We start from the raw sequence: 144179 nt of genomic DNA on the forward strand, positions 1-144179 counted from the left end.
AATGGAGGTGCCTTTACAAGGTAAACAATTGGCTACCATATGATCCAGCGGGCCCACTACTTGGTCTAAAACCGAAGATGACAGAATTGGAAAGACACAGGCAGGCAAATGTGCACTGCAGCAGTATTACAATAGTCAAGACGTGGAAGCAACCAAAAATTCCATCAACAGATGAGTGGACAAAGAAGAACTGGTACATGCACAGACCGAATATTAGCCAAGGAAAAAAATGACACAATGCCATTTGCAGCACCGTAGATGAGTCTAGAAGTAATCACACAACTTGTCGTAAGTCAGAAAGTGAAAGACACATATACTATGATATCACTTATAGGTGTCACCTAAAAATTGACACCAGTGAAGATGTTTCCACAGAGAAAAGCAATCACAGATTTATTAAACAAACTTATGATTCACCAATGGAAAGGTGTGAGGATTGGATACATTAAGATATCGGGGTTAACAGAGATATACAAACACAGGTGAAGTCTATAATCACCAAAGACCTACAGAATACCAAGAGAAGACTACTCAACATTGTGTCGTAACCTACATGGGAAAAGGATCCAAAGAACAATAGATATATGTGTAAAACCACCACAGCTTGCACACCTAGAACAAGCAAAACATTGTAATCACACTTGCTGTGATAAAAAATGAAAATTAAATTTAAAAAACGAAGAAGTAGTGGGATATAAAGTTAAGGGGCTTTTTCCTGGCACATTCCATTCTAATTTACAACCTAGAACACGACTTTCATTAAGGCTCTGTTGCCCTAATAACCAGATTTGTTAAAGGAGAACTGTGCCTCTTTGTGGCCCTTTCACACAGCAGCAGCTCTAAACCCAGCGATAATGGTTACTTGATATTCAAAATAATTCCAGGCTTGTTAATGACACCTGCCCTCTAAACAAATCCGTGGTCTCTAAATTGAGCAAAAATCTCAAAAGACGTGCATGTTTCAAAACGACAATTTAAAGAGGCATATTTTATGCACATTTTGTATTCTTTCCTTTTCTCTCTTTTTTTTGTTAAAAAAAGGGCAAGGAAACATGCTCAACATCAGGAATTAATAAAGCCATGCAAATCCAGTCTACAAAAACGTTCACCTCACAGCCGTCAGAATGATCACCAGCAAAAAAGTCTACAACTTATAAATGGTGAAGGGGCTTTAGAGAACTCTGTACCCCTCTAGCTGCTGGTGGGATGTCACCTGGTAACAGACAGTACTGAAAACAGAATGGAGGTGTGTTTAAAGGTAAAAATTGAGCTACCATGTGATCCGGTAGGATCACTGATGGGCCTATCACCTGAGTAGACCAGAATCAAAGAGACACAGGCTGGCAATCCTGCACTGCAGCAACATGTACCATAGCCAAGACTTGGAAGAAACCAAAATGTCCATCAACAGAAAAATGCACCAAGAAGAAGTGGTCCGTGTACACAATGGAATATTAGCCATGGAAAAGCATGGAACAGTGCCATTGGCACCACCATAGAAGGATCTAGAGATAATCACCCAACTTGAAGTAAGAAAGAAACCAAAACACAGATATCCTATGACATCAATTATAGGTGTTACTTAAAAATTGATACCCATGAAATACTTTCCAAGAGAAGGACACTCATAGATTCAGAAAACCAAATTATGTTTAACCAAATGGAAAGGTGTAAGGAAGGTATGAATTAGGATATGGGGATTAACAGACATGTACTAATACACATGAAATATATAATCACCAAATACCTACGGAATACCAAGAGAGGTCTACTCAACATTCTGTAATAACCTACATGGGAAAGGATCCAAAGATGAATAGATCGATACATACATAAAATGAACCAGATTCTGTACACCTAGAACACACACAACATTTTTATCAAATTTACTCTGATACTAAATAAAAATTAAATTTAAAAAACAAACAAGGAGTAAGGAGATACAAGCTCTTGGGTGTTTGCCCTGGCACATTCCACCCTAATTTGCAGCCTACTAACAGGATTTCCAGGAAGGCTCTGTTGCTCAAAAACCCAGAGTTGGAAATGTAGAAATGCTGCCACCTTGTGGCCGTTTGCGGCAAGAGCGGCTTTAAACCCACTGCTAATGGTCACTTAACATTCACAGACTCAGGGCTGTAAAGGACACCTGCCCTCAAAAAATGTCCTGAGCTAGGGAATGACCAAAAATATTCAAGACATGCAAATGTTTAAAGGAGATAGTATGAAGAGATAAGTTTGCACACTCTTCTTCAAAAGAAAGGAAAATGGATAAAAGCTCAACATCAGGAATTATTAGACTCATGCAAATCTAATCTACAAAAACGTTTCAACTCACACACGTCAACTACCATCAGCAAAACGTCTACAAACAATACATGCTGAAAGGGTTTTAGAGAACTGTGTACTCTCTAGCTGCTGGTGAGATGTAAAGTGGTTACAGCCAATAATGAGAACAGAAAGGACCTCGTTTAAAAGTAAAAACTGGGGCTTCCCTGGTGGTGCAGTGGTTGAGAGTCCACCTTCCGATGCAGGGGACACGGGTTCGTGCCCCAGTCCGGGAAGATCCCACATGCCGCAGAGTGGCTAGGCCCGTGAGGCATAGCGGCTGAGCATGCACGTCCGGAGCCTGTGCTCCACAACGGGAAAGGCCGCAACAGTGAGAGGCCATCGTACCACACACACCAAAAAAAGAAATGTAAAACCGAGCCACCATTCCATCCAGCAGGCCCAATGTTGGGCCTCTCACCTGAGAAGACCAGAATCGAGAAGACAGAGGCTGCAACAGCTGCACTGCAGCCACTTCCACAATAGCCAAGATACGGAAGCAACCAAAATGTCCATCAACAGATGAATTGATAAAGAAGAAGTGGTCCATGTACACAATGGAATATTAACCTTGGAAAACCATGAAACACTGCTCTTTGAGACACCATAGATGAGCCTAGAGATCATCACAGAACGTGAGGTAAGTCGGAAAGCAAAATACATATCCTATGATATCACTTATAGGCGTTATCTGACAACTGACCCAAATGAACATATTTCCACAGAGAAAGACACTCACAGACTTAGAAAACAAATTATGCTTATCTAAAAGGAAAAGTGGAGGGAATGGATAAATTAAGACCAGGTTTACCATACGTGTACAAATGCGTATTAAATACATATGTCAAAAAGACCGGCCATATAGAAACGGAGGTCTACGGGACACTCTTCAACAATTTACATGGGAGGAGGATCTGCACATCTATATCTATATATCTATATCTATACACATATACATATATATAAATATAATGTACAAATGAACCAGATTGTGTCACCTAGGACAAACAATATTCTAATCATTACCCTGATTTAAATAATTCAAACAACGAACAAGAAGTAATGTGACATAAACTTATGGGGTTTTTTCCTGGCACATTGCATTCTAATTTACAACCTGGTAACATGACTTCCAGAAAGGATCTGCTGCCCTAGTAACCGGATTTGGGGATGGAGAAATGCTGCAGACTTGTGGCCGTTTCCCACAACAACAGCTTTAAAACCAGTGCTAAGGGTCACTAAATATTCACACTCATTGCAGCCCTGTAAATGACACCTACCCTCAAAAAACATCCTGGTATCGAAAATCGACCGAAAAAATCAAGAGGGCAACCTTCCAAGAAGACAATTTCAAGAGGTTTATTGTACTCACAGTTTTTTCCTGTTTTTGTTTAACAGAATAAAAAAAGGTGTGGAAAAAAGCTGAACATTAGGAATTATTAAAGACATGCAAATCCAAATTACAAAAACCTATCAGCTCACACCAGTCAAAATAGTCATCAGCAAAAGTTCTGCAAACAATAAATGCTGAAGGGGTTGTGGAGAAATGCATACCCTCGGTTCTAAGTGGGATGTGGTGAAATGAAAACACTAATGAAAACACAATGTAGCTGCCTAATGAAATGAAATGAAAACACAATGTAGCTGCCTCGAAAGGTAAACATTGAGCTACCATTCAATCAAGCATACCCGTGCTGGGCCTATCGCCTGAGAGGATGAGAATCAAAAAGACACAGGCTGGCAATCATGCACTCCAGCCATATTTAACACTGCCAACACTTTGAAGCAATGAAAATGTCCATCAACAGAGGAATGCACAAAGAAGAAGTGGTCCATGTACAGAATGGAATATTACACCAATACAAAATGTAAATTCAATTTAAAAAACAAACATAAGTAAGGAGACATCAGCTTTTGTGGGTTTATGCGGGGACACTCCACTTTAATTTATAACCAAGGAACACCACTGGCAGGAAGGTCTGTTTCCCTAGTTACCAGAGTGGGGAAAGCAGAAATGCTGCTGCCCTCTGGCCGTTACCTGCAACAGCAGCTTTAAAACCTGTACTAATAGTCACTTCATATGCACAAGTACTGGAGGGCTGTAAATGAAACCTGCCCTCAAAATGTCTTCAGGGAGGTAATGGCCAAAATATTTCAAAATGTGGCACATATTTCAAGAAAACCATTTGAGGAGGTAAGCTGTACTCACAGTTTGAAGAAAAAAAGGACATGCCTGAATGCTAAATTTCAAGGCATTATGAGACACATGCAAATCCAACCACAAAGAGGTATCAGCTCACAGCAGTCAGAATGAAAATTAGTAGAAAAACTACAAACAATAAATGCTGAAGGGGTTATGGAGAAGTGCATACCCTCAACTTTAAATGGGACGTAACCTGGTAAGAGCCATTAATGGAACAGAATGGAGGTGCCTTTACAAGGTAAACAATTGGCTACCATATGATCCAGCGGGCCCACTACTTGGTCTAAAACCGAAGATGACAGAATTGGAAAGACACAGGCAGGCAAATGTGCACTGCAGCAGTATTACAATAGTCAAGACGTGGAAGCAACCAAAAATTCCATCAACAGATGAGTGGACAAAGAAGAACTGGTACATGCACAGACCGAATATTAGCCAAGGAAAAAAATGACACAATGCCATTTGCAGCACCGTAGATGAGTCTAGAAGTAATCACACAACTTGTCGTAAGTCAGAAAGTGAAAGACACATATACTATGATATCACTTATAGGTGTCACCTAAAAATTGACACCAGTGAAGATGTTTCCACAGAGAAAGGCAATCACAGATTTATTAAACAAACTTATGATTCACCAATGGAAAGGTGTGAGGATTGGATACATTAAGATATCGGGGTTAACAGAGATATACAAACACAGGTGAAGTCTATAATCACCAAAGACCTACAGAATACCAAGAGAAGACTACTCAACATTGTGTCGTAACCTACATGGGAAAAGGATCCAAAGAACAATAGATATATGTGTAAAACCACCACAGCTTGCACACCTAGAACAAGCAAAACATTGTAATCACACTTGCTGTGATAAAAAATGAAAATTAAATTTAAAAAACGAAGAAGTAGTGGGATATAAAGTTAAGGGGCTTTTTCCTGGCACATTCCATTCTAATTTACAACCTAGAACACGACTTTCATTAAGGCTCTGTTGCCCTAATAACCAGATTTGTTAAAGGAGAACTGTGCCTCTTTGTGGCCCTTTCACACAGCAGCAGCTCTAAACCCAGCGATAATGGTTACTTGATATTCAAAATAATTCCAGGCTTGTTAATGACACCTGCCCTCTAAACAAATCCGTGGTCTCTAAATTGAGCAAAAATCTCAAAAGACGTGCATGTTTCAAAACGACAATTTAAAGAGGCATATTTTACGCACATTTTGTATTCTTTCCTTTTCTCTCTTTTTTTTGTTAAAAAAAGGGCAAGGAAACATGCTCAACATCAGGAATTAATAAAGCCATGCAAATCCAGTCTACAAAAACGTTCACCTCACAGCCGTCAGAATGATCACCAGCAAAAAAGTCTACAACTTATAAATGGTGAAGGGGCTTTAGAGAACTCTGTACCCCTCTAGCTGCTGGTGGGATGTCACCTGGTAACAGACAGTACTGAAAACAGAATGGAGGTGTGTTTAAAGGTAAAAATTGAGCTACCATGTGATCCGGTAGGATCACTGATGGGCCTATCACCTGAGTAGACCAGAATCAAAGAGACACAGGCTGGCAATCCTGCACTGCAGCAACATGTACCATAGCCAAGACTTGGAAGAAACCAAAATGTCCATCAACAGAAAAATGCACCAAGAAGAAGTGGTCCGTGTACACAATGGAATATTAGCCATGGAAAAGCATGGAACAGTGCCATTGGCACCACCATAGAAGGATCTAGAGATAATCACCCAACTTGAAGTAAGAAAGAAACCAAAACACAGATATCCTATGACATCAATTATAGGTGTTACCTAAAAATTGATACCCATGAAATACTTTCCAAGAGAAGGACACTCATAGATTCAGAAAACCAAATTATGTTTAACCAAATGGAAAGGTGTAAGGAAGGTATGAATTAGGATATGGGGATTAACAGACATGTACTAATACACATGAAATATATAATCACCAAATACCTATGGAATACCAAGAGAGGTCTACTCAACATTCTGTAATAACCTACATGGGAAAGGATCCAAAGATGAATAGATCGATACATACATAAAATGAACCAGATTCTGTACACCTAGAACACACACAACATTTTTATCAAATTTACTCTGATACTAAATAAAAATTAAATTTAAAAAACAAACAAGGAGTAAGGAGATACAAGCTCTTGGGTGTTTGCCCTGGCACATTCCACCCTAATTTGCAGCCTACTAACAGGATTTCCAGGAAGGCTCTGTTGCTCAAAAACCCAGAGTTGGAAATGTAGAAATGCTGCCACCTTGTGGCCGTTTGCGGCAAGAGCGGCTTTAAACCCACTGCTAATGGTCACTTAACATTCACAGACTCAGGGCTGTAAAGGACACCTGCCCTCAAAAAATGTCCTGAGCTAGGGAATGACCAAAAATATTCAAGACATGCAAATGTTTAAAGGAGATAGTATGAAGAGATAAGTTTGCACACTCTTCTTCAAAAGAAAGGAAAATGGATAAAAGCTCAACATCAGGAATTATTAGACTCATGCAAATCTAATCTACAAAAACGTTTCAACTCACACACGTCAACTACCATCAGCAAAACGTCTACAAACAATACATGCTGAAAGGGTTTTAGAGAACTGTGTACTCTCTAGCTGCTGGTGAGATGTAAAGTGGTTACAGCCAATAATGAGAACAGAAAGGACCTCGTTTAAAAGTAAAAACTGGGGCTTCCCTGGTGGTGCAGTGGTTGAGAGTCCACCTTCCGATGCAGGGGACACGGGTTCGTGCCCCAGTCCGGGAAGATCCCACATGCCGCAGAGTGGCTAGGCCCGTGAGGCATAGCCGCTGAGCATGCACGTCCGGAGCCTGTGCTCCACAACGGGAAAGGCCGCAACAGTGAGAGGCCATCGTACCACACACACCAAAAAAAGAAATGTAAAACCGAGCCACCATTCCATCCAGCAGGCCCAATGTTGGGCCTCTCACCTGAGAAGACCAGAATCGAGAAGACAGAGGCTGCAACAGCTGCACTGCAGCCACTTCCACAATAGCCAAGATACGGAAGCAACCAAAATGTCCATCAACAGATGAATTGATAAAGAAGAAGTGGTCCATGTACACAATGGAATATTAACCTTGGAAAACCATGAAACACTGCTCTTTGAGACACCATAGATGAGCCTAGAGATCATCACAGAACGTGAGGTAAGTCGGAAAGCAAAATACATATCCTATGATATCACTTATAGGCGTTATCTGACAACTGACCCAAATGAACATATTTCCACAGAGAAAGACACTCACAGACTTAGAAAACAAATTATGCTTATCTAAAAGGAAAGGTGGAGGGAATGGATAAATTAAGACCAGGTTTACCATACGTGTAGAAATGCGTATTAAATACATATGTCAAAAAGACCGGCCATATAGAAACGGAGGTCTACGGGACACTCTTCAACAATTTACATGGGAGGAGGATCTGCACATCTATATCTATATATCTATATCTATATCTATATATCTATATCTATACACATATACATATATATAAATATAATGTACAAATGAACCAGATTGTGTCACCTAGGACAAACAATATTCTAATCATTACCCTGATTTAAATAATTCAAACAACGAACAAGAAGTAATGTGACATAAACTTATGGGGTTTTTTCCTGGCACATTGCATTCTAATTTACAACCTGGTAACATGACTTCCAGAAAGGATCTGCTGCCCTAGTAACCAGATTTGGGGATGGAGAAATGCTGCAGACTTGTGGCCGTTTCCCACAACAGCAGCTTTAAAACCAGTGCTAAGGGTCACTAAATATTCACACTCATTGCAGCCCTGTAAATGACACCTACCCTCAAAAAACATCCTGGTATCGAAAATCGACTGAAAAAATCAAGAGGGCAACCTTCCAAGAAGACAATTTCAAGAGGTTTATTGTACTCACAGTTTTTTCCTGTTTTTGTTTAACAGAATAAAAAAAAGGTGTGGAAAAAAGCTGAACATTAGGAATTATTAAAGACATGCAAATCCAAATTACAAAAACCTATCAGCTCACACCAGTCAAAATAGTCATCAGCAAAAGTTCTGCAAACAATAAATGCTGAAGGGGTTGTGGAGAAATGCGTACCCTCGGTTCTAAGTGGGATGTGGTGAGAGCCACTAATGAAAACACAATGTAGCTGCCTCGAAAGGTAAACATTGAGCTACCATTCAATCAAGCATACCCGTGCTGGGCCTATCGCCTGAGAGGATGAGAATCAAAAAGACACAGGCTGGCAATCATGCACTCCAGCCATATTTAACACTGCCAACACTTTGAAGCAATGAAAATGTCCATCAACAGAGGAATGCACAAAGAAGAAGTGGTCCATGTACAGAATGGAATATTACACCAATACAAAATGTAAATTCAATTTAAAAAACAAACATAAGTAAGGAGACATCAGCTTTTGTGGGTTTATGCGGGGACACTCCACTTTAATTTATAACCAAGGAACACCACTGGCAGGAAGGTCTGTTTCCCTAGTTACCAGAGTGGGGAAAGCAGAAATGCTGCTGCCCTCTGGCCGTTACCTGCAACAGCAGCTTTAAAACCTGTACTAATAGTCACTTCATATGCACAAGTACTGGAGGGCTGTAAATGAAACCTGCCCTCAAAATGTCTTCAGGGAGGTAATGGCCAAAATATTTCAAAATGTGGCACATATTTCAAGAAAACCATTTGAGGAGGTAAGCTGTACTCACAGTTTGAAGAAAAAAAGGACATGCCTGAATGCTAAATTTCAAGGCATTATGAGACACATGCAAATCCAACCACAAAGAGGTATCAGCTCACAGCAGTCAGAATGAAAATTAGTAGAAAAACTACAAACAATAAATGCTGAAGGGGTTATGGAGAAGTGCATACCCTCAACTTTAAATGGGACGTAACCTGGTAAGAGCCATTAATGGAACAGAATGGAGGTGCCTTTACAAGGTAAACAATTGGCTACCATATGATCCAGCGGGCCCACTACTTGGTCTAAAACCGAAGATGACAGAATTGGAAAGACACAGGCAGGCAAATGTGCACTGCAGCAGTATTACAATAGTCAAGACGTGGAAGCAACCAAAAATTCCATCAACAGATGAGTGGACAAAGAAGAACTGGTACATGCACAGACCGAATATTAGCCAAGGAAAAAAATGACACAATGCCATTTGCAGCACCGTAGATGAGTCTAGAAGTAATCACACAACTTGTCGTAAGTCAGAAAGTGAAAGACACATATACTATGATATCACTTATAGGTGTCACCTAAAAATTGACACCAGTGAAGATGTTTCCACAGAGAAAGGCAATCACAGATTTATTAAACAAACTTATGATTCACCAATGGAAAGGTGTGAGGATTGGATACATTAAGATATCGGGGTTAACAGAGATATACAAACACAGGTGAAGTCTATAATCACCAAAGACCTACAGAATACCAAGAGAAGACTACTCAACATTGTGTCGTAACCTACATGGGAAAAGGATCCAAAGAACAATAGATATATGTGTAAAACCACCACAGCTTGCACACCTAGAACAAGCAAAACATTGTAATCACACTTGCTGTGATAAAAAATGAAAATTAAATTTAAAAAACGAAGAAGTAGTGGGATATAAAGTTAAGGGGCTTTTTCCTGGCACATTCCATTCTAATTTACAACCTAGAACACGACTTTCATTAAGGCTCTGTTGCCCTAATAACCAGATTTGTTAAAGGAGAACTGTGCCTCTTTGTGGCCCTTTCACACAGCAGCAGCTCTAAACCCAGCGATAATGGTTACTTGATATTCAAAATAATTCCAGGCTTGTTAATGACACCTGCCCTCTAAACAAATCCGTGGTCTCTAAATTGAGCAAAAATCTCAAAAGACGTGCATGTTTCAAAACGACAATTTAAAGAGGCATATTTTACGCACATTTTGTATTCTTTCCTTTTCTCTCTTTTTTTTGTTAAAAAAAGGGCAAGGAAACATGCTCAACATCAGGAATTAATAAAGCCATGCAAATCCAGTCTACAAAAACGTTCACCTCACAGCCGTCAGAATGATCACCAGCAAAAAAGTCTACAACTTATAAATGGTGAAGGGGCTTTAGAGAACTCTGTACCCCTCTAGCTGCTGGTGGGATGTCACCTGGTAACAGACAGTACTGAAAACAGAATGGAGGTGTGTTTAAAGGTAAAAATTGAGCTACCATGTGATCCGGTAGGATCACTGATGGGCCTATCACCTGAGTAGACCAGAATCAAAGAGACACAGGCTGGCAATCCTGCACTGCAGCAACATGTACCATAGCCAAGACTTGGAAGAAACCAAAATGTCCATCAACAGAAAAATGCACCAAGAAGAAGTGGTCCGTGTACACAATGGAATATTAGCCATGGAAAAGCATGGAACAGTGCCATTGGCACCACCATAGAAGGATCTAGAGATAATCACCCAACTTGAAGTAAGAAAGAAACCAAAACACAGATATCCTATGACATCAATTATAGGTGTTACCTAAAAATTGATACCCATGAAATACTTTCCAAGAGAAGGACACTCATAGATTCAGAAAACCAAATTATGTTTAACCAAATGGAAAGGTGTAAGGAAGGTATGAATTAGGATATGGGGATTAACAGACATGTACTAATACACATGAAATATATAATCACCAAATACCTATGGAATACCAAGAGAGGTCTACTCAACATTCTGTAATAACCTACATGGGAAAGGATCCAAAGATGAATAGATCGATACATACATAAAATGAACCAGATTCTGTACACCTAGAACACACACAACATTTTTATCAAATTTACTCTGATACTAAATAAAAATTAAATTTAAAAAACAAACAAGGAGTAAGGAGATACAAGCTCTTGGGTGTTTGCCCTGGCACATTCCACCCTAATTTGCAGCCTACTAACAGGATTTCCAGGAAGGCTCTGTTGCTCAAAAACCCAGAGTTGGAAATGTAGAAATGCTGCCACCTTGTGGCCGTTTGCGGCAAGAGCGGCTTTAAACCCACTGCTAATGGTCACTTAACATTCACAGACTCAGGGCTGTAAAGGACACCTGCCCTCAAAAAATGTCCTGAGCTAGGGAATGCCCAAAAATATTCAAGACATGCAAATGTTTAAAGGAGATAGTATGAAGAGATAAGTTTGCACACTCTTCTTCAAAAGAAAGGAAAATGGATAAAAGCTCAACATCAGGAATTATTAGACTCATGCAAATCTAATCTACAAAAACGTTTCAACTCACACACGTCAACTACCATCAGCAAAACGTCTACAAACAATACATGCTGAAAGGGTTTTAGAGAACTGTGTACTCTCTAGCTGCTGGTGAGATGTAAAGTGGTTACAGCCAATAATGAGAACAGAAAGGACCTCGTTTAAAAGTAAAAACTGGGGCTTCCCTGGTGGTGCAGTGGTTGAGAGTCCACCTTCCGATGCAGGGGACACGGGTTCGTGCCCCAGTCCGGGAAGATCCCACATGCCGCAGAGTGGCTAGGCCCGTGAGGCATAGCCGCTGAGCATGCACGTCCGGAGCCTGTGCTCCACAACGGGAAAGGCCGCAACAGTGAGAGGCCATCGTACCACACACACCAAAAAAAGAAATGTAAAACCGAGCCACCATTCCATCCAGCAGGCCCAATGTTGGGCCTCTCACCTGAGAAGACCAGAATCGAGAAGACAGAGGCTGCAACAGCTGCACTGCAGCCACTTCCACAATAGCCAAGATACGGAAGCAACCAAAATGTCCATCAACAGATGAATTGATAAAGAAGAAGTGGTCCATGTACACAATGGAATATTAACCTTGGAAAACCATGAAACACTGCTCTTTGAGACACCATAGATGAGCCTAGAGATCATCACAGAACGTGAGGTAAGTCGGAAAGCAAAATACATATCCTATGATATCACTTATAGGCGTTATCTGACAACTGACCCAAATGAACATATTTCCACAGAGAAAGACACTCACAGACTTAGAAAACAAATTATGCTTATCTAAAAGGAAAGGTGGAGGGAATGGATAAATTAAGACCAGGTTTACCATACGTGTAGAAATGCGTATTAAATACATATGTCAAAAAGACCGGCCATATAGAAACGGAGGTCTACGGGACACTCTTCAACAATTTACATGGGAGGAGGATCTGCACATCTATATCTATATATCTATATCTATATCTATATATCTATATCTATACACATATACATATATATAAATATAATGTACAAATGAACCAGATTGTGTCACCTAGGACAAACAATATTCTAATCATTACCCTGATTTAAATAATTCAAACAACGAACAAGAAGTAATGTGACATAAACTTATGGGGTTTTTTCCTGGCACATTGCATTCTAATTTACAACCTGGTAACATGACTTCCAGAAAGGATCTGCTGCCCTAGTAACCAGATTTGGGGATGGAGAAATGCTGCAGACTTGTGGCCGTTTCCCACAACAGCAGCTTTAAAACCAGTGCTAAGGGTCACTAAATATTCACACTCATTGCAGCCCTGTAAATGACACCTACCCTCAAAAAACATCCTGGTATCGAAAATCGACTGAAAAAATCAAGAGGGCAACCTTCCAAGAAGACAATTTCAAGAGGTTTATTGTACTCACAGTTTTTTCCTGTTTTTGTTTAACAGAATAAAAAAAAGGTGTGGAAAAAAGCTGAACATTAGGAATTATTAAAGACATGCAAATCCAAATTACAAAAACCTATCAGCTCACACCAGTCAAAATAGTCATCAGCAAAAGTTCTGCAAACAATAAATGCTGAAGGGGTTGTGGAGAAATGCGTACCCTCGGTTCTAAGTGGGATGTGGTGAGAGCCACTAATGAAAACACAATGTAGCTGCCTCGAAAGGTAAACATTGAGCTACCATTCAATCAAGCATACCCGTGCTGGGCCTATCGCCTGAGAGGATGAGAATCAAAAAGACACAGGCTGGCAATCATGCACTCCAGCCATATTTAACACTGCCAACACTTTGAAGCAATGAAAATGTCCATCAACAGAGGAATGCACAAAGAAGAAGTGGTCCATGTACAGAATGGAATATTACACCAATACAAAATGTAAATTCAATTTAAAAAACAAACATAAGTAAGGAGACATCAGCTTTTGTGGGTTTATGCGGGGACACTCCACTTTAATTTATAACCAAGGAACACCACTGGCAGGAAGGTCTGTTTCCCTAGTTACCAGAGTGGGGAAAGCAGAAATGCTGCTGCCCTCTGGCCGTTACCTGCAACAGCAGCTTTAAAACCTGTACTAATAGTCACTTCATATGCACAAGTACTGGAGGGCTGTAAATGAAACCTGCCCTCAAAATGTCTTCAGGGAGGTAATGGCCAAAATATTTCAAAATGTGGCACATATTTCAAGAAAACCATTTGAGGAGGTAAGCTGTACTCACAGTTTGAAGAAAAAAAGGACATGCCTGAATGCTAAATTTCAAGGCATTATGAGACACATGCAAATCCAACCACAAAGAGGTATCAGCTCACAGCAGTCAGAATGAAAATTAGTAGAAAAACTACAAACAATAAATGCTGAAGGGGTTATGGAGAAGTGCATACCCTCAACTTTAAATGGGACGTAACCTGGTAAGAGCCATTAATGGAACAGAATGGAGGTGCCTTTACAAGGTAAACAATTGGCTACCATATGATCCAGCGGGCCCACTACTTGGTCTAAAACCGAAGATGACAGAATTGGAAAGACACAGGCAGGCAAATGTGCACTGCAGCAGTATTACAATAGTCAAGACGTGGAAGCAACCAAAAATTCCATCAACAGATGAGTGGACAAAGAAGAACTGGTACATGCACAGACCGAATATTAGCCAAGGAAAAAAATGACACAATGCCATTTGCAGCACCGTAGATGAGTCTAGAAGTAATCACACAACTTGTCGTAAGTCAGAAAGTGAAAGACACATATACTATGATATCACTTATAGGTGTCACCTAAAAATTGACACCAGTGAAGATGTTTCCACAGAGAAAAGCAATCACAGATTTATTAAACAAACTTATGATTCACCAATGGAAAGGTGTGAGGATTGGATACATTAAGATATCGGGGTTAACAGAGATATACAAACACAGGTGAAGTCTATAATCACCAAAGACCTACAGAATACCAAGAGAAGACTACTCAACATTGTGTCGTAACCTACATGGGAAAAGGATCCAAAGAACAATAGATATATGTGTAAAACCACCACATCTTGCACACCTAGAACAAGCAAAACATTGTAATCACACTTGCTGTGATAAAAAATGAAAATTAAATTTAAAAAACGAAGAAGTAGTGGGATATAAAGTTAAGGGGCTTTTTCCTGGCACATTCCATTCTAATTTACAACCTAGAACACGACTTTCATTAAGGCTCTGTTGCCCTAATAACCAGATTTGTTAAAGGAGAACTGTGCCTCTTTGTGGCCCTTTCACACAGCAGCAGCTCTAAACCCAGCGATAATGATTACTTGATATTCAAAATAATTCCAGGCTTGTTAATGACACCTGCCCTCTAAACAAATCCGTGGTCACTAAATCGAGCAAAAATCTCAAAAGACGTGCATGTTTCAAAACGACAATTTAAAGAGGCATATTTTACGCACATTTTGTATTCTTTCCTTTTCTCTCTTTTTTTGGTAAAAAAAGGGCAAGGAAACATGCTCAACATCAGGAATTAATAAAGCCATGCAAATCCAGTCTACAAAAACGTTCACCTCACAGCCGTCAGAATGATCACCAGCAAAAAAGTCTACAACTTATAAATGGTGAAGGGGCTTTAGAGAACTCTGTACCCCTCTAGCTGCTGGTGGGATGTCACCTGGTAACAGACAGTACTGAAAACAGAATGGAGGTGTGTTTAAAGGTAAAAATTGAGCTACCATGTGATCCGGTAGGATCACTGATGGGCCTATCACCTGAGTAGACCAGAATCAAAGAGACACAGGCTGGCAATCCTGCACTGCAGCAACATGTACCATAGCCAAGACTTGGAAGAAACCAAAATGTCCATCAACAGAAAAATGCACCAAGAAGAAGTGGTCCGTGTACACAATGGAATATTAGCCATGGAAAAACATGGAACAGTGCCATTGGCACCACCATAGAAGGATCTAGAGATAATCACCCAACTTGAAGTAAGAAAGAAACCAAAACACAGATATCCTATGACATCAATTATAGGTGTTACCTAAAAATTGATACCCATGAAATACTTTCCAAGAGAAGGACACTCATAGATTCAGAAAACCAAATTATGTTTAACCAAATGGAAAGGTGTAAGGAAGGTATGAATTAGGATATGGGGATTAACAGACATGTACTAATACACATGAAATATATAATCACCAAATACCTATGGAATACCAAGAGAGGTCTACTCAACATTCTGTAATAACCTACATGGGAAAGGATCCAAAGATGAATAGATCGATACATACATAAAATGAACCAGATTCTGTACACCTAGAACACACACAACATTTTTATCAAATTTACTCTGATACTAAATAAAAATTAAATTTAAAAAACAAACAAGGAGTAAGGAGATACAAGCTCTTGGGGGGTTGCCCTGGCACATTCCACCCTAATTTGCAGCCTACTAACAGGATTTCCAGGAAGGCTCTGTTGCTCAAAAACCCAGAGTTGGAAATGTAGAAATGCTGCCACCTTGTGGCCGTTTGCGGCAAGAGCGGCTTTAAACCCACTGCTAATGGTCACTTAACATTCACAGACTCAGGGCTGTAAAGGACACCTGCCCTCAAAAAATGTCCTGAGCTAGGGAATGACCAAAAATATTCAAGACATGCAAATGTTTAAAGGAGATAGTATGAAGAGATAAGTTTGCACACTCTTCTTCAAAAGAAAGGAAAATGGATAAAAGCTCAACATCAGGAATTATTAGACTCATGCAAATCTAATCTACAAAAACGTTTCAACTCACACACGTCAACTACCATCAGCAAAACGTCTACAAACAATACATGCTGAAAGGGTTTTAGAGAACTGTGTACTCTCTAGCTGCTGGTGAGATGTAAAGTGGTTACAGCCAATAATGAGAACAGAAAGGACCTCGTTTAAAAGTAAAAACTGGGGCTTCCCTGGTGGTGCAATGGTTGAGAGTCCACCTGCCGATGCAGGGGACATGGGTTCATGCCCTTGTCTCGTAAGATCCCACATGCAAGGAGCTGCTGGGCCCATGAGCCATGGCCACTGAGCCTGCACATCCAGAGCCTGTGCTCCACAATGGGAGAGGCCACAAAAGTGAGAGGGCCGCGTACTGCAAAAAAAAAAAATACACTAGAAGGAATCAATAGTAGAATAACTGAGGCAGAAGAACGGATAACTGGCCTGGAGACAGAAAGGTGGAATTCACTGCTGCAGAAAAGAATAAAGAAAAAAGAATGCAAAGAAATGAAAACAGCTTAAGAGACCTCTGGGATAACATTAAACGCAACAAAATTTGCATTATAGGGATCCCAGAAGGTGAAGAGAGAGAGAAAGGACGCGAGAAAATATTTGAAGAGATTATAGTCGAAAACTTCCCTAGCACGGGAAAGGAAATAGTAGCCACCCAAGTCCAGAAAACACAGAGAGTCCCAGGCAGGATAAACCCAAGGAGAATAATGCCGAGACACATAATAATCAAACTGACAAAAATTAAAGACAAAGAAAAATTATTGAAAGCACAAGGGAAAAATGACAACATACAAGGGAACTCCCATAAGTTTAACAGCTGATTTCTCAGCAGAAACTCTACAAACCAGAAGGGAGTGGGCTGATATATTTAAAGTGATGAAAGGGAAGAACCTACAACCAAAAGAACTCTACCCAGCAAGATCTCATTCAGATTCAATGGAGAAATCAAAAGCTTTACAGACAAGCAAAAGCTAAGAGAACTCAGCACCACCAAACCAGCTCTACAACAAATGCTAAAGGAACCTATCTAAGTGGGAAACACAACAGAAGAAAAGAATCTACAAAAACAAACACATAACAATTAAGAAAATAGTAATAGGAATATACATATCAATATTTACCTTAAATGTGAATGGATTAAATGCTCCAAACAAAAGACACCGTCTTGCTGAATGGATACAAAAACAAGATCCATGTATATGCAGTCTATAAGAGACCCATTTCACACCTAGGGAAACATACAGACTGAAAGTGAGGGGATGGAAAAGGATATTCCATGCAAATGAAAATCAAAAGAAAGCTGGAGTAGCAATACTCATATCAGATACAATAGACTTTAAAATAAAGAGTGTTACAAGAGACAAGGAAGGACACTACATAATGATCAAGGGATCAATCCAAGAAGAAGACATAACAATTATAAATATATATGTACCCAACATAGGAGCACCTCAATACATAAGGCAACTGCTAACAGCTATAAAAGAGAAAATCGACAGTAACACAATAATAGCAGGGGACTTTAACACTTTACTTACACCAATGGAGATCATCCGGACAGAAAATTAATAAGGAAACACAAACTTTAAATGACACAATAGACCAAATAGATTTAATTGATATTTATAAGACATTCCATCCAAAAACAGCAGATTACATGTTTTTCTCAACTTCGCGCAGAACATTCTCCAGGATAGATCACATCTTGGGTCACAAATAAAGCCTCAGGAAATTTAATAAAACTGAAATCATATCAAGCATCTGTTCTGACCACAAGGTTATGAGATTAGAAATCAATTACAGGGAAAGAATATGTAAAAAACAGAAACACATGGAGGCTCAACAATACGTCACTAAATAACCAAGACATCACTGAAGAAAGAAAAGAGGAAATCAAAAACAACCTAGAGACAAATGACAACAAAAACATGATGATCCAAAACCTATGGGATGCAGCAAAAGCAGTCCTAAGAGGGAAGTTTATAGCAATACAAGCCTACCTCAAGAAACCAGAAAACTCTCAAATAAACAATCTAACCTTACACCTAAAGGAATTAGAGAAAGAAGAAAGAAACCCAAAGTTAGTAGAAGGAAAGAAATCATAAAGATCAGAGCAGAAATAAATGAAATAGAAACAAAGAAAACAATAGCAAAGATCAATAAAACTAAAAGCTGGTTCTTTGAGAAGATAAACAAAAATGGTAAATCGTTAGCCAGACTCAAGGAAAAGAGGGAGAGGACTCAAATCAATAAAATTAGAAGTGAAAAAGGAGAAGTTGCAACAGACACCACAGAAATACAAAGCATCCTAAGAGACTTCTACAAGCAACTCTATGCCAATCAAATGGACAACCTGGAAGAAATGGACAAATTCTTAGAAAGGTATAACCTTCCAAGACTGAAAGAGGAATAAATAGAAAATATGAATAGACCAATCACAAGTAATGAAATTGAAACGGTGATTACAAATCTTCCAACAAACAAAAGTCCAGAACCAGATGGCATCAGAAGAGAATTCTATCAAATATTTCGACAAGAGCTAACACCCAACCTTCTCAAACTCTTCAGAAATTTGCAGGGAAAGGAACACTCCCAAACTCATTCTATGATACCACCATCACACTGATACCAAAACCAGACAATGATACTACAGAAAAAGAAAATTAGAGGCCAATATCACTGATGAATATAGATGTAAAAATCCTCAACAAAATACTAGCAAACAGAATTGAACAACACATTAAAAGGATCACACACCATGATCAGGTGGGGTCTATCCCAGGAACGCAAGGGTTCTTCAATATACACAAATCAATCAATGTGATACACCATATTAACAAATTGTAGAATAAAAATATCATCTCAATAGAAGCAGGAAAAAATTTTGACAAAATTCAACACCCATTTATGATTAAAAATTCTCCAGAAAGTGAACATAGAGGGAATCTACCTCAACATAATAAAGGCCATATATGACAAACCCACAACAAACATCATTCTCAATGGTGAAAAACTACAAGAATTTCCTCTAAGATCAGGAACAAAACAAGGATGTCCACTCTCACCAGTATTATTCAACATAGTTTTGGAAGGCCTAGACACAGCAATCAGAGAAAAAAAGAAATAAAAGGAATACAAATCAGAAAAGAAGTAAAATTTTCACTGTTTGCAAATGACACGATACTACACATAGTGAATCTTAAAGATGATGCTAGAAAATTACTAGAGCTAATCAATGAATTTGGTAAAGTTGCAGGGTACAAAATTAATGCACAGAAATCTCTTGCATTCCTCTACACTAACAATGAAAGATGAGAAAGAGAAATTAAGGAAACAATCCCATACACCATTGCAACAAAAGGAATAAAATATGTAGGAATGAACCTACCTAAGGAGGTCAAAGTCCTATACTCAGAAAACTATAAGACACTGCTGAAAGAAATCAAAGATTATATAAACAGACGGGAGTATTAACCATATGCTTGGATTAGAAGCATCAATATTGTGAAAATGACTATACTACCCAAAGCAATCTACAGATTCAATGCAATCCCTATCAAATTATCAGTGGCATTTTCTACAGAACTAGAACAAAAAAACCTTAAAATGTGTATGGAGACACAAAACACCCCGAATAGCCAAATCAGTCTTGAGGGAAATTAAAAGAGCTGGAGGAATCAGACTTCCTGACTTCAGACTATACTACAAAGCTACAGTAATCAAGACTATATGGTACTGGCACCAAAACAGAAATATAGATCAATGGAACAGGATAGAAAGCCCAGAGATAAACCTACATACCTATGGCTAACTCATCTATGACAAAGGAGGCAAGGATAAACAATGGAGAAAAGACAGTCTCTTCAGTAAGTGGTGCTGGAAAAACTGAACAGTTACACATAGAAGAATGATATTAGAACATCCATAACACCATACACAAAAATAAACTCCAAATAGATTAAAGATCTAAATGTTAAGACCAGACGCTATTAAACTCTTAGAAGAAAACATAGGCAGAACACTCTATGACATAAATCACAGCAAGATCCTATTTGACCCACCTCCTAGAGAAATGGAAATAAAAACAAAAATAAACAAATGGGACTTAATGAAACTTAAAAGCTTTTGCACAGCAAAGAAACACATAAAGAAGACGAAAAGACAACCCTCAGAATGGGAGAAAATATTTTCAAATGAAGCAAATGACAAAGGATTAATCTCCAAAATTTACAAGCAGCTCATGTAGCTCAATATCACAAAAACAAACAACCCAATCCAGGAATGGGAAGAAGACCTAAATAGACATTTCTCCAAAGACGATATACAGGTTGCCAACAAACACATGAAAGGATGCTGAACATCACTAATCATTGCAGAAATGTAAATCAAAACTACAGTGAGGTATCACTCACAGCAGTCAGAATGGCAATCATCAAAAAATCTACAAAAAATAATTGCAGGAGAGGCATTTATTGGAGAAAAGGGAACACTCTTTCAGTGTTAGTGGGAATGTAAATTGATATAGCCATTAGGGAGAACGGTATGGAAGTTCCTTAAAAAACTAAAAATAAAAGTACCATACGACCCAGCAATCCAACTCCTGGGCATTTACCCTGAGAGAACCATAATTCAAAAAGAGTTATGTTCAACAATGTTCATTGCAGCTCTATTTACAATAGCCAGGACATGGAAGCAACCTAAGTGTCCATCGACTGATGAATCGATAAAGAAGATCTGGCACATATATACAATGGACTATTACTCAGCCATAAAAAGAAACAAAACTGAGTTATTTGTAGTGAGATGGATGGACGTAGAGACTGTCCTACACAGTAAAGTAAGTCAGAAAGAGAAAAACCAATAGCGTGTGCTAACACAGTTATATGGAGTCTAAAGAAAAAAAAGTTCATGAAGAACCTAGGGGTGGGACAGGATTAAGGACACAGACGTACAGAAAGGACTTGAGCACACGGGGAGGGGGAAGGGTAAGCTGGGACAAAGTGAGAGAGTGGCATGGACATATATACATTACCAAATGTAACATCGATAGCTACTGGGAAGAAGCCACATAGCACAGGGAGATCAGCTCAGTGCTTTGTGAACACTTAAAGTGGTGGGATAGAGACAGTGAGAGAGAGATGCAAGAGGGAGGGGATATGGTGGTATATGTATAGCTGATTCACTTTGTTATACAGCAGAAACTAACACATCATTGTAAAACAATTATACTCCAATAAAGTGGTAAAATGAAAAAAGAAAGAAAGCCCAGAGATAAGCCTACATACCAATGGTCAATAATCTATGACACAGGAGGCAAGATTATACAATGGAGAAAAGACAGTCTCTTCAATCAGTGGTTCTGGGAAAAATGGGCAGCTACATGTAAAAGAATGAAATTAGAATACTCCCTAACACCATACAGAAAAATAAATTCAAAATGGATTAGAGACCTTAATGTAAGACCGGACAGTATAAAACTCTTAGAGGAAAAAATAGGAAGAATACTCTGACATAAATCACAACAAGATCTTTTTTGATCCACCTCCTAGAGTAATGCAATAAAAAAGAAAAATAAACAAATGGGAACTAATGAAACATAAAACCTTTTGCAAAGCAAAGGAAAGTAAAAACAAGACGAAAAGACAACCCTCAGAATGGGAGAATATATTTGCAAATGAATCAACAAAGGATTAATCTCCAATAATATATAAACAGCACATGCAGCTCAATATTAAAAAAAAAACCCAATACAAAAATGGCAGAAGATCTAAATAGACATTGATTCCAAGAAGAGAGAGAGATGGCCAAGAAGCACATGGAAAGTTTCTCAACATCACTAATTATTAAAGAAATGCAAATCAAAACTACAATGAGGTATCACCTCACACCTGTTAGAATGGACATCATCAGAAAATCTACAAATAACAAATGTTGGGGAGGGTGTGGAGAAGAGGAACCCTCTTCCACTATTGGTGGGAATGTAAATTGATACAGTCACTATGGAGAACAATATGGAGGTTCCTTAAAAAACTAAAAATAGAATTACCATATGATCCAGCAATCCCACTACTGGGCATATACCCAGAGAAAAACATAAATCAAAAAGACACATTCACCACAATGTTCACTGCAGCACTATTTACAATAGCCAGGTAATGGGAGCAACCTAAATGCACACAGACAGACGAATGGATAAAGATGTGGTACATATATAAAATGGAATGTTACTCAGCCATAAAAAGGAATGAAATTGGGTCATTTGTACAGACGTCGATGGACCTAGAGATTGTCATACAGAGTGAAATAAGACGGAAAGAGAAAAAGAAATATTGTATATTAATGCATATATGTGGAACCAAGAAAAATGGAACAGATGAACTGGTTTGCAGGGCAGAAATAGAGACACAGATGTAGAGAACAAACGTATGGACACCAAGGGGGGAAAGCCGTGGGGGGGGTAGTTTTGGGATGAATTGGGAGTTTGGGATTGACTTATATACACCCATATGTATAAAATCGATAACCAGAAAGAACCTGCTGTATAATAATAAAATTAAAAATGAAAAAAATAAATAAACATACAAAAAGTAAAACAAAAAAATAGTTCTTCCATTCCCATACATGTATTTATATGAATGAATTATTTCCATGCTTCTATCTATAAATACGAAAAAGAGGAATAAAACCTACATTCAACCCAAAAAGAAAAAAAAAAAGCAGAAATCACCAGTTATAAAAAGGAAAACCCTATCAGGGCACTTGCTCCAAAGGTAAAGAATCCTGAAGTTGGTCAGAGTTGGGTAATCGTCTCCCATGCAGCCAGCAGCCCCCCCCCCAACAAGGAGCGTCCTCATTGCAAAGCTGGGGGACCGTGCTGAGGCATCTCTGAGTAAACGTGAGCTGAGCTCCAGGCCAGCTGCTGCTGAACTGTTCCCACAGTTCCCAGGTAAAACACCTGAATCTGTGCAAGGACTTGAAAGCCTAGAGGAAGGGCCATGGAGCCACACCAGTGACAGCACCCAGGCTGACTTGGTGCCTACAGGCCAACCAGGATGGTCCTGGCCCCGGGCGCACTTCTGGAAGCTTTCCATTTCCCTGCCTGAGATACCCCTCCTGTCCCGGCCCCCACTGCTTTTTTCCTTACTCACCTCTGCCTGGGGAGAAATTCCAGCAGCAGATATGGGTGACACATCCTCTTCTTTAGCAGTTGGCAGCTTGACAACTCCTGCAGAAAGCCCAGCAGAACCCCACTCACACCGGGCCACCCAAAAAACCGTGGCCCCTCACTCCCTCCCACCAGCCCAGCCCCGACACTGCTGACGGGGCAGAGAATATGGCGTCAGACACAACTGAAGGGGCTCTTGCTGCCTGGAGCGGTGTTTATATTGACCCCAAACCAGGCACACCTGGAGAGGGCTGGCCGGCAGTGTCAGGCTGCCCAGGTCAGCCAATCCTCGCCCCTCCGGGGCTCACAGCAGCAGAAAATGGACCTTGATGAACCGACCAGGTCCAAGGAACAGGTGTGGGCTCCTGAGAGTCAGGATAGACAAGGGGCTGCAGCTCTGGCTTGTTTTCTAATCATTTTATCTGGCCCATGAGTGGGAGACAACTTCAAGAAGACCCTCTCCTAATGAGAGGAACCCAGTAGTCAGGGAGAGGAGGGGTGGTGGGTGGAGACAGAGGCCTGGTGCCCCGGCTGCAGTGGAAGTCTCTGGAAGACCAGGTGGAGGGAGGCCGCACAGAGTGACGCCCAGTGTCACAGACCTGTTGGAGCTGTTGTCTGTTAGTTCAAGTCGTGCTCTGAGGTGCTCTGTGTCAGCCCTGAGTGACAGGTGAGCTGGGGGTGCTCTGCAATGGGGGCTATGTGCACAGTTCCTGTGTGCCCAGTCTTGCTGGGTACCTGCACAGGTGAGCTCCATATCCTGGGAGGGGCCTGACCACGAGAGCCCCGTGGGCTGCTGGGTATCTGCACAGGTGAGCTCCATATCCTGGGAGGGGCCTGACCATGAGAGGCCCATGGCCTGCTGGGTACCTGCCCAGGTGAGCTCCAAATCCTGGGATGGGCCTGACCACGAGAGCCCCGTGAGCTGCTGGGTACCTGCCCAGGTGAGCTCCATGTACTGGGAGGAGCCTGACCATGAGAGCCCTGTGAGCTACTGGGTACTTGGTAAAGGACCCCAGGTCAGTAAAGCACCTGAAAATATACATCCAGTAGTTCCTAATTCCTACACACTGATGGTCATTCTACCATCCACCAGGACATGGTATTCTGTATTAGACTTAGATGATGTCTTCTTCTGTATTCCATTAGTCCCAGAGTCACAAGAAATTTTGAAGTAGCGAGGAATCCAGCCGGTCTTATTGGCCACCGTCACTGCAGTGTCTGTAGGTTTTTCTATGGTGACAGTGTGATATACGGTTCCCCTGCCAAGGTATGGGTTAGGATCAGGGTACGGTTTAGGGTATGATTTAGGGTTAGGGTTATGGTTAGGATTAGCATTAGGGAATGGATACAGCTTATGGTACCAGTTAGTGTATGACAACGGGTTTGGTTAGAATCCATGTTAGGGTGTGGGTTAGTGTTAGTATACGGGTTAGGCTTAGGTTGTGGGTTAGGGGACGGTTTAGGGTTAGGTTTAGCGTTAGGGAAAGGGTACGGATTAGGTCACTGTCTAGGGTATGACAACGGTTTAGGGTACCTGTTATGGTTAGTGTTACTGTTAGTGTACGTGTTACAATTAGGACTTGGGTAAGTAGAAGGTTTAGGGTTAGGGTTAGGGTACGTGTTAGTGTTAGTCTATGTGTTATTATTATGGCAGAGCTTAGTGTAAGGTTTAGGGTTAGGGAACGGGTACGGATTTGGTTACAGTTTAGTGTATGACAACATCAGCCTTTGGAGGTTTATCCAGGCACATTCACCTCTAGTGTATAAAAGAGGAACACCACTGGCAGGAAGGTCTGTTTCCCTGGTTACCAGAATGGGGAAAGCAGAAATGCTGCTGCCAAATGGCTGTTGCCTGCAACAGCAGCTTTACAACCTGTGCTGAACGGCACTTCATATGCACAAGTACTGGAGGGCTGTAAATGAAACCTGCCCTCAAAATGTCTTCAGGGAGGTAATGGCCAAAATATTTCAAAATGTGGCACATATTTCAAGAAAACCATTTGAGGAGGTAAGCTGTACTCACAGTTTGAAGAAAAAAAGGACATGCCTGAATGCTAAATTTCAAGGCATTATGAGACACATGCAAATCCAACCACAAAGAGGTATCAGCTCACAGCAGTCAGAATGAAAATTAGTAGAAAAACTACAAACAATAAATGCTGAAGGGGTTATGGAGAAGTGCATACCCTCAACTTTAAATGGGACGTAACCTGGTAAGAGCCATTAATGGAACAGAATGGAGGTGCCTTTACAAGGTAAACAATTGGCTACCATATGATCCAGCGGGCCCACTACTTGGTCTAAAACCGAAGATGACAGAATTGGAAAGACACAGGCAGGCAAATGTGCACTGCAGCAGTATTACAATAGTCAAGACGTGGAAGCAACCAAAAATTCCATCAACAGATGAGTGGACAAAGAAGAACTGGTACATGCACAGACCGAATATTAGCCAAGGAAAAAAATGACACAATGCCATTTGCAACACCGTAGATGAGTCTAGAAGTAATCACACAACTTGTCGTAAGTCAGAAAGTGAAAGACACATATACTATGATATCACTTATAGGTGTCACCTAAAAATTGACACCAGTGAAGATGTTTCCACAGAGAAAGGCAATCACAGATTTATTAAACAAACTTATGATTCACCAATGGAAAGGTGTGAGGATTGGATACATTAAGATATCGGGGTTAACAGAGATATACAAACACAGGTGAAGTCTATAATCACCAAAGACCTACAGAATACCAAGAGAAGACTACTCAACATTGTGTCATATCCTACATGGGAAAAGGATCCAAAGAACAATAGATATATGTGTAAAACCACCACATCTTGCACACCTAGAACAAGCAAAACATTGTAATCACACTTGCTGTGATAAAAAATGAAAATTAAATTTAAAAAACGAAGAAGTAGTGGGATATAAAGTTAAGGGGCTTTTTCCTGGCACATTCCATTCTAATTTACAACCTAGAACACGACTTTCATTAAGGCTCTGTTGCCCTAATAACCAGATTTGTTAAAGGAGAACTGTGCCTCTTTGTGGCCCTTTCACACAGCAGCAGCTCTAAACCCAGCGATAATGGTTACTTGATATTCAAAATAATTCCAGGCTTGTTAATGACACCTGCCCTCTAAACAAATCCGTGGTCACTAAATCGAGCAAAAATCTCAAAAGACGTGCATGTTTCAAAATGACAATTTAAAGAGGCATATTTTACGCACATTTTGTATTCTTTCCTTTTCTCTCTTTTTTTGGTAAAAAAAGGGCAAGGAAACATGCTCAACATCAGGAATTAATAAAGCCATGCAAATCCAGTCTACAAAAACGTTCACCTCACAGCCGTCAGAATGATCACCAGCAAAAAAGTCTACAACTTATAAATGGTGAAGGGGCTTTAGAGAACTCTGTACCCTCTAGCTGCTGGTGGGATGTCACCTGGTAACAGACAGTACTGAAAACAGAATGGAGGTGTGTTTAAAGGTAAAAATTGAGCTACCATGTGATCCGGTAGGATCACTGATGGGCCTATCACCTGAGTAGACCAGAATCAAAGAGACACAGGCTGGCAATCCTGCACTGCAGCAACATGTACCATAGCCAAGACTTGGAAGAAACCAAAATGTCCATCAACAGAAAAATGCACCAGGAAGAAGTGGTCCATGTACACAATGGAATATTAGCCATGGAAAAGCATGGAACAGTGCCATTGGCACCACCATAGAAGGATCTAGAGATAATCACCCAACTTGAAGTAAGAAAGAAACCAAAACACAGATATCCTATGACATCAATTATAGGTGTTACCTAAAAATTGATACCCATGAAATACTTTCCAAGAGAAGGACACTCATAGATTCAGAAAACCAAATTATGTTTAACCAAATGGAAAGGTGTAAGGAAGGTATGAATTAGGATATGGGGATTAACAGACATGTACTAATACACATGAAATATATAATCACCAAATACCTATGGAATACCAAGAGAGGTCTACTCAACATTCTGTAATAACCTACATGGGAAAGGATCCAAAGATGAATAGATCGATACATACATAAAATGAACCAGATTCTGTACACCTAGAACACACACAACATTTTTATCAAATTTACTCTGATACTAAATAAAAATTAAATTTAAAAAACAAACAAGGAGTAAGGAGATACAAGCTCTTGGGGGTTTGCCCTGGCACATTCCACCCTAATTTGCAGCCTACTAACAGGATTTCCAGGAAGGCTCTGTTGCTCAAAAACCCAGAGTTGGAAATGTAGAAATGCTGCCACCTTGTGGCCGTTTGCGGCAAGAGCGGCTTTAAACCCACTGCTAATGGTCACTTAACATTCACAGACTCAGGGCTGTAAAGGACACCTGCCCTCAAAAAATGTCCTGAGCTAGGGAACGACCAAAAATATTCAAGACATGCAAATGTTTAAAGGAGATAGTATGAAGAGATAAGTTTGCACACTCTTCTTCAAAAGAAAGGAAAATGGATAAAAGCTCAACATCAGGAATTATTAGACTCATGCAAATCTAATCTACAAAAAGGTTTCAACTCACACACGTCAACTACCATCAGCAAAACGTCTACAAACAATACATGCTGAAAGGGTTTTAGAGAACTGTGTACTCTCTAGCTGCTGGTGAGATGTAAAGTGGTTACAGCCAATAATGAGAACAGAAAGGACCTCGTTTAAAAGTAAAAACTGGGGCTTCCCTGGTGCTGCAGTGGTTGAGAGTCCACCTGCCGATGCAGGGGACATGGGTTCATGCCCTTGTCTCGTAAGATCCCACATGCAAGGAGCTGCTGGGCCCATGAGCCATGGCCACTGAGCCTGCACATCCAGAGCCTGTGCTCCACAATGGGAGAGGCCACAAAAGTGAGAGGGCTGCGTACTGCAAAAAAAAAATTACACTAGAAGGAATCAATAGTAGAATAACTGAGGCAGAAGAACGGATAACTGGCCTGGAGACAGAAAGGTGGAATTCACTGCTGCAGAAAAGAATAAAGAAAAAAGAATGCAAAGAAATGAAAACAGCTTAAGAGACCTCTGGGATAACATTAAATGCAACAAAATTTGCATTATAGGGATCCCAGAAGGTGAAGAGAGAGAGAAAGGACGCGAGAAAATATTTGAAGAGATTATAGTCGAAAACTTCCCTAGCACGGGAAAGGAAATAGTAGCCACCCAAGTCCAGAAAACACAGAGAGTCCCAGGCAGGATAAACCCAAGGAGAATAATGCCGAGACACATAATAATCAAACTGACAAAAATTAAAGACAAAGAAAAATTATTGAAAGCACAAGGGAAAAATGACAACATACAAGGGAACTCCCATAAGTTTAACAGCTGATTTCTCAGCAGAAACTCTACAAACCAGAAGGGAGTGGGCTGATATATTTAAAGTGATGAAAGGGAAGAACCTACAACCAAAAGAACTCTACCCAGCAAGATCTCATTCAGATTCAATGGAGAAATCAAAAGCTTTACAGACAAGCAAAAGCTAAGAGAACTCAGCACCACCAAACCAGCTCTACAACAAATGCTAAAGGAACCTATCTAAGTGGGAAACACAACAGAAGAAAAGAATCTACAAAAACAAACACATAACAATTAAGAAAATAGTAATAGGAATATACATATCAATATTTACCTTAAATGTGAATGGATTAAATGCTCCAAACAAAAGACACCGTCTTGCTGAATGGATACAAAAACAAGATCCATGTATATGCAGTCTATAAGAGACCCATTTCACACCTAGGGAAACATACAGACTGAAAGTGAGGGGATGGAAAAGGATATTCCATGCAAATGAAAATCAAAAGAAAGCTGGAGTAGCAATACTCATATCAGATACAATAGACTTTAAAATAAAGAGTGTTACAAGAGACAAGGAAGGACACTACATAATGATCAAGGGATCAATCCAAGAAGAAGACATAACAATTATAAATATATATGTACCCAACATAGGAGCACCTCAATACATAAGGCAACTGCTAACAGCTATAAAAGAGAAAATCGACAGTAACACAATAATAGCAGGGGACTTTAACACTTTACTTACACCAATGGAGATCATCCGGACAGAAAATTAATAAGGAAACACAAACTTTAAATGACACAATAGACCAAATAGATTTAATTGATATTTATAGGACATTCCATCCAAAAACAGCAGATTACATGTTTTTCTCAACTTCGCGCAGAACATTCTCCAGGATAGATCACATCTTGGGTCACAAATAAAGCCTCAGGAAATTTAATAAAACTGAAATCATATCAAGCATCTGTTCTGACCACAAGGTTATGAGATTAGAAATCAATTACAGGGAAAGAATATGTAAAAAACAGAAACACATGGAGGCTCAACAATACGTCACTAAATAACCAAGACATCACTGAAGAAAGAAAAGAGGAAATCAAAAACAACCTAGAGACAAATGACAACAAAAACATGATGATCCAAAACCTATGGGATGCAGCAAAAGCAGTCCTAAGAGGGAAGTTTATAGCAATACAAGCCTACCCCAAGAAACCAGAAAACTCTCAAATAAACAATCTAACCTTACACCTAAAGGAATTAGAGAAAGAAGAAAGAAACCCAAAGTTAGTAGAAGGAAAGAAATCATAAAGATCAGAGCAGAAATAAATGAAATAGAAACAAAGAAAACAATAGCAAAGATCAATAAAATTAAAAGCTGGTTCTTTGAGAAGATAAACAAAAATGATAAATCGTTAGCCAGACTCAAGGAAAAGAGGGAGAGGACTCAAATCAATAAAATTAGAAGTGAAAAAGGAGAAGTTGCAACAGACACCACAGAAATACAAAGCATCCTAAGAGACTTCTACAAGCAACTCTATGCCAATCAAATGGACAACCTGGAAGAAATGGACAAATTCTTAGAAAGGTATAACCTTCCAAGACTGAAAGAGGAATAAATAGAAAATATGAATAGACCAATCACAAGTAATGAAATTGAAACGGTGATTACAAATCTTCCAACAAACAAAAGTCCAGAACCAGATGGCATCAGAAGAGAATTCTATCAAATATTTCGACAAGAGCTAACACCCAACCTTCTCAAACTCTTCAGAAATTTGCAGGGAAAGGAACACTCCCAAACTCATTCTATGATACCACCATCACACTGATACCAAAACCAGACAATGATACTACAGAAAAAGAAAATTAGAGGCCAATATCACTGATGAATATAGATGTAAAAATCCTCAACAAAATACTAGCAAACAGAATTGAACAACACATTAAAAGGATCACACACCATGATCAGGTGGGGTCTATCCCAGGAACGCAAGTGTTCTTCAATATACACAAATCAATCAATGTGATACACCATATTAACAAATTGTAGAATAAAAATATCATCTCAATAGAAGCAGGAAAAAATTTTGACAAAATTCAACACCCATTTATGATTAAAAATTCTCCAGAAAGTGAACATAGAGGGAATCTACCTCAACATAATAAAGGCCATATATGACAAACCCACAACAAACATCATTCTCAATGGTGAAAAACTACAAGAATTTCCTCTAAGATCAGGAACAAAACAAGGATGTCCACTCTCACCAGTATTATTCAACATAGTTTTAGAAGGCCTAGACACAGCAATCAGAGAAAAAAAGAAATAAAAGGAATACAAATCAGAAAAGAAGTAAAATTTTCACTGTTTGCAAATGACACGATACTACACATAGTGAATCTTAAAGATGATGCTAGAAAATTACTAGAGCTAATCAATGAATTTGGTAAAGTTGCAGGGTACAAAATTAATGCACAGAAATCTCTTGCATTCCTCTACACTAACAATGAAAGATGAGAAAGAGAAATTAAGGAAACAATCCCATACACCATTGCAACAAAAGGAATAAAATATGTAGGAATGAACCTACCTAAGGAGGTCAAAGTCCTATACTCAGAAAACTATAAGACACTGCTGAAAGAAATCAAAGATTATATAAACAGACGGGAGTATTAACCATATGCTTGGATTAGAAGCATCAATATTGTGAAAATGACTATACTACCCAAAGCAATCTACAGATTCAATGCAATCCCTATCAAATTATCAGTGGCATTTTCTACAGAACTAGAACAAAAAAACCTTAAAATGTGTATGGAGACACAAAACACCCCGAATAGCCAAATCAGTCTTGAGGGAAATTAAAAGAGCTGGAGGAATCAGACTTCCTGACTTCAGACTATACTACAAAGCTACAGTAATCAAGACTATATGGTACTGGCACCAAAACAGAAATATAGATCAATGGAACAGGATAGAAAGCCCAGAGATAAACCTACATACCTATGGCTAACTCATCTATGACAAAGGAGGCAAGGATAAACAATGGAGAAAAGACAGTCTCTTCAGTAAGTGGTGCTGGGAAAACTGAACAGTTACACATAGAAGAATGAAATTAGAACATCCATAACACCATACACAAAAATAAACTCCAAATAGATTAGAGATCTAAATGTTAAGACCAGACGCTATTAAACTCTTAGAAGAAAACATAGGCAGAACACTCTATGACATAAATCACAGCAAGATCCTATTTGACCCACCTCCTAGAGAAATGGAAATAAAAACAAAAATAAACAAATGGGACCTAATGAAACTTAAAAGCTTTTGCACAGCAAAGAAACACATAAAGAAGACGAAAAGACAACCCTCAGAATGGGAGAAAATATTTTCAAATGAAGCAAATGACAAAGGATTAATCTCCAAAATTTACAAGCAGCTCATGTAGCTCAATATCACAAAAACAAACAACCCAATCCAGGAATGGGAAGAAGACCTAAATAGACATTTCTCCAAAGACGATATACAGGTTGCCAACAAACACATGAAAGGATGCTGAACATCACTAATCATTGCAGAAATGTAAATCAAAACTACAGTGAGGTATCACTCACAGCAGTCAGAATGGCAATCATCAAAAAATCTACAAAAAATAATTGCAGGAGAGGCATTTATTGGAGAAAAGGGAACACTCTTTCAGTGTTAGTGGGAATGTAAATTGATATAGCCATTAGGGAGAACGGTATGGAAGTTCCTTAAAAAACTAAAAATAAAAGTACCATACGACCCAGCAATCCAACTCCTGGGCATTTACCCTGAGAGAACCATAATTCAAAAAGAGTTATGTTCAACAATGTTCATTGCAGCTCTATTTACAATAGCCAGGACATGGAAGCAACCTAAGTGTCCATCGACTGATGAATCGATAAAGAAGATCTGGCACATATATACAATGGACTATTACTCAGCCATAAAAAGAAACAAAACTGAGTTATTTGTAGTGAGATGGATGGACGTAGAGACTGTCCTACACAGTAAAGTAAGTCAGAAAGAGAAAAACCAATAGCGTGTGCTAACACAGTTATATGGAGTCTAAAGAAAAAAAAGTTCATGAAGAACCTAGGGGTGGGACAGGATTAAGGACACAGACGTACAGAAAGGACTTGAGCACACGGGGAGGGGGAAGGGTAAGCTGGGACAAAGTGAGAGAGTGGCATGGACATATATACATTACCAAATGTAACATCGATAGCTACTGGGAAGAAGCCACATAGCACAGGGAGATCAGCTCAGTGCTTTGTGAACACTTAAAGTGGTGGGATAGAGACAGTGAGAGAGAGATGCAAGAGGGAGGGGATATGGTGGTATATGTATAGCTGATTCACTTTGTTATACAGCAGAAACTAACACATCATTGTAAAACAATTATACTCCAATAAAGTGGTAAAATGAAAAAAGAAAGAAAGCCCAGAGATAAGCCTACATACCAATGGTCAATAATCTATGACACAGGAGGCAAGATTATACAATGGAGAAAAGACAGTCTCTTCAATCAGTGGTTCTGGGAAAAATGGGCAGCTACATGTAAAAGAATGAAATTAGAATACTCCCTAACACCATACAGAAAAATAAATTCAAAATGGATTAGAGACCTTAATGTAAGACCGGACAGTATAAAACTCTTAGAGGAAAAAATAGGAAGAATACTCTGACATAAATCACAACAAGATCTTTTTTGATCCACCTCCTAGAGTAATGCAATAAAAAAGAAAAATAAACAAATGGGAACTAATGAAACATAAAACCTTTTGCAAAGCAAAGGAAAGTAAAAACAAGACGAAAAGACAACCCTCAGAATGGGAGAATATATTTGCAAATGAATCAACAAAGGATTAATCTCCAATAATATATAAACAGCACATGCAGCTCAATATTAAAAAAAAAACCCAATACAAAAATGGCAGAAGATCTAAATAGACATTGATTCCAAGAAGAGAGAGAGATGGCCAAGAAGCACATGGAAAGTTTCTCAACATCACTAATTATTAAAGAAATGCAAATCAAAACTACAATGAGGTATCACCTCACACCTGTTAGAATGGACATCATCAGAAAATCTACAAATAACAAATGCTGGGGAGGGTGTGGAGAAGAGGAACCCTCTTCCACTATTGGTGGGAATGTAAATTGATACAGTCACTATGGAGAACAATATGGAGGTTCCTTAAAAAACTAAAAATAGAATTACCATATGATCCAGCAATCCCACTACTGGGCATATACCCAGAGAAAAACATAAATCAAAAAGACACATTCACCACAATGTTCACTGCAGCACTATTTACAATAGCCAGGTAATGGGAGCAACCTAAATGCACACAGACAGACGAATGGATAAAGATGTGGTACATATATAAAATGGAATGTTACTCAGCCATAAAAAGGAATGAAATTGGGTCATTTGTACAGACGTCGATGGACCTAGAGATTGTCATACAGAGTGAAATAAGACGGAAAGAGAAAAAGAAATATTGTATATTAATGCATATATGTGGAACCAAGAAAAATGGAACAGATGAACTGGTTTGCAGGGCAGAAATAGAGACACAGATGTAGAGAACAAACGTATGGACACCAAGGGGGGAAAGCCGTGGGGGGGGTAGTTTTGGGATGAATTGGGAGTTTGGGATTGACTTATATACACCCATATGTATAAAATCGATAACCAGAAAGAACCTGCTGTATAATAATAAAATTAAAAATGAAAAAAATAAATAAACATACAAAAAGTAAAACAAAAAAATAGTTCTTCCATTCCCATACATGTATTTATATGAATGAATTATTTCCATGCTTCTATCTATAAATACGAAAAAGAGGAATAAAACCTACATTCAACCCAAAAAGAAAAAAAAAAGCAGAAATCACCAGTTATAAAAAGGAAAACCCTATCAGGGCACTTGCTCCAAAGGTAAAGAATCCTGAAGTTGGTCAGAGTTGGGTAATCGTCTCCCATGCAGCCAGCAGCCCCCCCCCCCCAACAAGGAGCGTCCTCATTGCAAAGCTGGGGGACCGTGCTGAGGCATCTCTGAGTAAACGTGAGCTGAGCTCCAGGCCAGCTGCTGCTGAACTGTTCCCACAGTTCCCAGGTAAAACACCTGAATCTGTGCAAGGACTTGAAAGCCTAGAGGAAGGGCCATGGAGCCACACCAGTGACAGCACCCAGGCTGACTTGGTGCCTACAGGCCAACCAGGATGGTCCTGGCCCCGGGCGCACTTCTGGAAGCTTTCCATTTCCCTGCCTGAGATACCCCTCCTGTCCCGGCCCCCACTGCTTTTTTCCTTACTCACCTCTGCCTGGGGAGAAATTCCAGCAGCAGATATGGGTGACACATCCTCTTCTTTAGCAGTTGGCAGCTTGACAACTCCTGCAGAAAGCCCAGCAGAACCCCACTCACACCGGGCCACCCAAAAAACCGTGGCCCCTCACTCCCTCCCACCAGCCCAGCCCCGACACTGCTGACGGGGCAGAGAATATGGCGTCAGACACAACTGAAGGGGCTCTTGCTGCCTGGAGCGGTGTTTATATTGACCCCAAACCAGGCACACCTGGAGAGGGCTGGCCGGCAGTGTCAGGCTGCCCAGGTCAGCCAATCCTCGCCCCTCCGGGGCTCACAGCAGCAGAAAATGGACCTTGATGAACCGACCAGGTCCAAGGAACAGGTGTGGGCTCCTGAGAGTCAGGATAGACAAGGGGCTGCAGCTCTGGCTTGTTTTCTAATCATTTTATCTGGCCCATGAGTGGGAGACAACTTCAAGAAGACCCTCTCCTAATGAGAGGAACCCAGTAGTCAGGGAGAGGAGGGGTGGTGGGTGGAGACAGAGGCCTGGTGCCCCGGCTGCAGTGGAAGTCTCTGGAAGACCAGGTGGAGGGAGGCCGCACAGAGTGACGCCCAGTGTCACAGACCTGTTGGAGCTGTTGTCTGTTAGTTCAAGTCGTGCTCTGAGGTGCTCTGTGTCAGCCCTGAGTGACAGGTGAGCTGGGGGTGCTCTGCAATGGGGGCTATGTGCACAGTTCCTGTGTGCCCAGTCTTGCTGGGTACCTGCACAGGTGAGCTCCATATCCTGGGAGGGGCCTGACCACGAGAGCCCCGTGGGCTGCTGGGTATCTGCACAGGTGAGCTCCATATCCTGGGAGGGGCCTGACCATGAGAGGCCCATGGCCTGCTGGGTACCTGCCCAGGTGAGCTCCAAATCCTGGGATGGGCCTGACCACGAGAGCCCCGTGAGCTGCTGGGTACCTGCCCAGGTGAGCTCCATGTACTGGGAGGAGCCTGACCATGAGAGCCCTGTGAGCTACTGGGTACTTGGTAAAGGACCCCAGGTCAGTAAAGCACCTGAAAATATACATCCAGTAGTTCCTAATTCCTACACACTGATGGTCATTCTACCATCCACCAGGACATGGTATTCTGTATTAGACTTAGATGATGTCTTCTTCTGTATTCCATTAGTCCCAGAGTCACAAGAAATTTTGAAGTAGCGAGGAATCCAGCCGGTCTTATTGGCCACCGTCACTGCAGTGTCTGTAGGTTTTTCTATGGTGACAGTGTGATATACGGTTCCCCTGCCAAGGTATGGGTTAGGATCAGGGTACGGTTTAGGGTATGATTTAGGGTTAGGGTTATGGTTAGGATTAGCATTAGGGAATGGATACAGCTTATGGTACCAGTTAGTGTACGACAACGGGTTTGGTTAGAATCCATGTTAGGGTGTGGGTTAGTGTTAGTATACGGGTTAGGCTTAGGTTGTGGGTTAGGGGACGGTTTAGGGTTAGGTTTAGCGTTAGGGAAAGGGTACGGATTAGGTCACTGTCTAGGGTATGACAACGGTTTAGGGTACCTGTTATGGTTAGTGTTACTGTTAGTGTACGTGTTACAATTAGGACTTGGGTAAGTAGAAGGTTTAGGGTTAGGGTTAGGGTACGTGTTAGTGTTAGTCTATGTGTTATTATTATGGCAGAGCTTAGTGTAAGGTTTAGGGTTAGGGAACGGGTACGGATTTGGTTACAGTTTAGTGTATGACAACATCAGCCTTTGGAGGTTTATCCAGGCACATTCACCTCTAGTGTATAAAAGAGGAACACCACTGGCAGGAAGGTCTGTTTCCCTGGTTACCAGAATGGGGAAAGCAGAAATGCTGCTGCCAAATGGCTGTTGCCTGCAACAGCAGCTTTACAACCTGTGCTGAACGGCACTTCATATGCACAAGTACTGGAGGGCTGTAAATGAAACCTGCCCTCAAAATGTCTTCAGGGAGGTAATGGCCAAAATATTTCAAAATGTGGCACATATTTCAAGAAAACCATTTGAGGAGGTAAGCTGTACTCACAGTTTGAAGAAAAAAAGGACATGCCTGAATGCTAAATTTCAAGGCATTATGAGACACATGCAAATCCAACCACAAAGAGGTATCAGCTCACAGCAGTCAGAATGAAAATTAGTAGAAAAACTACAAACAATAAATGCTGAAGGGGTTATGGAGAAGTGCATACCCTCAACTTTAAATGGGACGTAACCTGGTAAGAGCCATTAATGGAACAGAATGGAGGTGCCTTTACAAGGTAAACAATTGGCTACCATATGATCCAGCGGGCCCACTACTTGGTCTAAAACCGAAGATGACAGAATTGGAAAGACACAGGCAGGCAAATGTGCACTGCAGCAGTATTACAATAGTCAAGACGTGGAAGCAACCAAAAATTCCATCAACAGATGAGTGGACAAAGAAGAACTGGTACATGCACAGACCGAATATTAGCCAAGGAAAAAAATGACACAATGCCATTTGCAACACCGTAGATGAGTCTAGAAGTAATCACACAACTTGTCGTAAGTCAGAAAGTGAAAGACACATATACTATGATATCACTTATAGGTGTCACCTAAAAATTGACACCAGTGAAGATGTTTCCACAGAGAAAGGCAATCACAGATTTATTAAACAAACTTATGATTCACCAATGGAAAGGTGTGAGGATTGGATACATTAAGATATCGGGGTTAACAGAGATATACAAACACAGGTGAAGTCTATAATCACCAAAGACCTACAGAATACCAAGAGAAGACTACTCAACATTGTGTCATATCCTACATGGGAAAAGGATCCAAAGAACAATAGATATATGTGTAAAACCACCACATCTTGCACACCTAGAACAAGCAAAACATTGTAATCACACTTGCTGTGATAAAAAATGAAAATTAAATTTAAAAAACGAAGAAGTAGTGGGATATAAAGTTAAGGGGCTTTTTCCTGGCACATTCCATTCTAATTTACAACCTAGAACACGACTTTCATTAAGGCTCTGTTGCCCTAATAACCAGATTTGTTAAAGGAGAACTGTGCCTCTTTGTGGCCCTTTCACACAGCAGCAGCTCTAAACCCAGCGATAATGGTTACTTGATATTCAAAATAATTCCAGGCTTGTTAATGACACCTGCCCTCTAAACAAATCCGTGGTCACTAAATCGAGCAAAAATCTCAAAAGACGTGCATGTTTCAAAATGACAATTTAAAGAGGCATATTTTACGCACATTTTGTATTCTTTCCTTTTCTCTCTTTTTTTGGTAAAAAAAGGGCAAGGAAACATGCTCAACATCAGGAATTAATAAAGCCATGCAAATCCAGTCTACAAAAACGTTCACCTCACAGCCGTCAGAATGATCACCAGCAAAAAAGTCTACAACTTATAAATGGTGAAGGGGCTTTAGAGAACTCTGTACCCTCTAGCTGCTGGTGGGATGTCACCTGGTAACAGACAGTACTGAAAACAGAATGGAGGTGTGTTTAAAGGTAAAAATTGAGCTACCATGTGATCCGGTAGGATCACTGATGGGCCTATCACCTGAGTAGACCAGAATCAAAGAGACACAGGCTGGCAATCCTGCACTGCAGCAACATGTACCATAGCCAAGACTTGGAAGAAACCAAAATGTCCATCAACAGAAAAATGCACCAGGAAGAAGTGGTCCATGTACACAATGGAATATTAGCCATGGAAAAGCATGGAACAGTGCCATTGGCACCACCATAGAAGGATCTAGAGATAATCACCCAACTTGAAGTAAGAAAGAAACCAAAACACAGATATCCTATGACATCAATTATAGGTGTTACCTAAAAATTGATACCCATGAAATACTTTCCAAGAGAAGGACACTCATAGATTCAGAAAACCAAATTATGTTTAACCAAATGGAAAGGTGTAAGGAAGGTATGAATTAGGATATGGGGATTAACAGACATGTACTAATACACATGAAATATATAATCACCAAATACCTATGGAATACCAAGAGAGGTCTACTCAACATTCTGTAATAACCTACATGGGAAAGGATCCAAAGATGAATAGATCGATACATACATAAAATGAACCAGATTCTGTACACCTAGAACACACACAACATTTTTATCAAATTTACTCTGATACTAAATAAAAATTAAATTTAAAAAACAAACAAGGAGTAAGGAGATACAAGCTCTTGGGGGTTTGCCCTGGCACATTCCACCCTAATTTGCAGCCTACTAACAGGATTTCCAGGAAGGCTCTGTTGCTCAAAAACCCAGAGTTGGAAATGTAGAAATGCTGCCACCTTGTGGCCGTTTGCGGCAAGAGCGGCTTTAAACCCACTGCTAATGGTCACTTAACATTCACAGACTCAGGGCTGTAAAGGACACCTGCCCTCAAAAAATGTCCTGAGCTAGGGAACGACCAAAAATATTCAAGACATGCAAATGTTTAAAGGAGATAGTATGAAGAGATAAGTTTGCACACTCTTCTTCAAAAGAAAGGAAAATGGATAAAAGCTCAACATCAGGAATTATTAGACTCATGCAAATCTAATCTACAAAAAGGTTTCAACTCACACACGTCAACTACCATCAGCAAAACGTCTACAAACAATACATGCTGAAAGGGTTTTAGAGAACTGTGTACTCTCTAGCTGCTGGTGAGATGTAAAGTGGTTACAGCCAATAATGAGAACAGAAAGGACCTCGTTTAAAAGTAAAAACTGGGGCTTCCCTGGTGCTGCAGTGGTTGAGAGTCCACCTGCCGATGCAGGGGACATGGGTTCATGCCCTTGTCTCGTAAGATCCCACATGCAAGGAGCTGCTGGGCCCATGAGCCATGGCCACTGAGCCTGCACATCCAGAGCCTGTGCTCCACAATGGGAGAGGCCACAAAAGTGAGAGGGCTGCGTACTGCAAAAAAAAAATTACACTAGAAGGAATCAATAGTAGAATAACTGAGGCAGAAGAACGGATAACTGGCCTGGAGACAGAAAGGTGGAATTCACTGCTGCAGAAAAGAATAAAGAAAAAAGAATGCAAAGAAATGAAAACAGCTTAAGAGACCTCTGGGATAACATTAAATGCAACAAAATTTGCATTATAGGGATCCCAGAAGGTGAAGAGAGAGAGAAAGGACGCGAGAAAATATTTGAAGAGATTATAGTCGAAAACTTCCCTAGCACGGGAAAGGAAATAGTAGCCACCCAAGTCCAGAAAACACAGAGAGTCCCAGGCAGGATAAACCCAAGGAGAATAATGCCGAGACACATAATAATCAAACTGACAAAAATTAAAGACAAAGAAAAATTATTGAAAGCACAAGGGAAAAATGACAACATACAAGGGAACTCCCATAAGTTTAACAGCTGATTTCTCAGCAGAAACTCTACAAACCAGAAGGGAGTGGGCTGATATATTTAAAGTGATGAAAGGGAAGAACCTACAACCAAAAGAACTCTACCCAGCAAGATCTCATTCAGATTCAATGGAGAAATCAAAAGCTTTACAGACAAGCAAAAGCTAAGAGAACTCAGCACCACCAAACCAGCTCTACAACAAATGCTAAAGGAACCTATCTAAGTGGGAAACACAACAGAAGAAAAGAATCTACAAAAACAAACACATAACAATTAAGAAAATAGTAATAGGAATATACATATCAATATTTACCTTAAATGTGAATGGATTAAATGCTCCAAACAAAAGACACCGTCTTGCTGAATGGATACAAAAACAAGATCCATGTATATGCAGTCTATAAGAGACCCATTTCACACCTAGGGAAACATACAGACTGAAAGTGAGGGGATGGAAAAGGATATTCCATGCAAATGAAAATCAAAAGAAAGCTGGAGTAGCAATACTCATATCAGATACAATAGACTTTAAAATAAAGAGTGTTACAAGAGACAAGGAAGGACACTACATAATGATCAAGGGATCAATCCAAGAAGAAGACATAACAATTATAAATATATATGTACCCAACATAGGAGCACCTCAATACATAAGGCAACTGCTAACAGCTATAAAAGAGAAAATCGACAGTAACACAATAATAGCAGGGGACTTTAACACTTTACTTACACCAATGGAGATCATCCGGACAGAAAATTAATAAGGAAACACAAACTTTAAATGACACAATAGACCAAATAGATTTAATTGATATTTATAGGACATTCCATCCAAAAACAGCAGATTACATGTTTTTCTCAACTTCGCGCAGAACATTCTCCAGGATAGATCACATCTTGGGTCACAAATAAAGCCTCAGGAAATTTAATAAAACTGAAATCATATCAAGCATCTGTTCTGACCACAAGGTTATGAGATTAGAAATCAATTACAGGGAAAGAATATGTAAAAAACAGAAACACATGGAGGCTCAACAATACGTCACTAAATAACCAAGACATCACTGAAGAAAGAAAAGAGGAAATCAAAAACAACCTAGAGACAAATGACAACAAAAACATGATGATCCAAAACCTATGGGATGCAGCAAAAGCAGTCCTAAGAGGGAAGTTTATAGCAATACAAGCCTACCCCAAGAAACCAGAAAACTCTCAAATAAACAATCTAACCTTACACCTAAAGGAATTAGAGAAAGAAGAAAGAAACCCAAAGTTAGTAGAAGGAAAGAAATCATAAAGATCAGAGCAGAAATAAATGAAATAGAAACAAAGAAAACAATAGCAAAGATCAATAAAACTAAAAGCTGGTTCTTTGAGAAGATAAACAAAAATGGTAAATCGTTAGCCAGACTCAAGGAAAAGAGGGAGAGGACTCAAATCAATAAAATTAGAAGTGAAAAAGGAGAAGTTGCAACAGACACCACAGAAATACAAAGCATCCTAAGAGACTTCTACAAGCAACTCTATGCCAATCAAATGGACAACCTGGAAGAAATGGACAAATTCTTAGAAAGGTATAACCTTCCAAGACTGAAAGAGGAATAAATAGAAAATATGAATAGACCAATCACAAGTAATGAAATTGAAACGGTGATTACAAATCTTCCAACAAACAAAAGTCCAGAACCAGATGGCATCAGAAGAGAATTCTATCAAATATTTCGACAAGAGCTAACACCCAACCTTCTCAAACTCTTCAGAAATTTGCAGGGAAAGGAACACTCCCAAACTCATTCTATGATACCACCATCACACTGATACCAAAACCAGACAATGATACTACAGAAAAAGAAAATTAGAGGCCAATATCACTGATGAATATAGATGTAAAAATCCTCAACAAAATACTAGCAAACAGAATTGAACAACACATTAAAAGGATCACACACCATGATCAGGTGGGGTCTATCCCAGGAACGCAAGTGTTCTTCAATATACACAAATCAATCAATGTGATACACCATATTAACAAATTGTAGAATAAAAATATCATCTCAATAGAAGCAGGAAAAAATTTTGACAAAATTCAACACCCATTTATGATTAAAAATTCTCCAGAAAGTGAACATAGAGGGAATCTACCTCAACATAATAAAGGCCATATATGACAAACCCACAACAAACATCATTCTCAATGGTGAAAAACTACAAGAATTTCCTCTAAGATCAGGAACAAAACAAGGATGTCCACTCTCACCAGTATTATTCAACATAGTTTTAGAAGGCCTAGACACAGCAATCAGAGAAAAAAAGAAATAAAAGGAATACAAATCAGAAAAGAAGTAAAATTTTCACTGTTTGCAAATGACACGATACTACACATAGTGAATCTTAAAGATGATGCTAGAAAATTACTAGAGCTAATCAATGAATTTGGTAAAGTTGCAGGGTACAAAATTAATGCACAGAAATCTCTTGCATTCCTCTACACTAACAATGAAAGATGAGAAAGAGAAATTAAGGAAACAATCCCATACACCATTGCAACAAAAGGAATAAAATATGTAGGAATGAACCTACCTAAGGAGGTCAAAGTCCTATACTCAGAAAACTATAAGACACTGCTGAAAGAAATCAAAGATTATATAAACAGACGGGAGTATTAACCATATGCTTGGATTAGAAGCATCAATATTGTGAAAATGACTATACTACCCAAAGCAATCTACAGATTCAATGCAATCCCTATCAAATTATCAGTGGCATTTTCTACAGAACTAGAACAAAAAAACCTTAAAATGTGTATGGAGACACAAAACACCCCGAATAGCCAAATCAGTCTTGAGGGAAATTAAAAGAGCTGGAGGAATCAGACTTCCTGACTTCAGACTATACTACAAAGCTACAGTAATCAAGACTATATGGTACTGGCACCAAAACAGAAATATAGATCAATGGAACAGGATAGAAAGCCCAGAGATAAACCTACATACCTATGGCTAACTCATCTATGACAAAGGAGGCAAGGATAAACAATGGAGAAAAGACAGTCTCTTCAGTAAGTGGTGCTGGGAAAACTGAACAGTTACACATAGAAGAATGAAATTAGAACATCCATAACACCATACACAAAAATAAACTCCAAATAGATTAGAGATCTAAATGTTAAGACCAGACGCTATTAAACTCTTAGAAGAAAACATAGGCAGAACACTCTATGACATAAATCACAGCAAGATCCTATTTGACCCACCTCCTAGAGAAATGGAAATAAAAACAAAAATAAACAAATGGGACCTAATGAAACTTAAAAGCTTTTGCACAGCAAAGAAACACATAAAGAAGACGAAAAGACAACCCTCAGAATGGGAGAAAATATTTTCAAATGAAGCAAATGACAAAGGATTAATCTCCAAAATTTACAAGCAGCTCATGTAGCTCAATATCACAAAAACAAACAACCCAATCCAGGAATGGGAAGAAGACCTAAATAGACATTTCTCCAAAGACGATATACAGGTTGCCAACAAACACATGAAAGGATGCTGAACATCACTAATCATTGCAGAAATGTAAATCAAAACTACAGTGAGGTATCACTCACAGCAGTCAGAATGGCAATCATCAAAAAATCTACAAAAAATAATTGCAGGAGAGGCATTTATTGGAGAAAAGGGAACACTCTTTCAGTGTTAGTGGGAATGTAAATTGATATAGCCATTAGGGAGAACGGTATGGAAGTTCCTTAAAAAACTAAAAATAAAAGTACCATACGACCCAGCAATCCAACTCCTGGGCATTTACCCTGAGAGAACCATAATTCAAAAAGAGTTATGTTCAACAATGTTCATTGCAGCTCTATTTACAATAGCCAGGACATGGAAGCAACCTAAGTGTCCATCGACTGATGAATCGATAAAGAAGATCTGGCACATATATACAATGGACTATTACTCAGCCATAAAAAGAAACAAAACTGAGTTATTTGTAGTGAGATGGATGGACGTAGAGACTGTCCTACACAGTAAAGTAAGTCAGAAAGAGAAAAACCAATAGCGTGTGCTAACACAGTTATATGGAGTCTAAAGAAAAAAAAGTTCATGAAGAACCTAGGGGTGGGACAGGATTAAGGACACAGACGTACAGAAAGGACTTGAGCACACGGGGAGGGGGAAGGGTAAGCTGGGACAAAGTGAGAGAGTGGCATGGACATATATACATTACCAAATGTAACATCGATAGCTACTGGGAAGAAGCCACATAGCACAGGGAGATCAGCTCAGTGCTTTGTGAACACTTAAAGTGGTGGGATAGAGACAGTGAGAGAGAGATGCAAGAGGGAGGGGATATGGTGGTATATGTATAGCTGATTCACTTTGTTATACAGCAGAAACTAACACATCATTGTAAAACAATTATACTCCAATAAAGTGGTAAAATGAAAAAAGAAAGAAAGCCCAGAGATAAGCCTACATACCAATGGTCAATAATCTATGACACAGGAGGCAAGATTATACAATGGAGAAAAGACAGTCTCTTCAATCAGTGGTTCTGGGAAAAATGGGCAGCTACATGTAAAAGAATGAAATTAGAATACTCCCTAACACCATACAGAAAAATAAATTCAAAATGGATTAGAGACCTTAATGTAAGACCGGACAGTATAAAACTCTTAGAGGAAAAAATAGGAAGAATACTCTGACATAAATCACAACAAGATCTTTTTTGATCCACCTCCTAGAGTAATGCAATAAAAAAGAAAAATAAACAAATGGGAACTAATGAAACATAAAACCTTTTGCAAAGCAAAGGAAAGTAAAAACAAGACGAAAAGACAACCCTCAGAATGGGAGAATATATTTGCAAATGAATCAACAAAGGATTAATCTCCAATAATATATAAACAGCACATGCAGCTCAATATTAAAAAAAAAACCCAATACAAAAATGGCAGAAGATCTAAATAGACATTGATTCCAAGAAGAGAGAGAGATGGCCAAGAAGCACATGGAAAGTTTCTCAACATCACTAATTATTAAAGAAATGCAAATCAAAACTACAATGAGGTATCACCTCACACCTGTTAGAATGGACATCATCAGAAAATCTACAAATAACAAATGCTGGGGAGGGTGTGGAGAAGAGGAACCCTCTTCCACTATTGGTGGGAATGTAAATTGATACAGTCACTATGGAGAACAATATGGAGGTTCCTTAAAAAACTAAAAATAGAATTACCATATGATCCAGCAATCCCACTACTGGGCATATACCCAGAGAAAAACATAAATCAAAAAGACACATTCACCACAATGTTCACTGCAGCACTATTTACAATAGCCAGGTAATGGGAGCAACCTAAATGCACACAGACAGACGAATGGATAAAGATGTGGTACATATATAAAATGGAATGTTACTCAGCCATAAAAAGGAATGAAATTGGGTCATTTGTACAGACGTCGATGGACCTAGAGATTGTCATACAGAGTGAAATAAGACGGAAAGAGAAAAAGAAATATTGTATATTAATGCATATATGTGGAACCAAGAAAAATGGAACAGATGAACTGGTTTGCAGGGCAGAAATAGAGACACAGATGTAGAGAACAAACGTATGGACACCAAGGGGGGAAAGCCGTGGGGGGGGTAGTTTTGGGATGAATTGGGAGTTTGGGATTGACTTATATACACCCATATGTATAAAATCGATAACCAGAAAGAACCTGCTGTATAATAATAAAATTAAAAATGAAAAAAATAAATAAACATACAAAAAGTAAAACAAAAAAATAGTTCTTCCATTCCCATACATGTATTTATATGAATGAATTATTTCCATGCTTCTATCTATAAATACGAAAAAGAGGAATAAAACCTACATTCAACGCAAAAAGAAAAAAAAAAGCAGAAATCACCAGTTATAAAAAGGAAAACCCTATCAGGGCACTTGCTCCAAAGGTAAAGAATCCTGAAGTTGGTCAGAGTTGGGTAATCGTCTCCCATGCAGCCAGCAGCCCCCCCCCCCAACAAGGAGCGTCCTCATTGCAAAGCTGGGGGACCGTGCTGAGGCATCTCTGAGTAAACGTGAGCTGAGCTCCAGGCCAGCTGCTGCTGAACTGTTCCCACAGTTCCCAGGTAAAACACCTGAATCTGTGCAAGGACTTGAAAGCCTAGAGGAAGGGCCATGGAGCCACACCAGTGACAGCACCCAGGCTGACTTGGTGCCTACAGGCCAACCAGGATGGTCCTGGCCCCGGGCGCACTTCTGGAAGCTTTCCATTTCCCTGCCTGAGATACCCCTCCTGTCCCAGCCCCCACTGCTTTTTTCCTTACTCACCTCTGCCTGGGGAGAAATTCCAGCAGCAGATATGGGTGACACATCCTCTTCTTTAGCAGTTGGCAGCTTGACAACTCCTGCAGAAAGCCCAGCAGAACCCCACTCACACCGGGCCACCCAAAAAACCGTGGCCCCTCACTCCCTCCCACCAGCCCAGCCCCGACACTGCTGACGGGGCAGAGAATATGGCGTCAGACACAACTGAAGGGGCTCTTGCTGCCTGGAGCGGTGTTTATATTGACCCCAAACCAGGCACACCTGGAGAGGGCTGGCCGGCAGTGTCAGGCTGCCCAGGTCAGCCAATCCTCGCCCCTCCGGGGCTCACAGCAGCAGAAAATGGACCTTGATGAACCGACCAGGTCCAAGGAACAGGTGTGGGCTCCTGAGAGTCAGGATAGACAAGGGGCTGCAGCTCTGGCTTGTTTTCTAATCATTTTATCTGGCCCATGAGTGGGAGACAACTTCAAGAAGACCCTCTCCTAATGAGAGGAACCCAGTAGTCAGGGAGAGGAGGGGTGGTGGGTGGAGACAGAGGCCTGGTGCCCCGGCTGCAGTGGAAGTCTCTGGAAGACCAGGTGGAGGGAGGCCGCACAGAGTGACGCCCAGTGTCACAGACCTGTTGGAGCTGTTGTCTGTTAGTTCAAGTCGTGCTCTGAGGTGCTCTGTGTCAGCCCTGAGTGACAGGTGAGCTGGGGGTGCTCTGCAATGGGGGCTATGTGCACAGTTCCTGTGTGCCCAGTCTTGCTGGGTACCTGCACAGGTGAGCTCCATATCCTGGGAGGGGCCTGACCACGAGAGCCCCGTGGGCTGCTGGGTATCTGCACAGGTGAGCTCCATATCCTGGGAGGGGCCTGACCATGAGAGGCCCATGGCCTGCTGGGTACCTGCCCAGGTGAGCTCCAAATCCTGGGATGGGCCTGACCACGAGAGCCCCGTGAGCTGCTGGGTACCTGCCCAGGTGAGCTCCATGTACTGGGAGGAGCCTGACCATGAGAGCCCTGTGAGCTACTGGGTACTTGGTAAAGGACCCCAGGTCAGTAAAGCACCTGAAAATATACATCCAGTAGTTCCTAATTCCTACACACTGATGGTCATTCTACCATCCACCAGGACATGGTATTCTGTATTAGACTTAGATGATGTCTTCTTCTGTATTCCATTAGTCCCAGAGTCACAAGAAATTTTGAAGTAGCGAGGAATCCAGCCGGTCTTATTGGCCACCGTCACTGCAGTGTCTGTAGGTTTTTCTATGGTGACAGTGTGATATACGGTTCCCCTGCCAAGGTATGGGTTAGGATCAGGGTACGGTTTAGGGTATGATTTAGGGTTAGGGTTATGGTTAGGATTAGCATTAGGGAATGGATACAGCTTATGGTACCAGTTAGTGTACGACAACGGGTTTGGTTAGAATCCATGTTAGGGTGTGGGTTAGTGTTAGTATACGGGTTAGGCTTAGGTTGTGGGTTAGGGGACGGTTTAGGGTTAGGTTTAGCGTTAGGGAAAGGGTACGGATTAGGTCACTGTCTAGGGTATGACAACGGTTTAGGGTACCTGTTATGGTTAGTGTTACTGTTAGTGTACGTGTTACAATTAGGACTTGGGTAAGTAGAAGGTTTAGGGTTAGGGTTAGGGTACGTGTTAGTGTTAGTCTATGTGTTATTATTATGGCAGAGCTTAGTGTAAGGTTTAGGGTTAGGGAACGGGTACGGATTTGGTTACAGTTTAGTGTATGACAACATCAGCCTTTGGAGGTTTATCCAGGCACATTCACCTCTAGTGTATAAAAGAGGAACACCACTGGCAGGAAGGTCTGTTTCCCTGGTTACCAGAATGGGGAAAGCAGAAATGCTGCTGCCAAATGGCTGTTGCCTGCAACAGCAGCTTTACAACCTGTGCTGAACGGCACTTCATATGCACAAGTACTGGAGGGCTGTAAATGAAACCTGCCCTCAAAATGTCTTCAGGGAGGTAATGGCCAAAATATTTCAAAATGTGGCACATATTTCAAGAAAACCATTTGAGGAGGTAAGCTGTACTCACAGTTTGAAGAAAAAAAGGACATGCCTGAATGCTAAATTTCAAGGCATTATGAGACACATGCAAATCCAACCACAAAGAGGTATCAGCTCACAGCAGTCAGAATGAAAATTAGTAGAAAAACTACAAACAATAAATGCTGAAGGGGTTATGGAGAAGTGCATACCCTCAACTTTAAATGGGACGTAACCTGGTAAGAGCCATTAATGGAACAGAATGGAGGTGCCTTTACAAGGTAAACAATTGGCTACCATATGATCCAGCGGGCCCACTACTTGGTCTAAAACCGAAGATGACAGAATTGGAAAGACACAGGCAGGCAAATGTGCACTGCAGCAGTATTACAATAGTCAAGACGTGGAAGCAACCAAAAATTCCATCAACAGATGAGTGGACAAAGAAGAACTGGTACATGCACAGACCGAATATTAGCCAAGGAAAAAAATGACACAATGCCATTTGCAACACCGTAGATGAGTCTAGAAGTAATCACACAACTTGTCGTAAGTCAGAAAGTGAAAGACACATATACTATGATATCACTTATAGGTGTCACCTAAAAATTGACACCAGTGAAGATGTTTCCACAGAGAAAGGCAATCACAGATTTATTAAACAAACTTATGATTCACCAATGGAAAGGTGTGAGGATTGGATACATTAAGATATAGGGGTTAACAGAGATATACAAACACAGGTGAAGTCTATAATCACCAAAGACCTACAGAATACCAAGAGAAGACTACTCAACATTGTGTCATATCCTACATGGGAAAAGGATCCAAAGAACAATAGATATATGTGTAAAACCACCACATCTTGCACACCTAGAACAAGCAAAACATTGTAATCACACTTGCTGTGATAAAAAATGAAAATTAAATTTAAAAAACGAAGAAGTAGTGGGATATAAAGTTAAGGGGCTTTTTCCTGGCACATTCCATTCTAATTTACAACCTAGAACACGACTTTCATTAAGGCTCTGTTGCCCTAATAACCAGATTTGTTAAAGGAGAACTGTGCCTCTTTGTGGCCCTTTCACACAGCAGCAGCTCTAAACCCAGCGATAATGGTTACTTGATATTCAAAATAATTCCAGGCTTGTTAATGACACCTGCCCTCTAAACAAATCCGTGGTCACTAAATCGAGCAAAAATCTCAAAAGACGTGCATGTTTCAAAATGACAATTTAAAGAGGCATATTTTACGCACATTTTGTATTCTTTCCTTTTCTCTCTTTTTTTGGTAAAAAAAGGGCAAGGAAACATGCTCAACATCAGGAATTAATAAAGCCATGCAAATCCAGTCTACAAAAACGTTCACCTCACAGCCGTCAGAATGATCACCAGCAAAAAAGTCTACAACTTATAAATGGTGAAGGGGCTTTAGAGAACTCTGTACCCCTCTAGCTGCTGGTGGGATGTCACCTGGTAACAGACAGTACTGAAAACAGAATGGAGGTGTGTTTAAAGGTAAAAATTGAGCTACCATGTGATCCGGTAGGATCACTGATGGGCCTATCACCTGAGTAGGCCAGAATCAAAGAGACACAGGCTGGCAATCCTGCACTGCAGCAACATGTACCATAGCCAAGACTTGGAAGAAACCAAAATGTCCATCAACAGAAAAATGCACCAAAAAGAAGTGGTCCGTGTACACAATGGAATATTAGCCATGGAAAAGCATGGAACAGTGCCATTGACACCACCATAGAAGGATCTAGAGATAATCACCCAACTTGAAGTAAGAAAGAAACCAAAACACAGATATCCTATGACATCAATTATAGGTGTTACCTAAAAATTGATACCCATGAAATACTTTCCAAGAGAAGGACACTCATAGATTCAGAAAACCAAATTATGTTTAACCAAATGGAAAGGTGTAAGGAAGGTATGAATTAGGATATGGGGATTAACAGACATGTACTAATACACATGAAATATATAATCACCAAATACCTACGGAATACCAAGAGAGGTCTACTCAACATTCTGTAATAACCTACATGGGAAAGGATCCAAAGATGAATAGATCGATACATACATAAAATGAACCAGATTCTGTACACCTAGAACACACACAACATTTTTATCAAATTTACTCTGATACTAAATAAAAATTAAATTTAAAAAACAAACAAGGAGTAAGGAGATACAAGCTCTTGGGGGGTTGCCCTGGCACATTCCACCCTAATTTGCAGCCTACTAACAGGATTTCCAGGAAGGCTCTGTTGCTCAAAAACCCAGAGTTGGAAATGTAGAAATGCTGCCACCTTGTGGCCGTTTGCGGCAAGAGCGGCTTTAAACCCACTGCTAATGGTCACTTAACATTCACAGACTCAGGGCTGTAAAGGACACCTGCCCTCAAAAAATGTCCTGAGCTAGGGAACGACCAAAAATATTCAAGACATGCAAATGTTTAAAGGAGATAGTATGAAGAGATAAGTTTGCACACTCTTCTTCAAAAGAAAGGAAAATGGATAAAAGCTCAACATCAGGAATTATTAGACTCATGCAAATCTAATCTACAAAAACGTTTCAACTCACACACGTCAACTACCATCAGCAAAACGTCTACAAACAATACATGCTGAAAGGGTTTTAGAGAACTGTGTACTCTCTAGCTGCTGGTGAGATGTAAAGTGGTTACAGCCAATAATGAGAACAGAAAGGACCTCGTTTAAAAGTAAAAACTGGGGCTTTCCTGGTGGTGCAGTGGTTGAGAGTCCACCTTCCGATGCAGGGGACACGGGTTCGTGCCCCAGTCCGGGAAGATCCCACATGCCGCAGAGTGGCTAGGCCCGTGAGGCATAGCCGCTGAGCATGCACGTCCGGAGCCTGTGCTCCACAACGGGAAAGGCCGCAACAGTGAGAGGCCATCGTACCACACACACCAAAAAAAGAAATGTAAAACCGAGCCACCATTCCATCCAGCAGGCCCAATGTTGGGCCTCTCACCTGAGAAGACCAGAATCGAGAAGACAGAGGCTGCAACAGCTGCACTGCAGCCACTTCCACAATAGCCAAGATACGGAAGCAACCAAAATGTCCATCAACAGATGAATTGATAAAGAAGAAGTGGTCCATGTACACAATGGAATATTAACCTTGGAAAACCATGAAACACTGCTCTGAGACACCATAGATGAGCCTAGAGATCATCACAGAACGTGAGGTAAGTCGGAAAGCAAAATACATATCCTATGATATCACTTATAGGCGTTATCTGACAACTGACCCAAATGAACATATTTCCACAGAGAAAGACACTCACAGACTTAGAAAACAAATTATGCTTATCTAAAAGGAAAAGTGGAGGGAATGGATAAATTAAGACCAGGTTTACCATACGTGTACAAATGCGTATTAAATACATATGTCAAAAAGACCGGCCATATAGAAACGGAGGTCTACGGGACACTCTTCAACAATTTACATGGGAGGAGGATCTGCACATCTATATCTATATATCTATATCTATATATCTATATCTATACACATATACATATATATAAATATAATGTACAAATGAACCAGATTGTGTCACCTAGGACAAACAATATTCTAATCATTACCCTGATTTAAATAATTCAAACAACGAACAAGAAGTAATGTGACATAAACTTATGAGGTTTTTTCCTGGCACATTGCATTCTAATTTACAACCTGGTAACATGACTTCCAGAAAGGATCTGCTGCCCTAGTAACCGGATTTGGGGATGGAGAAATGCTGCAGACTTGTGGCCGTTTCCCACAACAGCAGCTTTAAAACCAGTGCTAAGGGTCACTAAATATTCACACTCATTGCAGCCCTGTAAATGACACCTACCCTCAAAAAACATCCTGGTATCGAAAATCGACCAAAAAAATCAAGAGGGCAACCTTCCAAGAAGACAATTTCAAGAGGTTTATTGTACTCACAGTTTTTTCCTGTTTTTGTTTAACAGAATAAAAAAAAGGTGTGGAAAAAAGCTGAACATTAGGAATTATTAAAGACATGCAAATCCAAATTACAAAAACCTATCAGCTCACACCAGTCAAAATAGTCATCAGCAAAAGTTCTGCAAACAATAAATGCTGAAGGGGTTGTGGAGAAATGCATACCCTCGGTTCTAAGTGGGATGTGGTGAGAGCCACTAATGAAAACACAATGTAGCTGCCTCGAAAGGTAAACATTGAGCTACCATTCAATCAAGCATACCCGTGCTGGGCCTATCGCCTGAGAGGATGAGAATCAAAAAGACACAGGCTGGCAATCATGCACTCCAGCCATATTTAACACTGCCAACACTTTGAAGCAATGAAAATGTCCATCAACAGAGCAATGCACAAAGAAGAAGTGGTCCATGTACAGAATGGAATATTACACCAATACAAAATGTAAATTCAATTTAAAAAACAAACATAAGTAAGGAGACATCAGCTTTTGTGGGTTTATGCGGGGACACTCCACTTTAATTTATAACCAAGGAACACCACTGGCAGGAAGGTCTGTTTCCCTAGTTACCAGAGTGGGGAAAGCAGAAATGCTGCTGCCCTCTGGCCGTTACCTGCAACAGCAGCTTTAAAACCTGTACTAATAGTCACTTCATATGCACAAGTACTGGAGGGCTGTAAATGAAACCTGCCCTCAAAATGTCTTCAGGGAGGTAATGGCCAAAATATTTCAAAATGTGGCACATATTTCAAGAAAACCATTTGAGGAGGTAAGCTGTACTCACAGTTTGAAGAAAAAAAGGACATGCCTGAATGCTAAATTTCAAGGCATTATGAGACACATGCAAATCCAACCACAAAGAGGTATCAGCTCATAGCAGTCAGAATGAAAATTAGTAGAAAAACTACAAACAATAAATGCTGAAGGGGTTATGGAGAAGTGCATACCCTCAACTTTAAATGGGACGTAACCTGGTAAGAGCCATTAATGGAACAGAATGGAGGTGCCTTTACAAGGTAAACAATTGGCTACCATATGATCCAGCGGGCCCACTACTTGGTCTAAAACCGAAGATGACAGAATTGGAAAGACACAGGCAGGCAAATGTGCACTGCAGCAGTATTACAATAGTCAAGACGTGGAAGCAACCAAAAATTCCATCAACAGATGAGTGGACAAAGAAGAACTGGTACATGCACAGACCGAATATTAGCCAAGGAAAAAAATGACACAATGCCATTTGCAGCACCGTAGATGAGTCTAGAAGTAATCACACAACTTGTCGTAAGTCAGAAAGTGAAAGACACATATACTATGATATCACTTATAGGTGTCACCTAAAAATTGACACCAGTGAAGATGTTTCCACAGAGAAAGGCAATCACAGATTTATTAAACAAACTTATGATTCACCAATGGAAAGGTGTGAGGATTGGATACATTAAGATATCGGGGTTAACAGAGATATACAAACACAGGTGAAGTCTATAATCACCAAAGACCTACAGAATACCAACAGAAGACTACTCAACATTGTGTCGTAACCTACATGGGAAAAGGATCCAAAGAACAATAGATATATGTGTAAAACCACCACATCTTGCACACCTAGAACAAGCAAAACATTGTAATCACACTTGCTGTGATAAAAAATGAAAATTAAATTTAAAAAACGAAGAAGTAGTGGGATATAAAGTTAAGGGGCTTTTTCCTGGCACATTCCATTCTAATTTACAACCTAGAACACGACTTTCATTAAGGCTCTGTTGCCCTAATAACCAGATTTGTTAAAGGAGAACTGTGCCTCTTTGTGGCCCTTTCACACAGCAGCAGCTCTAAACCCAGCGATAATGGTTACTTGATATTCAAAATAATTCCAGGCTTGTTAATGACACCTGCCCTCTAAACAAATCCGTGGTCTCTAAATTGAGCAAAAATCTCAAAAGACGTGCATGTTTCAAAACGACAATTTAAAGAGGCATATTTTACGCACATTTTGTATTCTTTCCTTTTCTCTCTTTTTTTTGTTAAAAAAAGGGCAAGGAAACATGCTCAACATCAGGAATTAATAAAGCCATGCAAATCCAGTCTACAAAAACGTTCACCTCACAGCCGTCAGAATGATCACCAGCAAAAAAGTCTACAACTTATAAATGGTGAAGGGGCTTTAGAGAACTCTGTACCCCTCTAGCTGCTGGTGGGATGTCACCTGGTAACAGACAGTACTGAAAACAGAATGGAGGTGTGTTTAAAGGTAAAAATTGAGCTACCATGTGATCCGGTAGGATCACTGATGGGCCTATCACCTGAGTAGACCAGAATCAAAGAGACACAGGCTGGCAATCCTGCACTGCAGCAACATGTACCATAGCCAAGACTTGGAAGAAACCAAAATGTCCATCAACAGAAAAATGCACCAAGAAGAAGTGGTCCGTGTACACAATGGAATATTAGCCATGGAAAAGCATGGAACAGTGCCATTGACACCACCATAGAAGGATCTAGAGATAATCACCCAACTTGAAGTAAGAAAGAAACCAAAACACAGATATCCTATGACATCAATTATAGGTGTTACCTAAAAATTGATACCCATGAAATACTTTCCAAGAGAAGGACACTCATAGATTCAGAAAACCAAATTATGTTTAACCAAATGGAAAGGTGTAAGGAAGGTATGAATTAGGATATGGGGATTAACAGACATGTACTAATACACATGAAATATATAATCACCAAATACCTATGGAATACCAAGAGAGGTCTACTCAACATTCTGTAATAACCTACATGGGAAAGGATCCAAAGATGAATAGATCGATACATACATAAAATGAACCAGATTCTGTACACCTAGAACACACACAACATTTTTATCAAATTTACTCTGATACTAAATAAAAATTAAATTTAAAAAACAAACAAGGAGTAAGGAGATACAAGCTCTTGGGGGGTTGCCCTGGCACATTCCACCCTAATTTGCAGCCTACTAACAGGATTTCCAGGAAGGCTCTGTTGCTCAAAAACCCAGAGTTGGAAATGTAGAAATGCTGCCACCTTGTGGCCGTTTGCGGCAAGAGCGGCTTTAAACCCACTGCTAATGGTCACTTAACATTCACAGACTCAGGGCTGTAAAGGACACCTGCCCTCAAAAAATGTCCTGAGCTAGGGAATGACCAAAAATATTCAAGACATGCAAATGTTTAAAGGAGATAGTATGAAGAGATAAGTTTGCACACTCTTCTTCAAAAGAAAGGAAAATGGATAAAAGCTCAACATCAGGAATTATTAGACTCATGCAAATCTAATCTACAAAAAGGTTTCAACTCACACACGTCAACTACCATCAGCAAAACGTCTACAAACAATACATGCTGAAAGGGTTTTAGAGAACTGTGTACTCTCTAGCTGCTGGTGAGATGTAAAGTGGTTACAGCCAATAATGAGAACAGAAAGGACCTCATTTAAAAGTAAAAACTGGGGCTTCCCTGGTGGTGCAGTGGTTGAGAGTCCACCTTCCGATGCAGGGGACACGGGTTCGTGCCCCAGTCCGGGAAGATCCCACATGCCGCAGAGTGGCTAGGCCCGTGAGGCATAGCCGCTGAGCATGCACGTCCGGAGCCTGTGCTCCACAACGGGAAAGGCCGCAACAGTGAGAGGCCATCGTACCACACACACCAAAAAATGAAATGTAAAACCGAGCCACCATTCCATCCAGCAGGCCCAATGTTGGGCCTCTCACCTGAGAAGACCAGAATCGAGAAGACAGAGGCTGCAACAGCTGCACTGCAGCCACTTCCACAATAGCCAAGATACGGAAGCAACCAAAATGTCCATCAACAGATGAATTGATAAAGAAGAAGTGGTCCATGTACACAATGGAATATTAACCTTGGAAAACCATGAAACACTGCTCTTTGAGACACCATAGATGAGCCTAGAGATCATCACAGAACGTGAGGTAAGTCGGAAAGCAAAATACATATCCTATGATATCACTTATAGGCGTTATCTGACAACTGACCCAAATGAACATATTTCCACAGAGAAAGACACTCACAGACTTAGAAAACAAATTATGCTTATCTAAAAGGAAAGGTGGAGGGAATGGATAAATTAAGACCAGGTTTACCATACGTGTACAAATGCGTATTAAATACATATGTCAAAAAGACCGGCCATATAGAAACGGAGGTCTACGGGACACTCTTCAACAATTTACATGGGAGGAGGATCTGCACATCTATATCTATATATCTATATCTATATCTATATATCTATATCTATACACATATACATATATATAAATATAATGTACAAATGAACCAGATTGTGTCACCTAGGACAAACAATATTCTAATCATTACCCTGATTTAAATAATTCAAACAACGAACAAGAAGTAATGTGACATAAACTTATGGGGTTTTTTCCTGGCACATTGCATTCTAATTTACAACCTGGTAACATGACTTCCAGAAAGGATCTGCTGCCCTAGTAACCGGATTTGGGGATGGAGAAATGCTGCAGACTTGTGGCCGTTTCCCACAACAGCAGCTTTAAAACCAGTGCTAAGGGTCACTAAATATTCACACTCATTGCAGCCCTGTAAATGACACCTACCCTCAAAAAACATCCTGGTATCGAAAATCGACTGAAAAAATCAAGAGGGCAACCTTCCAAGAAGACAATTTCAAGAGGTTTATTGTACTCACAGTTTTTTCCTGTTTTTGTTTAACAGAATAAAAAAAAGGTGTGGAAAAAAGCTGAACATTAGGAATTATTAAAGACATGCAAATCCAAATTACAAAAACCTATCAGCTCACACCAGTCAAAATAGTCATCAGCAAAAGTTCTGCAAACAATAAATGCTGAAGGGGTTGTGGAGAAATGCGTACCCTCGGTTCTAAGTGGGATGTGGTGAGAGCCACTAATGAAAACACAATGTAGCTGCCTCGAAAGGTAAACATTGAGCTACCATTCAATCAAGCATACCCGTGCTGGGCCTATCGCCTGAGAGGATGAGAATCAAAAAGACACAGGCTGGCAATCATGCACTCCAGCCATATTTAACACTGCCAACACTTTGAAGCAATGAAAATGTCCATCAACAGAGGAATGCACAAAGAAGAAGTGGTCCATGTACAGAATGGAATATTACACCAATACAAAATGTAAATTCAATTTAAAAAACAAACATAAGTAAGGAGACATCAGCTTTTGTGGGTTTATGCGGGGACACTCCACTTTAATTTATAACCAAGGAACACCACTGGCAGGAAGGTCTGTTTCCATAGTTACCAGAGTGGGGAAAGCAGAAATGCTGCTGCCCTCTGGCCGTTACCTGCAACAGCAGCTTTAAAACCTGTACTAATAGTCACTTCATATGCACAAGTACTGGAGGGCTGTAAATGAAACCTGCCCTCAAAATGTCTTCAGGGAGGTAATGGCCAAAATATTTCAAAATGTGGCACATATTTCAAGAAAACCATTTGAGGAGGTAAGCTGTACTCACAGTTTGAAGAAAAAAAGGACATGCCTGAATGCTAAATTTCAAGGCATTATGAGACACATGCAAATCCAACCACAAAGAGGTATCAGCTCATAGCAGTCAGAATGAAAATTAGTAGAAAAACTACAAACAATAAATGCTGAAGGGGTTATGGAGAAGTGCATACCCTCAACTTTAAATGGGACGTAACCTGGTAAGAGCCATTAATGGAACAGAATGGAGGTGCCTTTACAAGGTAAACAATTGGCTACCATATGATCCAGCGGGCCCACTACTTGGTCTAAAACCGAAGATGACAGAATTGGAAAGACACAGGCAGGCAAATGTGCACTGCAGCAGTATTACAATAGTCAAGACGTGGAAGCAACCAAAAATTCCATCAACAGATGAGTGGACAAAGAAGAACTGGTACATGCACAGACCGAATATTAGCCAAGGAAAAAAATGACACAATGCCATTTGCAGCACCGTAGATGAGTCTAGAAGTAATCACACAACTTGTCGTAAGTCAGAAAGTGAAAGACACATATACTATGATAACACTTATAGGTGTCACCTAAAAATTGACACCAGTGAAGATGTTTCCACAGAGAAAAGCAATCACAGATTTATTAAACAAACTTATGATTCACCAATGGAAAGGTGTGAGGATTGGATACATTAAGATATCGGGGTTAACAGAGATATACAAACACAGGTGAAGTCTATAATCACCAAAGACCTACAGAATACCAAGAGAAGACTACTCAACATTGTGTCATATCCTACATGGGAAAAGGATCCAAAGAACAATAGATATATGTGTAAAACCACCACATCTTGCACACCTAGAACAAGCAAAACATTGTAATCACACTTGCTGTGATAAAAAATGAAAATTAAATTTAAAAAACGAAGAAGTAGTGGGATATAAAGTTAAGGGGCTTTTTCCTGGCACATTCCATTCTAATTTACAACCTAGAACACGACTTTCATTAAGGCTCTGTTGCCCTAATAACCAGATTTGTTAAAGGAGAACTGTGCCTCTTTGTGGCCCTTTCACACAGCAGCAGCTCTAAACCCAGCGATAATGATTACTTGATATTCAAAATAATTCCAGGCTTGTTAATGACACCTGCCCTCTAAACAAATCCGTGGTCACTAAATCGAGCAAAAATCTCAAAAGACGTGCATGTTTCAAAACGACAATTTAAAGAGGCATATTTTACGCACATTTTGTATTCTTTCCTTTTCTCTCTTTTTTTGTTAAAAAAAGGGCAAGGAAACATGCTCAACATCAGGAATTAATAAAGCCATGCAAATCCAGTCTACAAAAACGTTCACCTCACAGCCGTCAGAATGATCACCAGCAAAAAAGTCTACAACTTATAAATGGTGAAGGGGCTTTAGAGAACTCTGTACCCCTCTAGCTGCTGGTGGGATGTCACCTGGTAACAGACAGTACTGAAAACAGAATGGAGGTGTGTTTAAAGGTAAAAATTGAGCTACCATGTGATCCGGTAGGATCACTGATGGGCCTATCACCTGAGTAGACCAGAATCAAAGAGACACAGGCTGGCAATCCTGCACTGCAGCAACATGTACCATAGCCAAGACTTGGAAGAAACCAAAATGTCCATCAACAGAAAAATGCACCAAGAAGAAGTGGTCCGTGTACACAATGGAATATTAGCCATGGAAAAGCATGGAACAGTGCCATTGGCACCACCATAGAAGGATCTAGAGATAATCACCCAACTTGAAGTAAGAAAGAAACCAAAACACAGATATCCTATGACATCAATTATAGGTGTTACCTAAAAATTGATACCCATGAAATACTTTCCAAGAGAAGGACACTCATAGATTCAGAAAACCAAATTATGTTTAACCAAATGGAAAGGTGTAAGGAAGGTATGAATTAGGATATGGGGATTAACAGACATGTACTAATACACATGAAATATATAATCACCAAATACCTATGGAATACCAAGAGAGGTCTACTCAACATTCTGTAATAACCTACATGGGAAAGGATCCAAAGATGAATAGATCGATACATACATAAAATGAACCAGATTCTGTACACCTAGAACACACACAACATTTTTATCAAATTTACTCTGATACTAAATAAAAATTAAATTTAAAAAACAAACAAGGAGTAAGGAGATACAAGCTCTTGGGGGGTTGCCCTGGCACATTCCACCCTAATTTGCAGCCTACTAACAGGATTTCCAGGAAGGCTCTGTTGCTCAAAAACCCAGAGTTGGAAATGTAGAAATGCTGCCACCTTGTGGCCGTTTGCGGCAAGAGCGGCTTTAAACCCACTGCTAATGGTCACTTAACATTCACAGACTCAGGGCTGTAAAGGACACCTGCCCTCAAAAAATGTCCTGAGCTAGGGAATGACCAAAAATATTCAAGACATGCAAATGTTTAAAGGAGATAGTATGAAGAGATAAGTTTGCACACTCTTCTTCAAAAGAAAGGAAAATGGATAAAAGCTCAACATCAGGAATTATTAGACTCATGCAAATCTAATCTACAAAAACGTTTCAACTCACACACGTCAACTACCATCAGCAAAACGTCTACAAACAATACATGCTGAAAGGGTTTTAGAGAACTGTGTACTCTCTAGCTGCTGGTGAGATGTAAAGTGGTTACAGCCAATAATGAGAACAGAAAGGACCTCATTTAAAAGTAAAAACTGGGGCTTCCCTGGTGGTGCAGTGGTTGAGAGTCCACCTGCCGATGCAGGGGACATGGGTTCATGCCCTTGTCTCGTAAGATCCCACATGCAAGGAGCTGCTGGGCCCATGAGCCATGGCCACTGAGCCTGCACATCCAGAGCCTGTGCTCCACAATGGGAGAGGCCACAAAAGTGAGAGGGCCGCGTATTGCAAAAAAAAAAAAAACACTAGAAGGAATCAATAGTAGAATAACTGAGGCAGAAGAACGGATAACTGGCCTGGAGACAGAAAGGTGGAATTCACTGCTGCAGAAAAGAATAAAGAAAAAAGAATGCAAAGAAATGAAAACAGCTTAAGAGACCTCTGGGATAACATTAAACGCAACAAAATTTGCATTATAGGGATCCCAGAAGGTGAAGAGAGAGAGAAAGGACGCGAGAAAATATTTGAAGATATTATAGTCGAAAACTTCCCTAGCACGGGAAAGGAAATAGTAGCCACCCAAGTCCAGAAAACACAGAGAGTCCCAGGCAGGATAAACCCAAGGAGAATAATGCCGAGACACATAATAATCAAACTGACAAAAATTAAAGACAAAGAAAAATTATTGAAAGCACAAGGGAAAAATGACAACATACAAGGGAACTCCCATAAGTTTAACAGCTGATTTCTCAGCAGAAACTCTACAAACCAGAAGGGAGTGGGCTGATATATTTAAAGTGATGAAAGGGAAGAACCTACAACCAAAAGAACTCTACCCAGCAAGATCTCATTCAGATTCAATGGAGAAATCAAAAGCTTTACAGACAAGCAAAAGCTAAGAGAACTCAGCACCACCAAACCAGCTCTACAACAAATGCTAAAGGAACCTATCTAAGTGGGAAACACAACAGAAGAAAAGAATCTACAAAAACAAACACATAACAATTAAGAAAATAGTAATAGGAATATACATATCAATATTTACCTTAAATGTGAATGGATTAAATGCTCCAAACAAAAGACACCGTCTTGCTGAATGGATACAAAAACAAGATCCATGTATATGCAGTCTATAAGAGACCCATTTCACACCTAGGGAAACATACAGACTGAAAGTGAGGGGATGGAAAAGGATATTCCATGCAAATGAAAATCAAAAGAAAGCTGGAGTAGCAATACTCATATCAGATACAATAGACTTTAAAATAAAGAGTGTTACAAGAGACAAGGAAGGACACTACATAATGATCAAGGGATCAATCCAAGAAGAAGACATAACAATTATAAATATATATGTACCCAACATAGGAGCACCTCAATACATAAGGCAACTGCTAACAGCTATAAAAGAGAAAATCGACAGTAACACAATAATAACAGGGGACTTTAACACTTTACTTACACCAATGGAGATCATCCGGACAGAAAATTAATAAGGAAACACAAACTTTAAATGACACAATAGACCAAATAGATTTAATTGATATTTATAAGACATTCCATCCAAAAACAGCAGATTACATGTTTTTCTCAACTTCGCGCAGAACATTCTCCAGGATAGATCACATCTTGGGTCACAAATAAAGCCTCAGGAAATTTAATAAAACTGAAATCATATCAAGCATCTGTTCTGACCACAAGGTTATGAGATTAGAAATCAATTACAGGGAAAGAATATGTAAAAAACAGAAACACATGGAGGCTCAACAATACGTCACTAAATAACCAAGACATCACTGAAGAAAGAAAAGAGGAAATCAAAAACAACCTAGAGACAAATGACAACAAAAACATGATGATCCAAAACCTATGGGATGCAGCAAAAGCAGTCCTAAGAGGGAAGTTTATAGCAATACAAGCCTACCTCAAGAAACCAGAAAACTCTCAAATAAACAATCTAACCTTACACCTAAAGGAATTAGAGAAAGAAGAAAGAAACCCAAAGTTAGTAGAAGGAAAGAAATCATAAAGATCAGAGCAGAAATAAATGAAATAGAAACAAAGAAAACAATAGCAAAGATCAATAAAACTAAAAGCTGGTTCTTTGAGAAGATAAACAAAAATGGTAAATCGTTAGCCAGACTCAAGGAAAAGAGGGAGAGGACTCAAATCAATAAAATTAGAAGTGAAAAAGGAGAAGTTGCAACAGACACCACAGAAATACAAAGCATCCTAAGAGACTTCTACAAGCAACTCTATGCCAATCAAATGGACAACCTGGAAGAAATGGACAAATTCTTAGAAAGGTATAACCTTCCAAGACTGAAAGAGGAATAAATAGAAAATATGAATAGACCAATCACAAGTAATGAAATTGAAACGGTGATTACAAATCTTCCAACAAACAAAAGTCCAGAACCAGATGGCATCAGAAGAGAATTCTATCAAATATTTCGACAAGAGCTAACACCCAACCTTCTCAAACTCTTCAGAAATTTGCAGGGAAAGGAACACTCCCAAACTCATTCTATGATACCACCATCACACTGATACCAAAACCAGACAATGATACTACAGAAAAAGAAAATTAGAGGCCAATATCACTGATGAATATAGATGTAAAAATCCTCAACAAAATACTAGCAAACAGAATTGAACAACACATTAAAAGGATCACACACCATGATCAGGTGGGGTCTATCCCAGGAACGCAAGTGTTCTTCAATATACACAAATCAATCAATGTGATACACCATATTAACAAATTGTAGAATAAAAATATCATCTCAATAGAAGCAGGAAAAAATTTTGACAAAATTCAACACCCATTTATGATTAAAAATTCTCCAGAAAGTGAACATAGAGGGAATCTACCTCAACATAATAAAGGCCATATATGACAAACCCACAACAAACATCATTCTCAATGGTGAAAAACTACAAGAATTTCCTCTAAGATCAGGAACAAAACAAGGATGTCCACTCTCACCAGTATTATTCAACATAGTTTTGGAAGGCCTAGACACAGCAATCAGAGAAAAAAAGAAATAAAAGGAATACAAATCAGAAAAGAAGTAAAATTTTCACTGTTTGCAAATGACACGATACTACACATAGTGAATCTTAAAGATGATGCTAGAAAATTACTAGAGCTAATCAATGAATTTGGTAAAGTTGCAGGGTACAAAATTAATGCACAGAAATCTCTTGCATTCCTCTACACTAACAATGAAAGATGAGAAAGAGAAATTAAGGAAACAATCCCATACACCATTGCAACAAAAGGAATAAAATATGTAGGAATGAACCTACCTAAGGAGGTCAAAGTCCTATACTCAGAAAACTATAAGACACTGCTGAAAGAAATCAAAGATTATATAAACAGACGGGAGTATTAACCATATGCTTGGATTAGAAGCATCAATATTGTGAAAATGACTATACTACCCAAAGCAATCTACAGATTCAATGCAATCCCTATCAAATTATCAGTGGCATTTTCTACAGAACTAGAACAAAAAAACCTTAAAATGTGTATGGAGACACAAAACACCCCGAATAGCCAAATCAGTCTTGAGGGAAATTAAAAGAGCTGGAGGAATCAGACTTCCTGACTTCAGACTATACTACAAAGCTACAGTAATCAAGACTATATGGTACTGGCACCAAAACAGAAATATAGATCAATGGAACAGGATAGAAAGCCCAGAGATAAACCTACATACCTATGGCTAACTCATCTATGACAAAGGAGGCAAGGATAAACAATGGAGAAAAGACAGTCTCTTCAGTAAGTGGTGCTGGGAAAACTGAACAGTTACACATAGAAGAATGATATTAGAACATCCATAACACCATACACAAAAATAAACTCCAAATAGATTAGAGATCTAAATGTTAAGACCAGACGCTATTAAACTCTTAGAAGAAAACATAGGCAGAACACTCTATGACATAAATCACAGCAAGATCCTATTTGACCCACCTCCTAGAGAAATGGAAATAAAAACAAAAATAAACAAATGGGACTTAATGAAACTTAAAAGCTTTTGCACAGCAAAGAAACACATAAAGAAGACGAAAAGACAACCCTCAGAATGGGAGAAAATATTTTCAAATGAAGCAAATGACAAAGGATTAATCTCCAAAATTTACAAGCAGCTCATGTAGCTCAATATCACAAAAACAAACAACCCAATCCAGGAATGGGAAGAAGACCTAAATAGACATTTCTCCAAAGACGATATACAGGTTGCCAACAAACACATGAAAGGATGCTGAACATCACTAATCATTGCAGAAATGTAAATCAAAACTACAGTGAGGTATCACTCACAGCAGTCAGAATGGCAATCATCAAAAAATCTACAAAAAATAATTGCAGGAGAGGCATTTATTGGAGAAAAGGGAACACTCTTTCAGTGTTAGTGGGAATGTAAATTGATATAGCCATTAGGGAGAACGGTATGGAAGTTCCTTAAAAAACTAAAAATAAAAGTACCATACGACCCAGCAATCCAACTCCTGGGCATTTACCCTGAGAGAACCATAATTCAAAAAGAGTTATGTTCAACAATGTTCATTGCAGCTCTATTTACAATAGCCAGGACATGGAAGCAACCTAAGTGTCCATCGACTGATGAATCGATAAAGAAGATCTGGCACATATATACAATGGACTATTACTCAGCCATAAAAGGAAACAAAACTGAGTTATTTGTAGTGAGATGGATGGACGTAGAGACTGTCCTACACAGTAAAGTAAGTCAGAAAGAGAAAAACCAATAGCGTGTGCTAACACAGTTATATGGAGTCTAAAGAAAAAAAAGTTCATGAAGAACCTAGGGGTGGGACAGGATTAAGGACACAGACGTACAGAAAGGACTTGAGCACACGGGGAGGGGGAAGGGTAAGCTGGGACAAAGTGAGAGAGTGGCATGGACATATATACATTACCAAATGTAACATCGATAGCTACTGGGAAGAAGCCACATAGCACAGGGAGATCAGCTCAGTGCTTTGTGAACACTTAAAGTGGTGGGATAGAGACAGTGAGAGAGAGATGCAAGAGGGAGGGGATATGGTGGTATATGTATAGCTGATTCACTTTGTTATACAGCAGAAACTAACACATCATTGTAAAACAATTATACTCCAATAAAGTGGTAAAATGAAAAAAGAAAGAAAGCCCAGAGATAAACCTACATACCAATGGTCAATAATCTATGACACAGGAGGCAAGATTATACAATGGAGAAAAGACAGTCTCTTCAATCAGTGGTTCTGGGAAAAATGGGCAGCTACATGTAAAAGAATGAAATTAGAATACTCCCTAACACCATACAGAAAAATAAATTCAAAATGGATTAGAGACCTTAATGTAAGACCGGACAGTATAAAACTCTTAGAGGAAAAAATAGGAAGAATACTCTGACATAAATCACAACAAGATCTTTTTTGATCCACCTCCTAGAGTAATGCAATAAAAAAGAAAAATAAACAAATGGGAACTAATGAAACATAAAACCTTTTGCAAAGCAAAGGAAAGTAAAAACAAGACGAAAAGACAACCCTCAGAATGGGAGAATATATTTGCAAATGAATCAACAAAGGATTAATCTCCAATAATATATAAACAGCACATGCAGCTCAATATTAAAAAAAAAACCCAATACAAAAATGGCAGAAGATCTAAATAGACATTGATTCCAAGAAGAGAGAGAGATGGCCAAGAAGCACATGGAAAGTTTCTCAACATCACTAATTATTAAAGAAATGCAAATCAAAACTACAATGAGGTATCACCTCACACCTGTTAGAATGGACATCATCAGAAAATCTACAAATAACAAATGTTGGGGAGGGTGTGGAGAAGAGGAACCCTCTTCCACTATTGGTGGGAATGTAAATTGATACAGTCACTATGGAGAACAATATGGAGGTTCCTTAAAAAACTAAAAATAGAATTACCATATGATCCAGCAATCCCACTACTGGGCATATACCCAGAGAAAAACATAAATCAAAAAGACACATTCACCACAATGTTCACTGCAGCACTATTTACAATAGCCAGGTAATGGGAGCAACCTAAATGCACACAGACAGACGAATGGATAAAGATGTGGTACATATATAAAATGGAATGTTACTCAGCCATAAAAAGGAATGAAATTGGGTCATTTGTACAGACGTCGATGGACCTAGAGATTGTCATACAGAGTGAAATAAGACGGAAAGAGAAAAAGAAATATTGTATATTAATGCATATATGTGGAACCAAGAAAAATGGAACAGATGAACTGGTTTGCAGGGCAGAAATAGAGACACAGATGTAGAGAACAAACGTATGGACACCAAGGGGGGAAAGCCGTGGGGGGGGTAGTTTTGGGATGAATTGGGAGTTTGGGATTGACTTATATACACCCATATGTATAAAATCGATAACCAGAAAGAACCTGCTGTATAATAATAAAATTAAAAATGAAAAAAATAAATAAACATACAAAAAGTAAAACAAAAAAATAGTTCTTCCATTCCCATACATGTATTTATATGAATGAATTATTTCCATGCTTCTATCTATAAATACGAAAAAGAGGAATAAAACCTACATTCAACCCAAAAAGAAAAAAAAAAGCAGAAATCACCAGTTATAAAAAGGAAAACCCTATCAGGGCACTTGCTCCAAAGGTAAAGAATCCTGAAGTTGGTCAGAGTTGGGTAATCGTCTCCCATGCAGCCAGCAGCCCCCCCCCCCAACAAGGAGCGTCCTCATTGCAAAGCTGGGGGACCGTGCTGAGGCATCTCTGAGTAAACGTGAGCTGAGCTCCAGGCCAGCTGCTGCTGAACTGTTCCCACAGTTCCCAGGTAAAACACCTGAATCTGTGCAAGGACTTGAAAGCCTAGAGGAAGGGCCATGGAGCCACACCAGTGACAGCACCCAGGCTGACTTGGTGCCTACAGGCCAACCAGGATGGTCCTGGCCCCGGGCGCACTTCTGGAAGCTTTCCATTTCCCTGCCTGAGATACCCCTCCTGTCCCGGCCCCCACTGCTTTTTTCCTTACTCACCTCTGCCTGGGGAGAAATTCCAGCAGCAGATATGGGTGACACATCCTCTTCTTTAGCAGTTGGCAGCTTGACAACTCCTGCAGAAAGCCCAGCAGAACCCCACTCACACCGGGCCACCCAAAAAACCGTGGCCCCTCACTCCCTCCCACCAGCCCAGCCCCGACACTGCTGACGGGGCAGAGAATATGGCGTCAGACACAACTGAAGGGGCTCTTGCTGCCTGGAGCGGTGTTTATATTGACCCCAAACCAGGCACACCTGGAGAGGGCTGGCCGGCAGTGTCAGGCTGCCCAGGTCAGCCAATCCTCGCCCCTCCGGGGCTCACAGCAGCAGAAAATGGACCTTGATGAACCGACCAGGTCCAAGGAACAGGTGTGGGCTCCTGAGAGTCAGGATAGACAAGGGGCTGCAGCTCTGGCTTGTTTTCTAATCATTTTATCTGGCCCATGAGTGGGAGACAACTTCAAGAAGACCCTCTCCTAATGAGAGGAACCCAGTAGTCAGGGAGAGGAGGGGTGGTGGGTGGAGACAGAGGCCTGGTGCCCCGGCTGCAGTGGAAGTCTCTGGAAGACCAGGTGGAGGGAGGCCGCACAGAGTGACGCCCAGTGTCACAGACCTGTTGGAGCTGTTGTCTGTTAGTTCAAGTCGTGCTCTGAGGTGCTCTGTGTCAGCCCTGAGTGACAGGTGAGCTGGGGGTGCTCTGCAATGGGGGCTATGTGCACAGTTCCTGTGTGCCCAGTCTTGCTGGGTACCTGCACAGGTGAGCTCCATATCCTGGGAGGGGCCTGACCACGAGAGCCCCGTGGGCTGCTGGGTATCTGCACAGGTGAGCTCCATATCCTGGGAGGGGCCTGACCATGAGAGGCCCATGGCCTGCTGGGTACCTGCCCAGGTGAGCTCCAAATCCTGGGATGGGCCTGACCACGAGAGCCCCGTGAGCTGCTGGGTACCTGCCCAGGTGAGCTCCATGTACTGGGAGGAGCCTGACCATGAGAGCCCTGTGAGCTACTGGGTACTTGGTAAAGGACCCCAGGTCAGTAAAGCACCTGAAAATATACATCCAGTAGTTCCTAATTCCTACACACTGATGGTCATTCTACCATCCACCAGGACATGGTATTCTGTATTAGACTTAGATGATGTCTTCTTCTGTATTCCATTAGTCCCAGAGTCACAAGAAATTTTGAAGTAGCGAGGAATCCAGCCGGTCTTATTGGCCACCGTCACTGCAGTGTCTGTAGGTTTTTCTATGGTGACAGTGTGATATACGGTTCCCCTGCCAAGGTATGGGTTAGGATCAGGGTACGGTTTAGGGTATGATTTAGGGTTAGGGTTATGGTTAGGATTAGCATTAGGGAATGGATACAGCTTATGGTACCAGTTAGTGTACGACAACGGGTTTGGTTAGAATCCATGTTAGGGTGTGGGTTAGTGTTAGTATACGGGTTAGGCTTAGGTTGTGGGTTAGGGGACGGTTTAGGGTTAGGTTTAGCGTTAGGGAAAGGGTACGGATTAGGTCACTGTCTAGGGTATGACAACGGTTTAGGGTACCTGTTATGGTTAGTGTTACTGTTAGTGTACGTGTTACAATTAGGACTTGGGTAAGTAGAAGGTTTAGGGTTAGGGTTAGGGTACGTGTTAGTGTTAGTCTATGTGTTATTATTATGGCAGAGCTTAGTGTAAGGTTTAGGGTTAGGGAACGGGTACGGATTTGGTTACAGTTTAGTGTATGACAACATCAGCCTTTGGAGGTTTATCCAGGCACATTCACCTCTAGTGTATAAAAGAGGAACACCACTGGCAGGAAGGTCTGTTTCCCTGGTTACCAGAATGGGGAAAGCAGAAATGCTGCTGCCAAATGGCTGTTGCCTGCAACAGCAGCTTTACAACCTGTGCTGAACGGCACTTCATATGCACAAGTACTGGAGGGCTGTAAATGAAACCTGCCCTCAAAATGTCTTCAGGGAGGTAATGGCCAAAATATTTCAAAATGTGGCACATATTTCAAGAAAACCATTTGAGGAGGTAAGCTGTACTCACAGTTTGAAGAAAAAAAGGACATGCCTGAATGCTAAATTTCAAGGCATTATGAGACACATGCAAATCCAACCACAAAGAGGTATCAGCTCACAGCAGTCAGAATGAAAATTAGTAGAAAAACTACAAACAATAAATGCTGAAGGGGTTATGGAGAAGTGCATACCCTCAACTTTAAATGGGACGTAACCTGGTAAGAGCCATTAATGGAACAGAATGGAGGTGCCTTTACAAGGTAAACAATTGGCTACCATATGATCCAGCGGGCCCACTACTTGGTCTAAAACCGAAGATGACAGAATTGGAAAGACACAGGCAGGCAAATGTGCACTGCAGCAGTATTACAATAGTCAAGACGTGGAAGCAACCAAAAATTCCATCAACAGATGAGTGGACAAAGAAGAACTGGTACATGCACAGACCGAATATTAGCCAAGGAAAAAAATGACACAATGCCATTTGCAACACCGTAGATGAGTCTAGAAGTAATCACACAACTTGTCGTAAGTCAGAAAGTGAAAGACACATATACTATGATATCACTTATAGGTGTCACCTAAAAATTGACACCAGTGAAGATGTTTCCACAGAGAAAGGCAATCACAGATTTATTAAACAAACTTATGATTCACCAATGGAAAGGTGTGAGGATTGGATACATTAAGATATCGGGGTTAACAGAGATATACAAACACAGGTGAAGTCTATAATCACCAAAGACCTACAGAATACCAAGAGAAGACTACTCAACATTGTGTCATATCCTACATGGGAAAAGGATCCAAAGAACAATAGATATATGTGTAAAACCACCACATCTTGCACACCTAGAACAAGCAAAACATTGTAATCACACTTGCTGTGATAAAAAATGAAAATTAAATTTAAAAAACGAAGAAGTAGTGGGATATAAAGTTAAGGGGCTTTTTCCTGGCACATTCCATTCTAATTTACAACCTAGAACACGACTTTCATTAAGGCTCTGTTGCCCTAATAACCAGATTTGTTAAAGGAGAACTGTGCCTCTTTGTGGCCCTTTCACACAGCAGCAGCTCTAAACCCAGCGATAATGGTTACTTGATATTCAAAATAATTCCAGGCTTGTTAATGACACCTGCCCTCTAAACAAATCCGTGGTCACTAAATCGAGCAAAAATCTCAAAAGACGTGCATGTTTCAAAATGACAATTTAAAGAGGCATATTTTACGCACATTTTGTATTCTTTCCTTTTCTCTCTTTTTTTGGTAAAAAAAGGGCAAGGAAACATGCTCAACATCAGGAATTAATAAAGCCATGCAAATCCAGTCTACAAAAACGTTCACCTCACAGCCGTCAGAATGATCACCAGCAAAAAAGTCTACAACTTATAAATGGTGAAGGGGCTTTAGAGAACTCTGTACCCTCTAGCTGCTGGTGGGATGTCACCTGGTAACAGACAGTACTGAAAACAGAATGGAGGTGTGTTTAAAGGTAAAAATTGAGCTACCATGTGATCCGGTAGGATCACTGATGGGCCTATCACCTGAGTAGACCAGAATCAAAGAGACACAGGCTGGCAATCCTGCACTGCAGCAACATGTACCATAGCCAAGACTTGGAAGAAACCAAAATGTCCATCAACAGAAAAATGCACCAGGAAGAAGTGGTCCATGTACACAATGGAATATTAGCCATGGAAAAGCATGGAACAGTGCCATTGGCACCACCATAGAAGGATCTAGAGATAATCACCCAACTTGAAGTAAGAAAGAAACCAAAACACAGATATCCTATGACATCAATTATAGGTGTTACCTAAAAATTGATACCCATGAAATACTTTCCAAGAGAAGGACACTCATAGATTCAGAAAACCAAATTATGTTTAACCAAATGGAAAGGTGTAAGGAAGGTATGAATTAGGATATGGGGATTAACAGACATGTACTAATACACATGAAATATATAATCACCAAATACCTATGGAATACCAAGAGAGGTCTACTCAACATTCTGTAATAACCTACATGGGAAAGGATCCAAAGATGAATAGATCGATACATACATAAAATGAACCAGATTCTGTACACCTAGAACACACACAACATTTTTATCAAATTTACTCTGATACTAAATAAAAATTAAATTTAAAAAACAAACAAGGAGTAAGGAGATACAAGCTCTTGGGTGTTTGCCCTGGCACATTCCACCCTAATTTGCAGCCTACTAACAGGATTTCCAGGAAGGCTCTGTTGCTCAAAAACCCAGAGTTGGAAATGTAGAAATGCTGCCACCTTGTGGCCGTTTGCGGCAAGAGCGGCTTTAAACCCACTGCTAATGGTCACTTAACATTCACAGACTCAGGGCTGTAAAGGACACCTGCCCTCAAAAAATGTCCTGAGCTAGGGAATGACCAAAAATATTCAAGACATGCAAATGTTTAAAGGAGATAGTATGAAGAGATAAGTTTGCACACTCTTCTTCAAAAGAAAGGAAAATGGATAAAAGCTCAACATCAGGAATTATTAGACTCATGCAAATCTAATCTACAAAAAGGTTTCAACTCACACACGTCAACTACCATCAGCAAAACGTCTACAAACAATACATGCTGAAAGGGTTTTAGAGAACTGTGTACTCTCTAGCTGCTGGTGAGATGTAAAGTGGTTACAGCCAATAATGAGAACAGAAAGGACCTCGTTTAAAAGTAAAAACTGGGGCTTCCCTGGTGGTGCAGTGGTTGAGAGTCCACCTGCCGATGCAGGGGACATGGGTTCATGCCCTTGTCTCGTAAGATCCCACATGCCAAGGAGCTGCTGGGCCCATGAGCCATGGCCACTGAGCCTGCACATCCAGAGCCTGTGCTCCACAATGGGAGAGGCCACAAAAGTGAGAGGGCTGCGTACTGCAAAAAAAAAATTACACTAGAAGGAATCAATAGTAGAATAACTGAGGCAGAAGAACGGATAACTGGCCTGGAGACAGAAAGGTGGAATTCACTGCTGCAGAAAAGAATAAAGAAAAAAGAATGCAAAGAAATGAAAACAGCTTAAGAGACCTCTGGGATAACATTAAACGCAACAAAATTTGCATTATAGGGATCCCAGAAGGTGAAGAGAGAGAGAAAGGACGCGAGAAAATATTTGAAGATATTATAGTCGAAAACTTCCCTAGCACGGGAAAGGAAATAGTAGCCACCCAAGTCCAGAAAACACAGAGAGTCCCAGGCAGGATAAACCCAAGGAGAATAATGCCGAGACACATAATAATCAAACTGACAAAAATTAAAGACAAAGAAAAATTATTGAAAGCACAAGGGAAAAATGACAACATACAAGGGAACTCCCATAAGTTTAACAGCTGATTTCTCAGCAGAAACTCTACAAACCAGAAGGGAGTGGGCTGATATATTTAAAGTGATGAAAGGGAAGAACCTACAACCAAAAGAACTCTACCCAGCAAGATCTCATTCAGATTCAATGGAGAAATCAAAAGCTTTACAGACAAGCAAAAGCTAAGAGAACTCAGCACCACCAAACCAGCTCTACAACAAATGCTAAAGGAACCTATCTAAGTGGGAAACACAACAGAAGAAAAGAATCTACAAAAACAAACACATAACAATTAAGAAAATAGTAATAGGAATATACATATCAATATTTACCTTAAATGTGAATGGATTAAATGCTCCAAACAAAAGACACCGTCTTGCTGAATGGATACAAAAACAAGATCCATGTATATGCAGTCTATAAGAGACCCATTTCACACCTAGGGAAACATACAGACTGAAAGTGAGGGGATGGAAAAGGATATTCCATGCAAATGAAAATCAAAAGAAAGCTGGAGTAGCAATACTCATATCAGATACAATAGACTTTAAAATAAAGAGTGTTACAAGAGACAAGGAAGGACACTACATAATGATCAAGGGATCAATCCAAGAAGAAGACATAACAATTATAAATATATATGTACCCAACATAGGAGCACCTCAATACATAAGGCAACTGCTAACAGCTATAAAAGAGAAAATCGACAGTAACACAATAATAGCAGGGGACTTTAACACTTTACTTACACCAATGGAGATCATCCGGACAGAAAATTAATAAGGAAACACAAACTTTAAATGACACAATAGACCAAATAGATTTAATTGATATTTATAGGACATTCCATCCAAAAACAGCAGATTACATGTTTTTCTCAACTTCGCGCAGAACATTCTCCAGGATAGATCACATCTTGGGTCACAAATAAAGCCTCAGGAAATTTAATAAAACTGAAATCATATCAAGCATCTGTTCTGACCACAAGGTTATGAGATTAGAAATCAATTACAGGGAAAAAATATGTAAAAAACAGAAACACATGGAGGCTCAACAATACGTCACTAAATAACCAAGACATCACTGAAGAAAGAAAAGAGGAAATCAAAAACAACCTAGAGACAAATGACAACAAAAACATGATGATCCAAAACCTATGGGATGCAGCAAAAGCAGTCCTAAGAGGGAAGTTTATAGCAATACAAGCCTACCCCAAGAAACCAGAAAACTCTCAAATAAACAATCTAACCTTACACCTAAAGGAATTAGAGAAAGAAGAAAGAAACCCAAAGTTAGTAGAAGGAAAGAAATCATAAAGATCAGAGCAGAAATAAATGAAATAGAAACAAAGAAAACAATAGCAAAGATCAATAAAATTAAAAGCTGGTTCTTTGAGAAGATAAACAAAAATGGTAAATCGTTAGCCAGACTCAAGGAAAAGAGGGAGAGGACTCAAATCAATAAAATTAGAAGTGAAAAAGGAGAAGTTGCAACAGACACCACAGAAATACAAAGCATCCTAAGAGACTTCTACAAGCAACTCTATGCCAATCAAATGGACAACCTGGAAGAAATGGACAAATTCTTAGAAAGGTATAACCTTCCAAGACTGAAAGAGGAATAAATAGAAAATATGAATAGACCAATCACAAGTAATGAAATTGAAACGGTGATTACAAATCTTCCAACAAACAAAAGTCCAGAACCAGATGGCATCAGAAGAGAATTCTATCAAATATTTCGACAAGAGCTAACACCCAACCTTCTCAAACTCTTCAGAAATTTGCAGGGAAAGGAACACTCCCAAACTCATTCTATGATACCACCATCACACTGATACCAAAACCAGACAATGATACTACAGAAAAAGAAAATTAGAGGCCAATATCACTGATGAATATAGATGTAAAAATCCTCAACAAAATACTAGCAAACAGAATTGAACAACACATTAAAAGGATCACACACCATGATCAGGTGGGGTCTATCCCAGGAACGCAAGTGTTCTTCAATATACACAAATCAATCAATGTGATACACCATATTAACAAATTGTAGAATAAAAATATCATCTCAATAGAAGCAGGAAAAAATTTTGACAAAATTCAACACCCATTTATGATTAAAAATTCTCCAGAAAGTGAACATAGAGGGAATCTACCTCAACATAATAAAGGCCATATATGACAAACCCACAACAAACATCATTCTCAATGGTGAAAAACTACAAGAATTTCCTCTAAGATCAGGAACAAAACAAGGATGTCCACTCTCACCAGTATTATTCAACATAGTTTTAGAAGGCCTAGACACAGCAATCAGAGAAAAAAAGAAATAAAAGGAATACAAATCAGAAAAGAAGTAAAATTTTCACTGTTTGCAAATGACACGATACTACACATAGTGAATCTTAAAGATGATGCTAGAAAATTACTAGAGCTAATCAATGAATTTGGTAAAGTTGCAGGGTACAAAATTAATGCACAGAAATCTCTTGCATTCCTCTACACTAACAATGAAAGATGAGAAAGAGAAATTAAGGAAACAATCCCATACACCATTGCAACAAAAGGAATAAAATATGTAGGAATGAACCTACCTAAGGAGGTCAAAGTCCTATACTCAGAAAACTATAAGACACTGCTGAAAGAAATCAAAGATTATATAAACAGACGGGAGTATTAACCATATGCTTGGATTAGAAGCATCAATATTGTGAAAATGACTATACTACCCAAAGCAATCTACAGATTCAATGCAATCCCTATCAAATTATCAGTGGCATTTTCTACAGAACTAGAACAAAAAAACCTTAAAATGTGTATGGAGACACAAAACACCCCGAATAGCCGAATCAGTCTTGAGGGAAATTAAAAGAGCTGGAGGAATCAGACTTCCTGACTTCAGACTATACTACAAAGCTACAGTAATCAAGACTATATGGTACTGGCACCAAAACAGAAATATAGATCAATGGAACAGGATAGAAAGCCCAGAGATAAACCTACATACCTATGGCTAACTCATCTATGACAAAGGAGGCAAGGATAAACAATGGAGAAAAGACAGTCTCTTCAGTAAGTGGTGCTGGGAAAACTGAACAGTTACACATAGAAGAATGAAATTAGAACATCCATAACACCATACACAAAAATAAACTCCAAATAGATTAGAGATCTAAATGTTAAGACCAGACGCTATTAAACTCTTAGAAGAAAACATAGGCAGAACACTCTATGACATAAATCACAGCAAGATCCTATTTGACCCACCTCCTAGAGAAATGGAAATAAAAACAAAAATAAACAAATGGGACCTAATGAAACTTAAAAGCTTTTGCACAGCAAAGAAACACATAAAGAAGACGAAAAGACAACCCTCAGAATGGGAGAAAATATTTTCAAATGAAGCAAATGACAAAGGATTAATCTCCAAAATTTACAAGCAGCTCATGTAGCTCAATATCACAAAAACAAACAACCCAATCCAGGAATGGGAAGAAGACCTAAATAGACATTTCTCCAAAGACGATATACAGGTTGCCAACAAACACATGAAAGGATGCTGAACATCACTAATCATTGCAGAAATGTAAATCAAAACTACAGTGAGGTATCACTCACAGCAGTCAGAATGGCAATCATCAAAAAATCTACAAAAAATAATTGCAGGAGAGGCATTTATTGGAGAAAAGGGAACACTCTTTCAGTGTTAGTGGGAATGTAAATTGATATAGCCATTAGGGAGAACGGTATGGAAGTTCCTTAAAAAACTAAAAATAAAAGTACCATACGACCCAGCAATCCAACTCCTGGGCATTTACCCTGAGAGAACCATAATTCAAAAAGAGTTATGTTCAACAATGTTCATTGCAGCTCTATTTACAATAGCCAGGACATGGAAGCAACCTAAGTGTCCATCGACTGATGAATCGATAAAGAAGATCTGGCACATATATACAATGGACTATTACTCAGCCATAAAAAGAAACAAAACTGAGTTATTTGTAGTGAGATGGATGGACGTAGAGACTGTCCTACACAGTAAAGTAAGTCAGAAAGAGAAAAACCAATAGCGTGTGCTAACACAGTTATATGGAGTCTAAAGAAAAAAAAGTTCATGAAGAACCTAGGGGTGGGACAGGATTAAGGACACAGACGTACAGAAAGGACTTGAGCACACGGGGAGGGGGAAGGGTAAGCTGGGACAAAGTGAGAGAGTGGCATGGACATATATACATTACCAAATGTAACATCGATAGCTACTGGGAAGAAGCCACATAGCACAGGGAGATCAGCTCAGTGCTTTGTGAACACTTAAAGTGGTGGGATAGAGACAGTGAGAGAGAGATGCAAGAGGGAGGGGATATGGTGGTATATGTATAGCTGATTCACTTTGTTATACAGCAGAAACTAACACATCATTGTAAAACAATTATACTCCAATAAAGTGGTAAAATGAAAAAAGAAAGAAAGCCCAGAGATAAGCCTACATACCAATGGTCAATAATCTATGACACAGGAGGCAAGATTATACAATGGAGAAAAGACAGTCTCTTCAATCAGTGGTTCTGGGAAAAATGGGCAGCTACATGTAAAAGAATGAAATTAGAATACTCCCTAACACCATACAGAAAAATAAATTCAAAATGGATTAGAGACCTTAATGTAAGACCGGACAGTATAAAACTCTTAGAGGAAAAAATAGGAAGAATACTCTGACATAAATCACAACAAGATCTTTTTTGATCCACCTCCTAGAGTAATGCAATAAAAAAGAAAAATAAACAAATGGGAACTAATGAAACATAAAACCTTTTGCAAAGCAAAGGAAAGTAAAAACAAGACGAAAAGACAACCCTCAGAATGGGAGAATATATTTGCAAATGAATCAACAAAGGATTAATCTCCAATAATATATAAACAGCACATGCAGCTCAATATTAAAAAAAAAACCCAATACAAAAATGGCAGAAGATCTAAATAGACATTGATTCCAAGAAGAGAGAGAGATGGCCAAGAAGCACATGGAAAGTTTCTCAACATCACTAATTATTAAAGAAATGCAAATCAAAACTACAATGAGGTATCACCTCACACCTGTTAGAATGGACATCATCAGAAAATCTACAAATAACAAATGCTGGGGAGGGTGTGGAGAAGAGGAACCCTCTTCCACTATTGGTGGGAATGTAAATTGATACAGTCACTATGGAGAACAATATGGAGGTTCCTTAAAAAACTAAAAATAGAATTACCATATGATCCAGCAATCCCACTACTGGGCATATACCCAGAGAAAAACATAAATCAAAAAGACACATTCACCACAATGTTCACTGCAGCACTATTTACAATAGCCAGGTAATGGGAGCAACCTAAATGCACACAGACAGACGAATGGATAAAGATGTGGTACATATATAAAATGGAATGTTACTCAGCCATAAAAAGGAATGAAATTGGGTCATTTGTACAGACGTCGATGGACCTAGAGATTGTCATACAGAGTGAAATAAGACGGAAAGAGAAAAAGAAATATTGTATATTAATGCATATATGTGGAACCAAGAAAAATGGAACAGATGAACTGGTTTGCAGGGCAGAAATAGAGACACAGATGTAGAGAACAAACGTATGGACACCAAGGGGGGAAAGCCGTGGGGGGGGTAGTTTTGGGATGAATTGGGAGTTTGGGATTGACTTATATACACCCATATGTATAAAATCGATAACCAGAAAGAACCTGCTGTATAATAATAAAATTAAAAATGAAAAAAATAAATAAACATACAAAAAGTAAAACAAAAAAATAGTTCTTCCATTCCCATACATGTATTTATATGAATGAATTATTTCCATGCTTCTATCTATAAATACGAAAAAGAGGAATAAAACCTACATTCAACCCAAAAAGAAAAAAAAAAGCAGAAATCACCAGTTATAAAAAGGAAAACCCTATCAGGGCACTTGCTCCAAAGGTAAAGAATCCTGAAGTTGGTCAGAGTTGGGTAATCGTCTCCCATGCAGCCAGCAGCCCCCCCCCCCCAACAAGGAGCGTCCTCATTGCAAAGCTGGGGGACCGTGCTGAGGCATCTCTGAGTAAACGTGAGCTGAGCTCCAGGCCAGCTGCTGCTGAACTGTTCCCACAGTTCCCAGGTAAAACACCTGAATCTGTGCAAGGACTTGAAAGCCTAGAGGAAGGGCCATGGAGCCACACCAGTGACAGCACCCAGGCTGACTTGGTGCCTACAGGCCAACCAGGATGGTCCTGGCCCCGGGCGCACTTCTGGAAGCTTTCCATTTCCCTGCCTGAGATACCCCTCCTGTCCCGGCCCCCACTGCTTTTTTCCTTACTCACCTCTGCCTGGGGAGAAATTCCAGCAGCAGATATGGGTGACACATCCTCTTCTTTAGCAGTTGGCAGCTTGACAACTCCTGCAGAAAGCCCAGCAGAACCCCACTCACACCGGGCCACCCAAAAAACCGTGGCCCCTCACTCCCTCCCACCAGCCCAGCCCCGACACTGCTGACGGGGCAGAGAATATGGCGTCAGACACAACTGAAGGGGCTCTTGCTGCCTGGAGCGGTGTTTATATTGACCCCAAACCAGGCACACCTGGAGAGGGCTGGCCGGCAGTGTCAGGCTGCCCAGGTCAGCCAATCCTCGCCCCTCCGGGGCTCACAGCAGCAGAAAATGGACCTTGATGAACCGACCAGGTCCAAGGAACAGGTGTGGGCTCCTGAGAGTCAGGATAGACAAGGGGCTGCAGCTCTGGCTTGTTTTCTAATCATTTTATCTGGCCCATGAGTGGGAGACAACTTCAAGAAGACCCTCTCCTAATGAGAGGAACCCAGTAGTCAGGGAGAGGAGGGGTGGTGGGTGGAGACAGAGGCCTGGTGCCCCGGCTGCAGTGGAAGTCTCTGGAAGACCAGGTGGAGGGAGGCCGCACAGAGTGACGCCCAGTGTCACAGACCTGTTGGAGCTGTTGTCTGTTAGTTCAAGTCGTGCTCTGAGGTGCTCTGTGTCAGCCCTGAGTGACAGGTGAGCTGGGGGTGCTCTGCAATGGGGGCTATGTGCACAGTTCCTGTGTGCCCAGTCTTGCTGGGTACCTGCACAGGTGAGCTCCATATCCTGGGAGGGGCCTGACCATGAGAGGCCCATGGCCTGCTGGGTACCTGCCCAGGTGAGCTCCAAATCCTGGGATGGGCCTGACCACGAGAGCCCCGTGAGCTGCTGGGTACCTGCCCAGGTGAGCTCCATGTACTGGGAGGAGCCTGACCATGAGAGCCCTGTGAGCTACTGGGTACTTGGTAAAGGACCCCAGGTCAGTAAAGCACCTGAAAATATACATCCAGTAGTTCCTAATTCCTACACACTGATGGTCATTCTACCATCCACCAGGACATGGTATTCTGTATTAGACTTAGATGATGTCTTCTTCTGTATTCCATTAGTCCCAGAGTCACAAGAAATTTTGAAGTAGCGAGGAATCCAGCCGGTCTTATTGGCCACCGTCACTGCAGTGTCTGTAGGTTTTTCTATGGTGACAGTGTGATATACGGTTCCCCTGCCAAGGTATGGGTTAGGATCAGGGTACGGTTTAGGGTATGATTTAGGGTTAGGGTTATGGTTAGGATTAGCATTAGGGAATGGATACAGCTTATGGTACCAGTTAGTGTACGACAACGGGTTTGGTTAGAATCCATGTTAGGGTGTGGGTTAGTGTTAGTATATGGGTTAGGCTTAGGTTGTGGGTTAGGGGACGGTTTAGGGTTAGGTTTAGCGTTAGGGAAAGGGTACGGATTAGGTCACTGTCTAGGGTATGACAATGGTTTAGGGTACCTGTTATGGTTAGTGTTACTGTTAGTGTACGTGTTACAATTAGGACTTGGGTAAGTAGAAGGTTTAGGGTTAGGGTTAGGGTACGTGTTAGTGTTAGTCTATGTGTTATTATTATGGCAGAGCTTAGTGTAAGGTTTAGGGTTAGGGAACGGGTACGGATTTGGTTACAGTTTAGTGTATGACAACATCAGCCTTTGGAGGTTTATCCAGGCACATTCACCTCTAGTGTATAAAAGAGGAACACCACTGGCAGGAAGGTCTGTTTCCCTGGTTACCAGAATGGGGAAAGCAGAAATGCTGCTGCCAAATGGCTGTTGCCTGCAACAGCAGCTTTACAACCTGTGCTGAACGGCACTTCATATGCACAAGTACTGGAGGGCTGTAAATGAAACCTGCCCTCAAAATGTCTTCAGGGAGGTAATGGCCAAAATATTTCAAAATGTGGCACATATTTCAAGAAAACCATTTGAGGAGGTAAGCTGTACTCACAGTTTGAAGAAAAAAAGGACATGCCTGAATGCTAAATTTCAAGGCATTATGAGACACATGCAAATCCAACCACAAAGAGGTATCAGCTCACAGCAGTCAGAATGAAAATTAGTAGAAAAACTACAAACAATAAATGCTGAAGGGGTTATGGAGAAGTGCATACCCTCAACTTTAAATGGGACGTAACCTGGTAAGAGCCATTAATGGAACAGAATGGAGGTGCCTTTACAAGGTAAACAATTGGCTACCATATGATCCAGCGGGCCCACTACTTGGTCTAAAACCGAAGATGACAGAATTGGAAAGACACAGGCAGGCAAATGTGCACTGCAGCAGTATTACAATAGTCAAGACGTGGAAGCAACCAAAAATTCCATCAACAGATGAGTGGACAAAGAAGAACTGGTACATGCACAGACCGAATATTAGCCAAGGAAAAAAATGACACAATGCCATTTGCAACACCGTAGATGAGTCTAGAAGTAATCACACAACTTGTCGTAAGTCAGAAAGTGAAAGACACATATACTATGATATCACTTATAGGTGTCACCTAAAAATTGACACCAGTGAAGATGTTTCCACAGAGAAAGGCAATCACAGATTTATTAAACAAACTTATGATTCACCAATGGAAAGGTGTGAGGATTGGATACATTAAGATATCGGGGTTAACAGAGATATACAAACACAGGTGAAGTCTATAATCACCAAAGACCTACAGAATACCAAGAGAAGACTACTCAACATTGTGTCATATCCTACATGGGAAAAGGATCCAAAGAACAATAGATATATGTGTAAAACCACCACATCTTGCACACCTAGAACAAGCAAAACATTGTAATCACACTTGCTGTGATAAAAAATGAAAATTAAATTTAAAAAACGAAGAAGTAGTGGGATATAAAGTTAAGGGGCTTTTTCCTGGCACATTCCATTCTAATTTACAACCTAGAACACGACTTTCATTAAGGCTCTGTTGCCCTAATAACCAGATTTGTTAAAGGAGAACTGTGCCTCTTTGTGGCCCTTTCACACAGCAGCAGCTCTAAACCCAGCGATAATGGTTACTTGATATTCAAAATAATTCCAGGCTTGTTAATGACACCTGCCCTCTAAACAAATCCGTGGTCACTAAATCGAGCAAAAATCTCAAAAGACGTGCATGTTTCAAAATGACAATTTAAAGAGGCATATTTTACGCACATTTTGTATTCTTTCCTTTTCTCTCTTTTTTTGGTAAAAAAAGGGCAAGGAAACATGCTCAACATCAGGAATTAATAAAGCCATGCAAATCCAGTCTACAAAAACGTTCACCTCACAGCCGTCAGAATGATCACCAGCAAAAAAGTCTACAACTTATAAATGGTGAAGGGGCTTTAGAGAACTCTGTACCCTCTAGCTGCTGGTGGGATGTCACCTGGTAACAGACAGTACTGAAAACAGAATGGAGGTGTGTTTAAAGGTAAAAATTGAGCTACCATGTGATCCGGTAGGATCACTGATGGGCCTATCACCTGAGTAGACCAGAATCAAAGAGACACAGGCTGGCAATCCTGCACTGCAGCAACATGTACCATAGCCAAGACTTGGAAGAAACCAAAATGTCCATCAACAGAAAAATGCACCAGGAAGAAGTGGTCCATGTACACAATGGAATATTAGCCATGGAAAAGCATGGAACAGTGCCATTGGCACCACCATAGAAGGATCTAGAGATAATCACCCAACTTGAAGTAAGAAAGAAACCAAAACACAGATATCCTATGACATCAATTATAGGTGTTACCTAAAAATTGATACCCATGAAATACTTTCCAAGAGAAGGACACTCATAGATTCAGAAAACCAAATTATGTTTAACCAAATGGAAAGGTGTAAGGAAGGTATGAATTAGGATATGGGGATTAACAGACATGTACTAATACACATGAAATATATAATCACCAAATACCTATGGAATACCAAGAGAGGTCTACTCAACATTCTGTAATAACCTACATGGGAAAGGATCCAAAGATGAATAGATCGATACTACATAAAATGAACCAGATTCTGTACACCTAGAACACACACAACATTTTTATCAAATTTACTCTGATACTAAATAAAAATTAAATTTAAAAAACAAACAAGGAGTAAGGAGATACAAGCTCTTGGGTGTTTGCCCTGGCACATTCCACCCTAATTTGCAGCCTACTAACAGGATTTCCAGGAAGGCTCTGTTGCTCAAAAACCCAGAGTTGGAAATGTAGAAATGCTGCCACCTTGTGGCCGTTTGCGGCAAGAGCGGCTTTAAACCCACTGCTAATGGTCACTTAACATTCACAGACTCAGGGCTGTAAAGGACACCTGCCCTCAAAAAATGTCCTGAGCTAGGGAATGACCAAAAATATTCAAGACATGCAAATGTTTAAAGGAGATAGTATGAAGAGATAAGTTTGCACACTCTTCTTCAAAAGAAAGGAAAATGGATAAAAGCTCAACATCAGGAATTATTAGACTCATGCAAATCTAATCTACAAAAAGGTTTCAACTCACACACGTCAACTACCATCAGCAAAACGTCTACAAACAATACATGCTGAAAGGGTTTTAGAGAACTGTGTACTCTCTAGCTGCTGGTGAGATGTAAAGTGGTTACAGCCAATAATGAGAACAGAAAGGACCTCGTTTAAAAGTAAAAACTGGGGCTTCCCTGGTGGTGCAGTGGTTGAGAGTCCACCTGCCGATGCAGGGGACATGGGTTCATGCCCTTGTCTCGTAAGATCCCACATGCCAAGGAGCTGCTGGGCCCATGAGCCATGGCCACTGAGCCTGCACATCCAGAGCCTGTGCTCCACAATGGGAGAGGCCACAAAAGTGAGAGGGCTGCGTACTGCAAAAAAAAAATTACACTAGAAGGAATCAATAGTAGAATAACTGAGGCAGAAGAACGGATAACTGGCCTGGAGACAGAAAGGTGGAATTCACTGCTGCAGAAAAGAATAAAGAAAAAAGAATGCAAAGAAATGAAAACAGCTTAAGAGACCTCTGGGATAACATTAAACGCAACAAAATTTGCATTATAGGGATCCCAGAAGGTGAAGAGAGAGAGAAAGGACGCGAGAAAATATTTGAAGAGATTATAGTCGAAAACTTCCCTAGCACGGGAAAGGAAATAGTAGCCACCCAAGTCCAGAAAACACAGAGAGTCCCAGGCAGGATAAACCCAAGGAGAATAATGCCGAGACACATAATAATCAAACTGACAAAAATTAAAGACAAAGAAAAATTATTGAAAGCACAAGGGAAAAATGACAACATACAAGGGAACTCCCATAAGTTTAACAGCTGATTTCTCAGCAGAAACTCTACAAACCAGAAGGGAGTGGGCTGATATATTTAAAGTGATGAAAGGGAAGAACCTACAACCAAAAGAACTCTACCCAGCAAGATCTCATTCAGATTCAATGGAGAAATCAAAAGCTTTACAGACAAGCAAAAGCTAAGAGAACTCAGCACCACCAAACCAGCTCTACAACAAATGCTAAAGGAACCTATCTAAGTGGGAAACACAACAGAAGAAAAGAATCTACAAAAACAAACACATAACAATTAAGAAAATAGTAATAGGAATATACATATCAATATTTACCTTAAATGTGAATGGATTAAATGCTCCAAACAAAAGACACCGTCTTGCTGAATGGATACAAAAACAAGATCCATGTATATGCAGTCTATAAGAGACCCATTTCACACCTAGGGAAACATACAGACTGAAAGTGAGGGGATGGAAAAGGATATTCCATGCAAATGAAAATCAAAAGAAAGCTGGAGTAGCAATACTCATATCAGATACAATAGACTTTAAAATAAAGAGTGTTACAAGAGACAAGGAAGGACACTACATAATGATCAAGGGATCAATCCAAGAAGAAGACATAACAATTATAAATATATATGTACCCAACATAGGAGCACCTCAATACATAAGGCAACTGCTAACAGCTATAAAAGAGAAAATCGACAGTAACACAATAATAGCAGGGGACTTTAACACTTTACTTACACCAATGGAGATCATCCGGACAGAAAATTAATAAGGAAACACAAACTTTAAATGACACAATAGACCAAATAGATTTAATTGATATTTATAGGACATTCCATCCAAAAACAGCAGATTACATGTTTTTCTCAACTTCGCGCAGAACATTCTCCAGGATAGATCACATCTTGGGTCACAAATAAAGCCTCAGGAAATTTAATAAAACTGAAATCATATCAAGCATCTGTTCTGACCACAAGGTTATGAGATTAGAAATCAATTACAGGGAAAAAATATGTAAAAAACAGAAACACATGGAGGCTCAACAATACGTCACTAAATAACCAAGACATCACTGAAGAAAGAAAAGAGGAAATCAAAAACAACCTAGAGACAAATGACAACAAAAACATGATGATCCAAAACCTATGGGATGCAGCAAAAGCAGTCCTAAGAGGGAAGTTTATAGCAATACAAGCCTACCCCAAGAAACCAGAAAACTCTCAAATAAACAATCTAACCTTACACCTAAAGGAATTAGAGAAAGAAGAAAGAAACCCAAAGTTAGTAGAAGGAAAGAAATCATAAAGATCAGAGCAGAAATAAATGAAATAGAAACAAAGAAAACAATAGCAAAGATCAATAAAATTAAAAGCTGGTTCTTTGAGAAGATAAACAAAAATGGTAAATCGTTAGCCAGACTCAAGGAAAAGAGGGAGAGGACTCAAATCAATAAAATTAGAAGTGAAAAAGGAGAAGTTGCAACAGACACCACAGAAATACAAAGCATCCTAAGAGACTTCTACAAGCAACTCTATGCCAATCAAATGGACAACCTGGAAGAAATGGACAAATTCTTAGAAAGGTATAACCTTCCAAGACTGAAAGAGGAATAAATAGAAAATATGAATAGACCAATCACAAGTAATGAAATTGAAACGGTGATTACAAATCTTCCAACAAACAAAAGTCCAGAACCAGATGGCATCAGAAGAGAATTCTATCAAATATTTCGACAAGAGCTAACACCCAACCTTCTCAAACTCTTCAGAAATTTGCAGGGAAAGGAACACTCCCAAACTCATTCTATGATACCACCATCACACTGATACCAAAACCAGACAATGATACTACAGAAAAAGAAAATTAGAGGCCAATATCACTGATGAATATAGATGTAAAAATCCTCAACAAAATACTAGCAAACAGAATTGAACAACACATTAAAAGGATCACACACCATGATCAGGTGGGGTCTATCCCAGGAACGCAAGTGTTCTTCAATATACACAAATCAATCAATGTGATACACCATATTAACAAATTGTAGAATAAAAATATCATCTCAATAGAAGCAGGAAAAAATTTTGACAAAATTCAACACCCATTTATGATTAAAAATTCTCCAGAAAGTGAACATAGAGGGAATCTACCTCAACATAATAAAGGCCATATATGACAAACCCACAACAAACATCATTCTCAATGGTGAAAAACTACAAGAATTTCCTCTAAGATCAGGAACAAAACAAGGATGTCCACTCTCACCAGTATTATTCAACATAGTTTTAGAAGGCCTAGACACAGCAATCAGAGAAAAAAAGAAATAAAAGGAATACAAATCAGAAAAGAAGTAAAATTTTCACTGTTTGCAAATGACACGATACTACACATAGTGAATCTTAAAGATGATGCTAGAAAATTACTAGAGCTAATCAATGAATTTGGTAAAGTTGCAGGGTACAAAATTAATGCACAGAAATCTCTTGCATTCCTCTACACTAACAATGAAAGATGAGAAAGAGAAATTAAGGAAACAATCCCATACACCATTGCAACAAAAGGAATAAAATATGTAGGAATGAACCTACCTAAGGAGGTCAAAGTCCTATACTCAGAAAACTATAAGACACTGCTGAAAGAAATCAAAGATTATATAAACAGACGGGAGTATTAACCATATGCTTGGATTAGAAGCATCAATATTGTGAAAATGACTATACTACCCAAAGCAATCTACAGATTCAATGCAATCCCTATCAAATTATCAGTGGCATTTTCTACAGAACTAGAACAAAAAAACCTTAAAATGTGTATGGAGACACAAAACACCCCGAATAGCCGAATCAGTCTTGAGGGAAATTAAAAGAGCTGGAGGAATCAGACTTCCTGACTTCAGACTATACTACAAAGCTACAGTAATCAAGACTATATGGTACTGGCACCAAAACAGAAATATAGATCAATGGAACAGGATAGAAAGCCCAGAGATAAACCTACATACCTATGGCTAACTCATCTATGACAAAGGAGGCAAGGATAAACAATGGAGAAAAGACAGTCTCTTCAGTAAGTGGTGCTGGGAAAACTGAACAGTTACACATAGAAGAATGAAATTAGAACATCCATAACACCATACACAAAAATAAACTCCAAATAGATTAGAGATCTAAATGTTAAGACCAGACGCTATTAAACTCTTAGAAGAAAACATAGGCAGAACACTCTATGACATAAATCACAGCAAGATCCTATTTGACCCACCTCCTAGAGAAATGGAAATAAAAACAAAAATAAACAAATGGGACCTAATGAAACTTAAAAGCTTTTGCACAGCAAAGAAACACATAAAGAAGACGAAAAGACAACCCTCAGAATGGGAGAAAATATTTTCAAATGAAGCAAATGACAAAGGATTAATCTCCAAAATTTACAAGCAGCTCATGTAGCTCAATATCACAAAAACAAACAACCCAATCCAGGAATGGGAAGAAGACCTAAATAGACATTTCTCCAAAGACGATATACAGGTTGCCAACAAACACATGAAAGGATGCTGAACATCACTAATCATTGCAGAAATGTAAATCAAAACTACAGTGAGGTATCACTCACAGCAGTCAGAATGGCAATCATCAAAAAATCTACAAAAAATAATTGCAGGAGAGGCATTTATTGGAGAAAAGGGAACACTCTTTCAGTGTTAGTGGGAATGTAAATTGATATAGCCATTAGGGAGAACGGTATGGAAGTTCCTTAAAAAACTAAAAATAAAAGTACCATACGACCCAGCAATCCAACTCCTGGGCATTTACCCTGAGAGAACCATAATTCAAAAAGAGTTATGTTCAACAATGTTCATTGCAGCTCTATTTACAATAGCCAGGACATGGAAGCAACCTAAGTGTCCATCGACTGATGAATCGATAAAGAAGATCTGGCACATATATACAATGGACTATTACTCAGCCATAAAAAGAAACAAAACTGAGTTATTTGTAGTGAGATGGATGGACGTAGAGACTGTCCTACACAGTAAAGTAAGTCAGAAAGAGAAAAACCAATAGCGTGTGCTAACACAGTTATATGGAGTCTAAAGAAAAAAAAGTTCATGAAGAACCTAGGGGTGGGACAGGATTAAGGACACAGACGTACAGAAAGGACTTGAGCACACGGGGAGGGGGAAGGGTAAGCTGGGACAAAGTGAGAGAGTGGCATGGACATATATACATTACCAAATGTAACATCGATAGCTACTGGGAAGAAGCCACATAGCACAGGGAGATCAGCTCAGTGCTTTGTGAACACTTAAAGTGGTGGGATAGAGACAGTGAGAGAGAGATGCAAGAGGGAGGGGATATGGTGGTATATGTATAGCTGATTCACTTTGTTATACAGCAGAAACTAACACATCATTGTAAAACAATTATACTCCAATAAAGTGGTAAAATGAAAAAAGAAAGAAAGCCCAGAGATAAGCCTACATACCAATGGTCAATAATCTATGACACAGGAGGCAAGATTATACAATGGAGAAAAGACAGTCTCTTCAATCAGTGGTTCTGGGAAAAATGGGCAGCTACATGTAAAAGAATGAAATTAGAATACTCCCTAACACCATACAGAAAAATAAATTCAAAATGGATTAGAGACCTTAATGTAAGACCGGACAGTATAAAACTCTTAGAGGAAAAAATAGGAAGAATACTCTGACATAAATCACAACAAGATCTTTTTTGATCCACCTCCTAGAGTAATGCAATAAAAAAGAAAAATAAACAAATGGGAACTAATGAAACATAAAACCTTTTGCAAAGCAAAGGAAAGTAAAAACAAGACGAAAAGACAACCCTCAGAATGGGAGAATATATTTGCAAATGAATCAACAAAGGATTAATCTCCAATAATATATAAACAGCACATGCAGCTCAATATTAAAAAAAAAACCCAATACAAAAATGGCAGAAGATCTAAATAGACATTGATTCCAAGAAGAGAGAGAGATGGCCAAGAAGCACATGGAAAGTTTCTCAACATCACTAATTATTAAAGAAATGCAAATCAAAACTACAATGAGGTATCACCTCACACCTGTTAGAATGGACATCATCAGAAAATCTACAAATAACAAATGCTGGGGAGGGTGTGGAGAAGAGGAACCCTCTTCCACTATTGGTGGGAATGTAAATTGATACAGTCACTATGGAGAACAATATGGAGGTTCCTTAAAAAACTAAAAATAGAATTACCATATGATCCAGCAATCCCACTACTGGGCATATACCCAGAGAAAAACATAAATCAAAAAGACACATTCACCACAATGTTCACTGCAGCACTATTTACAATAGCCAGGTAATGGGAGCAACCTAAATGCACACAGACAGACGAATGGATAAAGATGTGGTACATATATAAAATGGAATGTTACTCAGCCATAAAAAGGAATGAAATTGGGTCATTTGTACAGACGTCGATGGACCTAGAGATTGTCATACAGAGTGAAATAAGACGGAAAGAGAAAAAGAAATATTGTATATTAATGCATATATGTGGAACCAAGAAAAATGGAACAGATGAACTGGTTTGCAGGGCAGAAATAGAGACACAGATGTAGAGAACAAACGTATGGACACCAAGGGGGGAAAGCCGTGGGGGGGGGTAGTTTTGGGATGAATTGGGAGTTTGGGATTGACTTATATACACCCATATGTATAAAATCGATAACCAGAAAGAACCTGCTGTATAATAATAAAATTAAAAATGAAAAAAATAAATAAACATACAAAAAGTAAAACAAAAAAATAGTTCTTCCATTCCCATACATGTATTTATATGAATGAATTATTTCCATGCTTCTATCTATAAATACGAAAAAGAGGAATAAAACCTACATTCAACCCAAAAAGAAAAAAAAAAGCAGAAATCACCAGTTATAAAAAGGAAAACCCTATCAGGGCACTTGCTCCAAAGGTAAAGAATCCTGAAGTTGGTCAGAGTTGGGTAATCGTCTCCCATGCAGCCAGCAGCCCCCCCCCCCAACAAGGAGCGTCCTCATTGCAAAGCTGGGGGACCGTGCTGAGGCATCTCTGAGTAAACGTGAGCTGAGCTCCAGGCCAGCTGCTGCTGAACTGTTCCCACAGTTCCCAGGTAAAACACCTGAATCTGTGCAAGGACTTGAAAGCCTAGAGGAAGGGCCATGGAGCCACACCAGTGACAGCACCCAGGCTGACTTGGTGCCTACAGGCCAACCAGGATGGTCCTGGCCCCGGGCGCACTTCTGGAAGCTTTCCATTTCCCTGCCTGAGATACCCCTCCTGTCCCGGCCCCCACTGCTTTTTTCCTTACTCACCTCTGCCTGGGGAGAAATTCCAGCAGCAGATATGGGTGACACATCCTCTTCTTTAGCAGTTGGCAGCTTGACAACTCCTGCAGAAAGCCCAGCAGAACCCCACTCACACCGGGCCACCCAAAAAACCGTGGCCCCTCACTCCCTCCCACCAGCCCAGCCCCGACACTGCTGACGGGGCAGAGAATATGGCGTCAGACACAACTGAAGGGGCTCTTGCTGCCTGGAGCGGTGTTTATATTGACCCCAAACCAGGCACACCTGGAGAGGGCTGGCCGGCAGTGTCAGGCTGCCCAGGTCAGCCAATCCTCGCCCCTCCGGGGCTCACAGCAGCAGAAAATGGACCTTGATGAACCGACCAGGTCCAAGGAACAGGTGTGGGCTCCTGAGAGTCAGGATAGACAAGGGGCTGCAGCTCTGGCTTGTTTTCTAATCATTTTATCTGGCCCATGAGTGGGAGACAACTTCAAGAAGACCCTCTCCTAATGAGAGGAACCCAGTAGTCAGGGAGAGGAGGGGTGGTGGGTGGAGACAGAGGCCTGGTGCCCCGGCTGCAGTGGAAGTCTCTGGAAGACCAGGTGGAGGGAGGCCGCACAGAGTGACGCCCAGTGTCACAGACCTGTTGGAGCTGTTGTCTGTTAGTTCAAGTCGTGCTCTGAGGTGCTCTGTGTCAGCCCTGAGTGACAGGTGAGCTGGGGGTGCTCTGCAATGGGGGCTATGTGCACAGTTCCTGTGTGCCCAGTCTTGCTGGGTACCTGCACAGGTGAGCTCCATATCCTGGGAGGGGCCTGACCACGAGAGCCCCGTGGGCTGCTGGGTATCTGCACAGGTGAGCTCCATATCCTGGGAGGGGCCTGACCATGAGAGGCCCATGGCCTGCTGGGTACCTGCCCAGGTGAGCTCCAAATCCTGGGATGGGCCTGACCACGAGAGCCCCGTGAGCTGCTGGGTACCTGCCCAGGTGAGCTCCATGTACTGGGAGGAGCCTGACCATGAGAGCCCTGTGAGCTACTGGGTACTTGGTAAAGGACCCCAGGTCAGTAAAGCACCTGAAAATATACATCCAGTAGTTCCTAATTCCTACACACTGATGGTCATTCTACCATCCACCAGGACATGGTATTCTGTATTAGACTTAGATGATGTCTTCTTCTGTATTCCATTAGTCCCAGAGTCACAAGAAATTTTGAAGTAGTGAGGAATCCAGCCGGTCTTATTGGCCACCGTCACTGCAGTGTCTGTAGGTTTTTCTATGGTGACAGTGTGATATACGGTTCCCCTGCCAAGGTATGGGTTAGGATCAGGGTACGGTTTAGGGTATGATTTAGGGTTAGGGTTATGGTTAGGATTAGCATTAGGGAATGGATACAGCTTATGGTACCAGTTAGTGTACGACAACGGGTTTGGTTAGAATCCATGTTAGGGTGTGGGTTAGTGTTAGTATACGGGTTAGGCTTAGGTTGTGGGTTAGGGGACGGTTTAGGGTTAGGTTTAACGTTAGGGAAAGGGTACGGATTAGGTCACTGTCTAGGGTATGACAACGGTTTAGGGTACCTGTTATGGTTAGTGTTACTGTTAGTGTACGTGTTACAATTAGGACTTGGGTAAGTAGAAGGTTTAGGGTTAGGGTTAGGGTACGTGTTAGTGTTAGTCTATGTGTTATTATTATGGCAGAGCTTAGTGTAAGGTTTAGGGTTAGGGAACGGGTACGGATTTGGTTACAGTTTAGTGTATGACAACATCAGCCTTTGGAGGTTTATCCAGGCACATTCACCTCTAGTGTATAAAAGAGGAACACCACTGGCAGGAAGGTCTGTTTCCCTGGTTACCAGAATGGGGAAAGCAGAAATGCTGCTGCCAAATGGCTGTTGCCTGCAACAGCAGCTTTACAACCTGTGCTGAACGGCACTTCATATGCACAAGTACTGGAGGGCTGTAAATGAAACCTGCCCTCAAAATGTCTTCAGGGAGGTAATGGCCAAAATATTTCAAAATGTGGCACATATTTCAAGAAAACCATTTGAGGAGGTAAGCTGTACTCACAGTTTGAAGAAAAAAAGGACATGCCTGAATGCTAAATTTCAAGGCATTATGAGACACATGCAAATCCAACCACAAAGAGGTATCAGCTCACAGCAGTCAGAATGAAAATTAGTAGAAAAACTACAAACAATAAATGCTGAAGGGGTTATGGAGAAGTGCATACCCTCAACTTTAAATGGGACGTAACCTGGTAAGAGCCATTAATGGAACAGAATGGAGGTGCCTTTACAAGGTAAACAATTGGCTACCATATGATCCAGCGGGCCCACTACTTGGTCTAAAACCGAAGATGACAGAATTGGAAAGACACAGGCAGGCAAATGTGCACTGCAGCAGTATTACAATAGTCAAGACGTGGAAGCAACCAAAAATTCCATCAACAGATGAGTGGACAAAGAAGAACTGGTACATGCACAGACCGAATATTAGCCAAGGAAAAAAATGACACAATGCCATTTGCAACACCGTAGATGAGTCTAGAAGTAATCACACAACTTGTCGTAAGTCAGAAAGTGAAAGACACATATACTATGATATCACTTATAGGTGTCACCTAAAAATTGACACCAGTGAAGATGTTTCCACAGAGAAAGGCAATCACAGATTTATTAAACAAACTTATGATTCACCAATGGAAAGGTGTGAGGATTGGATACATTAAGATATCGGGGTTAACAGAGATATACAAACACAGGTGAAGTCTATAATCACCAAAGACCTACAGAATACCAAGAGAAGACTACTCAACATTGTGTCATATCCTACATGGGAAAAGGATCCAAAGAACAATAGATATATGTGTAAAACCACCACATCTTGCACACCTAGAACAAGCAAAACATTGTAATCACACTTGCTGTGATAAAAAATGAAAATTAAATTTAAAAAACGAAGAAGTAGTGGGATATAAAGTTAAGGGGCTTTTTCCTGGCACATTCCATTCTAATTTACAACCTAGAACACGACTTTCATTAAGGCTCTGTTGCCCTAATAACCAGATTTGTTAAAGGAGAACTGTGCCTCTTTGTGGCCCTTTCACACAGCAGCAGCTCTAAACCCAGCGATAATGGTTACTTGATATTCAAAATAATTCCAGGCTTGTTAATGACACCTGCCCTCTAAACAAATCCGTGGTCACTAAATCGAGCAAAAATCTCAAAAGACGTGCATGTTTCAAAATGACAATTTAAAGAGGCATATTTTACGCACATTTTGTATTCTTTCCTTTTCTCTCTTTTTTTGGTAAAAAAAGGGCAAGGAAACATGCTCAACATCAGGAATTAATAAAGCCATGCAAATCCAGTCTACAAAAACGTTCACCTCACAGCCGTCAGAATGATCACCAGCAAAAAAGTCTACAACTTATAAATGGTGAAGGGGCTTTAGAGAACTCTGTACCCTCTAGCTGCTGGTGGGATGTCACCTGGTAACAGACAGTACTGAAAACAGAATGGAGGTGTGTTTAAAGGTAAAAATTGAGCTACCATGTGATCCGGTAGGATCACTGATGGGCCTATCACCTGAGTAGACCAGAATCAAAGAGACACAGGCTGGCAATCCTGCACTGCAGCAACATGTACCATAGCCAAGACTTGGAAGAAACCAAAATGTCCATCAACAGAAAAATGCACCAGGAAGAAGTGGTCCATGTACACAATGGAATATTAGCCATGGAAAAGCATGGAACAGTGCCATTGGCACCACCATAGAAGGATCTAGAGATAATCACCCAACTTGAAGTAAGAAAGAAACCAAAACACAGATATCCTATGACATCAATTATAGGTGTTACCTAAAAATTGATACCCATGAAATACTTTCCAAGAGAAGGACACTCATAGATTCAGAAAACCAAATTATGTTTAACCAAATGGAAAGGTGTAAGGAAGGTATGAATTAGGATATGGGGATTAACAGACATGTACTAATACACATGAAATATATAATCACCAAATACCTATGGAATACCAAGAGAGGTCTACTCAACATTCTGTAATAACCTACATGGGAAAGGATCCAAAGATGAATAGATCGATACTACATAAAATGAACCAGATTCTGTACACCTAGAACACACACAACATTTTTATCAAATTTACTCTGATACTAAATAAAAATTAAATTTAAAAAACAAACAAGGAGTAAGGAGATACAAGCTCTTGGGTGTTTGCCCTGGCACATTCCACCCTAATTTGCAGCCTACTAACAGGATTTCCAGGAAGGCTCTGTTGCTCAAAAACCCAGAGTTGGAAATGTAGAAATGCTGCCACCTTGTGGCCGTTTGCGGCAAGAGCGGCTTTAAACCCACTGCTAATGGTCACTTAACATTCACAGACTCAGGGCTGTAAAGGACACCTGCCCTCAAAAAATGTCCTGAGCTAGGGAATGACCAAAAATATTCAAGACATGCAAATGTTTAAAGGAGATAGTATGAAGAGATAAGTTTGCACACTCTTCTTCAAAAGAAAGGAAAATGGATAAAAGCTCAACATCAGGAATTATTAGACTCATGCAAATCTAATCTACAAAAAGGTTTCAACTCACACACGTCAACTACCATCAGCAAAACGTCTACAAACAATACATGCTGAAAGGGTTTTAGAGAACTGTGTACTCTCTAGCTGCTGGTGAGATGTAAAGTGGTTACAGCCAATAATGAGAACAGAAAGGACCTCGTTTAAAAGTAAAAACTGGGGCTTCCCTGGTGGTGCAGTGGTTGAGAGTCCACCTGCCGATGCAGGGGACATGGGTTCATGCCCTTGTCTCGTAAGATCCCACATGCCAAGGAGCTGCTGGGCCCATGAGCCATGGCCACTGAGCCTGCACATCCAGAGCCTGTGCTCCACAATGGGAGAGGCCACAAAAGTGAGAGGGCTGCGTACTGCAAAAAAAAAATTACACTAGAAGGAATCAATAGTAGAATAACTGAGGCAGAAGAACGGATAACTGGCCTGGAGACAGAAAGGTGGAATTCACTGCTGCAGAAAAGAATAAAGAAAAAAGAATGCAAAGAAATGAAAACAGCTTAAGAGACCTCTGGGATAACATTAAACGCAACAAAATTTGCATTATAGGGATCCCAGAAGGTGAAGAGAGAGAGAAAGGACGCGAGAAAATATTTGAAGAGATTATAGTCGAAAACTTCCCTAGCACGGGAAAGGAAATAGTAGCCACCCAAGTCCAGAAAACACAGAGAGTCCCAGGCAGGATAAACCCAAGGAGAATAATGCCGAGACACATAATAATCAAACTGACAAAAATTAAAGACAAAGAAAAATTATTGAAAGCACAAGGGAAAAATGACAACATACAAGGGAACTCCCATAAGTTTAACAGCTGATTTCTCAGCAGAAACTCTACAAACCAGAAGGGAGTGGGCTGATATATTTAAAGTGATGAAAGGGAAGAACCTACAACCAAAAGAACTCTACCCAGCAAGATCTCATTCAGATTCAATGGAGAAATCAAAAGCTTTACAGACAAGCAAAAGCTAAGAGAACTCAGCACCACCAAACCAGCTCTACAACAAATGCTAAAGGAACCTATCTAAGTGGGAAACACAACAGAAGAAAAGAATCTACAAAAACAAACACATAACAATTAAGAAAATAGTAATAGGAATATACATATCAATATTTACCTTAAATGTGAATGGATTAAATGCTCCAAACAAAAGACACCGTCTTGCTGAATGGATACAAAAACAAGATCCATGTATATGCAGTCTATAAGAGACCCATTTCACACCTAGGGAAACATACAGACTGAAAGTGAGGGGATGGAAAAGGATATTCCATGCAAATGAAAATCAAAAGAAAGCTGGAGTAGCAATACTCATATCAGATACAATAGACTTTAAAATAAAGAGTGTTACAAGAGACAAGGAAGGACACTACATAATGATCAAGGGATCAATCCAAGAAGAAGACATAACAATTATAAATATATATGTACCCAACATAGGAGCACCTCAATACATAAGGCAACTGCTAACAGCTATAAAAGAGAAAATCGACAGTAACACAATAATAGCAGGGGACTTTAACACTTTACTTACACCAATGGAGATCATCCGGACAGAAAATTAATAAGGAAACACAAACTTTAAATGACACAATAGACCAAATAGATTTAATTGATATTTATAGGACATTCCATCCAAAAACAGCAGATTACATGTTTTTCTCAACTTCGCGCAGAACATTCTCCAGGATAGATCACATCTTGGGTCACAAATAAAGCCTCAGGAAATTTAATAAAACTGAAATCATATCAAGCATCTGTTCTGACCACAAGGTTATGAGATTAGAAATCAATTACAGGGAAAAAATATGTAAAAAACAGAAACACATGGAGGCTCAACAATACGTCACTAAATAACCAAGACATCACTGAAGAAAGAAAAGAGGAAATCAAAAACAACCTAGAGACAAATGACAACAAAAACATGATGATCCAAAACCTATGGGATGCAGCAAAAGCAGTCCTAAGAGGGAAGTTTATAGCAATACAAGCCTACCCCAAGAAACCAGAAAACTCTCAAATAAACAATCTAACCTTACACCTAAAGGAATTAGAGAAAGAAGAAAGAAACCCAAAGTTAGTAGAAGGAAAGAAATCATAAAGATCAGAGCAGAAATAAATGAAATAGAAACAAAGAAAACAATAGCAAAGATCAATAAAATTAAAAGCTGGTTCTTTGAGAAGATAAACAAAAATGGTAAATCGTTAGCCAGACTCAAGGAAAAGAGGGAGAGGACTCAAATCAATAAAATTAGAAGTGAAAAAGGAGAAGTTGCAACAGACACCACAGAAATACAAAGCATCCTAAGAGACTTCTACAAGCAACTCTATGCCAATCAAATGGACAACCTGGAAGAAATGGACAAATTCTTAGAAAGGTATAACCTTCCAAGACTGAAAGAGGAATAAATAGAAAATATGAATAGACCAATCACAAGTAATGAAATTGAAACGGTGATTACAAATCTTCCAACAAACAAAAGTCCAGAACCAGATGGCATCAGAAGAGAATTCTATCAAATATTTCGACAAGAGCTAACACCCAACCTTCTCAAACTCTTCAGAAATTTGCAGGGAAAGGAACACTCCCAAACTCATTCTATGATACCACCATCACACTGATACCAAAACCAGACAATGATACTACAGAAAAAGAAAATTAGAGGCCAATATCACTGATGAATATAGATGTAAAAATCCTCAACAAAATACTAGCAAACAGAATTGAACAACACATTAAAAGGATCACACACCATGATCAGGTGGGGTCTATCCCAGGAACGCAAGTGTTCTTCAATATACACAAATCAATCAATGTGATACACCATATTAACAAATTGTAGAATAAAAATATCATCTCAATAGAAGCAGGAAAAAATTTTGACAAAATTCAACACCCATTTATGATTAAAAATTCTCCAGAAAGTGAACATAGAGGGAATCTACCTCAACATAATAAAGGCCATATATGACAAACCCACAACAAACATCATTCTCAATGGTGAAAAACTACAAGAATTTCCTCTAAGATCAGGAACAAAACAAGGATGTCCACTCTCACCAGTATTATTCAACATAGTTTTAGAAGGCCTAGACACAGCAATCAGAGAAAAAAAGAAATAAAAGGAATACAAATCAGAAAAGAAGTAAAATTTTCACTGTTTGCAAATGACACGATACTACACATAGTGAATCTTAAAGATGATGCTAGAAAATTACTAGAGCTAATCAATGAATTTGGTAAAGTTGCAGGGTACAAAATTAATGCACAGAAATCTCTTGCATTCCTCTACACTAACAATGAAAGATGAGAAAGAGAAATTAAGGAAACAATCCCATACACCATTGCAACAAAAGGAATAAAATATGTAGGAATGAACCTACCTAAGGAGGTCAAAGTCCTATACTCAGAAAACTATAAGACACTGCTGAAAGAAATCAAAGATTATATAAACAGACGGGAGTATTAACCATATGCTTGGATTAGAAGCATCAATATTGTGAAAATGACTATACTACCCAAAGCAATCTACAGATTCAATGCAATCCCTATCAAATTATCAGTGGCATTTTCTACAGAACTAGAACAAAAAAACCTTAAAATGTGTATGGAGACACAAAACACCCCGAATAGCCAAATCAGTCTTGAGGGAAATTAAAAGAGCTGGAGGAATCAGACTTCCTGACTTCAGACTATACTACAAAGCTACAGTAATCAAGACTATATGGTACTGGCACCAAAACAGAAATATAGATCAATGGAACAGGATAGAAAGCCCAGAGATAAACCTACATACCTATGGCTAACTCATCTATGACAAAGGAGGCAAGGATAAACAATGGAGAAAAGACAGTCTCTTCAGTAAGTGGTGCTGGGAAAACTGAACAGTTACACATAGAAGAATGAAATTAGAACATCCATAACACCATACACAAAAATAAACTCCAAATAGATTAGAGATCTAAATGTTAAGACCAGACGCTATTAAACTCTTAGAAGAAAACATAGGCAGAACACTCTATGACATAAATCACAGCAAGATCCTATTTGACCCACCTCCTAGAGAAATGGAAATAAAAACAAAAATAAACAAATGGGACCTAATGAAACTTAAAAGCTTTTGCACAGCAAAGAAACACATAAAGAAGACGAAAAGACAACCCTCAGAATGGGAGAAAATATTTTCAAATGAAGCAAATGACAAAGGATTAATCTCCAAAATTTACAAGCAGCTCATGTAGCTCAATATCACAAAAACAAACAACCCAATCCAGGAATGGGAAGAAGACCTAAATAGACATTTCTCCAAAGACGATATACAGGTTGCCAACAAACACATGAAAGGATGCTGAACATCACTAATCATTGCAGAAATGTAAATCAAAACTACAGTGAGGTATCACTCACAGCAGTCAGAATGGCAATCATCAAAAAATCTACAAAAAATAATTGCAGGAGAGGCATTTATTGGAGAAAAGGGAACACTCTTTCAGTGTTAGTGGGAATGTAAATTGATATAGCCATTAGGGAGAACGGTATGGAAGTTCCTTAAAAAACTAAAAATAAAAGTACCATACGACCCAGCAATCCAACTCCTGGGCATTTACCCTGAGAGAACCATAATTCAAAAAGAGTTATGTTCAACAATGTTCATTGCAGCTCTATTTACAATAGCCAGGACATGGAAGCAACCTAAGTGTCCATCGACTGATGAATCGATAAAGAAGATCTGGCACATATATACAATGGACTATTACTCAGCCATAAAAAGAAACAAAACTGAGTTATTTGTAGTGAGATGGATGGACGTAGAGACTGTCCTACACAGTAAAGTAAGTCAGAAAGAGAAAAACCAATAGCGTGTGCTAACACAGTTATATGGAGTCTAAAGAAAAAAAAGTTCATGAAGAACCTAGGGGTGGGACAGGATTAAGGACACAGACGTACAGAAAGGACTTGAGCACACGGGGAGGGGGAAGGGTAAGCTGGGACAAAGTGAGAGAGTGGCATGGACATATATACATTACCAAATGTAACATCGATAGCTACTGGGAAGAAGCCACATAGCACAGGGAGATCAGCTCAGTGCTTTGTGAACACTTAAAGTGGTGGGATAGAGACAGTGAGAGAGAGATGCAAGAGGGAGGGGATATGGTGGTATATGTATAGCTGATTCACTTTGTTATACAGCAGAAACTAACACATCATTGTAAAACAATTATACTCCAATAAAGTGGTAAAATGAAAAAAGAAAGAAAGCCCAGAGATAAGCCTACATACCAATGGTCAATAATCTATGACACAGGAGGCAAGATTATACAATGGAGAAAAGACAGTCTCTTCAATCAGTGGTTCTGGGAAAAATGGGCAGCTACATGTAAAAGAATGAAATTAGAATACTCCCTAACACCATACAGAAAAATAAATTCAAAATGGATTAGAGACCTTAATGTAAGACCGGACAGTATAAAACTCTTAGAGGAAAAAATAGGAAGAATACTCTGACATAAATCACAACAAGATCTTTTTTGATCCACCTCCTAGAGTAATGCAATAAAAAAGAAAAATAAACAAATGGGAACTAATGAAACATAAAACCTTTTGCAAAGCAAAGGAAAGTAAAAACAAGACGAAAAGACAACCCTCAGAATGGGAGAATATATTTGCAAATGAATCAACAAAGGATTAATCTCCAATAATATATAAACAGCACATGCAGCTCAATATTAAAAAAAAAACCCAATACAAAAATGGCAGAAGATCTAAATAGACATTGATTCCAAGAAGAGAGAGAGATGGCCAAGAAGCACATGGAAAGTTTCTCAACATCACTAATTATTAAAGAAATGCAAATCAAAACTACAATGAGGTATCACCTCACACCTGTTAGAATGGACATCATCAGAAAATCTACAAATAACAAATGCTGGGGAGGGTGTGGAGAAGAGGAACCCTCTTCCACTATTGGTGGGAATGTAAATTGATACAGTCACTATGGAGAACAATATGGAGGTTCCTTAAAAAACTAAAAATAGAATTACCATATGATCCAGCAATCCCACTACTGGGCATATACCCAGAGAAAAACATAAATCAAAAAGACACATTCACCACAATGTTCACTGCAGCACTATTTACAATAGCCAGGTAATGGGAGCAACCTAAATGCACACAGACAGACGAATGGATAAAGATGTGGTACATATATAAAATGGAATGTTACTCAGCCATAAAAAGGAATGAAATTGGGTCATTTGTACAGACGTCGATGGACCTAGAGATTGTCATACAGAGTGAAATAAGACGGAAAGAGAAAAAGAAATATTGTATATTAATGCATATATGTGGAACCAAGAAAAATGGAACAGATGAACTGGTTTGCAGGGCAGAAATAGAGACACAGATGTAGAGAACAAACGTATGGACACCAAGGGGGGAAAGCCGTGGGGGGGGTAGTTTTGGGATGAATTGGGAGTTTGGGATTGACTTATATACACCCATATGTATAAAATCGATAACCAGAAAGAACCTGCTGTATAATAATAAAATTAAAAATGAAAAAAATAAATAAACATACAAAAAGTAAAACAAAAAAATAGTTCTTCCATTCCCATACATGTATTTATATGAATGAATTATTTCCATGCTTCTATCTATAAATACGAAAAAGAGGAATAAAACCTACATTCAACCCAAAAAGAAAAAAAAAAGCAGAAATCACCAGTTATAAAAAGGAAAACCCTATCAGGGCACTTGCTCCAAAGGTAAAGAATCCTGAAGTTGGTCAGAGTTGGGTAATCGTCTCCCATGCAGCCAGCAGCCCCCCCCCCCCAACAAGGAGCGTCCTCATTGCAAAGCTGGGGGACCGTGCTGAGGCATCTCTGAGTAAACGTGAGCTGAGCTCCAGGCCAGCTGCTGCTGAACTGTTCCCACAGTTCCCAGGTAAAACACCTGAATCTGTGCAAGGACTTGAAAGCCTAGAGGAAGGGCCATGGAGCCACACCAGTGACAGCACCCAGGCTGACTTGGTGCCTACAGGCCAACCAGGATGGTCCTGGCCCCGGGCGCACTTCTGGAAGCTTTCCATTTCCCTGCCTGAGATACCCCTCCTGTCCCGGCCCCCACTGCTTTTTTCCTTACTCACCTCTGCCTGGGGAGAAATTCCAGCAGCAGATATGGGTGACACATCCTCTTCTTTAGCAGTTGGCAGCTTGACAACTCCTGCAGAAAGCCCAGCAGAACCCCACTCACACCGGGCCACCCAAAAAACCGTGGCCCCTCACTCCCTCCCACCAGCCCAGCCCCGACACTGCTGACGGGGCAGAGAATATGGCGTCAGACACAACTGAAGGGGCTCTTGCTGCCTGGAGCGGTGTTTATATTGACCCCAAACCAGGCACACCTGGAGAGGGCTGGCCGGCAGTGTCAGGCTGCCCAGGTCAGCCAATCCTCGCCCCTCCGGGGCTCACAGCAGCAGAAAATGGACCTTGATGAACCGACCAGGTCCAAGGAACAGGTGTGGGCTCCTGAGAGTCAGGATAGACAAGGGGCTGCAGCTCTGGCTTGTTTTCTAATCATTTTATCTGGCCCATGAGTGGGAGACAACTTCAAGAAGACCCTCTCCTAATGAGAGGAACCCAGTAGTCAGGGAGAGGAGGGGTGGTGGGTGGAGACAGAGGCCTGGTGCCCCGGCTGCAGTGGAAGTCTCTGGAAGACCAGGTGGAGGGAGGCCGCACAGAGTGACGCCCAGTGTCACAGACCTGTTGGAGCTGTTGTCTGTTAGTTCAAGTCGTGCTCTGAGGTGCTCTGTGTCAGCCCTGAGTGACAGGTGAGCTGGGGGTGCTCTGCAATGGGGGCTATGTGCACAGTTCCTGTGTGCCCAGTCTTGCTGGGTACCTGCACAGGTGAGCTCCATATCCTGGGAGGGGCCTGACCATGAGAGGCCCATGGCCTGCTGGGTACCTGCCCAGGTGAGCTCCAAATCCTGGGATGGGCCTGACCACGAGAGCCCCGTGAGCTGCTGGGTACCTGCCCAGGTGAGCTCCATGTACTGGGAGGAGCCTGACCATGAGAGCCCTGTGAGCTACTGGGTACTTGGTAAAGGACCCCAGGTCAGTAAAGCACCTGAAAATATACATCCAGTAGTTCCTAATTCCTACACACTGATGGTCATTCTACCATCCACCAGGACATGGTATTCTGTATTAGACTTAGATGATGTCTTCTTCTGTATTCCATTAGTCCCAGAGTCACAAGAAATTTTGAAGTAGCGAGGAATCCAGCCGGTCTTATTGGCCACCGTCACTGCAGTGTCTGTAGGTTTTTCTATGGTGACAGTGTGATATACGGTTCCCCTGCCAAGGTATGGGTTAGGATCAGGGTACGGTTTAGGGTATGATTTAGGGTTAGGGTTATGGTTAGGATTAGCATTAGGGAATGGATACAGCTTATGGTACCAGTTAGTGTACGACAACGGGTTTGGTTAGAATCCATGTTAGGGTGTGGGTTAGTGTTAGTATACGGGTTAGGCTTAGGTTGTGGGTTAGGGGACGGTTTAGGGTTAGGTTTAGCGTTAGGGAAAGGGTACGGATTAGGTCACTGTCTAGGGTATGACAACGGTTTAGGGTACCTGTTATGGTTAGTGTTACTGTTAGTGTACGTGTTACAATTAGGACTTGGGTAAGTAGAAGGTTTAGGGTTAGGGTTAGGGTACGTGTTAGTGTTAGTCTATGTGTTATTATTATGGCAGAGCTTAGTGTAAGGTTTAGGGTTAGGGAACGGGTACGGATTTGGTTACAGTTTAGTGTATGACAACATCAGCCTTTGGAGGTTTATCCAGGCACATTCACCTCTAGTGTATAAAAGAGGAACACCACTGGCAGGAAGGTCTGTTTCCCTGCTTACCAGAATGGGGAAAGCGGAAATGCTGCCGCCAAATGGCCGTTGCCTGTAACAGCAGCTTTACAACCTGTGCTGAACGGCACTTCATATGCACAAGTACTGGAGGGCTGTAAATGAAACCTGCCCTCAAAATGTCTTCAGGGAGGTAATGGCCAAAATATTTCAAAATGTGGCACATATTTCAAGAAAACCATTTGAGGAGGTAAGCTGTACTCACAGTTTGAAGAAAAAAAGGACATGCCTGAATGCTAAATTTCAAGGCATTATGAGACACATGCAAATCCAACCACAAAGAGGTATCAGCTCATAGCAGTCAGAATGAAAATTAGTAGAAAAACTACAAACAATAAATGCTGAAGGGGTTATGGAGAAGTGCATACCCTCAACTTTAAATGGGACGTAACCTGGTAAGAGCCATTAATGGAACAGAATGGAGGTGCCTTTACAAGGTAAACAATTGGCTACCATATGATCCAGCGGGCCCACTACTTGGTCTAAAACCGAAGATGACAGAATTGGAAAGACACAGGCAGGCAAATGTGCACTGCAGCAGTATTACAATAGTCAAGACGTGGAAGCAACCAAAAATTCCATCAACAGATGAGTGGACAAAGAAGAACTGGTACATGCACAGACCGAATATTAGCCAAGGAAAAAAATGACACAATGCCATTTGCAACACCGTAGATGAGTCTAGAAGTAATCACACAACTTGTCATAAGTCAGAAAGTGAAAGACACATATACTATGATATCACTTATAGGTGTCACCTAAAAATTGACACCAGTGAAGATGTTTCCACAGAGAAAGGCAATCACAGATTTATTAAACAAACTTATGATTCACCAATGGAAAGGTGTGAGGATTGGATACATTAAGATATCGGGGTTAACAGAGATATACAAACACAGGTGAAGTATATGATCACCAAAGACCTACAGAATACCAAGAGAAGACTACTCAACATTGTGTCGTAACCTACATGGGAAAAGGATCCAAAGAACAATAGATATATGTGTAAAACCACCACATCTTGCACACCTAGAACAAGCAAAACATTGTAATCACACTTGCTGTGATAAAAAATGAAAATTAAATTTAAAAAACGAAGAAGTAGTGGGATATAAAGTTAAGGGGCTTTTTCCTGGCACATTCCATTCTAATTTACAACCTAGAACACGACTTTCATTAAGGCTCTGTTGCCCTAATAACCAGATTTGTTAAAGGAGAACTGTGCCTCTTTGTGGCCCTTTCACACAGCAGCAGCTCTAAACCCAGCGATAATGGTTACTTGATATTCAAAATAATTCCAGGCTTGTTAATGACACCTGCCCTCTAAACAAATCCGTGGTCACTAAATCGAGCAAAAATCTCAAAAGACGTGCATGATTCAAAACGACAATTTAAAGAGGCATATTTTACGCACATTTTGTATTCTTTCCTTTTCTCTCTTTTTTTTTGGTAAAAAAAGGACAAGGAAACATGCTCAACATCAGGAATTAATAAAGCCATGCAAATCCAGTCTACAAAAACGTTCACCTCACAGCCATCAGAATGATCACCAGCAAAAAAGTCTACAACTTATAAATGGTGAAGGGGCTTTAGAGAACTCTGTACCCTCTAGCTGCTGGTGGGATGTCACCTGGTAACAGACAGTACTGAAAACAGAATGGAGGTGTGTTTAAAGGTAAAAATTGAGCTACCATGTGATCCGGTAGGATCACTGATGGGCCTATCACCTGAGTAGACCAGAATCAAAGAGACACAGGCTGGCAATCCTGCACTGCAGCAACATGTACCATAGCCAAGAGCTGGAAGAAACCAAAATGTCCATTAACAGAAAAATGCACCAAGAAGAAGTGGTCCGTGTACACAATGGAATATTAGCCATGGAAAAGCATGGAACAGTGCCATTGGCACCACCATAGAAGGATCTAGAGATAATCACCCAACTTGAAGTAAGAAAGAAACCAAAACACAGATATCCTATGACATCAATTATAGGTGTTACCTAAAAATTGATACCCATGAAATACTTTCCAAGAGAAGGACACTCATAGATTCAGAAAACCAAATTATGTTTAACCAAATGGAAAGGTGTAAGGAAGGTATGAATTAGGATATGGGGATTAACAGACATGTACTAATACACATGAAATATATAATCACCAAATACCTACGGAATACCAAGAGAGGTCTACTCAACATTCTGTAATAACCTACATGGGAAAGGATCCAAAGATGAATAGATCGATACATACATAAAATGAACCAGATTCTGTACACCTAGAACACACACAACATTTTTATCAAATTTACTCTGATACTAAATAAAAATTAAATTTAAAAAACAAACAAGGAGTAAGGAGATACAAGCTCTTGGGGGTTTGCGCTGGCACATTCCACCCTAATTTGCAGCCTACTAACAGGATTTCCAGGAAGGCTCTGTTGCTCAAAAACCCAGAGTTGGAAATGTAGAAATGCTGCCACCTTGTGGCCGTTTGCGGCAAGAGCGGCTTTAAACCCACTGCTAATGGTCACTTAACATTCACAGACTCAGGGCTGTAAAGGACACCTGCCCTCAAAAAATGTCCTGAGCTAGGGAATGACCAAAAATATTCAAGACATGCAAATGTTTAAAGGAGATAGTATGAAGAGATAAGTTTGCACACTCTTCTTCAAAAGAAAGGAAAATGGATAAAAGCTCAACATCAGGAATTATTAGACTCATGCAAATCTAATCTACAAAAAGGTTTCAACTCACACACATCAACTACCATCAGCAAAACGTCTACAAACAATACATGTTGAAAGGGTTTTAGAGAACTGTGTACTCTCTAGCTGCTGGTGAGATGTAAAGTGGTTACAGCCAATAATGAGAACAGAAAGGACCTCGTTTCAAAGTAAAAACTTGGGCTTCCCTGGTGGTGCAGTGGTTGAGAGTCCACCTTCCGATGCAGGGGACACGGGTTCGTGCCCCAGTCCGGGAAGATCCCACATGCCGCAGAGTGGCTAGGCCCGTGAGGCATAGCCGCTGAGCATGCACGTCCGGAGCCTGTGCTCCGCAACGGGAAAGGCCGCAACAGTGAGAGGCCATCGTACCACACACACCAAAAAAAGAAATGTAAAACCGAGCCACCATTCCATCCAGCAGGCCCAATGTTGGGCCTCTCACCTGAGAAGACCAGAATCGAGAAGACAGAGGCTGCAACAGCTGCACTGCAGCCACTTCCACAATAGCCAAGATACGGAAGCAACCAAAATGTCCATCAACAGATGAATTGATAAAGAAGAAGTGGTCCATGTACACAATGGAATATTAACCTTGGAAAACCATGAAACACTGCTCTTTGAGACACCATAGATGAGCCTAGAGATCATCACAGAACGTGAGGTAAGTCGGAAAGCAAAGTACATATCCTATGATATCACTTATAGGCGTTATCTGACAACTGACCCAAATGAACATATTTCCACAGAGAAAGACACTCACAGACTTAGAAAACAAATTATGCTTATCTAAAAGGAAAGGTGGAGGGAATGGATAAATTAAGACCAGGTTTACCATACGTGTACAAATGCGTATTAAATACATATGTCAAAAAGACCGGCCATATAGAAACGGAAGTCTACGGGACACTCTTCAATAATTTACATGGGAGGAGGATCTGCACATCTATATCTATATATCTATATCTATATATCTATATATATACACATATACATATATATAAATATAATGTACAAATGAACCAGATTGTGTCACCTAGGACAAACAATATTCTAATCATTACCCTGATTTAAATAATTCAAACAACGAACAAGAAGTAATGTGACATAAACTTATGGGGTTTTTTCCTGGCACATTGCATTCTAATTTACAACCTGGTAACATGACTTCCAGAAAGGATCTGCTGCCCTAGTAACCGGATTTGGGGATGGAGAAATGCTGCAGACTTGTGGCCGTTTCCCACAACAGCAGCTTTAAAACCAGTGCTAAGGGTCACTAAATATTCACACTCATTGCAGCCCTGTAAATGACACCTACCCTCAAAAAACATCCTGGTATCGAAAATCGACCGAAAAAATCAAGAGGGCAACCTTCCAAGAAGACAATTTCAAGAGGTTTATTGTACTCACAGTTTTTTCCTGTTTTTGTTTAACAGAATAAAAAAAGGTGTGGAAAAAAGCTGAACATTAGGAATTATTAAAGACATGCAAATCCAAATTACAAAAACCTATCAGCTCACACCAGTCAAAATAGTCATCAGCAAAAGTTCTGCAAACAATAAATGCTGAAGGGGTTGTGGAGAAATGCGTACCCTCGGTTCTAAGTGGGACGTGGTGAGAGCCACTAATGAAAACACAATGTAGCTGCCTCGAAAGGTAAACATTGAGCTACCATTCAATCAAGCATACCCGTGCTGGGCCTATCGCCTGAGAGGATGAGAATCAAAAAGACACAGGCTGGCAATCATGCACTCCAGCCATATTTAACACTGCCAACACTTTGAAGCAATGAAAATGTCCATCAACAGAGGAATGCACAAAGAAGAAGTGGTCAATGTACAGAATGGAATATTACACCAATAAAAAATGTAAATTCAATTTAAAAAACAAACATAAGTAAGGAGACATCAGCTTTTGTGGGTTTATGCGGGGACACTCCACTTTAATTTATAACCAAGGAACACCACTGGCAGGAAGGTCTGTTTCCCTAGTTACCAGAGTGGGGAAAGCAGAAATGCTGCTGCCCTCTGGCCGTTACCTGCAACAGCAGCTTTAAAACCTGTACTAATAGTCACTTCATATGCACAAGTACTGGAGGGCTGTAAATGAAACCTGCCCTCAAAATGTCTTCAGGGAGGTAATGGCCAAAATATTTCAAAATGTGGCACATATTTCAAGAAAACCATTTGAGGAGGTAAGCTGTACTCACAGTTTGAAGAAAAAAAAGGACATGCCTGAATGCTAAATTTCAAGGCATTATGAGACACATGCAAATCCAACCACAAAGAGGTATCAGCTCACAGCAGTCAGAATGAAAATTAGTAGAAAAACTACAAACAATAAATGCTGAAGGGGTTATGGAGAAGTGCATACCCTCAACTTTAAATGGGACGTAACCTGGTAAGAGCCATTAATGGAACAGAATGGAGGTGCCTTTACAAGGTAAACAATTGGCTACCATATGATCCAGCGGGCCCACTACTTGGTCTAAAACCGAAGATGACAGAATTGGAAAGACACAGGCAGGCAAATGTGCACTGCAGCAGTATTACAATAGTCAAGACGTGGAAGCAACCAAAAATTCCATCAACAGATGAGTGGACAAAGAAGAACTGGTACATGCACAGACCGAATATTAGCCAAGGAAAAAAATGACACAATGCCATTTGCAACACCGTAGATGAGTCTAGAAGTAATCACACAACTTGTCGTAAGTCAGAAAGTGAAAGACACATATACTATGATATCACTTATAGGTGTCACCTAAAAATTGACACCAGTGAAGATGTTTCCACAGAGAAAGGCAATCACAGATTTATTAAACAAACTTATGATTCACCAATGGAAAGGTGTGAGGATTGGATACATTAAGATATCGGGGTTAACAGAGATATACAAACACAGGTGAAGTCTATAATCACCAAAGACCTACAGAATACCAAGAGAAGACTACTCAACATTGTGTCGTAACCTACATGGGAAAAGGATCCAAAGAACAATAGATATATGTGTAAAACCACCACATCTTGCACACCTAGAACAAGCAAAACATTGTAATCACACTTGCTGTGATAAAAAATGAAAATTAAATTTAAAAAACGAAGAAGTAGTGGGATATAAAGTTAAGGGGCTTTTTCCTGGCACATTCCATTCTAATTTACAACCTAGAACACGACTTTCATTAAGGCTCTGTTGCCCTAATAACCAGATTTGTTAAAGGAGAACTGTGCCTCTTTGTGGCCCTTTCACACAGCAGCAGCTCTAAACCCAGCGATAATGGTTACTTGATATTCAAAATAATTCCAGGCTTCTTAATGACACCTGCCCTCTAAACAAATCCGTGGTCACTAAATCGAGCAAAAATCTCAAAAGACGTGCATGTTTCAAAATGACAATTTAAAGAGGCATATTTCACGCACATTTTGTATTCTTTCCTTTTCTCTCTTTTTTTTGGTAAAAAAAGGGCAAGGAAACATGCTCAACATCAGGAATTAATAAAGCCATGCAAATCCAGTCTACAAAAACGTTCACCTCACAGCCGTCAGAATGATCACCAGCAAAAAAGTCTACAACTTATAAATGCTGAAGGGGCTTTAGAGAACTCTGTACCCTCTAGCTGCTGGTGAGATGTAAAGTGGTAAGAGCCAATAGTGAGAACAGAAAGGAGCTGTGTTTAAAAGTAAAAATTGAGCCAGCATTCCATTCAGCACGTCAACCGCTCAACCTCTCACCTGAAAATACCAGAGTCGAGAAGGCACAGGCTGCAACAGCTTCACTGCAGGATTTTTCACAATAGCCAAGACACGGAAGCAACCAAAATGTCCATCAATGGATGAATGGATAAAGAAGAAGTGGTCCATTTACATAATGGAATATTAGCCATGGAAAACACTGAAACACTGCTCGTTGAGGTACCATTTATGAGCCTACATATAATCTCAGAACATGCCATAAGTCAGAAAAAAAAAGACACATAGTATGATATCACTTATAGGCGTTATCTAACAACTGAAAAATATGATAGCATTTTCACAGAGAAAGAAACTCACAGACTTAGAAAACAAACTATTCTTATGTAAATGGAAAGGTGGGTGGTATGAAAAACTAAGATTAGGGTTACCATATGTGTACAAATACCTACTAAATACATTTATCATAGAGACCGACCATATAGCAAGGGAGGTAAATGGAGCACTCTGCAATAATTTACATGGGAAGAGTATCTGTACATGAATATATTACATATGTGTGTGTGTGTGTGTCTGTGTGTGTATATATATATGTAATGTACAAATGAACCAGATTGTATACACCTAGGACTAACAATATTCTAAATATTACCTCGATTTAAAAAGACTAAAAAATCGAACAAGAAATAATGGAATATTAACTTACGTGTTTTTTTCCTAGCACATTCCATTCTAATTTACAACCTGGGAACACAACTTCCAGAAATGTTGTGCTGCCCTAGAAACCAGTTGTGGGAACGGAGAAATGCTGCCGCTTTGTGGCCGTTTCCCCCAACAGCACCTTTAAAGCCAGTAGTAGTGGTCACTAAATATTCACACTCATTACAAGCCTGTAAATGTCACCTGTTCTCAAAAAAATCCTGGGGTCAAAAATCGACGAAAAATTCAAAACAGGGCAGCCTTCCCAGAAGCCCACTTCAAGTGGTTTATTGTACTCACAGTTTTTTTCTGTTTTTGTTTAACAGAAAGAAAACAAAGCATGGAAAAATGCTGAACATTAAGAATTATTAAAGACATGCAAATCCAAATTACAAAAACCTATCAGCTCACACCAGTCATAATGGCCATCAGCAAAAATTCTGCAAACAATAAATGCTGAAGGGGTTGTGGAGAAATGCGCACCCTGGTTTCTAAGTGGGACATGGTAAGAACCAGTAATGAAAACACAAAGGAGGTGCCTTGATAAGGTAAATATTGAGCTACCATTCAATCAAGCATACCCACTGCTGGGCCTATCACCTGAGAGGATGAGAATCCAAAAGACACAGGGTGGCAATCCTGCACTCCAGCAATATTTACCACAGCCAACTCTTGGAAGCAACAAAAATGTCTGTCAACAGAGGAAGGCACAAAGAAGAACTGGTCCATGTACACAATGGAATATTTCTCCAGTAAAAAATATATATAATTTCAATTTAGAAACCAAACGTAAGTTAGGAGACATCAGCTTGTGGGGGTTTGTCCGGGCACATTCCTCTCTAATATATAACCGAGGAACACCACTGGTAGGAAGGACTCTTTCCGTAATTCCCAGAATGGGGAAAGGAGAAATGCTGCCGCCCAATGGCTGATACCTTCAACAGCAGCTTTAAAATCTGTGCTAATGGTCACTTCATATGCACAAGTACTGGAGGGCTGTAAATGAAACCAGCCCTGAAAATGTCTTCAGGGAGGTAATGGCCAAAATATTTCAAAATGTGACACGTACTTCAAGAAAACCATTTGAAGAGGTAAGCGCTACTCACAGCTTGAAAAAAAAGAGGACATGCCTGAAAGTTCAATTTCAAGGGATTATGAGATGCATGCAAATCCAACCTCAAAGAGGTGTCAGCTCACACCTGTCAGAACAAACATCAGCAGAAAAACTACAAACAATAAATGCTGAAAGGGTTGTGGACAAGGGCATACCCTCAAATTTAAGTGGAACATAACCTGGTAAGAGCCACTAATGAGAACAGAATGGAGACGCCTTTACAAGGTAAACATTTTGCTACCATATGATCCAACAGGCCCTCTCCTGGGCCTATAACCGAAGAAGACATAGTTGAAAGACACAGGCAGGCAAATGTGCATTTCAGCAGTGTTACAATAACCAAGACATGGAAGCAACCAAAAAGTCCATCAACAGGTGAGTGGACAAAGAAAAACTGGTCCACGTACAGATGGAATATTAGCCAAGGAAAACAATGACACAATGCCATTTGCATCACCATAGATGAGTCTAGAAGTAATCACGCAACTTGTAGTAAGTCAGAAAGCGAAAGACACGTATCCTGTGATATCACTTATAGGTGTTACCTAAAAATTGATACCAGTGAAGATATTTCCACAGAGAAAGGCAATCACAGATTCATTAAACAAACTTATGGTTCACCAATGGAAAGGTGTGAGGATTGGATACATTAGGATGTCAGAGTTAACAGAGATATACAAACACAGGTGAAGTATATAATCACCAAAGACCTACGGAATACCAAGAGAAGACTACTCAACATTGTGTCATAACCTAAAATGGGAAAAGGATCCAAAGAAGAAAAGAGATAGGTATATGTGGAAAACAACCACATCTTGCACACCTAAAACAAGCAAAACATTGTAATCACACTTGCTGTGATAAACAATGAAAATTAAATTTAAAAAAAGGACAATATTTAGTGAGATATAAACATAAGGGGCTTTTTCCTGGCCCATTCCATTCTAATTTGCAACCTAGAACAGGACTTCCATTGAGGCTCTGTTTCCCTAGTAACCAGATTTGGTTAATGAGAACTGCTGCCGCCTTGTGGCCGTTTCACACAACAGCAGCTCTAACTGCAGCTGTAATGGTTACTTGATAGTCAAAATAATTGCAGGCCTGTAAATGACACCTGTCCTCAAAACAATCCCTCGGTCGTAAATCGAGCAAAAATCTCAAAAGACATCCATATTTCAAAACGACAATTTCAAGAGGCATATTTTATGCACATTTTATATTCTGTCTCTTTTTTTGTTATAGAAAAAGGCATGGAAAAACGCTCAACGTCAGGAATTAATAAAGCCATGCAAATCCGGTCTAGAAACACGTTCACCTCACAGCCGTCAGAAGGATCATCAGCAAAAAAGTCTACATAGTATAAATGCTGAAGGGGTTTTAGAGAACTGTGTACCCTCTAGCTGCTGATGGGATGTAACCTGGTAACAGCCAGTACAGAGAACAAAATGGAGGTGTGTTTAAAGGTAAAACTTGAGCTACTATGTGATCAGGTAGGCCCACTGATGGGCCTATCCGCTGAGTAGACCTGAATCAAAAAGACACAGGCTGGCAATCCTTCACTGCAGCAACATGTACCATAGCCAAGAGCTGGAAGAAACCAAAATGTCCATCAACAGAAAAATGCACCAAGAAGAAGTGGTCCATGTACACAATGGAATATTAGCCATGGAAAAGCATGGAACAATGCTGTTGGCACCACCATAGAAGGATCTAGAGATAATCACCCTACCTGAAGTAAGAAAGAAAACGAAAGACAGATATCCTATTACATCACTTATAGGTGTTACCTAAAAATTGATACCCATGAAATAATTTCCAAGAGAAGGACACTCATAGATTCAGAAAACCAAATTATGTTTAACCAAATGGAAAGGTGTAAGGAATGTATGAATTAGGATATGGGGGTTAACAGACATGTAGTAATACATATGAAATATATAATCACAAAATACCTATGGAATGCTAAAAGAGGTGTACTCAACACTCTGTAATAACCTACACGGGAAAGGATCCAAAGATGAATAGATCAATACATTGATATAATGAACCAGATTCCATACACCTAGAAAAAACACAGTATTTTTATCCAATTTGCTGTGATAATAAATAAAAATTAAATGTAAAAAACAAACAAGAAGTAAGGAGATATAAGCTCTTGGGAGTTTGCCGTGGCACATTCTGCTCTAATTTGCAGCTTACAAACACGATTTCCAGGAAACCTCTGTTGCCCAAAAACCCAGAGTTGGAAATGTAGAAATGCTGCCGCCTTGTGGCCGTTTCCCACAAGAGCGGCTTTAAAACCACCGCTAACGGTCACTTAACATTCACAAGGACTCAGGACAGTAAAGGACAACTACCCTCAAAAATTCACAACTGGCAAAATTTTCAAGGAGATAGTAGGAAGAGGTAAATTTTACTCATTATTTTTCTAAAAACAAGGAAAATGGATAAAAGCTCAACAACATCAATTTTTAAACTCATTCAAATCTAGCCTACAAAAAGATTTCAACTCACACACGTCAACTACCATCAGCCAAAGGTCTACAAACAATAAATGCTGAAGGAGTTTTAGAGAACTGTGTACCCTCTAGCTGCTGGTGAGATGTAAAGTGGTAAGAGCCAATAGTGAGAACAGAAAGGAGCTGTGTTTAAAAGTAAAAATTGAGCCAGCATTCCATTCAGCAGGCCCACCGCTGAACCTCTCACCTGAAAATACCAGAGCCGAGAAGGCACAGTCTGCAACAGCTTCACTGCAGGATTTTTCACAATAGCCAAGACACGGAAGCAAACAAAATGTCCATCAATGGATGAATGGATAAAGAAGAAGTGGTCCATGTACATAATGGAATATTAGCCATGGAAAACAGTGAAACACTGCTCGTTGAGGCACCATTTATGAGCCTAGATATAATCTCAGAACATGACGTAAGTCAGAAAGAAAAAGACATATAGTATGATATCACTTATAGGAGTTATCTAACAACTGACAAAAATGATAGCATTTTCACAGAGAAAGAAACTCACAGACTTAGAAAACAAACTATTCTTATGTAAATGGAAAGGTGGGTGGTATGGAAAATTAAGATTAGGTTTACCATATGTGTACAAATACCTACTAAATACATTTATCAAAGAGACCGACCATATAGCAAGGGAGGTCAATGGAGCACTCTGCAATAATTTACATGGGAAGAGTATCTGTACATGAATATATTACATATATATGTGTGATTGTGTGTGTGTGTGTGTGTGTGTATGTAATGTACAAATGAACCAGATTGTATACACCTAGGACAAACAATATTCTAAATATTACCTCGATTTAAAAAGACTAAAAAATCGAACAAGAAATAATGGAATATTAACTTATGGGATTTTTTCCTAGCACATTCCATTCTAATTTACAACCTGGGAACACGACTTCCAGAAATGTTGTGCTGCCCTAGAAACCAGTTTTGGGAACGGAGAAATGCTGCCGCCTTGTGGCCGTTTACCCCAACAGCACCTTTAAAGCCAGTAGTAGTGGTCACTAAATATTCACACTCATTACAAGCCTGTAAATGTCACCTGTTCTCAAAAAAATCCTGGGGTCAAAAATCGACGAAAAATTCAAAACAGGGCAGCCTTCCCAGAAGACCACTTCAAGTGGTTTATTGTACTCACAGTTTTTTTCTGTTTTTGTTTAACAGAAAGAAAACAAAGCATGGAAAAATGCTGAACATTAAGAATTATTAAAGACATGCAAATCCAAATTACAAAAACCTATCAGCTCACACCAGTCATAATGGTCATCAGCAAAAATTCTGCAAACAATAAATGCTGAAGGGGTTGTGGATAAATGCGCATCCTGGTTTCTAAGTGGGACATGGTAAGAACCAGTAATGAAAACACAAAGGAGGTGCCTTGATAAGGTAAATATTGAGCTACCATTCAATCAAGCATACCCACTGCTGGGCCTATCACCTGAGAGGATGAGAATCCAAAAGACACAGGGTGGCAATCCTGCACTCCAGCAATATTTACCACAGCCAACTCTTGGAAGCAACAAAAATGTCTGTCAACAGAGGAAGGCACAAAGAAGAACTGGTCCATGTACACAATGGAAAATTTCTCCAGTAAAAAATATATATAATTTCAATTTAGAAACCAAACGTAAGTTAGGAGACATCAGCTTGTGGGGGTTTGTCCGGGCACATTCCTCTCTAATATATAACCGAGGAACACCACTGGTAGGAAGGACTCTTTCCATAATTCCCAGAATGGGGAAAGGAGAAATGCTGCCGCCCAATGGCTGATACCTTCAACAGCAGCTTTAAAATCTGTGCTAATGGTCACTTCATATGCACAAGTACTGGAGGGCTGTAAATGAAACCAGCCCTGAAAATGTCTTCAGGGAGGTAATGGCCAAAATATTTCAAAATGTGACACGTACTTCAAGAAAACCATTTGAAGAGGTAAGCGCTACTCACAGCTTGAAAAAAAAGAGGACATGCCTGAAAGTTCAATTTCAAGGGATTATGAGATGCATGCAAATCCAACCTCAAAGAGGTGTCAGCTCACACCTGTCAGAACAAACATCAGCAGAAAAACTACAAACAATAAATGCTGAAAGGGTTGTGGACAAGGGCATACCCTCAAATTTAAGTGGAACATAACCTGGTAAGAGCCACTAATGAGAACAGAATGGAGACGCCTTTACAAGGTAAACATTTTGCTACCATATGATCCAACAGGCCCTCTCCTGGGCCTATAACCGAAGAAGACATAGTTGAAAGACACAGGCAGGCAAATGTGCATTTCAGCAGTGTTACAATAACCAAGACATGGAAGCAACCAAAAAGTCCATCAACAGGTGAGTGGACAAAGAAAAACTGGTCCACGTACAGATGGAATATTAGCCAAGGAAAACAATGACACAATGCCATTTGCATCACCATAGATGAGTCTAGAAGTAATCACGCAACTTGTAGTAAGTCAGAAAGCGAAAGACACGTATCCTGTGATATCACTTATAGGTGTTACCTAAAAATTGATACCAGTGAAGATATTTCCACAGAGAAAGGCAATCACAGATTCATTAAACAAACTTATGGTTCACCAATGGAAAGGTGTGAGGATTGGATACATTAGGATGTCAGAGTTAACAGAGATATACAAACACAGGTGAAGTATATAATCACCAAAGACCTACGGAATACCAAGAGAAGACTACTCAACATTGTGTCATAACCTAAAATGGGAAAAGGATCCAAAGAAGAAAAGAGATAGGTATATGTGGAAAACAACCACATCTTGCACACCTAAAACAAGCAAAACATTGTAATCACACTTGCTGTGATAAACAATGAAAATTAAATTTAAAAAAAGGACAATATTTAGTGAGATATAAACATAAGGGGCTTTTTCCTGGCCCATTCCATTCTAATTTGCAACCTAGAACAGGACTTCCATTGAGGCTCTGTTTCCCTAGTAACCAGATTTGGTTAATGAGAACTGCTGCCGCCTTGTGGCCGTTTCACACAACAGCAGCTCTAACTGCAGCTGTAATGGTTACTTGATAGTCAAAATAATTGCAGGCCTGTAAATGACACCTGTCCTCAAAACAATCCTTCGGTCGTAAATCGAGCAAAAATCTCAAAAGACATCCATATTTCAAAACGACAATTTCAAGAGGCATATTTTATGCACATTTTATATTCTGTCTCTTTTTTTGTTATAGAAAAAGGCATGGAAAAACGCTCAACGTCAGGAATTAATAAAGCCATGCAAATCCGGTCTAGAAACACGTTCACCTCACAGCCGTCAGAAGGATCATCAGCAAAAAAGTCTACATAGTATAAATGCTGAAGGGGTTTTAGAGAACTGTGTACCCTCTAGCTGCTGATGGGATGTAACCTGGTAACAGCCAGTACAGAGAACAAAATGGAGGTGTGTTTAAAGGTAAAACTTGAGCTACTATGTGATCAGGTAGGCCCACTGATGGGCCTATCCGCTGAGTAGACCTGAATCAAAAAGACACAGGCTGGCAATCCTTCACTGCAGCAACATGTACCATAGCCAAGAGCTGGAAGAAACCAAAATGTCCATCAACAGAAAAATGCACCAAGAAGAAGTGGTCCATGTACACAATGGAATATTAGCCATGGAAAAGCATGGAACAATGCTGTTGGCACCACCATAGAAGGATCTAGAGATAATCACCCTACCTGAAGTAAGAAAGAAAACGAAAGACAGATATCCTATTACATCACTTATAGGTGTTACCTAAAAATTGATACCCATGAAATAATTTCCAAGAGAAGGACACTCATAGATTCAGAAAACCAAATTATGTTTAACCAAATGGAAAGGTGTAAGGAATGTATGAATTAGGATATGGGGGTTAACAGACATGTAGTAATACATATGAAATATATAATCACAAAATACCTATGGAATGCTAAAAGAGGTGTACTCAACACTCTGTAATAACCTACACGGGAAAGGATCCAAAGATGAATAGATCAATACATTGATATAATGAACCAGATTCCATACACCTAGAAAAAACACAGTATTTTTATCCAATTTGCTGTGATAATAAATAAAAATTAAATGTAAAAAACAAACAAGAAGTAAGGAGATATAAGCTCTTGGGAGTTTGCCGTGGCACATTCTGCTCTAATTTGCAGCTTACAAACACGATTTCCAGGAAACCTCTGTTGCCCAAAAACCCAGAGTTGGAAATGTAGAAATGCTGCCGCCTTGTGGCCGTTTCCCACAAGAGCGGCTTTAAAACCACCGCTAACGGTCACTTAACATTCTCAAGGACTCAGGACAGTAAAGGACAACTACCCTCAAAAATTCACAACTGGCAAAATTTTCAAGGAGATAGTAGGAAGAGGTAAATTTTACTCATTATTTTTCTAAAAACAAGGAAAATGGATAAAAGCTCAACAACATCAATTTTTAAACTCATTCGAATCTAGCCTACAAAAAGATTTCAACTCACACACGTCAACTACCATCAGCCAAAGGTCTACAAACAATAAATGCTGAAGGAGTTTTAGAGAACTGTGTACCCTCTAGCTGCTGGTGAGATGTAAAGTGGTAAGAGCCAATAGTGAGAACAGAAAGGAGCTGTGTTTAAAAGTAAAAATTGAGCCAGCATTCCATTCAGCAGGCCCACCGCTGAACCTCTCACCTGAAAATACCAGAGCCGAGAAGGCACAGTCTGCAACAGCTTCACTGCAGGATTTTTCACAATAGCCAAGACACGGAAGCAAACAAAATGTCCATCAATGGATGAATGGATAAAGAAGAAGTGGTCCATGTACATAATGGAATATTAGCCATGGAAAACAGTGAAACACTGCTCGTTGAGGCACCATTTATGAGCCTAGATATAATCTCAGAACATGACGTAAGTCAGAAAGAAAAAGACATATAGTATGATATCACTTATAGGCGTTATCTAACAACTGACAAAAATGATAGCATTTTCACAGAGAAAGAAACTCACAGACTTAGAAAACAAACTATTCTTATGTAAATGGAAAGGTGGGTGGTATGGAAAATTAAGATTAGGTTTACCATATGTGTACAAATACCTACTAAATACATTTATCAAAGAGACCGACCATATAGCAAGGGAGGTCAATGGAGCACTCTGCAATAATTTACATGGGAAGAGTATCTGTACATGAATATATTACATATATATGTGTGATTGTGTGTGTGTGTGTGTGTGTGTGTGTGTAATGTACAAATGAACCAGATTGTATACACCTAGGACAAACAATATTCTAAATATTACCTCGATTTAAAAAGACTAAAAAATCGAACAAGAAATAATGGAATATTAACTTATGGGATTTTTTCCTAGCACATTCCATTCTAATTTACAACCTGGGAACACGACTTCCAGAAATGTTGTGCTGCCCTAGAAACCAGTTTTGGGAACGGAGAAATGCTGCCGCCTTGTGGCCGTTTCCCCCAACAGCACCTTTAAAGCCAGTAGTAGTGGTCACTAAATATTCACACTCATTACAAGCCTGTAAATGTCACCTGTTCTCAAAAAAATCCTGGGGTCAAAAATCGACGAAAAATTCAAAACAGGGCAGCCTTCCCAGAAGCCCACTTCAAGTGGTTTATTGTACTCACAGTTTTTTTCTGTTTTTGTTTAACAGAAAGAAAACAAAGCATGGAAAAATGCTGAACATTAAGAATTATTAAAGACATGCAAATCCAAATTACAAAAACCTATCAGCTCACACCAGTCATAATGGCCATCAGCAAAAATTCTGCAAACAATAAATGCTGAAGGGGTTGTGGAGAAATGCGCACCCTGGTTTCTAAGTGGGACATGGTAAGAACCAGTAATGAAAACACAAAGGAGGTGCCTTGATAAGGTAAATATTGAGCTACCATTCAATCAAGCATACCCACTGCTGGGCCTATCACCTGAGAGGATGAGAATCCAAAAGACACAGGGTGGCAATCCTGCACTCCAGCAATATTTACCACAGCCAACTCTTGGAAGCAACAAAAATGTCTGTCAACAGAGGAAGGCACAAAGAAGAACTGGTCCATGTACACAATGGAATATTTCTCCAGTAAAAAATATATATAATTTCAATTTAGAAACCAAACGTAAGTTAGGAGACATCAGCTTGTGGGGGTTTGTCCGGGCACATTCCTCTCTAATATATAACCGAGGAACACCACTGGTAGGAAGGACTCTTTCCGTAATTCCCAGAATGGGGAAAGGAGAAATGCTGCCGCCCAATGGCTGATACCTTCAACAGCAGCTTTAAAATCTGTGCTAATGGTCACTTCATATGCACAAGTACTGGAGGGCTGTAAATGAAACCAGCCCTGAAAATGTCTTCAGGGAGGTAATGGCCAAAATATTTCAAAATGTGACACGTACTTCAAGAAAACCATTTGAAGAGGTAAGCGCTACTCACAGCTTGAAAAAAAAGAGGACATGCCTGAAAGTTCAATTTCAAGGGATTATGAGATGCATGCAAATCCAACCTCAAAGAGGTGTCAGCTCACACCTGTCAGAATAAACATCAGCAGAAAAACTACAAACAATAAATGCTGAAAGGGTTGTGGACAAGGGCATACCCTCAAATTTAAGTGGAACATAACCTGGTAAGAGCCACTAATGAGAACAGAATGGAGACGCCTTTACAAGGTAAACATTTTGCTACCATATGATCCAACAGGCCCTCTCCTGGGCCTATAACCGAAGAAGACATAGTTGAAAGACACAGGCAGGCAAATGTGCATTTCAGCAGTGTTACAATAACCAAGACATGGAAGCAACCAAAAAGTCCATCAACAGGTGAGTGGACAAAGAAAAACTGGTCCACGTACAGATGGAATATTAGCCAAGGAAAACAATGACACAATGCCATTTGCATCACCATAGATGAGTCTAGAAGTAATCACGCAACTTGTAGTAAGTCAGAAAGCGAAAGACACGTATCCTGTGATATCACTTATAGGTGTTACCTAAAAATTGATACCAGTGAAGATATTTCCACAGAGAAAGGCAATCACAGATTCATTAAACAAACTTATGGCTCACCAATGGAAAGGTGTGAGGATTGGATACATTAGGATGTCAGAGTTAACAGAGATATACAAACACAGGTGAAGTATATAATCACCAAAGACCTACGGAATACCAAGAGAAGACTACTCAACATTGTGTCATAACCTAAAATGGGAAAAGGATCCAAAGAAGAAAAGAGATAGGTATATGTGGAAAACAACCACATCTTGCACACCTAAAACAAGCAAAACATTGTAATCACACTTGCTGTGATAAACAATGAAAATTAAATTTAAAAAAAGGACAATATTTAGTGAGATATAAACATAAGGGGCTTTTTCCTGGCCCATTCCATTCTAATTTGCAACCTAGAACAGGACTTCCATTGAGGCTCTGTTTCCCTAGTAACCAGATTTGGTTAATGAGAACTGCTGCCGCCTTGTGGCCGTTTCACACAACAGCAGCTCTAACTGCAGCTGTAATGGTTACTTGATAGTCAAAATAATTGCAGGCCTGTAAATGACACCTGTCCTCAAAACAATCCTTCGGTCGTAAATCGAGCAAAAATCTCAAAAGACATCCATATTTCAAAACGACAATTTCAAGAGGCATATTTTATGCACATTTTATATTCTGTCTCTTTTTTTGTTATAGAAAAAGGCATGGAAAAACGCTCAACGTCAGGAATTAATAAAGCCATGCAAATCCGGTCTAGAAACACGTTCACCTCACAGCCGTCAGAAGGATCATCAGCAAAAAAGTCTACATAGTATAAATGCTGAAGGGGTTTTAGAGAACTGTGTACCCTCTAGCTGCTGATGGGATGTAACCTGGTAACAGCCAGTACAGAGAACAAAATGGAGGTGTGTTTAAAGGTAAAACTTGAGCTACTATGTGATCAGGTAGGCCCACTGATGGGCCTATCCGCTGAGTAGACCTGAATCAAAAAGACACAGGCTGGCAATCCTTCACTGCAGCAACATGTACCATAGCCAAGAGCTGGAAGAAACCAAAATGTCCATCAACAGAAAAATGCACCAAGAAGAAGTGGTCCATGTACACAATGGAATATTAGCCATGGAAAAGCATGGAACAATGCTGTTGGCACCACCATAGAAGGATCTAGAGATAATCACCCTACCTGAAGTAAGAAAGAAAACGAAAGACAGATATCCTATTACATCATTTATAGGTGTTACCTAAAAATTGATACCCATGAAATAATTTCCAAGAGAAGGACACTCATAGATTCAGAAAACCAAATTATGTTTAACCAAATGGAAAGGTGTAAGGAATGTATGAATTAGGATATGGGGGTTAACAGACATGTAGTAATACATATGAAATATATAATCACAAAATACCTATGGAATGCTAAAAGAGGTGTACTCAACACTCTGTAATAACCTACACGGGAAAGGATCCAAAGATGAATAGATCAATACATTGATATAATGAACCAGATTCCATACACCTAGAAAAAACACAGTATTTTTATCCAATTTGCTGTGATAATAAATAAAAATTAAATGTAAAAAACAAACAAGAAGTAAGGAGATATAAGCTCTTGGGAGTTTGCCGTGGCACATTCTGCTCTAATTTGCAGCTTACAAACACGATTTCCAGGAAACCTCTGTTGCCCAAAAACCCAGAGTTGGAAATGTAGAAATGCTGCCGCCTTGTGGCCGTTTCCCACAAGAGCGGCTTTAAAACCACCGCTAACGGTCACTTAACATTCACAAGGACTCAGGACAGTAAAGGACAACTACCCTCAAAAATTCACAACTGGCAAAATTTTCAAGGAGATAGTAGGAAGAGGTAAATGTTACTCATTATTTTTCTAAAAACAAGGAAAATGGATAAAAGCTCAACAACATCAATTTTTAAACTCATTCAAATCTAGCCTACAAAAAGATTTCAACTCACACACGTCAACTACCATCAGCCAAAGGTCTACAAACAATAAATGCTGAAGGAGTTTTAGAGAACTGTGTACCCTCTAGCTGCTGGTGAGATGTAAAGTGGTAAGAGCCAATAGTGAGAACAGAAAGGAGCTGTGTTTAAAAGTAAAAATTGAGCCAGCATTCCATTCAGCAGGCCCACCGCTGAACCTCTCACCTGAAAATACCAGAGCCGAGAAGGCACAGTCTGCAACAGCTTCACTGCAGGATTTTTCACAATAGCCAAGACACGGAAGCAAACAAAATGTCCATCAATGGATGAATGGATAAAGAAGAAGTGGTCCATGTACATAATGGAATATTAGCCATGGAAAACAGTGAAACACTGCTCGTTGAGGCACCATTTATGAGCCTAGATATAATCTCAGAACATGACGTAAGTCAGAAAGAAAAAGACATATAGTATGATATCACTTATAGGCGTTATCTAACAACTGACAAAAATGATAGCATTTTCACAGAGAAAGAAACTCACAGACTTAGAAAACAAACTATTCTTATGTAAATGGAAAGGTGGGTGGTATGGAAAATTAAGATTAGGTTTACCATATGTGTACAAATACCTACTAAATACATTTATCAAAGAGACCGACCATATAGCAAGGGAGGTCAATGGAGCACTCTGCAATAATTTACATGGGAAGAGTATCTGTACATGAATATATTACATATATATGTGTGATTGTGTGTGTGTGTGTGTGTGTGTGTATGTAATGTACAAATGAACCAGATTGTATACACCTAGGACAAACAATATTCTAAATATTACCTCGATTTAAAAAGACTAAAAAATCGAACAAGAAATAATGGAATATTAACTTATGGGATTTTTTCCTAGCACATTCCATTCTAATTTACAACCTGGGAACACGACTTCCAGAAATGTTGTGCTGCCCTAGAAACCAGTTTTGGGAACGGAGAAATGCTGCCGCCTTGTGGCCGTTTACCCCAACAGCACCTTTAAAGCCAGTAGTAGTGGTCACTAAATATTCACACTCATTACAAGCCTGTAAATGTCACCTGTTCTCAAAAAAATCCTGGGGTCAAAAATCGACGAAAAATTCAAAACAGGGCAGCCTTCCCAGAAGCCCACTTCAAGTGGTTTATTGTACTCACAGTTTTTTTCTGTTTTTGTTTAACAGAAAGAAAACAAAGCATGGAAAAATGCTGAACATTAAGAATTATTAAAGACATGCAAATCCAAATTACAAAAACCTATCAGCTCACACCAGTCATAATGGCCATCAGCAAAAATTCTGCAAACAATAAATGCTGAAGGGGTTGTGGAGAAATGCGCACCCTGGTTTCTAAGTGGGACATGGTAAGAACCAGTAATGAAAACACAAAGGAGGTGCCTTGATAAGGTAAATATTGAGCTACCATTCAATCAAGCATACCCACTGCTGGGCCTATCACCTGAGAGGATGAGAATCCAAAAGACACAGGGTGGCAATCCTGCACTCCAGCAATATTTACCACAGCCAACTCTTGGAAGCAACAAAAATGTCTGTCAACAGAGGAAGGCACAAAGAAGAACTGGTCCATGTACACAATGGAATATTTCTCCAGTAAAAAATATATATAATTTCAATTTAGAAACCAAACGTAAGTTAGGAGACATCAGCTTGTGGGGGTTTGTCCGGGCACATTCCTCTCTAATATATAACCGAGGAACACCACTGGTAGGAAGGACTCTTTCCGTAATTCCCAGAATGGGGAAAGGAGAAATGCTGCCGCCCAATGGCTGATACCTTCAACAGCAGCTTTAAAATCTGTGCTAATGGTCACTTCATATGCACAAGTACTGGAGGGCTGTAAATGAAACCAGCCCTGAAAATGTCTTCAGGGAGGTAATGGCCAAAATATTTCAAAATGTGACACGTACTTCAAGAAAACCATTTGAAGAGGTAAGCGCTACTCACAGCTTGAAAAAAAAGAGGACATGCCTGAAAGTTCAATTTCAAGGGATTATGAGATGCATGCAAATCCAACCTCAAAGAGGTGTCAGCTCACACCTGTCAGAATAAACATCAGCAGAAAAACTACAAACAATAAATGCTGAAAGGGTTGTGGACAAGGGCATACCCTCAAATTTAAGTGGAACATAACCTGGTAAGAGCCACTAATGAGAACAGAATGGAGACGCCTTTACAAGGTAAACATTTTGCTACCATATGATCCAACAGGCCCTCTCCTGGGCCTATAACCGAAGAAGACATAGTTGAAAGACACAGGCAGGCAAATGTGCATTTCAGCAGTGTTACAATAACCAAGACATGGAAGCAACCAAAAAGTCCATCAACAGGTGAGTGGACAAAGAAAAACTGGTCCACGTACAGATGGAATATTAGCCAAGGAAAACAATGACACAATGCCATTTGCATCACCATAGATGAGTCTAGAAGTAATCACGCAACTTGTAGTAAGTCAGAAAGCGAAAGACACGTATCCTGTGATATCACTTATAGGTGTTACCTAAAAATTGATACCAGTGAAGATATTTCCACAGAGAAAGGCAATCACAGATTCATTAAACAAACTTATGGCTCACCAATGGAAAGGTGTGAGGATTGGATACATTAGGATGTCAGAGTTAACAGAGATATACAAACACAGGTGAAGTATATAATCACCAAAGACCTACGGAATACCAAGAGAAGACTACTCAACATTGTGTCATAACCTAAAATGGGAAAAGGATCCAAAGAAGAAAAGAGATAGGTATATGTGGAAAACAACCACATCTTGCACACCTAAAACAAGCAAAACATTGTAATCACACTTGCTGTGATAAACAATGAAAATTAAATTTAAAAAAAGGACAATATTTAGTGAGATATAAACATAAGGGGCTTTTTCCTGGCCCATTCCATTCTAATTTGCAACCTAGAACAGGACTTCCATTGAGGCTCTGTTTCCCTAGTAACCAGATTTGGTTAATGAGAACTGCTGCCGCCTTGTGGCCGTTTCACACAACAGCAGCTCTAACTGCAGCTGTAATGGTTACTTGATAGTCAAAATAATTGCAGGCCTGTAAATGACACCTGTCCTCAAAACAATCCTTCGGTCGTAAATCGAGCAAAAATCTCAAAAGACATCCATATTTCAAAACGACAATTTCAAGAGGCATATTTTATGCACATTTTATATTCTGTCTCTTTTTTTGTTATAGAAAAAGGCATGGAAAAACGCTCAACGTCAGGAATTAATAAAGCCATGCAAATCCGGTCTAGAAACACGTTCACCTCACAGCCGTCAGAAGGATCATCAGCAAAAAAGTCTACATAGTATAAATGCTGAAGGGGTTTTAGAGAACTGTGTACCCTCTAGCTGCTGATGGGATGTAACCTGGTAACAGCCAGTACAGAGAACAAAATGGAGGTGTGTTTAAAGGTAAAACTTGAGCTACTATGTGATCAGGTAGGCCCACTGATGGGCCTATCCGCTGAGTAGACCTGAATCAAAAAGACACAGGCTGGCAATCCTTCACTGCAGCAACATGTACCATAGCCAAGAGCTGGAAGAAACCAAAATGTCCACAAACAGAAAAATGCACCAAGAAGAAGTGGTCCATGTACACAATGGAATATTAGCCATGGAAAAGCATGGAACAATGCTGTTGGCACCACCATAGAAGGATCTAGAGATAATCACCCTACTTGAAGTAAGAAAGAAAACGAAAGACAGATATCCTATTACATCACTTATAGGTGTTACCTAAAAATTGATACCCATGAAATAATTTCCAAGAGAAGGACACTCATAGATTCAGAAAACCAAATTATGTTTAACCAAATGGAAAGGTGTAAGGAATGTATGAATTAGGATATGGGGGTTAACAGACATGTAGTAATACATATGAAATATATAATCACAAAATACCTATGGAATGCTAAAAGAGGTGTACTCAACACTCTGTAATAACCTACACGGGAAAGGATCCAAAGATGAATAGATCAATACATTGATATAATGAACCAGATTCCATACACCTAGAAAAAACACAGTATTTTTATCCAATTTGCTGTGATAATAAATAAAACTTAAATGTAAAAAACAAACAAGAAGTAAGGAGATATAAGCTCTTGGGAGTTTGCCGTGGCACATTCTGCTCTAATTTGCAGCTTACAAACACGATTTCCAGGAAACCTCTGTTGCCCAAAACCCCAGAGTTGGAAATGTAGAAATGCTGCCGCCTTGTGGCCGTTTCCCACAAGAGCGGCTTTAAAACCACCGCTAACGGTCACTTAACATTCACAAGGACTCAGGACAGTAAAGGACAACTACCCTCAAAAATTCACAACTGGCAAAATTTTCAAGGAGATAGTAGGAAGAGGTAAATGTTACTCATTATTTTTCTAAAAACAAGGAAAATGGATAAAAGCTCAACAACATCAATTTTTAAACTCATTCAAATCTAGCCTACAAAAAGATTTCAACTCACACACGTCAACTACCATCAGCCAAAGGTCTACAAACAATAAATGCTGAAGGAGTTTTAGAGAACTGTGTACCCTCTAGCTGCTGGTGAGATGTAAAGTGGTAAGAGCCAATAGTGAGAACAGAAAGGAGCTGTGTTTAAAAGTAAAAATTGAGCCAGCATTCCATTCAGCAGGCCCACCGCTGAACCTCTCACCTGAAAATACCAGAGCCGAGAAGGCACAGTCTGCAACAGCTTCACTGCAGGATTTTTCACAATAGCCAAGACACGGAAGCAAACAAAATGTCCATCAATGGATGAATGGATAAAGAAGAAGTGGTCCATGTACATAATGGAATATTAGCCATGGAAAACAGTGAAACACTGCTCGTTGAGGCACCATTTATGAGCCTAGATATAATCTCAGAACATGACGTAAGTCAGAAAGAAAAAGACATATAGTATGATATCACTTATAGGCGTTATCTAACAACTGACAAAAATGATAGCATTTTCACAGAGAAAGAAACTCACAGACTTAGAAAACAAACTATTCTTATGTAAATGGAAAGGTGGGTGGTATGGAAAATTAAGATTAGGTTTACCATATGTGTACAAATACCTACTAAATACATTTATCAAAGAGACCGACCATATAGCAAGGGAGGTCAATGGAGCACTCTGCAATAATTTACATGGGAAGAGTATCTGTACATGAATATATTACATATATATGTGTGATTGTGTGTGTGTGTGTGTGTGTGTATGTAATGTACAAATGAACCAGATTGTATACACCTAGGACAAACAATATTCTAAATATTACCTCGATTTAAAAAGACTAAAAAATCGAACAAGAAATAATGGAATATTAACTTATGGGATTTTTTCCTAGCACATTCCATTCTAATTTACAACCTGGGAACACGACTTCCAGAAATGTTGTGCTGCCCTAGAAACCAGTTTTGGGAACGGAGAAATGCTGCCGCCTTGTGGCCGTTTACCCCAACAGCACCTTTAAAGCCAGTAGTAGTGGTCACTAAATATTCACACTCATTACAAGCCTGTAAATGTCACCTGTTCTCAAAAAAATCCTGGGGTCAAAAATCGATGAAAAATTCAAAACAGGGCAGCCTTCCCAGAAGCCCACTTCAAGTGGTTTATTGTACTCACAGTTTTTTTCTGTTTTTGTTTAACAGAAAGAAAACAAAGCATGGAAAAATGCTGAACATTAAGAATTATTAAAGACATGCAAATCCAAATTACAAAAACCTATCAGCTCACACCAGTCATAATGGCCATCAGCAAAAATTCTGCAAACAATAAATGCTGAAGGGGTTGTGGAGAAATGCGCACCCTGGTTTCTAAGTGGGACATGGTAAGAACCAGTAATGAAAACACAAAGGAGGTGCCTTGATAAGGTAAATATTGAGCTACCATTCAATCAAGCATACCCACTGCTGGGCCTATCACCTGAGAGGATGAGAATCCAAAAGACACAGGGTGGCAATCCTGCACTCCAGCAATATTTACCACAGCCAACTCTTGGAAGCAACAAAAATGTCTGTCAACAGAGGAAGGCACAAAGAAGAACTGGTCCATGTACACAATGGAATATTTCTCCAGTAAAAAATATATATAATTTCAATTTAGAAACCAAACGTAAGTTAGGAGACATCAGCTTGTGGGGGTTTGTCCGGGCACATTCCTCTCTAATATATAACCGAGGAACACCACTGGTAGGAAGGACTCTTTCCATAATTCCCAGAATGGGGAAAGGAGAAATGCTGCCGCCCAATGGCTGATACCTTCAACAGCAGCTTTAAAATCTGTGCTAATGGTCACTTCATATGCACAAGTACTGGAGGGCTGTAAATGAAACCAGCCCTGAAAATGTCTTCAGGGAGGTAATGGCCAAAATATTTCAAAATGTGACACGTACTTCAAGAAAACCATTTGAAGAGGTAAGCGCTACTCACAGCTTGAAAAAAAAGAGGACATGCCTGAAAGTTCAATTTCAAGGGATTATGAGATGCATGCAAATCCAACCTCAAAGAGGTGTCAGCTCACACCTGTCAGAATAAACATCAGCAGAAAAACTACAAACAATAAATGCTGAAAGGGTTGTGGACAAGGGCATACCCTCAAATTTAAGTGGAACATAACCTGGTAAGAGCCACTAATGAGAACAGAATGGAGACGCCTTTACAAGGTAAACATTTTGCTACCATATGATCCAACAGGCCCTCTCCTGGGCCTATAACCGAAGAAGACATAGTTGAAAGACACAGGCAGGCAAATGTGCATTTCAGCAGTGTTACAATAACCAAGACATGGAAGCAACCAAAAAGTCCATCAACAGGTGAGTGGACAAAGAAAAACTGGTCCACGTACAGATGGAATATTAGCCAAGGAAAACAATGACACAATGCCATTTGCATCACCATAGATGAGTCTAGAAGTAATCACGCAACTTGTAGTAAGTCAGAAAGCGAAAGACACGTATCCTGTGATATCACTTATAGGTGTTACCTAAAAATTGATACCAGTGAAGATATTTCCACAGAGAAAGGCAATCACAGATTCATTAAACAAACTTATGGCTCACCAATGGAAAGGTGTGAGGATTGGATACATTAGGATGTCAGAGTTAACAGAGATATACAAACACAGGTGAAGTATATAATCACCAAAGACCTACGGAATACCAAGAGAAGACTACTCAACATTGTGTCATAACCTAAAATGGGAAAAGGATCCAAAGAAGAAAAGAGATAGGTATATGTGGAAAACAACCACATCTTGCACACCTAAAACAAGCAAAACATTGTAATCACACTTGCTGTGATAAACAATGAAAATTAAATTTAAAAAAAGGACAATATTTAGTGAGATATAAACATAAGGGGCTTTTTCCTGGCCCATTCCATTCTAATTTGCAACCTAGAACAGGACTTCCATTGAGGCTCTGTTTCCCTAGTAACCAGATTTGGTTAATGAGAACTGCTGCCGCCTTGTGGCCGTTTCACACAACAGCAGCTCTAACTGCAGCTGTAATGGTTACTTGATAGTCAAAATAATTGCAGGCCTGTAAATGACACCTGTCCTCAAAACAATCCTTCGGTCGTAAATCGAGCAAAAATCTCAAAAGACATCCATATTTCAAAACGACAATTTCAAGAGGCATATTTTATGCACATTTTATATTCTGTCTCTTTTTTTGTTATAGAAAAAGGCATGGAAAAACGCTCAACGTCAGGAATTAATAAAGCCATGCAAATCCGGTCTAGAAACACGTTCACCTCACAGCCGTCAGAAGGATCATCAGCAAAAAAGTCTACATAGTATAAATGCTGAAGGGGTTTTAGAGAACTGTGTACCCTCTAGCTGCTGATGGGATGTAACCTGGTAACAGCCAGTACAGAGAACAAAATGGAGGTGTGTTTAAAGGTAAAACTTGAGCTACTATGTGATCAGGTAGGCCCACTGATGGGCCTATCCGCTGAGTAGACCTGAATCAAAAAGACACAGGCTGGCAATCCTTCACTGCAGCAACATGTACCATAGCCAAGAGCTGGAAGAAACCAAAATGTCCATCAACAGAAAAATGCACCAAGAAGAAGTGGTCCATGTACACAATGGAATATTAGCCATGGAAAAGCATGGAACAATGCTGTTGGCACCACCATAGAAGGATCTAGAGATAATCACCCTACCTGAAGTAAGAAAGAAAACGAAAGACAGATATCCTATTACATCACTTATAGGTGTTACCTAAAAATTGATACCCATGAAATAATTTCCAAGAGAAGGACACTCATAGATTCAGAAAACCAAATTATGTTTAACCAAATGGAAAGGTGTAAGGAATGTATGAATTAGGATATGGGGGTTAACAGACATGTAGTAATACATATGAAATATATAATCACAAAATACCTATGGAATGCTAAAAGAGGTGTACTCAACACTCTGTAATAACCTACACGGGAAAGGATCCAAAGATGAATAGATCAATACATTGATATAATGAACCAGATTCCATACACCTAGAAAAAACACAGTATTTTTATCCAATTTGCTGTGATAATAAATAAAAATTAAATGTAAAAAACAAACAAGAAGTAAGGAGATATAAGCTCTTAGGAGTTTGCCGTGGCACATTCTGCTCTAATTTGCAGCTTACAAACACGATTTCCAGGAAACCTCTGTTGCCCAAAAACCCAGAGTTGGAAATGTAGAAATGCTGCCGCCTTGTGGCCGTTTCCCACAAGAGCGGCTTTAAAACCACCGCTAACGGTCACTTAACATTCTCAAGGACTCAGGACAGTAAAGGACAACTACCCTCAAAAATTCACAACTGACAAAATTTTCAAGGAGATAGTAGGAAGAGGTAAATTTTACTCATTATTTTTCTAAAAACAAGGAAAATGGATAAAAGCTCAACAACATCAATTTTTAAACTCATTCAAACCTAGCCTACAAAAAGATTTCAACTCACACACGTCAACTACCATCAGCCAAAGGTCTACAAACAATAAATGCTGAAGGAGTTTTAGAGAACTGTGTACCCTCTAGCTGCTGGTGAGATGTAAAGTGGTAAGAGCCAATAGTGAGAACAGAAAGGAGCTGTGTTTAAAAGTAAAAATTGAGCCAGCATTCCATTCAGCAGGCCCACCGCTGAACCTCTCACCTGAAAATACCAGAGCCGAGAAGGCACAGTCTGCAACAGCTTCACTGCAGGATTTTTCACAATAGCCAAGACACGGAAGCAAACAAAATGTCCATCAATGGATGAATGGATAAAGAAGAAGTGGTCCATGTACATAATGGAATATTAGCCATGGAAAACAGTGAAACACTGCTCGTTGAGGCACCATTTATGAGCCTAGATATAATCTCAGAACATGACGTAAGTCAGAAAGAAAAAGACATATAGTATGATATCACTTATAGGCGTTATCTAACAACTGACAAAAATGATAGCATTTTCACAGAGAAAGAAACTCACAGACTTAGAAAACAAACTATTCTTATGTAAATGGAAAGGTGGGTGGTATGGAAAATTAAGATTAGGTTTACCATATGTGTACAAATACCTACTAAATACATTTATCAAAGAGACCGACCATATAGCAAGGGAGGTCAATGGAGCACTCTGCAATAATTTACATGGGAAGAGTATCTGTACATGAATATATTACATATATATGTGTGATTGTGTGTGTGTGTGTGTGTGTGTATGTAATGTACAAATGAACCAGATTGTATACACCTAGGACAAACAATATTCTAAATATTACCTCGATTTAAAAAGACTAAAAAATCGAACAAGAAATAATGGAATATTAACTTATGGGATTTTTTCCTAGCACATTCCATTCTAATTTACAACCTGGGAACACGACTTCCAGAAATGTTGTGCTGCCCTAGAAACCAGTTTTGGGAACGGAGAAATGCTGCCGCCTTGTGGCCGTTTACCCCAACAGCACCTTTAAAGCCAGTAGTAGTGGTCACTAAATATTCACACTCATTACAAGCCTGTAAATGTCACCTGTTCTCAAAAAAATCCTGGGGTCAAAAATCGATGAAAAATTCAAAACAGGGCAGCCTTCCCAGAAGCCCACTTCAAGTGGTTTATTGTACTCACAGTTTTTTTCTGTTTTTGTTTAACAGAAAGAAAACAAAGCATGGAAAAATGCTGAACATTAAGAATTATTAAAGACATGCAAATCCAAATTACAAAAACCTATCAGCTCACACCAGTCATAATGGCCATCAGCAAAAATTCTGCAAACAATAAATGCTGAAGGGGTTGTGGAGAAATGCGCACCCTGGTTTCTAAGTGGGACATGGTAAGAACCAGTAATGAAAACACAAAGGAGGTGCCTTGATAAGGTAAATATTGAGCTACCATTCAATCAAGCATACCCACTGCTGGGCCTATCACCTGAGAGGATGAGAATCCAAAAGACACAGGGTGGCAATCCTGCACTCCAGCAATATTTACCACAGCCAACTCTTGGAAGCAACAAAAATGTCTGTCAACAGAGGAAGGCACAAAGAAGAACTGGTCCATGTACACAATGGAATATTTCTCCAGTAAAAAATATATATAATTTCAATTTAGAAACCAAACGTAAGTTAGGAGACATCAGCTTGTGGGGGTTTGTCCGGGCACATTCCTCTCTAATATATAACCGAGGAACACCACTGGTAGGAAGGACTCTTTCCATAATTCCCAGAATGGGGAAAGGAGAAATGCTGCCGCCCAATGGCTGATACCTTCAACAGCAGCTTTAAAATCTGTGCTAATGGTCACTTCATATGCACAAGTACTGGAGGGCTGTAAATGAAACCAGCCCTGAAAATGTCTTCAGGGAGGTAATGGCCAAAATATTTCAAAATGTGACACGTACTTCAAGAAAACCATTTGAAGAGGTAAGCGCTACTCACAGCTTGAAAAAAAAGAGGACATGCCTGAAAGTTCAATTTCAAGGGATTATGAGATGCATGCAAATCCAACCTCAAAGAGGTGTCAGCTCACACCTGTCAGAATAAACATCAGCAGAAAAACTACAAACAATAAATGCTGAAAGGGTTGTGGACAAGGGCATACCCTCAAATTTAAGTGGAACATAACCTGGTAAGAGCCACTAATGAGAACAGAATGGAGACGCCTTTACAAGGTAAACATTTTGCTACCATATGATCCAACAGGCCCTCTCCTGGGCCTATAACCGAAGAAGACATAGTTGAAAGACACAGGCAGGCAAATGTGCATTTCAGCAGTGTTACAATAACCAAGACATGGAAGCAACCAAAAAGTCCATCAACAGGTGAGTGGACAAAGAAAAACTGGTCCACGTACAGATGGAATATTAGCCAAGGAAAACAATGACACAATGCCATTTGCATCACCATAGATGAGTCTAGAAGTAATCACGCAACTTGTAGTAAGTCAGAAAGCGAAAGACACGTATCCTGTGATATCACTTATAGGTGTTACCTAAAAATTGATACCAGTGAAGATATTTCCACAGAGAAAGGCAATCACAGATTCATTAAACAAACTTATGGCTCACCAATGGAAAGGTGTGAGGATTGGATACATTAGGATGTCAGAGTTAACAGAGATATACAAACACAGGTGAAGTATATAATCACCAAAGACCTACGGAATACCAAGAGAAGACTACTCAACATTGTGTCATAACCTAAAATGGGAAAAGGATCCAAAGAAGAAAAGAGATAGGTATATGTGGAAAACAACCACATCTTGCACACCTAAAACAAGCAAAACATTGTAATCACACTTGCTGTGATAAACAATGAAAATTAAATTTAAAAAAAGGACAATATTTAGTGAGATATAAACATAAGGGGCTTTTTCCTGGCCCATTCCATTCTAATTTGCAACCTAGAACAGGACTTCCATTGAGGCTCTGTTTCCCTAGTAACCAGATTTGGTTAATGAGAACTGCTGCCGCCTTGTGGCCGTTTCACACAACAGCAGCTCTAACTGCAGCTGTAATGGTTACTTGATAGTCAAAATAATTGCAGGCCTGTAAATGACACCTGTCCTCAAAACAATCCTTCGGTCGTAAATCGAGCAAAAATCTCAAAAGACATCCATATTTCAAAACGACAATTTCAAGAGGCATATTTTATGCACATTTTATATTCTGTCTCTTTTTTTGTTATAGAAAAAGGCATGGAAAAACGCTCAACGTCAGGAATTAATAAAGCCATGCAAATCCGGTCTAGAAACACGTTCACCTCACAGCCGTCAGAAGGATCATCAGCAAAAAAGTCTACATAGTATAAATGCTGAAGGGGTTTTAGAGAACTGTGTACCCTCTAGCTGCTGATGGGATGTAACCTGGTAACAGCCAGTACAGAGAACAAAATGGAGGTGTGTTTAAAGGTAAAACTTGAGCTACTATGTGATCAGGTAGGCCCACTGATGGGCCTATCCGCTGAGTAGACCTGAATCAAAAAGACACAGGCTGGCAATCCTTCACTGCAGCAACATGTACCATAGCCAAGAGCTGGAAGAAACCAAAATGTCCATCAACAGAAAAATGCACCAAGAAGAAGTGGTCCATGTACACAATGGAATATTAGCCATGGAAAAGCATGGAACAATGCTGTTGGCACCACCATAGAAGGATCTAGAGATAATCACCCTACCTGAAGTAAGAAAGAAAACGAAAGACAGATATCCTATTACATCACTTATAGGTGTTACCTAAAAATTGATACCCATGAAATAATTTCCAAGAGAAGGACACTCATAGATTCAGAAAACCAAATTATGTTTAACCAAATGGAAAGGTGTAAGGAATGTATGAATTAGGATATGGGGGTTAACAGACATGTAGTAATACATATGAAATATATAATCACAAAATACCTATGGAATGCTAAAAGAGGTGTACTCAACACTCTGTAATAACCTACACGGGAAAGGATCCAAAGATGAATAGATCAATACATTGATATAATGAACCAGATTCCATACACCTAGAAAAAACACAGTATTTTTATCCAATTTGCTGTGATAATAAATAAAAATTAAATGTAAAAAACAAACAAGAAGTAAGGAGATATAAGCTCTTAGGAGTTTGCCGTGGCACATTCTGCTCTAATTTGCAGCTTACAAACACGATTTCCAGGAAACCTCTGTTGCCCAAAAACCCAGAGTTGGAAATGTAGAAATGCTGCCGCCTTGTGGCCGTTTCCCACAAGAGCGGCTTTAAAACCACCGCTAACGGTCACTTAACATTCTCAAGGACTCAGGACAGTAAAGGACAACTACCCTCAAAAATTCACAACTGGCAAAATTTTCAAGGAGATAGTAGGAAGAGGTAAATTTTACTCATTATTTTTCTAAAAACAAGGAAAATGGATAAAAGCTCAACAACATCAATTTTTAAACTCATTCGAATCTAGCCTACAAAAAGATTTCAACTCACACACGTCAACTACCATCAGCCAAAGGTCTACAAACAATAAATGCTGAAGGAGTTTTAGAGAACTGTGTACCCTCTAGCTGCTGGTGAGATGTAAAGTGGTAAGAGCCAATAGTGAGAACAGAAAGGAGCTGTGTTTAAAAGTAAAAATTGAGCCAGCATTCCATTCAGCAGGCCCACCGCTGAACCTCTCACCTGAAAATACCAGAGCCGAGAAGGCACAGTCTGCAACAGCTTCACTGCAGGATTTTTCACAATAGCCAAGACACGGAAGCAAACAAAATGTCCATCAATGGATGAATGGATAAAGAAGAAGTGGTCCATGTACATAATGGAATATTAGCCATGGAAAACAGTGAAACACTGCTCGTTGAGGCACCATTTATGAGCCTAGATATAATCTCAGAACATGACGTAAGTCAGAAAGAAAAAGACATATAGTATGATATCACTTATAGGCGTTATCTAACAACTGACAAAAATGATAGCATTTTCACAGAGAAAGAAACTCACAGACTTAGAAAACAAACTATTCTTATGTAAATGGAAAGGTGGGTGGTATGGAAAATTAAGATTAGGTTTACCATATGTGTACAAATACCTACTAAATACATTTATCAAAGAGACCGACCATATAGCAAGGGAGGTCAATGGAGCACTCTGCAATAATTTACATGGGAAGAGTATCTGTACATGAATATATTACATATATATGTGTGATTGTGTGTGTGTGTGTGTGTGTGTATGTAATGTACAAATGAACCAGATTGTATACACCTAGGACAAACAATATTCTAAATATTACCTCGATTTAAAAAGACTAAAAAATCGAACAAGAAATAATGGAATATTAACTTATGGGATTTTTTCCTAGCACATTCCATTCTAATTTACAACCTGGGAACACGACTTCCAGAAATGTTGTGCTGCCCTAGAAACCAGTTTTGGGAACGGAGAAATGCTGCCGCCTTGTGGCCGTTTACCCCAACAGCACCTTTAAAGCCAGTAGTAGTGGTCACTAAATATTCACACTCATTACAAGCCTGTAAATGTCACCTGTTCTCAAAAAAATCCTGGGGTCAAAAATCGATGAAAAATTCAAAACAGGGCAGCCTTCCCAGAAGCCCACTTCAAGTGGTTTATTGTACTCACAGTTTTTTTCTGTTTTTGTTTAACAGAAAGAAAACAAAGCATGGAAAAATGCTGAACATTAAGAATTATTAAAGACATGCAAATCCAAATTACAAAAACCTATCAGCTCACACCAGTCATAATGGCCATCAGCAAAAATTCTGCAAACAATAAATGCTGAAGGGGTTGTGGAGAAATGCGCACCCTGGTTTCTAAGTGGGACATGGTAAGAACCAGTAATGAAAACACAAAGGAGGTGCCTTGATAAGGTAAATATTGAGCTACCATTCAATCAAGCATACCCACTGCTGGGCCTATCACCTGAGAGGATGAGAATCCAAAAGACACAGGGTGGCAATCCTGCACTCCAGCAATATTTACCACAGCCAACTCTTGGAAGCAACAAAAATGTCTGTCAACAGAGGAAGGCACAAAGAAGAACTGGTCCATGTACACAATGGAATATTTCTCCAGTAAAAAATATATATAATTTCAATTTAGAAACCAAACGTAAGTTAGGAGACATCAGCTTGTGGGGGTTTGTCCGGGCACATTCCTCTCTAATATATAACCGAGGAACACCACTGGTAGGAAGGACTCTTTCCATAATTCCCAGAATGGGGAAAGGAGAAATGCTGCCGCCCAATGGCTGATACCTTCAACAGCAGCTTTAAAATCTGTGCTAATGGTCACTTCATATGCACAAGTACTGGAGGGCTGTAAATGAAACCAGCCCTGAAAATGTCTTCAGGGAGGTAATGGCCAAAATATTTCAAAATGTGACACGTACTTCAAGAAAACCATTTGAAGAGGTAAGCGCTACTCACAGCTTGAAAAAAAAGAGGACATGCCTGAAAGTTCAATTTCAAGGGATTATGAGATGCATGCAAATCCAACCTCAAAGAGGTGTCAGCTCACACCTGTCAGAATAAACATCAGCAGAAAAACTACAAACAATAAATGCTGAAAGGGTTGTGGACAAGGGCATACCCTCAAATTTAAGTGGAACATAACCTGGTAAGAGCCACTAATGAGAACAGAATGGAGACGCCTTTACAAGGTAAACATTTTGCTACCATATGATCCAACAGGCCCTCTCCTGGGCCTATAACCGAAGAAGACATAGTTGAAAGACACAGGCAGGCAAATGTGCATTTCAGCAGTGTTACAATAACCAAGACATGGAAGCAACCAAAAAGTCCATCAACAGGTGAGTGGACAAAGAAAAACTGGTCCACGTACAGATGGAATATTAGCCAAGGAAAACAATGACACAATGCCATTTGCATCACCATAGATGAGTCTAGAAGTAATCACGCAACTTGTAGTAAGTCAGAAAGCGAAAGACACGTATCCTGTGATATCACTTATAGGTGTTACCTAAAAATTGATACCAGTGAAGATATTTCCACAGAGAAAGGCAATCACAGATTCATTAAACAAACTTATGGCTCACCAATGGAAAGGTGTGAGGATTGGATACATTAGGATGTCAGAGTTAACAGAGATATACAAACACAGGTGAAGTATATAATCACCAAAGACCTACGGAATACCAAGAGAAGACTACTCAACATTGTGTCATAACCTAAAATGGGAAAAGGATCCAAAGAAGAAAAGAGATAGGTATATGTGGAAAACAACCACATCTTGCACACCTAAAACAAGCAAAACATTGTAATCACACTTGCTGTGATAAACAATGAAAATTAAATTTAAAAAAAGGACAATATTTAGTGAGATATAAACATAAGGGGCTTTTTCCTGGCCCATTCCATTCTAATTTGCAACCTAGAACAGGACTTCCATTGAGGCTCTGTTTCCCTAGTAACCAGATTTGGTTAATGAGAACTGCTGCCGCCTTGTGGCCGTTTCACACAACAGCAGCTCTAACTGCAGCTGTAATGGTTACTTGATAGTCAAAATAATTGCAGGCCTGTAAATGACACCTGTCCTCAAAACAATCCTTCGGTCGTAAATCGAGCAAAAATCTCAAAAGACATCCATATTTCAAAACGACAATTTCAAGAGGCATATTTTATGCACATTTTATATTCTGTCTCTTTTTTTGTTATAGAAAAAGGCATGGAAAAACGCTCAACGTCAGGAATTAATAAAGCCATGCAAATCCGGTCTAGAAACACGTTCACCTCACAGCCGTCAGAAGGATCATCAGCAAAAAAGTCTATATAGTATAAATGCTGAAGGGGTTTTAGAGAACTGTGTACCCTCTAGCTGCTGATGGGATGTAACCCGGCAACAGCCAGTACAGAGAACAAAATGGAGGTGTGTTTAAAGGTAAAACTTGAGCTACTATGTGATCAGGTAGGCCCACTGATGGGCCTATCCGCTGAGTAGACCTGAATCAAAAAGACACAGGCTGGCAATCCTTCACTGCAGCAACATGTACCATAGCCAAGAGCTGGAAGAAACCAAAATGTCCATCAACAGAAAAATGCACCAAGAAGAAGTGGTCCATGTACACAATGGAATATTAGCCATGGAAAAGCATGGAACAATGCTGTTGGCACCACCATAGAAGGATCTAGAGATAATCACCCTACCTGAAGTAAGAAAGAAAACGAAAGACAGATATCCTATTACATCACTTATAGGTGTTACCTAAAAATTGATACCCATGAAATAATTTCCAAGAGAAGGACACTCATAGATTCAGAAAACCAAATTATGTTTAACCAAATGGAAAGGTGTAAGGAATGTATGAATTAGGATATGGGGGTTAACAGACATGTAGTAATACATATGAAATATATAATCACAAAATACCTATGGAATGCTAAAAGAGGTGTACTCAACACTCTGTAATAACCTACACGGGAAAGGATCCAAAGATGAATAGATCAATACATTGATATAATGAACCAGATTCCATACACCTAGAAAAAACACAGTATTTTTATCCAATTTGCTGTGATAATAAATAAAAATTAAATGTAAAAAACAAACAAGAAGTAAGGAGATATAAGCTCTTGGGAGTTTGCCGTGGCACATTCTGCTCTAATTTGCAGCTTACAAACACGATTTCCAGGAAACCTCTGTTGCCCAAAAACCCAGAGTTGGAAATGTAGAAATGCTGCCGCCTTGTGGCCGTTTCCCACAAGAGCGGCTTTAAAACCACCGCTAACGGTCACTTAACATTCTCAAGGACTCAGGACAGTAAAGGACAACTACCCTCAAAAATTCACAACTGGCAAAATTTTCAAGGAGATAGTAGGAAGAGGTAAATTTTACTCATTATTTTTCTAAAAACAAGGAAAATGGATAAAAGCTCAACAACATCAATTTTTAAACTCATTCGAATCTAGCCTACAAAAAGATTTCAACTCACACACGTCAACTACCATCAGCCAAAGGTCTACAAACAATAAATGCTGAAGGAGTTTTAGAGAACTGTGTACCCTCTAGCTGCTGGTGAGATGTAAAGTGGTAAGAGCCAATAGTGAGAACAGAAAGGAGCTGTGTTTAAAAGTAAAAATTGAGCCAGCATTCCATTCAGCAGGCCCACCGCTGAACCTCTCACCTGAAAATACCAGAGCCGAGAAGGCACAGTCTGCAACAGCTTCACTGCAGGATTTTTCACAATAGCCAAGACACGGAAGCAAACAAAATGTCCATCAATGGATGAATGGATAAAGAAGAAGTGGTCCATGTACATAATGGAATATTAGCCATGGAAAACAGTGAAACACTGCTCGTTGAGGCACCATTTATGAGCCTAGATATAATCTCAGAACATGACGTAAGTCAGAAAGAAAAAGACATATAGTATGATATCACTTATAGGCGTTATCTAACAACTGACAAAAATGATAGCATTTTCACAGAGAAAGAAACTCACAGACTTAGAAAACAAACTATTCTTATGTAAATGGAAAGGTGGGTGGTATGGAAAATTAAGATTAGGTTTACCATATGTGTACAAATACCTACTAAATACATTTATCAAAGAGACCGACCATATAGCAAGGGAGGTCAATGGAGCACTCTGCAATAATTTACATGGGAAGAGTATCTGTACATGAATATATTACATATATATGTGTGATTGTGTGTGTGTGTGTGTGTGTGTATGTAATGTACAAATGAACCAGATTGTATACACCTAGGACAAACAATATTCTAAATATTACCTCGATTTAAAAAGACTAAAAAATCGAACAAGAAATAATGGAATATTAACTTATGGGATTTTTTCCTAGCACATTCCATTCTAATTTACAACCTGGGAACACGACTTCCAGAAATGTTGTGCTGCCCTAGAAACCAGTTTTGGGAACGGAGAAATGCTGCCGCCTTGTGGCCGTTTACCCCAACAGCACCTTTAAAGCCAGTAGTAGTGGTCACTAAATATTCACACTCATTACAAGCCTGTAAATGTCACCTGTTCTCAAAAAAATCCTGGGGTCAAAAATCGATGAAAAATTCAAAACAGGGCAGCCTTCCCAGAAGCCCACTTCAAGTGGTTTATTGTACTCACAGTTTTTTTCTGTTTTTGTTTAACAGAAAGAAAACAAAGCATGGAAAAATGCTGAACATTAAGAATTATTAAAGACATGCAAATCCAAATTACAAAAACCTATCAGCTCACACCAGTCATAATGGCCATCAGCAAAAATTCTGCAAACAATAAATGCTGAAGGGGTTGTGGAGAAATGCGCACCCTGGTTTCTAAGTGGGACATGGTAAGAACCAGTAATGAAAACACAAAGGAGGTGCCTTGATAAGGTAAATATTGAGCTACCATTCAATCAAGCATACCCACTGCTGGGCCTATCACCTGAGAGGATGAGAATCCAAAAGACACAGGGTGGCAATCCTGCACTCCAGCAATATTTACCACAGCCA

The sequence above is a fragment of the Leucopleurus acutus genome (assembly GCF_964270905.1).
Source record: "Leucopleurus acutus genome assembly, chromosome: 1".
Classification (NCBI taxonomy): domain Eukaryota; kingdom Metazoa; phylum Chordata; class Mammalia; order Artiodactyla; family Delphinidae; genus Leucopleurus; species Leucopleurus acutus.